At 41.2% G+C, this 144,179-nt stretch overlaps 1 protein-coding gene across 2 annotated transcripts; it reads right to left on the bottom strand.

Moving 5' to 3' along the window:
• Nucleotides 1-43,251: 43,251 nt before the first annotated feature.
• Nucleotides 43,252-94,275, bottom strand: epha4l (eph receptor A4, like). Of its 2 annotated transcripts, none has more exons than XM_026376837.1 (18): nt 94,088-94,275; nt 92,363-92,430; nt 89,230-89,893; nt 72,744-72,899; nt 66,283-66,618; nt 60,395-60,519; nt 60,129-60,288; nt 58,705-58,816; nt 56,915-56,973; nt 56,329-56,442; nt 55,524-55,709; nt 52,056-52,117; nt 51,155-51,364; nt 50,896-51,045; nt 50,290-50,486; nt 47,844-48,002; nt 46,248-47,448; nt 43,252-44,831 (listed from the first exon to the last, which is right to left on the bottom strand). In XM_026376837.1, the coding sequence occupies exons 1-17, from the start codon at nt 94,182-94,184 to the stop codon at nt 47,334-47,336; spliced, it is 2,970 nt and encodes a 989-aa protein (XP_026232622.1). In that variant the 5' UTR covers nt 94,185-94,275; the 3' UTR covers nt 43,252-44,831; nt 46,248-47,333. The 2 variants fall into 2 exon arrangements, with proteins under 2 accessions (XP_026232622.1, XP_026232629.1); XM_026376844.1 differs by having other exon boundaries at nt 56,915-56,970.
• Nucleotides 94,276-144,179: the final 49,904 nt, after the last annotated feature.

The following is a 144,179-nucleotide window of genomic DNA, read 5'->3' as shown; positions in this document are numbered from 1 at the left end:
ATGATCGTGCCTTGGCATGGTGCCAATGTTTACCTACGGCATTTTCTGTGTGTTGAACATAGCCAGAGGGACAGTTCCTCCACCTGTTATCCTTTCATTTGTCTCCCTTTCCTCCACCAGCTCCTGTCGTCCGTCTCTGTATTGACTTAACCAGTGAGTAAATCAGGGCAGCTGTGTGCGTGTTGGTGTGGGCGTCGTGTGTTTGCTTTAGCTGTGGCACATGTTGGCGAAGCGCTCGGGGAAAATTTCTCACCCATCTTAAATGCAGTGAAATTTGTTTACACGTGTTGCTGCAATTGTTTTCCAATACATCACCCCTCCCAGTGTGTAAAGGTTCTCAAAAATCGGCCGCTCTTTGACAAACATTACACAATAAAATGCCATGTGTGCGTGCGGACATGGTTGACATTGTTAGCTCTATTTTTCTTCTTTAAGTTTCATGGTCTTCGTCGCTCCAGATGAAATCCCCATTCTGCCACTCCCTTCTTCTCAGCATGCAGTTGTTCCAGCTCCCTCTGTTCATGCTCCTCCTGCCAGTCGTAATTTCTGTACTTCCTGTTTCTCTGGCCTTGGCTGTGATGTCTGAAGATGAGGTGAGAGGTCACGAGTACCAGGTGTGCTGGAGCTGGCGTCGACTGGTCCGGCTGCTCCGCTACCTTTGTCTCTCCTGCTGTTAATCTGGCATGGTTTGAGCACATTTTGTTCTATTGTTCCCTACATGAATTAGGTGTTATGCTAAGCTGCTTTGTCCGGCTGCCACGATTTTATACAATGATTTGGTGCTGCTTTTGTTGGCAATTAGTAATTTTTTTTTGTGCACAGGCAACAGTATCTGTGCAGAATTATTATCAGATGTGATCACAGCTTTCTCATGAGTTGCACTTCACAAAGGGTTTACAAGTTGTAAACAAATGCTATTATAATTATTAATAAATCACTGAATCACTGAGTTTTCCTTGAAAAGGGTAATAGATCTCAGTTTTCATAGTTTCAGATCCTTATTCTTAATATAAGAGCAGTATAAGTTTACTTATTTACATTTTAAGTTGTTGATTGTATGTGTACAGTACCACTGTCTCCTGTCTCCTAATATTCAATAAACTATTCATCGTCTGTGGAGAAGACAACAGAGGAGAATAAACAAAAGTGCATTGTTCAACTCTTAATAGCTTCCTCCATTGTGGAATCTCCCCTCCTGCAAAGGTCAGCTTGCTCTAAGTCAGTGATGTAAAAATACTATGTTACAAATATTATGTAGTCCCTGCATGAACAATTTTACTTAAAAGTATTAGCATAATTTTCTATGCAGAATGGCACATTCACACATCACAATAAATTACTGTACAATATTACATTATTGAATAATGATTATTGTGTCCATTGCTTTAATCGTGCAGCTGATAAAAGGGGAGCTGCATTTGCCTAAGTTACAAATGTAGTGGTGCAGAAAATACTATATTTATACTACAGTTGATGCACATTGTAGCTTTCCACCAATGCTGCTGCTCAAAGTTCACCATAGTGGAGCTCAGTATGACTTCACATTGCTGCTGTCCTTTGAATTCAGCACATGCTGTATGACATGGTTACAGGCCTGTTTTGTTTGGGATACACAGCACATATAATTGTAAACTTGGCCAGTACATTGTCAAAGATTATGATGTATATAAAGTATAAGCGTTCTTTGAAATAACCATCCAGACTGAAGGTTTTCATATATTACAGTATATGCCTGTTTTCGCTCAGCCGTTGGACGCTTGTGACTGACATATTACACGTTTTATGAAAGCCTCCTGCTTAAATATAGAAGAGAAGATTCTAAACTGTGATAATTTACTCAATAAAAGAAAGGGTATCATTTTAGGACTGTGTGGTGAGATATAATATCCTGTCCTTTGTGCACATATCTTCAATCTTGGCTAAAGTCTTTTGTACCTGGACCTTGGCACATAAAGTTTCTGTAACAGAGCCATGGGCTTTCCGTAAAAGATGTCAGCGATGAGTTTTACTGCTGTAAGGTCAGAACTGTGCCTCCAGTTGAGCCAGGGAGGGAAAACAGAGGCCAATGGAAGAGATGTGGTTCACCTAAAAACGGGAGGTGAGATCGTGACTGTCACACACCACCGATCATGATTCAAGGGTAACGTTTACTTACAAAAGCATGTGTGGTATTGGCATGCAGGACACACATTCCTTGCTTGCAACTTGTTTCCAGAGCAATAATCTAAACATACAGCGTTAATTTACAGCTGATTTGTCTATGAAAAAGGACCAGAGCATTTAGGGTCTCTGGCTTCTCTTTAAACTGCTGAGGTGAATCACAACAGGGTGCAGGGCGTAAAGAAAGGCCGAGCAGGGCCCCGTAAAGCCAGGCAGGGATTTAACAAGGTCTGTGGGAACACTGGGGAAACATTAGATCAATGTCAGAGGAAAAGTGATTTAACATTGCCTGTAAGCTGGAGACGTGTTGTTGATGAATGAAAGGTTTTACATGGTTTAGTGAGGGTCGGGAACTCTGGTGGAAAGAGGTGGAGGAAGATCAGGGAGGAAAGAGGAGGAGACAGAAACAAAAACAGAACCAGAGATGGATGAACACAGACATAAAGAGGAGAGAAATCAAAAGAAAAAAAGCAGAGAGAGGCTCTGCGAGACATTTGGGACTGGGAAGAGAAGTCTGCATGTGTTATCTTGTGGCCTATGACACACCGTTTGTCATGAGTCAAGAATGACAGTGGGGAGCAACAGTGGAAACCACAAGTGATCTCTTTTCTCCTTCATTCACTTTGGGCTGTCATCTCATTTCTCTTCCCTCTGGTTTCAGTTTGTCTGTTTAGACTGTGTGTGTGAGCATGCATCCCCTACGTAGGCTCACTTCCCCCGATGCTTTCTATGGATGCATACTTTCGATTTCTGTGCATGTTGTCGCAGATGTGGAAGCTTTTATTTCCCCGTGATAAATATACAGTGGCATGTTTTCAAGGATGGGTGTGTGTATGTGTGTGTATTTATGTACCTGGGACTGTGTCCCAGAGCGTGTTGTGAACACTATGTAAATGCCAGCCCATGCTGAGCCTAAGGGCAAACAGGCTACACAGGGCAGAAGAAAGTTTAGAAATGACTTCTCCGCACGCTATTTTAGAAAACACCCGTCTTTGCTGCCGTTGTGTAGGCTGACTCTCTAGACACACGCTCACACTTCATGTGACAGACATCCAATTATGGCCTACAGACCACATTTTAAAGAGTTTACCTCACTGGGTCTCCACTAATTGGCTTTGATTGATTGAATTCACTGTAGAGAAGTAATTGCAAAGCTGGGTTCATATTATAGGTTAGTTGCAGTAAATACTGTTTTATGGTTGAGGTTCTCATTTCTGTTTGTAAGTGATATGGATCCTAAACTCCCACACAGATTAGACCTGAAATGTGAGCTGTGTGTCAACAGAATATGGGGTGGCAACTGTGGCTCAGTTTGTAGGACAGTCGTCTACGAACCTCAGGGTTGGTGGTGCAACTGCCTAAAGACTCTAAACCCTGAAACCTTAAATGCAACTGCCTGCCCAGAGAGTGGCTAATGGATCAGACTAATACAATCACTGCTAGGAAGTGTTTTTACAATCCAGTATCCTATAGGAAAATTTATACTTGAATGACAATTATTCAGAATGTGATTCACAATTATCACAGTAAATTGGTCATAAAATGTTCATCGTCTGTCTATTTGTTACCCAGCTGGCTACAGGATGTTTTATTGTTAGTACAGTCGGGTGAAATAGTACTTTCATATATTTCTAACATAACTCTTTGAAGGGTGTCATGGGGGTGTAGTGGTTAGCACAGTGAGAAGGACCTGGGTTCTCTTCTGGTGCTCATCTTCCTGCCATCATGTTAAGTGGGGTGTACCTGCCTCTTGCCCAGCAACAACTTGGATTGGCTCCAGGCCCCCATGACCCCTAACTGTTTTTAAATTTGTGTCTTGACTTAATATTTGAAATGTTACTGCACTGTTAGACCTTGTCTGCTTAGGAACGCATTATGTGCCGTCTTGTTCAGATTGACTATATCATGGTTGGAGCTTATAATTCTTGAGCTGTGGTTGGCCTCCGCCAGATCAAATCTCTCTTTTAAAATTTACATTCACAGCAAGATTGGGGTAATTTTGAGTTAAGGTCCCTTATTTTAGTGCCCAGTTGCTTTTTGTACATATTTTATTTCATAGATTTATGTCTTTAGGAAAGTTAAAATGTAGTCTAAGATATGTAAAACCTATGACTACAAACAAAATACAAAATACAAATATTAATTCAAATAGATTTAAATTAAAAAAATATTTGAAAATAATATCCTGGAACCTCTGCAGTCCACTTTGACGAACTGCTGAAACAGGACATCCCATTCCTTCTACCAAACTGTACACTCCTGTGTCAGCATCATTGTCTCACTCTGCAATCTCCAACTCCCCACAACATTTCCTCACTGTTCCACTAAACCCATCTCAATTAATCCAGGAAGTCCCACTGAGATAAAGGATCTGCCCCATCTGAGCAGCCAATTGTCACTCTCCTGACGAATTCACTCACCTGGTTGGCTAGATTGCAATCAGTGGGAGTTGATTGAAAGGCAAGGACACAAAAGGACAAAGACACAATCACTTAGGCAGCCTATTAGGCCTGGAATGGGGTGCCCATTCGCAACAATACAGTAGACACTGATAATCTGCTGCTGATAAGGAGGAGGAAAAGAAGTTTGCAGGCCTCAGGGGGGCAGTCAAGAAGTGTGTGTGTTTTTGTGTGTGTGTGGTGGTGGTGGCAGTGGGGGGTTATAATCATAAAGATTTAAATCACTGAAATATTTTACTTTGAAAAGCATATATCTAAATTTCTCTTTGACAGTTTCGATAGTCATCTCACATTTAACATGCAGTTGTTCAACATATTTGTACCACACATCAAAACGTACATTCAAATTGCTCAAATTCAGTAAGTAAAGAAAACTATGATGTGTTCTAATGTGCACATGTGGAACATGCTGTTCACATCTGCATCTGTGCTGAAGGCTGATGCATATAATGCAGATGGTATGATTTAGTGAACTGTGTGTGTGTGTGTGTGTGTGTGTGTGTGTGTGTGTGTGTGTGTGTGTGTAACAATGATCGAGTGCCCACACGCTCCCCTGCTCTAATTGTGGTTTTGGCGCTTGTATTATAATCAGTATGGCACTTGGATTACCATAATACACTTCCCACCACCAGATTCCCATACAGTACAATACAGTCAGTTTAGCCAAAACCTCAGTGGGCTTAAAGCTTAGAAGGCCGGAGTAGAAAACCCTATAGAGGATTATAGTCCAGCCCCTAGATCTCTTATTTTAGAATAAGGCCAGGAATGTTCTACATCACTAACACCCCTATAATCCCACACTCGACTGAAATACTGTATGTGAGCATGTGTGTGTGTGAGGGAGAAGAGGGCACAGTCAGAGACTCAAGAATCTCTGGCCTTGTGTATGCATCAACAATCAGGTGGAGGTCAACTGGGACTGTTAACGGATGGTTTGACATGGAGACCAAAGGGTCACTGTGTGTGTGCATGGACGAGAGGAAGTGCTGCCTGGGGAGGAGGTGTCCAGTGGCCTTTACTAAACGTTTAGCAGCTCACTTCTGGGTGAAGGTTAGAAAAATTGTCAGTGTAATGAATCTGTTCCAGTAGCTTCATATTCTGTTCCTTCGAACGAGGTCGCTCTTTTGCTGTCAAGATACACCCACAATGTGATTTTCTGTATCACTATTTCACTAAATTAGATTTTAAACCCAGTTTAAACACCACACATGATGAGGTTACCCAAATTCCCAGGGTGACAAGAGGAAGCAAGCGTGAGAGTTGACACTGGAGGGATTTTTTTTTTGTTGTTGTCAAAGGCACAATAGAGTGTGGCATTGACATCTGTTGGATTTGTTTTATGTTTATGGATATGCCTTTTATGAGAGGTTAAATACACCACTGTCTAATGATGCTTTCATGTTATCTGTCTCTTCATTCGCCTCCCTGTCCCCGGCCTCCATCCCTCTCTCCTCTAATAAAGAGAATGAAGCAATATGCATCAGACATCAAACAACATCAAAGCCCACATACTGTTTACCTCCAATGCTTTCTCTCCTTTATGCTCCTGCTGTTCTTTATAGTTTTCTTTTTGCACATGCATTACCTGTCTGCAGACAGTGTTTGATGTGAAACATCAGCAAACAAGGTACCTGCAAGTTTGCATGTAGCACTAAAGCATTGTCTCGGTTTGAGAGGCATATTAATCTGCAAGTCACCATTCCAAGTGGAGAGACTGCACCTATATGAATGTGTTAACTAACATCAGTGTAGACCAGCTCACCTGCGGGCCAGTCACATCAAACTTATAAGGGAAATGTTTTAATGCATTAAACTCTCACCTGGGTCACTTTGCTCTAAATGTGTCCATGAATCCATCTTTCTATAGGTGTCTCTGGTAAATACTAAAAGTTAAACTTCCATAAACAATGTTAACATGACATTATCCACTTTATTAGTTTAAAGTTTTGAAAATGCACAGCATAATTTCCTTATGTGAGTCCACAAATAAAAGTCAGAAATATAGAAGTCATCTTATAAATTCTAGTTTATCATTGACACCAAGCGTCACCCCATCTCTGTAAGACAGTAAACACGGCTAATTAGTCTGCAGCTAGTGCAGCAGATCTTTGAGGGTGTCATGGTGATTTGAGCTAAATGTAAATTACAGCACAAAAATATACTTCAAAGGGCAAAAAAAGGTGTGCAGCAAAGTTTATTAAAAAACATTTCAACGAAAATACAAAAGGAAACACGGACACTACAGGGAATCACCAAAGAAGAGTTGTTGAGATATTTTGGTTGTATAAAGTGATGACATCCAGATAAAGTCATGCCCCCAGTGTGGATACAACTTACACTGTCTATTTAATAATAGTGTTGCTAACAGTTAATTAGCCTACTAACAATTTGTTGTTTTTGAGCTTATGTAATAAAAATAATAATAATATTCAAAATAACATCATTTGGAGACTCCATGTATATGATCCCTGAAAATAAAACTCTACATATAATCAAAACTACAAAGGAAGTACGATGAAAAAGCATAATACTATCAAAGTGACTAATGTGTCTTGGCCTATTTCCTGACATTGAGGCTGTGCATGTGTGGACGGAGGTCAGTCTGGGGTCAGTCAGTAGGTAAAAATATATGGGTAGTTCTAGTGACGGATTTTTGAGGTGTGTATGGGATCAAAGAGTGTCACGGGTGTTTTTTTTAGGAGTTCAACACTGACAAAGACGTGTGTGTGTGTGTGTGTGACTGTGATGGAGTGAGGTGTCCTGTCTTCCAAGGGCCTGTAACTCAGGGTTTCCATCAATCACTCCTGCTCCGCCCTCCCTTTGCTGTCCTCTGACTACTTCAATTCTCTGACCCTGCTTCTACCACATTCCTCAGAGGAACTAGCTCCATGTTATTTCTCTGAGTTCCCGTCTTTCCCTCTTTTTATTCTTACAAAGTGTTTTTCATGTTTGCACTTGTTCTTTAATTGTTAGCTGTGTATTTCATTTTCTCTCACTTTATTTTTCCCTCCATGTCTTTCCCGTCACACCTGTCCTTTACTTTATTTTGAGCTGCCAAAGCGTCCTTGCCGCAGTCGTGATTTATGACTGCTTTAACAGCAGGTACGTTTGCCTAACAGTTACCTATCAAGGAGAAATCCCTACTCCCATCTCTTCATTTCCTTGTGGGCTTTTTACAGACCCCAACTGTCAACTCTAATGACCCCCTTTTTAAAGAACAGTCCAAATAACAGCTTGTTATACTACACCCACACATACACCCCCACCTGTGTGCCAAATATCTTACAAATTCATTTGTGTGACTGATTCAGGACATTTGAGAGTTTTCTGTGTGTTTCCCCGTTCACCAGGGTGCTGGTTTTGCCCTCTCATGCACATATAGTGTGTGATATATGAGTAATAGACACTGTTTTATATACGTGAGAGTGGGTGGCTTTGTTATAGCTCTATGAAGCTGATATGACATTTTTGTATGTGTTATTTTTAAATCAGTCTTTCTGTGTGAGTTCTACTTTGTCTTTGCATTTATACCTATGTTTAAACCATCTGCAAATCCCACCAGCTACACCTAGAGAAACAAATTAGTTTTCCCCAAACCCTCAGCATGAGCTAAGTACTGAGTATAAGTAAGAGAAAATGTCCTGCTGAGTTCTCTTGCTAGCTATGAACAAAACACCAGCAGGGTAGGTTGAGAAAACTTCAGTGTAACGTTAGAACCAACGTCAGGCTGGAACTGTTTTTCATTTGCATCTCTGAATGAAGTACAAGGCACGAAAGAAGACGACAAGGAAGGGGAAGAAGGGAAGGATAAGGATGCAGAGCTGTTTTGAAGGATGTTGTTTGAAGGGAAAGAGATGTAAGGATATGGAGTTATTCTCCAGAGGGCCGTGCAAGCTTTGAGGCATCCTTGACTCTTGAAGCTCTGCGCAAACATGTGCTTCATAGCACATTTAGCAGTATGTTGATATAAGATGAACAGCATGCACAGACTCCCAAACAGGTGGGGCGAGATATAGGGGGGTGCTGCTCATATAAAAGGCTTAAATTTGTTTCAGTTTGAAGTTTCAGTACCGTCTGATTTAGTCTTTGCATGTGCAAAGTCACTGGATGTTATGTCTATGTATAGATTCTATCAGTGAATCTTTTCCATGTGTTTTGAAATTTGCACTAGTACTGTGTTCAGGCTGCAAAGTATGAAGATATAAAACACATTTATAACCTCAGCTGTACTTTATGTTTGTCTTTTGATGAACTGGACATTTACCCTATTAAAAATTTCAAGCTTGTATACCTGATGATGTGGACTGACAACATGAAAACCGACACATGTACGAAATCTGTGCAAGTCTCTAAAGTCTGTGAGGTTGCAATCGGTAGCAGAGGCTCACGTATGATGACCTCTGAAATCTCAACAATGCCTAATGTGGACCTGAGCATCAAGAGAACCGTTGGTTGATACACAGCATCCAAATGCAATACAAATTTTGGGAAAGTCCCTAAATGAGGACAAGTTAAATGGAGGAAAATGGACTGTTCATGTCGGGAGAAGAAACACGTTAAATTCATGTGATCATATATAAATATACCTTTATGTTTATGTAGCTACTTGCATGTGACCCCACTTGTGTGGCCAGTATCTGAGTGACTTCTATCACTGTTGGCATCTCTCTCTCCCACTTCACACTGTCACCTGAGCTGCTTTTGTTCCCGCCCACTTGTCCCGGGGCTACAGGTGTAAAGAGCCATTCATTCACCTGTCAATCACCATGTCAATGGCTGTTACTCACATCACTCTGCCCCTCAACTGCCTCTACCTTTCTTCTCCTTTCTTTACCTTTTAACAGGCCCCCTTTTGTTTCTGCTTTGTATGTTCTCTGATTACTGTTGTTTTTCAATTTCATGCCCATTTCTCCCCCATAATCAATTTGCACAACATGACCATTACTTATTACTGTTTGCAATTGTCTTGGAATTCAATAATCATTTTTGTTCTTTTCTGCTTGGCGATTGAACAGTGAAGTGTGTGAGTGTGTGTTTTCTTTTCATTTGAGTCATCTTTATTGGTCTGTCTCTCGTTCTCTCCTTGCACTGAGTGTATTGTGTGAACATAGTGGTGAAACTGTGCACAGCTTGAGCATGGTAGTCGATAGAACACCACATTAATTACACTTGATACATAGATGACAAAGAGCGAACACACACACACACACACACACACACACACACACACACACACACACACACACACTCATTCAGTGAAATATGCACCCATTCTGTACAGTCACACAATAATGGAAACACACACACACAAGGACACAATCTCTGTCTCACTCTCTGGCATTTTAATTAAAAGCCAGAACTCCCAAATGTCATGAAAATGACACATAGAGACAGCTCCAGTATTTACAATCAAATTAATTATATTTTCAAGCTGAAAACACAACACTAATAAATCACACTTTTCACATTTAATGCAGGATCCGGTGACAAAATATGACAACTTTTTATGCTGGGTTTTCATTTCCTAATGGTTTAGGCCATACCGCTCTCATTCTTCCTTTTTTTCTTCTTCCTTGTCAAGTTCTATCACTGTCCTCATCGATCCTAGGTGCCTTTCTCATGCCTGCGACTCCTGAATTTCCTGCCAGCGATACTTCTTCTAACTCTTTTCCCATCTCCTTTGTCCTCTGTTTTCTTTTGTCTTTCTTTTTTCCCTGCACCCCCGACACACACTCCTCATTGGGAATAGGGAGGTAATTTAGAACGATGTAGGTTAATGACAGTGGAGACTTGCATTGGCCACAACGGCCTGGTGTCTGAAAACACGCCTGGAATCCAGACTAGGACATCTGACATCCCCTTCATTTTTTTTCCCATGCACTGATGAGCTCTGATCCACTCCACTTTATCCTCACATTATTCTGTTTTAAGTCGGATAACCTGGAACAACCCGACATAGTTTAAAATATTCTTTCTGTTTCTATAGGTGACTCCTGCCCAAACCTCTCTCAGCAGTCTTGTCGAGACTACCCGGCCCATCTGTCGGCATAGTATCCAACCAGACATCAATCAGACAGCTCCTCACCATAACAGATCCCCTCAGCTACACCACACATCCTTCAGTTCTCACACAGTTGTTTGTCAGTGTTCAGTTTACTCTGCAGAGACAACACAAAACGCTTCTTTGTCTAATTGGCTCTTTAAAAATGCCCCAGCGATTAAAAATGTCCCTGGTGGCTGCAGAGGAGGCAGTAGCTATAGCATCTCCCGCTGAGCTGTGACAGGCTACTGTTTACCAAAACTCTCCCTCTGTTCCCCCACCGCCACCCCTGTGTTATCTTTGCTTTCTTTCCCTGTGATTCCATCATACAAAAGGAGGCTGCTTGGAGCAAGGGGGAAGCCCTAAGGCAAATAGAGGCCCAGGCAGCAGGACAGAGGCCCATTGATGGCCAACGTGTTGACAGGGATGCTGAAAGACATCTCCAATGGACAGGAAGAAGAAAAGGCAGACAGAAAAGACATGGAGAAAAAAAGATGAGCTGCATGGGCATCAGTTCCCTAAACCCTAAGCCGAGGCAAAGCACCTGCAGTTACTAGTTTGATGCAACCAAAATATCTGAACACATTTACATATAGACCAGGTTTCTGGGAACAAAGTAGTAGTTACAGGGAATATTAGCTCTAAATTTAGCTCTGCAAAGCCAGCCTAAATCTTCCAAGCTCCATCTCCTATACGAGATATTAGTCTGGAAAAAACAAACATCCACTGAGAACAGATTGAGCCCAGAAGGCACAAACCAGCCAATGAGCAAAGTATGGGGAGCAGTTTGTGTCATGACTTTCCACTTTTCTAAACTCTGACTTCATGAGAACGACTGTTTAAACTGTTTAAAGTGTTGGTGCAGCATTAAATAAGTAGGAGTCATTCACTAAAAATCCGTTTTGACTACTACATTAAAGAGTTGAAGACTTGCACAACATGCACACTGGTACATCATATCCTAATGTGGTCTTCACAAATGTGAACAACAGTTTCTGGTCTTAATGCTAATATCTGAGTGCTTTCTTAGAAGGTGTGCAGACAGATAACAGCCATGTGTTAAAATAAGTGCAATACCTGTGTTGGTTTGTTGCAACTGACACAGGAAAAAATGATAAGATAAAATCAAGAAACAGTCAGTTTGAGTAATAGTTGGGCAAGTGACGTAAGATTTTACTCTGCACCCTGTATCATGACGGTTAAACATGCAAACTGAAACTTGCAAGCTTACTAGCTGCTGCATGAACAGTGTTTACAGTCTTTGAGCAATGACTCAGAGGTTAACAGTAAAAATACATTCATTTAAAACATAATCTACTAGGACTGTCACCCTCACCTGTTTGATTGGCATCTGTGTCTGTCTGTCTGTCTGTCAGACCTTATTTTGTCAACAGGGGGCTTCTCTGACAAGAATTTGAATAGTTTCTAGGCAGTATTGTCTGTACACAAATGTAAGGTCAGGCACTGAGGTGGGTGGATAGTTTATAAATTTCATTACATCCTCAACATCACAGTCAGGTTTTTCTGATTTGTACATCTGCACCAAAGACCAGTGGCACTCCAGTAAGTAAGATCTAAGGAGAAGGTCAGGTTGACATCTCATCAGAATTACCTTTATAGTGGCTGTGTTTATAATATATTGCCTATACATTACTTCTGCATCTTTAATCGCTGACTCCATAGCCCACACATACACATAGTGAAACTTCTGAGCCAATGCTGTAAACACAGGCAACTACCACACCAGGCAGCGTGAGCTCTGTATGGTTGCAAGGGAAAAGGGTGATCTAATGCAAATATCTGGCTAGGTTTATCTGCAGTTTGATAGTTTTCAAAGTGCATATCTGCTATTTCACTGTTTTGGCCTGGGGCAAATTTGAAGCTTATTATCTGTTCAGCAATTAGCAGGCAATCTGCTCATTATCAAGCCAATTATCCTGCACTAATAGCATGCTTAATCAATCTCATTTTATCAATTATTACCGTTTAAGGAGGTGAGTGCAGGATAATGACGCAGTAATTTGAAGTCAGAAAGAGTTGGAGAGATAAGACCCAAGTTGTTGGAGATGGAGATGATGTGTGTTCTGTTTGCCAATGAATTTGTGTGTGTGTGTGTTTGTAGCATGTAGCGTATCCCTATAATACCTCATGTGAATGTGTGCGCACTTTTCTGTGTGTGTGTGTGTGTTTCTCTGCATGTCTATATAAAAGTGTGCGTGTAGAGATGAATGGGGCCTGTGAAGTAGCAGGGGTGTGTGTGAGGTGGTGTGTGCTGTGCTTGTGGTGGCAGCTGCTCTGAGTGCAACATTGTCCTCTAGAGATAAGAGGGACCAGGCCGCGGTCACAACTGTAAGACTTATCAAAAGGGACCACGCACCATTACACAGCTATTCTGACAGCCTAAAACCCACCATTACACACACACACACACACACGCACACAAACAGAGACACCCACAAAGCATATAGACTCAAGCATCCCATATGGATGCATGCTTCAGTAAATCTGCTTGAGCACACAGACGGACAAATTCTATACTCATACACAGACACAAATGCACACAGACTAACAAAATACACTCAGTAATAGCAGACACCCTGTTCTTTTTCGCAAACCACAGTCATTTCTACAATAACTCCCTTCCAAGTAATCTTTGTGTTTTTCCTCACACACACACACACACACACACACTATGTTTCCTTGTCATTGCCCATGGATGCCCAGCTGGGATGCCCTGAAGGGGGCACAGAGGACAGGGTATCATATTCAGAAAAGACCCATTGGCCCGTGTAGTTCTCGCCCCACAGGACAGGGTGTGTGTGTGTGTCATGATGGAGGGGAGGTGGGGTTGAGGGGCATTAATTACCTGTGTGCTTCTCCTGCTGTGGGAGGCACAAAGGTCGCCCCCGCCGAGGGGCTAATTATTAGGAAAAGAGCTTTTTAATTTACCGCTGTCTGCTGCCATTCCAGGGAGGAAGAGAACCATGTCATTCAGCGATACTGCCTGTGCGTGTCGAGGCTGAGCACTTAAATGGCACAGTCAGCCCACACAGGTGGCCCTCGATCTAACCCCATGATTTCTGAGGACACACAGTTTATCTGAGGCCCTGTTGTTTCCGTGATGTCCACAACTGTCTGTCACCTAAAGTGGGGTGGTGGTGGACTGCTGTCAGGTCAGATGATGTAAGATGAGAGAGGAAGGAGCTGGTGGAAAGGCAAACAATGACCTTATGTCACGTAGTACACTGTGTGTGTAAAGAAGAACAACATAACAGCAGATCTACGCTGTAATTGACAGTAATTCATTATTTGTAGAGTGCTGCAATGATGTGATTACATTTTTCAGCAACAAGTATTAAAGTTCAATAACTGTGTTACAGTTGGATGTGTGAACCCAGTAGTTTCACTGTGAGACCTTCTACTGAGCTTCAAACTGTCCACTGATGTTGCACCACCAGATGCTAATGCACTCTTATCTCTTAAGCTGAACAGACATTACCAACGTTTCTTATGTAGTGTCATTTGTTTTGTTACCTTTATGAGAACTTAGTTCAGTCTTTGACTAACCCTTTGGTTATTAAGATTAAAACAACATGCCTTTCATCCCAGGGCGAAAGAAAACGAGGTGAGCAGGGGGAGGAGAGGATTTAGTCGGGATCATTTAGCTCCAGCTTGACATTTAGAAGTATGATAACTGAAGTCACAGCTCATTTTTCCACATATGATACTAGTGTAATTACTGATACTAAAATAATAGTTTGCCGCTCTATCTACTTTTACCTTGGACAGTAGGACCGACATTACTGCAATCTGAAACTAAGTTCATTACCATCCAACATTGGCACTGCTGGCTTATGCAGCCAGTCACACATACACATTCATGCCACATTCCCTTTGACACCTAAACTCACCCCATCTCACCCAGTTTCTTTGCCAGTCTTTTAACATGCGCCACCACAGCTGCACCCGCACAGCAGGGGAGGGATCTGTGGATTTTTCAATCAGCGCCAGCTCTATGAGCTTCTCCTCTGTTTGAGATATTCTGTCAGGTTGCTCCCTCCCAGCCCTGCCTTCCTGCAGACTGTCAGATCCTGCTCCGTCTGTCTCCCCTGCTCCGTCTGCAAATGAGTGAACACAGCCGCTCGCCCGCACCCCAACCTTCCAATTCACCCCCTAGCCTGAAAATCAGCATGGGGTCCCAGTTTCCTGACACACAATGATCTCTCAATTTGAGGGGAAGTAATCCATTTAGCTTGTGCACACGGCCTCCATTTTGGTGCCTTTATCACAACCCCTCCCCTCCCACTCCCTCCTGCCTGCCCGTGTTGCAATGTCTCATGATTCTGCAGCCGTGGGTTTAAGAGGGCTGAACTGATCAGCGCATGGCTGGTTTAGTCTTTTCAGTCAGGCTTGTGAATAAGCCAGGTCAATTTCTGTTACATGCTCCGACATCTGCTGGATTTGGTTGTTATTTCTGGAATGTGTATAATCTGCTCCAATATGATATTCAAATGAGGGATTGTTGCAGCATGAGCACATATTTTTTATTTGCCAGACGTCTCTGTTTCCAGGCATCCTCATGTCTTGTTTTAGAGGTATGTCATTTTAGTTTCATTAAATGAATGACAGTCATTGAACATACGCAACAATCAAGAAAATAAGTCATTTGTTATTACCTTTCAAAACAAAGCTGCTGTGATGCCCCTGTCCCAAAAAGTTTAGCCACAATAACTACCTGGTTCTGATTAAGGGAGAGATTGCACTCATAGAGACAGTCTGTTCCTCCAGATACTAATACTGATGTTTTCTTATTGGTTTTTATCTTTAAATAAAGCAGTGGGTTTATTCTTATTCTTCTTATTATTTGCTTTAAGTAAACAGAAGAAAAAAAGAAAGTGTACAACAAACAAAAATGTATTTTTTTGCCAATGGACATCTTAAATTACAAAATAAGAAGCAAATGTGATTATTAATATTCTTCAGTTGGAAATAACACAGATGTCAATATCCTAACTTTTCTGCAAATGAAAAACTACATCCATCAAAATTCTTTTACATGCTCCTGCCATACCGACTTCCCTGAGTGATCCTTGTCAGATAATAAGTTGATATGAAGTGACTTTTCTGTGCATGTACCATCCATCCATCAAACCATGTGCTCATGCTGTAAATTCAGCACAGACACTGTCTTTATTCAGTATCTTCCATGCATACAGCTTGTATCCATGCTGCTGATACCAGATACCTTTTTTTCTTCTACCTTGAAATCCCAAGTGTTTGACAGGTACACCCAAAACTTAGAGCAGTAAGTACTACTCTAACTGCAGTGTAGTAAGTAATTCAGAGGAAACCTTCAAGCTCAGCAGAGTAGAAGTAATGTTTAATGTCAAGGAACAGAGCAAAAGAAAAATCTCCTCTGAAATGAGAGCGACTGGTCGGCCCCGGCCTCTGCAGCGAAACTAACCGGCTAAAGGTGTCAAGCTAAGAGGTCACAACTCACACACACACATACAATAAGACGCACACAATTCGAAGATGGGCCACTGTTGCCATGGTAACAACCTGCCAAATCCTGTGAGTGAGACGTATTTAAATGGAAATCTATCTGCTCCCCTCTCCCTGCACATATCCAGATTCATTTCAGACACCCCAGTTAGTCTCTCCTCACCCCTTGTCTGGGTGCGTTTGGCCATGGCTGGTCGCACTGCAAAGACAGCACAGCACAGCCCAGAGGTTTTTAAGCAGATTATTGAACCCGCAGTGAAAATGGTGGGGGCTGGGTTGTGTGTGTGTGGAAACTAATAAACACAGAGGAAAGAAAACCCAACAAAGACATTTGGGCAAAGGAGTGTGGAACGTGAGGAGGCTATGATTTAATTCAAATTGTCTTGTTCCCGCCTAAAACAGACATAGAATATATCTGACTTTATTATAATAGACGATACTGAAGTGTTTTTATTCTGTCAATTATGGTTCACTGAGTGCAGACTGATTAGAAATCTGTTTTATCCATTCAGTTAAATCTAAAACGGAACCCAAGTGTTCTGACAGCAAATGATTTTCAATAGTTTTTGAAGTAAACACAACACACACTGACATGGAGGTACTCTTCAGAGCTCCTTATATTATATAAACACATTTCTCTGTAGCATGAAATACTGTAATTGCATAGTTTAATTTGATTAACAATGGCTTACTGTAGCAAAATAAGCATCACTCCCACAACTGTCCCAACTCACTGTGCTGAAGTCCCATCATAACTTTAGTTAAACTTCTGTTTTCATCTTTACATAGACTGAGGACTGCACATCTTTGATTGGTAATTGACTCTTTGTGACCAGTATTGGCAGGAGGAACAGTTACGGTGATCAGTATCCTTTTGCGCTATGGGATATCTTTAATGAAAATAATCCACCCAACGAGTTGAACACCCCTCGGTAAACAAAAGGAATTAGAGCCTGTAGAGCAGCATTGCTTCCCTTGACCTGGAACCACCAACGTTTGTTTGGAAGTCAGCTTTGCCTGCCAGAATTTGAAACCAAGAAGCAATGCCAATTCATTATTAATTACTAATTAATATACTTGCAAATACAAGGCCACATGATCAGACGCCATAGACGTTTAGAAAGTTATTGCATGCCACTTCACCTCCTCAGCAGTGCTAGCCTTGAGTAGACACTGATAACTTGGCCCATTAATATTAGCCTTGACCAACCTCCTTTGGGAGTAAACAGTATGGAGGATGATCCTTCTTGTTCTACCAGGTTTGCCGCCCACAGCCTCGCTCTTTAGTGTTTACCTATATATTTTACTCTGTCGGAAGGAACAAATTAATCAGCTACTGCTCTCTGTAGCACAGTGCAAATGTGCTGTTGTGCCTAATGATAGTTTGAGGTTAATTTGTACACCTCCAAATGCGTCTCCTGTGCAATGAGAATGTGTGTGTGCGCTGATGTGGGTGTGTGTGTACACACACTTGCTTATGTTACATTTACTGCACTCCCCTGGGCTAAGAAAGTGCCGTTCCTATGGAGGTATTAATGAATCACTTAGCTAGCAGTTACAGCTGCTGCAGATATAAATAGATCCTCTACCCTGTTTTACATTTTAATATGCATCATTTAGCCTTGTTTTACCAATTGTAGCACTTTATATGTGTCCATTTTAAGGATCATCACAAATCTAGTATCAACATTAACATTAATATCATATTCTTGCACACATAAAACTATCTTCCTTATTTTGTCAGACAATAACATTCAATATATTGTCTGTTTTGAATACCATGAGCCCAAATGCTTCTACTGTCCCTAGAATCTCTAATTATTTAATTAGCTTGAGCCTAAAAAAAGTAGGTTTTACTGACCAACTTAATTTATATTGTAAATATATGCAAATTTGAAGTCTTATGCCTGCGACATGCTCCAAAAAGTTGGGACAAAGGCAAAATAAGGAAATATTCACGTAAACCTGTTATGGGTTATTTTAAAATTAGCAGGTTATTAGTAAGATTGGAGGGTTTCCTAATTATATATAAAAGAATCATTGATCCAAAGCTACAAGCTATGCTGAAGTTTGTGAGAGAATTGTCAATTAGTTCAAAAAGAATAAGTTTCTTTGGAAGATTGCAAAGAATGTAGGTCTTTCACCATCTATAGTTTAGGAAATCTCAGTGTATAAAGGACAGAAGGGCAAAAATGAATCGTTAATAATTAAATTAATATGTGTTTTTCACCGAAAATACTCTCCAATTAAAACTGTGTTGTTATGTACTATGTATGCATGTACAGTTTTTTTTTTGCGTTTTTAAGTGTATTTAAATATGCTCAATTGTATTTAAAACCTAAAGTCCATTATTACAGTAAACCTCTTCTTGGGAACAATGTGCCATAGCACTCAGCACTAAGTGACGTGCAATAGATGTACAGCAATAAAGCAAATACCGGCACTCAGCATGACACAGCACTGAGCTCATTATGGAAGCAACCCCACATTTAATGAGCATAAATCTAGATAGGAGTTAAGGGAAACTTCGACTAGTATGACTTCATCATCATATATCACGTTAGGAGCGTCTGACTGAGTTTAGTCAGCTGAGTTACATTACGTGTGCAGCACAGTGTTAAAAATCTGTAGGCGTTTTATTCCAAGATGGTGACATAGTGCTACTGTTACAGAGTCATGCTGAGTGTATCTATCACAAGTTTAAGTGGATCAAGAAGACCGGCAGTGAAAGCGAGACAAGTAAACATCTAAGCCACTTATTTTCACTGACAAAGGAAATTCACTGGAGAAATGTGACTTTATGAATTACTTGATTTCCTGAACAATTCCAACCCAGACTGGTGAAAGTAACCAGAAGAAAATAAAGTGGTCTTGTGGTTGTCTGAGAAACATTCCCCATAGCTTTGTTGTCTTTCCAGACATTTTCCCCCTAAAATGATTTTCCCCATTATAATCCACCTCTGGGTTCTGCTGTGAATTCAGCGTGTGCGATGTTTTCATGTGTCCCCTGCCAAGCGCTCGCTCTCTGCTGAGCATGTTAACGACCACCCCAGATGGACGGCATCACTTCCTCTGAGAGCAGCCTGCGAATGCTCAAAGTGAAAGAAAGAGAGACAATTAGAAAGAGACAGAGGGAGAGAGAGAGAAAGCCGTAATAGCTGGATAGCTTTCCATTTCGCGTGGTTTTTGATGAACAGTGACGTGCAGGAGGTGTCCAAATTCATCGGCAGCTCTCTAATACAGTTCAAATCCCAGTAATCAAATCCTCCAGGTTAATCAAACTAGTTAGTTTAAAAAAAAAAGACATGTAGAAAATATACTGTTGTTGCATTACTATTATTATTCTTATTCAAATTGAGTACGTACAGTGCTGTTTATTAGTTTATCTTATTATTTTCATTCATTTACTGGTAGATTTAGATCCTCAGGGGTGGGAAGTCATTATGTTGGCTCATATGTTGGTGTATTGGTTTTCTTTCTGTAGCATAAGTATTCTACTCAAAAGCTACTGAGAAATGTCCTTGGGTTAAACTCCGAGCGTTGCACTGTCACTGCTGTCTTCCAAGACACATACTTCAGACGGTGACTTTAACGTCACGTCACCTTAGTCACCTCCACCTCCACCTCTTGACACCTTACAGTTTTCAGCTGTCAGGTCCAGAAGAGAAACACCCAACACTGACCAGGCTCACTCAGGAAACTCCCAGGCCTGAGTTCTTGCCTCCAACTTCTCACTCAGATCTCCAAGCCAGGATGCAGTTGGATGGATGTCAAGGTGGAGGAAGTCCAGTCTCTGACTCCCTGCTCCTGAGTCCAGTCCCAGGAACTTTCTGGATGGATATCAACCCCCAAACAACTCCCTCATCCTGCCTTTCCCTACCTCGCTCACTCCAGCCTCATATTTCACCTCTCACATATGGGAAATCCCTCCGTCTCTCACTCCAAACTCTTTTTCTTGTCTTTAGGGCCTGCTCTCTCCTGTTAGCGTTGTGGTGTTTGTGGTCCATTTTATCTAAATCAGTATGTGCAAAATGGAGAATAGATTGGATCATTTAGACGTTTGGATCTGTATGTATTTATGTGTTTTTTCAGATGGCTTTCCAGAAGGTTGGAGGGTGATGCGGTTTCATGTTTAGTTTGGATCCACTCTGACAATAATTTGCTCAGCTTCTGCTGCATGTTACATTGTTGTAATGTAATAGGATGTGAGCCACAAGGTCAGTTTGTTGGCACATGTGTGTCTGTTTATGTTTTTTTTATATTGTGCAAATTACTTTTTTTCTGTGTATTTTTCATCTGACAGTATTTTTATGTGTTTATTCATGTTTGCATTGCTTTCTCACTTTGTCTCTCTATTGCTGTGTGTTTGCCTGTGTGTTTTTGCACTAGTGTTTGTGTGTGGTTAGTTGAGGTTGATGAGAAACCCAGTGTTTGGCTGGGGAGCCATTGTGGCTGCTGCGCTGTTTATACAAGTTTCTGGCTCGGCCGTTGTGTAAAGCATACCGTCCACCTTTGGCCTTACAAACACCCATACACACACAGTCTCCTCTGTAGTTTTCCTTTTCGCATAATTCACCAGTGTAAGACTCTACTGTAAAACCTGAGTTAAAAGTCAGTCCGATCAGGGTGAAGGAATTAGAACAAATCAATCTTATAAAGCTGCTTAAGCTTCACACAGCCGCAAGCCTTAGTCACTCACTTGTTTGTTTGATTCCACACAAGCTTTAATATAAGACTGAAGTAACAAAGCAATTTCACAGCAATATGCTGTGTTATAAATTATAGTTTTTTTACATAACTAATTCAGTAATGATCACGTTTCAGTTTCTGGTTATTCACTCATGAAAAACATTAAATGCAGCAGAAACATCACTTAACCCTCTACTACATCTCTACTCTACTACAAACAGCAAGTTTTGAAGTTTTGGAGTTTTGAATGATCAGAACAGTAGATTTAACCACGATCATGATCACTGTATAACCATAACCATATATTCACCACTGTAACCATGACAACAAAAGCCAACCAAGTTGTTTTGGGGCCTAAACCTAACTAAACCATCATGAAGGAGTTATTTATCTCTCAACATTAATTTATAATAGTCTATCTTTGTCATACCTCCTTCTGCTGTAGGAATGCTCCTTCAGAGAGTCAGATCAGAGAATAGAAGCCATCAGCCTTGTAATGGTCAAACACACATTTAAACTGGAACGTCCCCCTGAAGTTGTTAGAAACAGTTTGCTAACAGTGACTAACCTGGCTAGAACATGTAACCGCGTTGTTTCAGTCCAACCCAGTAAACATGGGTGTGATATCATCCACTTCAAGTGCCTTTGCTCATAGAGGTTCTACACTGTGGTTGGTTTGTATCATGGATCTTAATCTGTAATATATTACTTTCACTTGTTGTACTTTCACTGTATTGATTAAACTTTTGCTCCTAACTCAGAACACTTCAGGTTCCTTCCTGAGAAATCTGGCATGGAAACATCCTGTAGTCTGGAAAGTGTCTGGCTAAGCCGAATTACTTTTTCACTTGACATTCAAATCTTCCTCTAACATAGTCAAATTGGATTTTTCCCTCCTTTGCCAAAGCATAGATTGTTGTTTACATCTTTCTCTTCCCTAGTATTTACACGCTGTATGACGGGCCAGTACACACCTTGTCTTGATTTCTGTATCATCCCAGCAATCCGTTACTTATTAAAATGTTTAGACTTACTAAACTGCATGTCCATGACACAAAACGCATCAGCGTTCACTTCAGCATCTGAACTTGTTGATGTATTTTGTCGGTTGCATCTTGAGTGTATTTACATCTGGATTTCATGTCATGTTTGTCTTTTAATCTGAGTGCACTCCAAACTTAAAACAAACAGTTTTTCCATTCTTTAACAATAAATGTCTCATTCCAGTCTGGGGCTGCTAAAACAAACACGTTGTACATCTTTTTAGTGCAATCTGGCTATCACAACAAATTTTCCAGATTTGACAAATTTAGTACTTGTTGGACCGTTTGCATCACATTTGGAGGGTTTGCCAATGTAAAAAAAAAAAAAAATGCATATTTGAGTTGTATTATGTCTAACATTTATCTCTGTGGTGTGAGCTGCTCACTGATCCAAGACCTTGCTTACATTTTAAACCAACATAATGACTAGTGGTTTCACAGTGCACAGGCTTTGGTTCATCCCCCTTATTTTACTTACATTAAATCTCTCTAGCGAATCCTTCTCCCGACTTGTTTACAAAGGACAAATTTGTTATGGAGCTGTAAGCAGGTCGTTCATTTTGCAGAAATATAATTGCCTGGTAAAGTGAGATATTTCAAATTAAGACACTGGTCTGTTAATTCTCTAATAAAGTTCAAATCTCTGGCTTGTATCTGTTTAATTATATACAGTATAATCATGTTTGTATTGGTCACTCTCTCTCACTAGTCTTTTGCATGTATCTGTTAGATATCACGAAGAATAGTTCAGACAAGAAGTACTGACAACGAGCTCATCATTCAGCCTGGTGGCTAAGAGAAATTCATCAGTGAAGGTTGAGTCTAGTGATACAGTTTAGTGATGTATTGCTGTACCAGTAGATTTTAAAAGAAGGCAGCAGGAGTCCATAAATCAAGTCATCAGTACCATGATCTGCCAAAAGCACACACTGTGCCTTAATGGATACAGAACAAATGAACCGATAATGCAGTTTCATAAATATTCTAAGACCAACAACGGACAGAAACATTATATCATTATCAACAAAGTCGGGGGCACGGACTCACCGTCAGTTGTCAGCTACATCACAGCAGAAGTTGGACGTGGACTTACTTGGACGTGATGTCACTGTGTGAGAGGAAAAAGGTACACCCTGGACAAATCGCCAGTGAATCGCACAGACTATTGCACTAAGCTTCTTTTAGATTTGTCATGATGGCAATCTGACTATGACCGACCTGGTTGCATTTTCATCTCATTTTCAACATCACATATGTCAAATGTATGACATCACATTCAATAAAACATGCAAAGACAGAAGATGGAAAAGACGGTTTTCATTATCATCATGTCTTATAGAAGAGATATGTTTTATAAGAGATCAGTGAAATAAAGACACTGTTTCCTTGACCAGGACTTCAAACACCACAGTAACACAGAGACAAACAATCTCACCAGTGCCCGTTCACACCAACTGTTTGGTTTCATGATTGATCTTCATCATGAGAGTAAACAAGAATTTTAAAAAATCTTAACTTTGAACTTAATATCCCATCATTCAGCACCGTTGCACTGTCGGACTTTGTGAAACAGGCAGCAGCAGATCAACCCCCCAATAAAGCTGAACAATAAAATTGATGCAAATATATTAAATTCATAATAGATGGGATATGTGTCCTTCAAGCTCACAGTGGTGATTAATTAAAACTTTAATGACAAAACAAGTTTTAAATCCATCAGTGGTGCATCCTGAGAGAGCAGAAAACAGTCTTCTGCCACATGAGCAGCTCTTTCTGTAAATGTACTGTCACATCTGAACGAAGCTGTAACGAATACTAATGCAAAAGTCACCTCTGTCTGAATGACACATAGCCATCACTTTGAAGGTTCCACGCAGCCAGTAATGTTATGTGTTCTTTTATGTCTAAAAAGACACTTAAGAACAACATTTCAAAAGGCACCAAGGTTTTAAAAATCAAATTAACTGAAAACATGCTAATGATTTTATCCATTGACAGGACGGAGCCTTTAATTCCTCATTCGTGATGTTGATCTGTAGCAGCGGCGTGACTCAGAATGGGCTCATACAGCTTAAATCAACCAAGTTTGGATGAAAGCAGAAGCCGCAATATAACTGGCGTCCGCCCAGCCTTACTTTGTAAAAAGTAAATAAGCAGAACTTATTAAAACGAGTCAGTACGCTTCATGAAACATCCCCTCGTGTGTTGAGTCATGAAATGACTGAGGCAGCAGCTGCTGTTTCCCTTTGCAAAAGTCACCCTCTTTGCCTTTGTGGCCATCACACCTGTTTGTAATTGGCTTGATATGGGGAGCAATGTTTTGCACCTGTGCCACTCGGCGATGCTTTGGCCAATCAGGAGCAGAAGTAGTAAAAGTCATCCTACGAGGGACAAGGCTCGTAAAAAGTCAATGTGACATGAAAGAGGAGCTGGGATTGATGCCGGCTCTACTGGGGAGGATTTTTGGTGAAAAGCTCTCAGAGCAGAGGAGCTCAGATTTATTCCAGCAGCGAAAAAGTTACGCAAGATGCAACAGATAAATGTTTTGTAAGATGAATGTATCTCAAAAGAGAAAGTTTATTTTCTGTTTCTGTTTCATGCTGTCTTTCTTTGCAAGCAACTTTTAGACACTGTGTGTGCTTTCTTTCTATGTGTGTGTGTGTTAACATTATAAGAGATTAGCAGGTTTGAACAACTGACAGCTTGGTGACGAGACTCAGTTTGACTCATCTAACTTCTCTGATCAGTACAGCAAGAAATAAACACTTTATCATCATACTTCAATGGACCTTCATCCACACATATAACCCCCCTCCCCTCTCCCACATACACACACACTCCCCCTCTCAAGCAGATCCAAGTGAAGTGGTCTGTCCATGTAGACTTACAGACTCTCTCCCTCCTTCTCTCGTTTCTTTTTTACTCCCCCTCTTTCCCATTCCTCCCTCATTCTCTATCTTCCCCCTCAGGACAGGTTCAGGGTGAGGGCAACTGAGCGAGGGAGAGGATGGAGATATGGAGAAAGTGAGAGAATGGAAGGAGGTGCAGCAGCAGTTGTCCACTAATGAGGTGCCTGGATCCCACTGCAAACCACTAGCGACAGATATAGCCAGAGGATGGCTAAGCTTTGTGTGTGAGTATGTGCGTTTGCATATATGTGTGTATGTGGTGAAGTGTGTGTGTGTGTGTGCAAGAAAGGAGGGAAAGTGAAATTTACAAAATAACAGGTCAGATATTAGGAGTTAAAGTAAATGTTATAAGACTTCACTGATTATATTGAATTAGAAAATTATATCTGAACCAAGATTTTAGCTTGTAGATTTTTAAATATATTTTTCATAAGAATACAATGTTGTGCATTAAACTTTAATTAGACTCAAATTTCCCACAATAAAACAAAATAAATAAATTAAATAACTGTTTTATAAACAAGGGCAAAGGCCTAAATGATTAAAACAAACAAATTTAAAAAAATAAATGGCTCAATATTGAAGGCTACTGACCAAAGACTACTGGTGTCGAACATGCATGCTAATATAAAAGAGAATACAGACTTAAATGTCTGATAGGAAAATGGTTTATTGTTTGTATTTAATATGATTACAGTCATAATACAAAGATTACCTTTTGGTTGTAAACGTGTTTTTTCACATGTTTCTATAAAACGTTGATCAGAAGAAGAATAAATAGGTCAGGAAACTGTACCAGTCTGTACTGGTTTCCTGTTTGCCAAGGAATTTAGTTTTAAATGCAGCTTTTCTGTGATATGAGGAAAAACACGTCTAAGTGACCAAAAATACACCAAATTATCGCCACTGAAAGATGGGCACAATCAAGCAGGCTGAATAACAGCAATCTTTTTATGTTGGGTACATTATTCTCAGGCTTGTGCACAAACATGGGGGCGTTTTGCACATTGAAGAATGAAATATTCCAACAGCAATTTGAGACACATTTTTAGTTTTTAAAGACAATGGTTAACAGCTACAGCCAATTTTTTTTGTCATGTCTTATTATTCCAAGCAAGATAGCATTTCAATATAACATGAAAACATTCAGTGAATTAATGGGAAAAGACAAGGCATGACAAAAAAATACAACAACACACATAAGTGAATTATGTCAAAGTTAGTTTTGCAAATGTGTTATTATTTTAATTGTGCGTTGGTATTTTTAAATTCTAGATTTTGGCTAGTATCTCCAGAGACTGAAAAACAATAACTTTTCAGCTAACTGATAGTGTAATTGATATTTTTATGTGAATGTGCTCTTTTGTTGCATTTATTTGCATAAAACCCGCCAAGAGAACCACAGAAAAAAAGAAAATCTACAAAAAGTTTCCTGAACAGTTGGATAGGAACAACATTAGCTCCAGTGTAAAGCAGAGGAAGGGTACTGAAATGATTATCTTCCTAACAGTGAACAGATGCAGAGACAGAAGACGGAGGGCAGAGAGCAGAGGCACTGTTTTTACATTTGTGATTTCACTCCTTATCATATTCTAGCAAAACTGTAGACTAATAAACTGCAGCTTGGAACAAAACATTTGGACCACTTGAAGTGTGTTTGATGTGACATGCCAGATGCCTGAATGGCCACCAAAGTGGACCCGTAATTTGAAAGATATGATAAGATTTGTTCTTCTTGTGTGTTTAAGTATTAAATAGATTCATTTTCCCAGGCCTGCTCCGTATCAGAGGAGAAGAAAAACACAAAATTTCATTTTAAGTTTTTACATCACTAATGTTTTTAAAACTGGTCAGATTTTCCTGATTGTGCGGCTACAGGAGAAATCCTTATTTCACTCGAAAGAATAGGAAAAATAAATCACGAGCTCCTGTTTAAATAAAGGGAAACATATGAGTTGATTCGGCATATTTCTCCCATAGTGAAGGGGGGAAAAAAAGTGAAGGACAAGACCCAGAAGGGAGGTGATGGAAGACAGAGCAAGGCAGACACAGAAAAGGGAGTCACAGAGTAGTGGAAGGGTGTATCTCACAGTGCTAGGTGCATTTGAAATTTACAGCATGTGGTCTCTTCCATTAAATGCAGATATTAAAATCATTACCGCTGTGTGATAGCATAAGCTTTCCCTTGCTGGAGCCAAAGGGCTGTGTTTTATGGCTCTTTTATTTAGTAATCCACTGTGGATTCTGGGAGACACAGTTTCCCCTCACAGCCTCCCATTCTGACTGTGCTCCCCTTATCAAAGAAGGCCAGTGTGTACTTCTTATTGAGCCTATAATCCAGTTATCAATCCTCGCACCAGGGAGAAAGTACAGTTAGGTCTGAAGGTCAGCTCTCAGGCGAATTGATTTAGAGACAATAGCGTACAGAAAAAAGAAAAAAAAACGAGAGATGAAGATGATGTTCGGGAGAAAACTTTCCAGGCAAACATAGAAGGCAGCAAAGTCAAACGCTTACACCCGCATGTACACATGTACCCAGACACTTTGTCCTCACTTTATGAGCCTTACAAAAATTCGAAATATAATGTGACTCATTTGAAAAAATTACTGTTAGTATGTGCTTGTTGGTGTGAGATGGCGGTCAACCTATATGAGCAGTAGCCACGTAGAGAGAGAGAGAGCGGCTCTGTGTATCTGGCATTCCACTGCAGGGTAAACACTGAGTCAGTGCAATGTTTTATGTCAGACCAGAGAAATTCATTACGTCTTATCACACTTTCAGGTTTTGGGGTCAGTAGCGGAGCATATACCCACACATGTACTCTCGTGTTTATTATTGCACACTTACATATTATTACACTCCTCCGTTTTCATAACTCACATCCAGGGCAAAGGCCTAGGCTGAAATTCAGTGTTTATTAAATGGGTTGCTATGCAGGAGTCTGCATGGAAAAGTCATTGCTGGCACAAACAGAAGCAAACTGCAGAGAGAGAGAGAGAGAGAGAGAGAGAGAAGCAGGAGAAAAGAAGTAGTAAAAATTAAAACAGTCGTTTCAAACTGCTTACAAAAACATTTTCTCTTCCCATATGTCCTCCTAAAGTTGACTTCAATACAAAGTGAATGAAGTAAACTGTTTGTGTATTCTTTGAAGTATTTTTGAAAAAACATAAACGTTACTTTTTTATTTAATGCATTTTTTAACCTTAACCAGATTTGAATCATATATAATGTTTTATACATTACCACTACTGAAATGTTTGGAGAAAAATAGGAATTGTATTGTTTTAAATGAAATAATACATGCATTTATCTGTGTTACCATCATTTTTTAATGATCTGTTTTCTTTTTAAATGAATAAACTTGCATTAGCAAACATAACGCACTATTGAAAGACAGTACTAATGTTTGCTGATTATGGGCCGCTGTATGTTTATGGAAATATGCCATTAAAAAACAGCGGTTTCAAGCTACAATAGTCATTTACAATTACAATTAACAATGTCTGCTCTGTACTTATGATCAATTAGATGAATGTCATATTTAAAAAAAAAAAAAAATTAAATACAGGATAATTTCTGTGGGTACTACTAGCTACTCCAGGTAGCCGGTCAGATTTATAAAGTTGGACGTGCTATTGACATTTTATCCCCTTTATTGGCTAGTGCTTCAACAGCTGTCACCAGGAGGACAAAGCTATGCAACTTGTCAGGTTTGGATTAGGAAGCAAAAGCTCAACAGGGACAATTATTATTACTGTAATTTTAGGGCTTTCAACACCGCAGTGGAAGTTCACTGTATTCCCTTCACGTGCATTGTAATGGAGACGTGTTTCTGAAATTGAATACCTTAAAAGTTGGGTAAATAAATCCCAAACTTTCTCCATAAGTGGATTTCACTAGAGGTAAGTGAGAAAAAGCTTCTTGTAATATGGGTACTCTGACCCTTCAGGCAAAAGAAAAGACGGAGAGGGAGTGAGAGGTGTTGAGAGTGAGACAGAGAGAGAGTTTACACAAAGTTGATTTTCCAGAGGATTCCAGACGTACCTGCCAGCTACCGTCCACCTGGCTTCTGTTCATAGATGTCTGTGAATCACATGTTTTAGATATACAGAAGTATCGAAGGTCACTGAGAAAAGAACAACACTCTCAAATTACTTTCACTCGTCTCTTCTGCCTTAGCATTTTTTATTTATCTTAATGGTCAAAGGAGGCTTCCAAGCACCTTGACCAGTAAGTTTAGCCCGGCCTTGTCTTTTCACAATTACAATACTTCTGGGATTTTCTGCATTGATGTAATGGATTCAGGTCTTGTAGTTTGAAGGCCAAAGAGAAGTATAGCACATTCTAGTGTTCTGCATTATTTGTTGTGACTAGATGTTGCATGAGCTAATTAATTAAAACACACGGTATTGATTTATGTCTTGCTGCTTGCAGTCTGAATTTCACTTTCACACACCGGTAACTTTCTTGGCCTAGAATTTAGTTTGCTCTTCTGTGGATACTGACTCCCTTGTGTACAGGATGGCTTTTCATCTGACTGTAGCAGTTACCCTTGGCCCAGTTCATCCGCAGCTCATCACATTGAACAGTACTGACTACACTCGCTACTGACTACACTTCGCTCTGTAGTAGTGAAAAATAGTTCCATCTGACTCTTAGATCAGATGTAGCAGAATGAAAAGGTTATAACTGCTAGTGTTATCATTTTTAGCAGCTCCTTAGTTAGTTGCTAATTAGTCATTACATGTTTTATTCTGCAGTGAGTCAGTTACTGGAAAAGCTGAGTGTTAGGGGGAGTAGAGTTGGCTGAGATCTGAAGCTGCAGAGGAAGAAAGAAGTGGAAGGGAGTATTTGTGTGCATGACTGTGCATGTGTATATACAAGCTCACTGATGTGTGTAACTGTGTGTTCTGTGAGCTGCATTCTGCGGTTTGCAGCTCAGGTGACTGATGTCCCGTCCTTCCTGTCTACCAGTGTGGATTGATGTTCCCGACTTCACTGCGCTCATGGCCGACGCTGCTCACTCCAGCCCCTCCCTGCTCTCTCTTAGCCTGAAGGTTCACCTTCGATGGCCTGGCTTGGCCCTCCTCAGTCGAACCTGACCCTGTTCAGCCTAGGCCCAGCCGGGGACAGTGCGGCCTTCTTCGACTCAGTTTCTCTTACTGAGGGGAAGAGGAGGAGGCTGAACCTTGGGGCCAGCAGATATACGAGCCCTAACTGCTTTTTCATTAAGCTGACTGTCATTATGAAAAAGCCCTTTCTTTTACCTTGTTTTCCTTCTCCTGCCTTCTCTCTCCTCCTCCTCCTACGCCTCGTCTGACTCCCTAATACTTTTACATTCAAGGACAGAGCAGTCATTTGGTGCTTTACGGTGGAGCGGCGGAGAGGAGCCCGGCTGAAATGAAGGGTTGTTCGACTTTGTGTGTGTTTGTGTGAGAAAGAGCGCGGCCGGGGGGGGGGGAGTTGAGGTGGGTGGCTTGAGTTTGAGGAGACAGATGATGAGAAAGGCATGGTCGTTGTGAGGGGGATGACCTCAGTAGTGTGGGGATTTAGTGAAGTGTATAAGGGCAACGTGCTCTTCTGACAAATGGAGCGGTGTATATTTCAAGTCATTAGACAGCACCCATTCCACTACTCCAGAAGCAAACAGAGTTTGTATTGTGTTGAAAGGAGAGTCCTCGGTTTATACTTGCTCTTTTCTCAAAGTGTACAAACACCCCTACTGCAGCTTCAGTTACTCCACCTCAGCTCAAATATTTGCTTCAGAGTTGCACAGTGCTGTATTCACTTGATTTATTCATTGATCTAATTGGATGTAATGACCATTTAATGAAAACCACACAGATGCAACAACACCCACTGCAAATACACACACTCATGCATTGGAGCCATCCCATCACCCGGTCAGCCTCGTCTAAATTCTCTGAGGCAGACGGTCCTCCTTGACATCTCTGACATGGTGCGGTTGTATAGCATTTTTATTTTTCTTCTGTCCCAAACAAAGCCCATAACTCAGGGACCCCTTCCCCTCCTGGTCGTAAAAGCGGAGAGGGAGGAATGAAAGGCGGGTGGCTGTTTTACAGCAAGGGGGTGGGATGTAAATCCTCCACGTCGTCAAATCAGGGGCAGCTGGGCTGAAGAGGGTCTCCACAACTCTGGGGTACAGCCCCAAACAAAAAAACTTCTCCAGGGGTCATCAAGGACCCCCTATAGATATGAATTTATTAAAGGCCAGCTTGGGTTAGTATATGGTGCAGAATCATGCATCTTTACATAATGTAAATGTCTACAAGCCTGTGGAAACAGAGCAAGAACATTATATCACCCCTATCTTTACCACAAGTGCATCTTCTTCCTTTTCCTTCTCGTCCCTGCACCTCCACACTTCCCTTCCAAACTGGCTACGTGTTGTATCCAAAAGTGCTGAGCGTGTGCTATGCTGACGAGCATAGTGACTATATTTATGGCTCTTTCATAGGTCTTGCATGAATTATGCATGAGGTCTCATTGTGGCGCGCAGAGGAGCGCTGGATGTAAATCGATAGGTGTTCACTTCGACTGACACAAATGATATCTGCCCTAAGCAGCTCCCTCATCTCTCTCTCACTCTCTGTGTGTCGCTGTCATTTTACACCCTGTCTCTGGATAATAATATTTACCAGTGTAACATCACTTGCACGTACAAAAACACATGTGGGCAAAACACAGGATTAGGGTAACTTTGAAGTATGTATTCATATGTTGCTTGGAATCAATAAAGAGATGAATACGTACATTTTATTCATTGCTTGTAAAAAGAAGAAGGGAACAAGCTCACTGGAGCTTTTTTTGTCCTTTCTCTCTCTCTATGAAACTCTAGTGTCTCCTCTGAAACCGGAGAAATTGATGCAATGCCATGTAACAAATATACAATCTCTGGATTGAAACAAATACTAAAAGGTATAATTTACACAATAACAACCGTTAAGCAAATCACTCACATTATTATTTCTAAACATATTTCTGATGAGTTAAGATTAAAAAAAAAATGTATTTATTTAATTAGTGGATTGATTCAAATGACAACGAGACAGATGCCATATTCATCATAAAAGAGGTAAATGACAAACAGCACAGGGCACTGGTCTATAGAGAACATAGTTAAATATTTAATAGGACAACAATGGTGCTCTGCTGTCCAGAGTGAGCTCCATCAGACTATGGCATTAAAGGCAAGGCTTGTTTGTAATACTGGGGTTCATTTTTGATTGTAATAGTTGACAATACAAATTATATGACAACAATTTAATTATGCTGCTCAAAAAAAGTTAAGGCAACACCTATCACAGTAAAATACTGAGTCAGTTACACATACAGTTAAACATCAGGTCTAACTACAAAGTGGTTTCCTCAGTGATTTCCTGAGTGATGTCCTCAGATTAACCTTTGTTAAAATCATCCCAGACTCCTAACGAGAGCTTTTGAAGATTGTTTGAACTAAGTCAGAATAATAAAGTGAAGTAAAATAAAGTGTAATCCAAGATACATTGATGATCATCATTTACCAGTCTGAACCTCATCTGGGAATAATCTGGCTTTCTGATTTACTTAATCTCCTTTACAATGGAAAATACCTAAAGCTGTATTCATTGGAAAAAGAGGAACCCCCCAGAATAAACTATGAACAGATTTTAAGCATAAAACAATTTTCTTTTATATTCTAGATATGTTGAATAAAGTAAGTGTCCACAGTAGAGGCCATTAAAACCCCAAGACAAACAAAAGAAACCATATTCCATTAATTCTGTGCTCGCTTCCAGTGATGGTAATTAAAATATGTAATCAGTGATTAACAAACACTGCTTCATTTTACAGTGATGTGTCTTTATTTCAAGCTTTTACAAACCCACCTCTATTCACATTTAAAAGAACCATAACGTGCTCATCAGGACCAATGATGAAGAAAGGAAGCATTTATCAAAGGCTGTTTTCCTTATGGAAATGGAAAATCCATCCAAATCAGGAAAACAGAGCACTTCATACATTTATTTATGATATAAATTACATATACTGTATTTGTTCTGATGTTCATACTTCAAAATCTATACAAGAAAAAGCACCTCATCAAGTAGGAAAAAGAATTTCAGGACATAAATCAACCATCAGACGCACAGAGTTTACCACTCGTATTACGTCCCACTGCCAGAAAACAACCACTCATTTGCCAACACAAGTTTGCTGGAATAAAAAAAGAACTGATGCATTCATGCAGAGGCTGTGATTTAAAACTAGAACATGAAACCTTTTGGATTTTCACATTAAATGTTATGTCTCCTGTGAGTTTAAATAAGGAATTTAACCTGTTGTTTTCAGCAATAACTTGCAGAACACTTTTCTTAAGAAAGATTTTATTTTTTGTTTTTACAATAGAAGCCAATAATATGTGATTGCTCCTGATATAGTCACTGTAATGTACCTCAGTATTTTTTGTAGTTTATTACACTGTAGTAATGGCTTCCTCCCATCCATCAAAGACATGTATTCTAGGTTAATTGGTAACTCTAAATTGCTCATAGGTGTGAATGTGAAACCTTGTCGGTCTCTGTATATCTCGATGGACTGGCGACCTGTCCAGGGTGTATCCCACCTCTGGCCCAATGACAGCTGGGATAGATTCCCGCACTCCCGTGACCCTTGAGTGCACGAGCGGTTAAGAAAATGGATGGATGGATGAAATCCTCCTCAACTTTCTTTTAAATTTCTTTCTTTCGAGAAGCTCTGTTTTTTCTTCCGGGTCAGTCACTTGAAACCTGTTTTCCACTCCGTTGCCGTCGGCCTGCTGTCCCTGTTTTTTGAGATTGAAGGAGTCTTTATAAGTATTGATTGTTTCCATCACACAAAGAGACTCTGTAAGGGCTCGTTGATACACCTGTTTTGGAGGTCAGAAAGGTCGTGACCTGCAAGTGAAGGGGGCAGAGGAAGCTTGTGTCTGTGTGTTTAGTGCCTCACACTAATGGCACCCATTGTTTAACTTTTCTGGATTTTCTTTGTACAACTGAGTCACATTTTGTTTTTTATATTTTTTATTTTCCGTGCTGTGACAGTGGTTTCCCACCCTTATTTTTCTCTCTTGTTTACGACGGCATTGTCATGCTGCTGCTGCTTCTGTTGTGTATTTTTGTTCTTGTACACACACTCCTTCTCTTTCTCTCTCTCTCTCACACACACATACACACAAATGCTTCACACACACACTCACTTTGAGCATTCTCACAAAGGCGAGTTGTCCTAATCCACCTGGCTTTGGCTCTCAACTTCCCAAATGCCGACATGAGAGCTGGTCATAACTCATCACACACACTTTCTCACACACATACACTTACTCTGAGTCACACAACGGCCACCACTCCAGAGGCTTTCTTTGGTGAGCCATCGGCGCCATATTACATTAAAGGTCAGTTACTGAGTTTCCATTTTAGCTTCGCCTTCCGCCGGTAGCACGCTGTGAGCCAAATAAATTGGAAGATTGTCTGTCAGGCCGCCTGTTTGATTTCCTCGGATGGCTGGAAGTGTTTGGCTTGGAGGAAGCCGCCTCTCTCTCCACCCTCTCCCCTTCAACTGAAGTAACATTTTAACATCTGGCATGGGGAAAGTGTTATTATGTACGGCAGCTTAGCTCTTAAGTGTGATCGTGCCAATGAGCATGTCAGGAGTGAAATGTGAACATGCTAATGCGGTTGTATGTGTGTGTGTGTGTGTTTCTGAATTAGATGACTGTTTTAATATTCAGTGCTTGTTTCCAGTGAGACATTATTTCATTAACACTATCCAGCAGCAATATTATAAATATCATGAATTTGTTAAAAATACATTTACTGTTGTATTAATCTGAATTTAACTAACAATCTTAGGATCTTAAGATATTTTAGCTGAAGGTATTTTGTAGTCTGCTATTTAATACAAGTGATAAATCATAAAATAAATTGATATTGATAAGCAGAGAGATTAAACATCTGATAGTTTTATTTATATGATGCAATGCTAGTTCTTACACCACACGCCTGCGAGAAAAGTCAGGGGTCTATTTTTAAGTGAACTGAATTCCACCCAGTGAGTAGTCTACACCTTCTTCTTCTCTTACTCCAGCTACTTGTTGTCGTCCCCTATGGACTTGGTAATCTCCTCTGTTTCAGGGACTGAGTTACCCCTACACACACTTTATTTAGACTACAGGAAGAGAGAGAATAAGCAGAGGCTGGGGAAAGGAGAAAATAGTGAGAGGGTAAAAAAATACAGTCAAAAAGACTTATTTGCATAAAATTAATCAGATTGATGAATCAGTGTAGTCCTGGATGAAACTGTTCAAATGTCGAGCTTTCAACAGCTTAAGAAAAACGGGCTCGTTTCAGTCGAGTGTATCCAATGTGGAATCGAAAAGTGTTTCATCACCTTAAGGGTCACAGACTGTTCTTGACCCACAGAGGAACCACGTCATCCTTCAAATGAAGTGAAAGCCTGAAAATCACCAGAACCTCGGTTACAAGGTTTTCACATGACAGCGTTATCGTTCACAAACTCACTTGAGCCTACATCCACTGATTTACTCTTTTGTAGATCCATTCGTGCATTCATGCATTCACCTATTGAAAATAGAGCAGCAGCCTGTTGCACCAGCTGGACTGAAAGTACAAATGTGAGGTCAACATTAAATGGTACACGGTAACCAGGTAAACATGCTCTCATTGAACTCAGGCAGCTGTAATTGGAACATCATCACAGAAAGTGACTTTCCACTATGTGTAGACTGTTGTAATTACAATAAGAAACTAAAGTAACCTGTTGAGTGGCTCAGTGATTATATTGCAGAAAGGATGCCACATAATAAAAATATCAGTCTCTGAAAAAGTGCTATCTTGGCAAAAACATCTTGCTGAAGTCAACACTACAACTGTTAAAAGTTTCTGTTGCAGGGGAGGAAGTGTTGCCAGCAGCAAATCCCACCTCAGGTGAACACAGCATAAGTTCTGGTGGAAAAAAAAAGGCCTTTTCTCTGGTTCTTCTAAGATGTTTTCATCTGTCTCACTCTTTTCTTTTCAACCACTATACACTGGTAGTATGGTTGGGTAGAAATTGCTTGTATCTGCTCAGGGAGGTGTGAATTCAATAATTTAAGTTGTACAGTATCTCAACTTGTAAACACCTTGTATAGCAGAGCCTGGTTTTGCTAACTTGACTACGTTTTAATAACCTATACACGTTGGTGCAACAGCCTGCAGAGCATTTGATGTCTCTAGCAGTGTGCATCTGCCAATGTTTAAGGTAAAACTGCAGTTACAGACCGTATGAAGGTCTTTCAGTCAGTCTGGAGTGATGCTGTATTTGATGTCCATTAATTAGCAGCATCCTCCAGTTAATCACTTTTCTATAATGAAGGGTCTCCCACATACTGTGTGTGTGTGTGTGTGCATGTGTGTGAGTGAGAGAGAGAGAGAGAGGGGTGTGGTTAAACAAAAATAGTTTAGTACTGTACGCTCTATCTTTCCTTCCATTTTAGCTGCTCAGAGAAATCCAAACCTCATCTTTACTGCGTAGCTGCAGTTGACTGTTCTTTTAGTAATATCGTAAATCCCCATGAGACAGAGTGAGGCCATTGGATCAGAAGGAAATTGAAGTTATTGAACCTCCATCGTTTGTTAAGAAAGGTTCCTGACCTAGTTTAATTGCCAATTAATAAAAGGAAAGACTTTGGTTTCCATGGTGATAGTCTAGCTATAAGTTCCCTAGATAGGTCCACTGACCTGCAGTAATGATAGTAAAGATACGGTAATAATAGTTATTAATAGGTATAGAGCCTCCGGGTTAACAAGCAAACTTTAAATCTTCAGGGAAGAGTGGATTTCGTGCTATTTCATATTAATGTCAGATGGAAAAAGTTACTCTCTTATAATTCCAGGTGAATCTCTTTTTATACTTTTCGTACTGTGCAATCTATTCCACTTATGCTGTTGACCCTTTGTAGCTACTTAATGGACTGTAAGATTAGTGTCAGTGGTTCAAAAAGTGCAAGCAGCCTAACCAGTGAACCAAAGCACAAAGCACTTCATTCCATTAGCCTCGCTGTAACCTTATTATGACCATGTCCTGTCTCCATCAGTACGTCTTGTTTGGTTTCACTGAAATGAAGTAAACCAGTCAATTTTATAAGCATACACAAATATTCCTGCACCAAAAGGTTACATGCAAGCAACATGCGCTGTTTGGATTTCAGAGCAAACATGAAACTGAATAAGCAGTGCTTACACAAATGCACGCTCGCAAGACATATACAAACGCACGCTCCCCCAGTATACACACCTTAACTACCCACAAAGCTTGCTATTTTAAACTTTTATAGCCGCAGGCACATTTGCTAACAAACATACACAAACACACTGCCTCATTCCTGCACATATTTTTACTGAGTCCCTTGGGTGATTATACATTTGCACACACATATACAGTACACCATGTTGCAGCTGACCGGCCGGTGAGCCTTAGTTGTTTTTGGACTCAGGGGTCTAGTTAGCAAAAACTAGTATCAATCATTTAGCCGGTGGAGAGCAGCTCAGTCGATGGGGCCATGTATGGGTGAAGAACCTTGTCTAGCTCCAGAATCCCTCACTCCATGGGGGGGAGCAGAGTTCAGAGATTGAATGATGTCTTAAATAGGATGTAAGGAGGGCAGCTGAGTGAGGCCGGATAAAAGAGCAGGAAAAAATATGCACCGTCCAGCTACAAGCCCTGCTTATTACACAGCATTATTAAGTGCTCAATTTTCACTATCTAAAGAACACATGCTGAGCTTTGTTATTTCTGAAAAACACATTCCTACTTCACATTGGATTATATCACACTGTGTGACTTCCAGTCCCTCTAGTTTTTGTTGTTTTCTAATAATCAGACAAGGTAAAGAACGTGGCAGGAAATGCCGATTCATTAAGTCGTTTCTTTTTCAATAATTTCTCTTGCTAATTTATGATCATTAAGTAGCTGGAGCAAATCCCAGCACGCATCAGGCAGCAGGAATGTAAACACCCTTGATAGGTTATACTGTACCTTTGGGCTATTTGGAGTCCGTAGTTAATCTCACCTGCATGTTTTTGAATTGGGAAAACTAGTGAGGATCCAAACTTCACTAACCACACTGGAATGACAATTGTCTATAGTTGTGCCATATTCTGAGCATTATTTCACACAAGGAGCCAGTAGATTCCTTCAGCTAGACCTCTAATTAACCTAATTCAACCATAAAGAGGTTTTTAACCTGGTGGTGTTAAGGGGAATCTCTAGAGAGGCCGAGATATCTTAACTCTTAGTTCTGGGTCAGGCTCCAAATGCACTGGATCCTACATTTCGCATAATGCAACTTCATTGTCTGTTTCAGTCATCTCAAGTGCACTATAATTAAATAATCATGTTTATTTATTTCAGATTATAGCGAGCTCCTCTAGAGCCACTGTAAGCATTTTACAACTGTTGAGTAATACTCCAAGAGATAAGGAAATTGAACTTAACATGTGAAATCCATGAGGAAAAATATAAAATCTCATGGAATATTTTTCTTGCTCATTGTAGCTTATTAACTAAATGCTGTTAGCAGGCTGCTGAGGATGAGTAAGTGATGATAAGTGATTCGCAGACACAGAAAAAGTATTAATTCTAAGCAGTGATTTGTTTGATAATTTATTAAAAGCCTATTGTGATTCACAAGACTTTCTTAGACAACTTTTTATTCTGTAGTTATTTCCAGGACTATGACGAAATAAAACAAAGCTATACTAGTATTAGAGTTAGGTATTTGTATAAGCATTATTTTTAAAGTTATAATATACTGAACAAATCCATATTATCATATATGGACAACCTGAGACTGGCATGAAAGAGACCTTAAAGGCAGACAAGCTCATACTATATTTCTCTATTCATGATCTTATCGCAAAATGTTGCAGTACAAACCTCCGGCATGGCTGCTATTTTAATTCCACTCTCCAACCTGCTGAAAACTGAGGATTAAGGACTGTGCGAATCATGTGTATATGTCCACATGTTTAGCCTTGAGTGTGTATGTCTGTGCTGGCTTGCATGTGTTGGAGCCCACATGTGAGCAGCGATAGGAATCTTGTTGCTGTCAACGGTCCAAAGGCCAAAGCTGTGCTGAACAGAGAAAATCCCAGAGCCCGACTCGCGGCAGTGTTACCGAGCTCTCTGTCTCCTTTAATCTAGACTCCTTTTTCTCACCGTTGGGCTCAAACCAGCAGATGATGGATGGCTGCTGTGTCACAAGGTGCCTTTTCTTTCGTTCTTTCACTCTATCATTCACCCTATTTACTTTTTGTTCCAACTTTTTAAATAAAATAAGGTTAAAAAAGGGGGCCAATTGCAAAGAGTTTGAATCGAATCACTTGGCTTTCTCCCAACTTCTCCTTTCATCTACAAGTTCTATTTTCGTTTCTCTTTTCCAATTTTCTCCCTCTGTCTTTCTCCATATAAATAGATGTCTGTCCATCTCCAGTCTACCAGGCAGTTATCAAGGGACTTTTGAACATTGCTTTCTCTGTGATAACCAGGTTTCTGCTTCAGCTGATAGCCTGCTGGACCTTCATCAGGCCTCCATCCAGACACAGAGAGGGAGGAAGGAGAGGCAAGCGGGGGTTGACTTGATTAACCTTCATCTCGCCTGCAGAGATGGAAGCTGAATCTGCGTTCCCTCTTTAACCTTCCAGTGTGTGGACAGAGGGCTCCAAGACAAGAGACCCGGCGGCTAGAGAAAGCAGTTTGTGATTAGCAGGTTTGTGTGTGGATTTCCTTGTATGTGCATGTGCATGTTCAGTAAGGTCAAAGGGTAGCCTATCAGGTGGAGCCAGCAGTGTGGCCAGTGGATCGGGATAAGGAACCACTGAGTGGTCAAGTAGGTGACCTCCCTTCACCTTCATTTGGGAACAGGCCACCAGCCAGCACCCCTTGAGCTGGAGATGAGATTAGTCTGGTGGGGCTGATAAAGCAGAACAGACCAACAATCACTGAGGATTATACTCTTGGAGAAAGAGAGTTTCACATACAAAGCAAGTGGGGAGCAATGCAAAGGCCACTTCTTATTGTGGAGCTAGTCTGTAGCCTTGAGCAAATACATATCAATTTAAGTCTGCTGCAGTCATCACTGTAAAACAATAGATTTGCTTCACTCCCAAAAGCAGCTGCAGTAGTCATTAACTGATTGTGTGTTCGACCAGCACATATTTTGGTTTTACCGCAAACGTGTCTTTCAGTTTTGTCCCCCTAACTTTTAGACAGATGTTTATGGCTATGACATATTTGAAAATAGCCATGTTTTACGAGGTGCTGCATAGCAAGTTCATGAACGAAAAAGATCAGGGATCATTTCATATTTTTAAAATATACTTTGGTGGGATCATGAAATTAAATGCCAAATTGTGCAGCTATCCTTCCAACAGTTGTAAAAATATTTCCAAAACAATTTCAGCCAGATTTGGCTCTAGAGGAAAGGCTGAAGCATCACAAAAGCCACAATTATTCATCCGTCGGCCCCACCAAAGACACTGTATCTGCTGGAAATTCAGTGGTGATCCATTAAATAGCTGTCAACACGTTTCGCTAATTGTTGAAAGTCAGTGTGATGGCGGTGAAGAAAAGCTGGGACTCACCAGAGTCTTTAGGATTCATCTGCTGGGCTCCATGTCTGTACACAGTTTCATGATTGCTATATTTCAGCCTGGAAAAAAAGTGATGGGCCAAATAGTGATTTATTTTTTGAAGAATGACTCAACTAAACTATCTAGGGTGAACATTTTTATTGGTGTTTCTGAGTTGCCCCTGCAAAAAGCAAAACTCTGCTCTGCTTTCTTTCAAAACTCTTAACTGATTCCCATATATACATCTGTTAGGTATAGTGCTGCATTTATTATTTTCAACCATCCTCATGTTCTCAGATGTGCTGCCAATTATTTTAATTCCTGCCTCAAAGACTTTCTCTGTTTTGGCTTTTAAGTTGACACCCATCAATCTCTACTCACTTTTATCTCCCTTCTCTTTATTCCTCTGTCACGCTGACGCAAAGCTCTGTTTTCCTATGTTTGTTTTGTTTCTCGGTTCTCATTCGTCTTCCATTCACTCCTATTACTCACAAGAGTCCCTAGGAAAAAAAAAAAAGTTGCCTTAAGGTCGGATTGCAGCTAGGAGAAGGTGTTTCTCCCGTAAGTGCTTTTTCATGTTGTTGGTTGTTTGTTTGCGATAGTTTCTGTCTGCTGAACCAAAGCTGTGTTTGACGACTACACAGAAAGTGTTTGACTGAAGTGTGATATTTCAAACATAGCTAAATTAAGACACCGTCTGTCATGCTGCCAGAATGCTCTATTTTTTTTTATATATCATAAGCTTACCCCTTTTTGGTTATCACATATGGATGTGCATATGTGTTGTCCATCAAAAGTCCTCAGAAGTAATAACTCCCAGACTAGACACAAGGTCAAATCTATGTTGGAAGCCTCTCGATCAATATGCTCAGACATTTGAGAGGCTCTCCCAGCTTCTTTCCCACTGAAGATTTCAGCTCTTGTTGTTTTCTTACTCCAGCGTTTTTCTTTTTTTCCTCCCTATACATGATAGCAGCACTCAGTTTTCATCTTAAATCGTCCTTCACTCCAACACAAATGCCAACCAATCACCTGGAGAGTTAAGAAAAGTGAACTCTTGACTCAAGATTGAAGCAGCTGGGAATTAACACTGAAGCATTTGGATTATGGATTATAATATTGTATCGACCTGAGGACGTACTTAAGAATGACAACACAAAGGACAGAGTAATCATAGAGTCAGTGTGAAGGGTGGTGCCCCACTGTGATTGGCTTAGAGGACAAGCCAGGAGGGATTTTATCTTTTGAATCAGGAAATTGAATTATGAAACAGAGTTAGCCAATGAAAAGGGTTGCAGTGACAGTATGAAGCTGCGGGGGTTAAGCCAGTTTGAAGAGCTGGCACTTCACCTAAAGGTTCCTTAATTAGATTGGCTGACAGAAGCATTAAGGCTTATAGAGGTGTGTGTGTGTGTGTGTGTGTGTGTGTGTGTGTGTGTGTGTGTGTGTGTGTGTGTGTGTGTGTGCGCGCGCGCGTGTGTGTGTGTGTGTGTGTGTGTGTCAAAGAGGATCTGAAGTGGTGGGATTGTTATCTCTTGACTTGGTTTTCATTTTAGTCCCTTTGTGTTGCTATAGGATTGAAAAGGTTCGATGAATTTCCACTTAAGTGAATTGTCACAAGCGAGACAAGTTCCAAGGTGACTAAGGAAGTCTCCAAATGTTTCTTAAATTGCTGTGAATAATGTGCATAAAGCAACTCTCCCAGTTATTTGTCCTTGGTGACATACCAACCTGTCTTTTAGAACTAGCAAAATATTGCATAAAATGACCTTTAATGTTTTTAGATAGTGCCGAAAATATATTACATGTCTTTACTTGCTGGTATTATACACTGCTATCTATTAAGGTTGGATGTTGTTTTCCTGTGCAGTTGCCTCTGCAGTGTTTATAAGGTATTTAACATTTCAGAACAGTAATTAGACTTTTGATGATAAAATGCCACAGATATGTGACATAATACCACCTCTTTAAATGTCTTTAAAAAATCAGATACCAGGCCAAGTTACCAAAAATAAGTTTTTAGTCTCAGGGAAATTTATCAAATTCGGTCTCACTAATCTTCTTCCATCTTCCTCCAAGCTTGGCAAGGATTTGAGAAAGAGGCACATTTTCCCTCTGAGGCCGATAACATCTCCCCACTGCAATCTTCAGAGCTTAAATGTATGCATGTCTTGTGCTGGTGCTTTCACAGGAAATGTGTAAAAGACCACTTGGCCCAACATTCATTTGAACTCTGTTTCTACAACTGTCCTTTCTTCCCCCGTCTCTCCCAGGCCCTTATCAAAGACTCAAGACAATCAGCAGTTTATCGCTGCTGGAAATGAGCGCAGGAAGCAGATGTTGTTCTGATTAAACACATACATGAACTACATCAAATACACGGTCCTTGCTGCTGCCTCAAGGACTGAGGAGTTGAGGGCCAAGTCTTTGAGTCCAGAGTTATGATATCTGCTGAACATGTGCTGCTGAGAGGACAAACTGCCAACAGACTGGCCATTTTTTATTCTGTGTGTGTGTGTGTTTAAGTTACACAGGGTGACAGTGAAAAATAGCAAGCAAGGCACGAAGCCAAGAAACTGCATGATGTGCTACCTTGGCCTCTTCATTCTGTTATGTAACCCACCTCGATTATATGCAATCATATAACGCGGTAATCAATGCACGATAGTTGGGCAGATATAATGACAGCAATAATGATGAAAATACCGATGGCCTTTGTATCTGTGTGTGTGTGTGTGTGTGTGAATGAGAAGCATGAAGATCGTCATATGGTTTCTACTTTAATAAGAATGCACTTTGGCACCCCCTTTATTTTCTTCACTTTAGGCTATTATTTTACAAACTAGATATAAAAGGACATAAATAAATGACATAAGTTACATGTACCTAGATCTCCTTGTCAAAAAAAGAAAAATTAAACAAACAAAAAAAAAAAAACTACAAAAAAAGAAAATCATGATCATGTCAAAAAGTACAAAAAAAAAATTTGCAAGAATGTTAGATCTACATGGCTAGATCATATGGCATCAGAAGGCATACAATGACGAACATTAACGCTTACATTTTTTTTTCTTTTTTTCGCTTTTTAAAATCATCTGACATTTAAGTAAAGGAAAAAAGTATTTTACAGTACATTCTGGTTTCTTCCTTCCCAACATGTCTTGCATATTTCCAAACAGGTCCTTTTTTGATAGATAAAACCCAGAAAAAGAAAAAAAAAACACAACGCTTTGTCAAAAAAGGAAAGAGCAGTAGAGCTGTATTAAGGACGGAGGTGTTTTGTAGTATATGAAGCGTCACTTACGAGTTCAAAAACATTCATATAAGTATAGTTTAAAGACCGAAAGGAACCAAAAGGAATATAGTCCATTGGATTAAACCTGTAGCTGTATGATGTGCTCTGGAAAAATAAAAATAACCCTTTTTTCCCTTCTTAAAAACCTTAATCCTTCTCCGATCCTTTGTTGTTTACAGGTGCTTCATTTCCATATAAAGAGAGATGGTTCAGACATCTCGTCTCCTCCTTGACTTGTCTTGAGCTCAGAGTCCAAACTCTAGTCTGTGTTTGATGTGTTTGCAGGGACAGTAGGATTTTAGTCTCTCTTGTCTGCGTGTGTCCATTTGCAAAGCAGAGATGCGTTGCATTCCAGAAAGCTGTGTAATAAATGCTGCTGCTGAGTAGAGTTTGCACAATGGGAGCAACACACCTTACATCAATTTCTTAGATGAATAAAAAGCAAAAAAGTTCAGGGGTTTTTCTTCTTTATATCAAAAACAATACAACTCTATTGTCTCCTCTTCCTCCACAGTGGCATGAAAACAGACACAATTACTGATAGTACTTCAAAGACATTGTCAGTCATACAGCTAGACAGACACGCACACACACACCCATGCACACACATCGTCGCACTCACACACTCAAATCAAATGCTTGTTACTTTACATGCAAACAAAAGAAAACCATAAAAAGCAAACCAAAAAAACAAAACAAACAAAAAAAAAATCACAAAATATAATGAACTTTTTAAAAAAAGTACATTATCTGCTGGAGTAGGGCTTCTAGATTATATTACATTCTTCTTATTGTCTCTTTTTTATGCTGTTAAATCATTCATAGTTATTCCAGTACATTGCTGGATGGTCACAAGCACACAGTGGCTAGTTTGTCAAGTCGACGTGTTGTGACGGTGGACGTCCCAGATGCTTGGGGTTGGATTCGTCATCTCCGTGTTGGAGGAGGCTTCAAATAGAGGAAGGAGAAGCAAGAGGAGGAAGACAAAAGAGGAGGAGGAAGAGGAAGAATTCTGGTCGTGGCGAGCCAGGCTGAGATCCTGTTTGTGATGGACGGCAGCAGCTGGGGTGAAAGAGAAGGGGGGAGGATAAGAGAGCCTGTGTCAGTCATGGTGATTTTGAATATAAACAATTTGCAATCTACTTGGCATCCACTCCTGACCCACAATACCGCTCTCCAGCTCCAGCTCAATGGAACATTCAACTCATCCACTAAACAAAATCAGTGCCAAAGCCAAAGAATCCAGAGAGCGCGAGAAGCCGCCTGACAGGGGAAATATGGGCTTCGTTGCAATATTGTGTTAGCTTGTGTGCACCACATGCTGTTGTGTGTACACAATATATGAAACATGCCCTTGACTTACTGGCACAAATCAAAGGCACAGCAAATCAACACTTAACGACTATTGGTATTGGATGAATACTCTACATATCTATGTAGATCCATTAGGCAGGGTTTTACTACAGAAATAAATCTAAAAGTATGAGTAATTATAGCCCCTTAAAGTATGTAATAGATATTATTCTGTGTTAAAAAGGGATAAAGAACAGGAAGTAAATGCTTTAATGACAGAAAATATACTGGTATAAATATATTTTACTATACTGTAGGGAAGAGAAAATATCAGAACACCTCCCAGTCTAATGAAATACAGTACAAAAGTAGTTAAACAATGACTTGTTAATCAGGTAATTGACAGAATATTAATCTGCATTTATTTTATTATCACTTTATTGTCTCAATCATTAACTAGCACTGCTGCTTTGGGGTTTTGGTTGGTCGGATAAAACAATATGTCACTTTAGAGTGGAAATTAAAACAGGCATTCAACATGCTTTATGCCCAAAACAATAAAGAAATAAATTGAATGCAGTACTTATTTAGTTGCAGTTCTAATCGACAGTAGCACCAACAGAAGCCTATGAAAATGACCACAGAATTTAACCTAATGGTAAAACCTTCTTCCAGGGCTGTTGTATTACACTGCATTAACACCTCATGATCTGGAAACTAAGTATATAAAATAAAATGAAATAAGCCAATGCCATTAAATTAAATTAACCAATTCTGTTTTTATCATAGAAATGAAGTGAACCTGCTGAGAAAGCTAAAGCTATGCTTTATTAACTTGTGGCCATTTGTGTTCATTTATGTGCATAAATTATTATCTTCTGATCAGATTATCAAAACATGGAAATCTGGGTTAACGGAGTCAGCAGCTAATTCATTTCTTCTCATTAACATGCCAGCAGCATCAGGCCCGCAGACTGATCACAGACCTGTGGCTATTGATCTGCCCGGGCTGCACAAGGTGGTACGACCTGCTTGTTAATTAACAGTGTTTCTGGAGCTCAGGGGCCATGATAAGGGCTGGATATTAGTACTGCAATAACAAAGTATCTTTATTTATTTAGTTTAATGGAGGGCTTGTGCTGAGTCTAGGAAACAAACAAATAAATAAACATTATTGACTCTCACCTTGATGATGGTTTGAGGGTTCCTCAGTGTGTTTTCTTGTTTATTTTCGTGGCAATGATGATGATGCTGATGACTCTCAATCGTTCTGCACGTCTGAATAAATCCTATCAGGAAATTACTTCATCCATTTCATGAAGGCAATTCAACTGGTCCATACACCTGTCCATCAAAAGCAGCGAGGAAGAGTCAGCGGGTCCTGCAATAGCGGGGGTGGGAGCTTTGATTCAGATAGGGAGATGAATGGAAGAATCCAAATTGTATTTATCTGAAGGGTGGCAGAGCATTTTTGGGAAGACAGGGGAGTGGGAAGGCTCCTCTGGAAGATCAAAGACATTCTCAGCAACGTCCTGAGGGCAACAAAATACAGTGTTCTGGGAGAAAAACAAGGCCAGAACAGAGCAAAAAACAACAAGAAGCTCCTCGAAATAAGCCCTCCCTGCACTGCCATCTCCCTTCAGAATCCAACCCTCAACCTCTCAGATTCAGTGTTTATATCTGACGGTTAGTCTCCTCCATTTTGCCTGTGAGATATCAAACAGATCCAGCTGAGACAGAGAACAATGGTGGCAGGGGCAGCCTGCGAGTCTCACAGAAACAATTCATGTACAATAAACACAGTCACAGGAAATCAAAAAAATCTGCTCCATGGATTATTCCAGAAAAAAAAAAAAGTTCCAGCAACACTTTGCCCCAAGAAGAGGAAGAAAGGTATTATTCTCCCCTCCCTTTCTGTTCCTTGCAGGCCATTATAGGCACTCCAGATTGGCCTCTCGGAAGTACTTTTGCAGCCGTCCATCCATCTATTCATAAATGCTGCAGAAAGAAGCATCCCATTCTCCAAAACAATAAAAAAAAAGGGCAAGGTAAAGGTCTGATTTTTAAAAAAGTGCTATTTTCACCACTTTTTTTCTTCATCAACCTCTTCTTTTCGTTTAGATCCAATTTAAAGTGCATGGATGAGGTAAACTATTTCTTCATAGTTTATTTGTCTCTTTTTTTATTTTTAATCTTTTTTGTGTATTTATTTATTTTCATAAGAAATGAAGTCGCTTTGCTTCCTTTTTCCTTTTTCTTTGTTTAAATCTCTCAGACGGGAACCATTCTGCCTTGCATCTGTTGCATCTGGGATAGCATTCCCTGGACACTGGTCAGGATTTTGTTCTGGTGTGCTGCAGAGGAGATACCTATGCGAGTCATGTCCCTGAAAAAAAAAAAGAGGGAAAGAGGCTTTTTAGGACAGAAGATAACAAAAACAAACACATAAAGGCCTGATCCACATAATGAATTTTACAGCTTTCCAGTGGAAAGTGGCCAGACAGTTTAACTGCTGTATGAGGAATTTAATTTGGCAACACAACAATCCTAATCATGCAAACTTGGTGAAAAATGAAAATATTACAGGCAATTGACAGAAACTGGAGAGTGGAGAATATTTAATTTATGTCTCATTTGCCAAAGATTTATAGAAGTTTATACAATAATCTTAAAGGACATCGTGGCCAATGAGCTCATTATGATACCACTTTCATATCTGTAGCTACTTTAAAATGAGGCAGATACTATAGACAAATCATCCATCATCATATTCCTACTCACTCTTGTGTCATGTGGACCACAGCCTCTGGAGTGGTGTAGCCGGCAGCCGTGAAGTTGTCGCTGTATCTCTCCATGCCGATGGCCTGCAGCCAGTCCTCCACTGTGCCAACAGCTGAGGACGCCTCGGGGCTCCCTGGCTCCAGCAGGGTGGTGTTGGGTCTATTGTGCGTGGAGGGGAGAGAATAATTGAGAATTAATTTCATGAACTTAATGTTCTACAGATGTTGTATCAACTTTCAGTAGGGTTCTGTATTTACAGTCAGTGTTGGAAGCTGCTGCACCATCTGTGCAAATGGACAATAAAAGTTACATTCTGTTTAAGTGGTTTTGACTTGAAAGGTAATGATCCACTTTCTTACACAGTCTGGAACGCCACTGATTCATGACACCAACAACAACGACAGCATTATGGTTATTAGTTTCTTTTTTCCTGACTTTGACGCTGTGCTATAGTAATAGACGTCCATGACACATGATTTCTTCGATGACAGAGAGCTACCCACAAGCTGTAAAATGCACCATGCTACATTTCCCTCTGCCTTTTCGACCTTGATGGGATGAGTAGCTCTGTCAGTTTTAGCTCTGTTTCGTGTCCCTGTTTTGTCGGGTCCTAACAGAAACCAAGCCAAGTCAAACACAGTTGCTCCTGGGTGTGACCGACACAGTAAGTTAAATCTTATATCACAGAAAACACACAACCCGGGTACACTTCGGTGAGTTTTACAGTGAAGTTCTTCCTCACATCCAGATTTTCATCAGTGGGTTTGCCTCTGACTGTTTTCTATCCTTGCAGCAGCACCGTCAGGCATGAAATATTTACATGGGGCCAGTGAGTCTGAGTCAGTGGTGGCCGCGACCTGCTCTGGCAACTCTCACTCAAACATACACGCTATCTGTTTTTATGGTGCTCTCATTTTTAAAAAGGACATTGAGCTGAACTCTGAGGATAGGATGTGAAATTCTTTAATGTCATTTCTAGTCAGTTCGTAAAAAGGATTATACGTAGAGATCCTTTTCGCACACACATACCACACGCATACACACAAAAAGCTGTAAAAGCTGCACTTATAGGATTCAGTCCTGCTAATTACTCCACAAGGACTCCCCTCTTGCTCTCGCTGTGTACCATTAGGTGAGCGCGTGCATCCACACTCACATATGCTCACACGCTCGTTAAACTCAAACAGACTCCCACTGGTCTCTGTCGAGTCTGTAAACATAACGTAGGTCATTCTTAACACGTTTAGCCACCGGAGAGTAATTGTGTCGGAGTTGTAGGGTCGTGTTTGTTTTTAACTTGGCGATACATCGTAATTCTCCGCTGTTAAGGCTGGCTACATTCCTGAGTGTACAGCATCATTAAACTTAGTTTGCAGAGAAACCCATTACGGAGGGTGTTTGCGCTGAAAAGCCACACATTGCCGGTAGATAACGTTAGTGAATGTAAATACCAAAGAGACAATGGGAGAGTGTGTGCTGGCGTGAGTGGTTGAATACTGGGTGCGTTATACCATTTGCTGCACATATGCTGCATTTAGTGTGGGCTAGTGAATATGGCAGATGAGTCAATGTGTGTTTATGCACATAGGGCGTTTGACACTATTCAATATTTGTGGGACCTCAGTGTGAACTTAATGTGAAATTCAACAACTTATCTATTATCTATAATTTCCATGGCAGTTGATATTGCTCATTCATGGTGTGGAAGTGTTATTTTTAGCTTTTGGTTTGAAATACAGATGAGCCAACATTTAGTAGGGTAAATGCAAGACATGCATTTGCATAATAGTCATATTCCTACATAATGAGATGCCTCTCAAAAATAAAGTGATGTTTTTTTACCCACATTTTTAGAATTTGATTAACTGAATTTAAAAATATTATTTAATTTTTCAAACGTTGAAAGTGATACTGTTGTTTTTTGTTATTGCTACATGCCCGAGGAAGTACATTCTTCTGGTTTTTCACTAGAAAATGGCAATAATTAGAGGTTTCAGAATTCTTAAAAAAAAAACTTTGTGGTTACTCTCCTGTAAAAAATCTTGAGATCCCTTATTTTATTATGCCTTTGGGGGGTGGCTCAACCATTATATTGGAAATACTGACCTAGAATGTGCTTTCTAAAATCTGTGGTTCTGAAGTATAATGAGCATAACCTCATTTGTGTATTTTTTTGTGTGTTCAGATGCAAATTCCTGTATGTGCATGGATGGATAACCACGTAGGCACATACCAGGGGCCCAAAAGATCACAGAGGGTCTATGTCTATCTCTCTGACAGTATCTGTCTGAAGTGATAACGTTTGTCTTTACAGTGTAAAAGTGTAATATGCTCACTTCAGGAGCTCTACAACTATGTGTTTTACAGCCAGGAGCCAATGTGTTCTGGAAACATATTTTTGGATTTCCAGATTTTCAGTACAAATCATATCAACAGTCCTTCTCACCTGACAGTGGTTTCTCCCCCAGTCCTCTTCAGAGTGTTGGGGTTGCGGATAAGCTTGTCCAGCATGTTGACGATCTGTCCAAACTTTGGCCGGTCAGCTCGCTCTCTCTGCCAGCAGTCCAGCATGAGCTGGTGCAGTGCCACGGGGCAATCCATGGGCGGGGGCAGCCGATAGCCCTCATCGATAGCCTTGATCACCTGAACAGTAGATTAGTGCTGCTGTAAGTCACTTTGTTTCTAGACAAGCTGTGATAAATACTGTAGGCAGTTTGATTAAAGCCATGTAATTTTTTCCTCTAATTTTACATCCTTAACTAAATTTTTAATTACCATACATTAGCCACCTACGCAACACTTTTGTTTATGCATTAAATAAATTCTTCATCATCATTAGTCGCACTAGAAATGCAGATTTAATGTGTAATAAGAAGAGGAAATATACTGATGGTGTTGTATCATCCCTGCAGGTGATCTAATTAACTAAGCTGAAATGTTTGACAGTTCACGTGCAACTGGGAATTATTGTTTGAGCTCTAATATCATGTCAAAATGAAAGCTGTATATTATTTATCATTCTCTATGTGTGACTAAATGTCTCCAGACTTACGTCTTGGTTACTCATGTCCCAGTATGGTCGCTCGCCATATGACATCACCTCCCACATAACTATGCCGTAGCTCCACACGTCACTGGCTGAGGTGAACTTCCTATAAGCAATGGCCTCTGGGGCCGTCCAGCGGATAGGGATCTTCCCTCCCTGTAATTGAAAGATGAACTGATTAATGAAAGCTGACAAAGCCGACAAGTAGGTTGGCACACAGACAGACCACTTACTCAGCGAGATACATGCTCGTCCACACACTCACCCTGGTGGTGTACGCAGCCTCAGGGTCGTCCTCAAGCACCCGGGACATGCCAAAGTCGGACACCTTGCACACCAGGTTGCTGTTGACCAGGATGTTACGAGCTGCCAGGTCACGGTGGACGTAGCTCATGTCTGACAGGTACTTCATGCCCGACGCAATGCCACGCAGTATGCCAACTAGCTGGATGACTGTGAAGCGACCATCATTCTTCTGTAGGAAAGAGAAAAAACTATGTATTTTACTGACATGATAAATGTTTCGGAAACACAAGTTCAAACTGTTTACTTTTATCACTGTGGTGTTAATGACTTTTGCTGTCTTTTCCCAGTAAGGTTTAGTTACACAGTGAAACTAACGGAAATATTTTTAGTGTGTCAAGGTTAAGTCTTGACATTAGAAGAAACAGTTTGACTAAAAAAGGCCCTCATATTAGCTTTTTTCTTTTTCTTCCTCAACAGATGGTGTTTGTAGTCACTGATCTTCCCCTTATAACTGAAGTTTCACACTTACGTCATGTGATGCTAACTGAACAAACACAAAAATCTAGTAAGCTGACCTTGAGGTTTTTTTTTTTATCTTTGTCACATGCATATTTGTCTTGGTTTTACATAATTATTTATGCAATTAATTTATGCTCTGGACACTATGTTAGCTTTACACACTTTACACTATGCACTGGATAAAGGCATAATCTCAAACCTAAGGTGTAGTGAACCTTTTAAACACTTAAGTAAAACCTGTGCCAAGCTCCTTGTTGGAAAACAAAGAGAGGATTAAAAGTAGGACCAGTGTTTGTGAACAAACATTTGTAATTTTGGTGGATGACATTACAGAGATAAGATGGGATCAGCGTATCACACAACTACATGCACATGTGCGCAGACAGAAACGGATGACTGACCCTCAGGAATGCATCCAGTGATCCATTTTCCATGTACTCTGTGATAATCATCACTGGCTTACCTAGAGAGAGGGAGAGAGATGGAGAGAGAGAGAGAGGGAGGGAGAGAATGAAAGGCAGATGATTATGGAGGTAAACGATGCACATCACAGCCCAAGACAGCAGAGGGGTTCTCGAGGGAATGTGTCTATGTGAGTATGTGTTAGGACATCCATCTCTGTCCCGTGTGATTTAATTAGCTCAGTGTTACGGTTGCCCTTCTTTCCCTGCACATGCATCTCCACAGAAACAAAACAGCAGTACACACACACACACCATCTTGTGTTTATGCAAATATGAAATGATGTTGGACACATTCTCAAAAGTCCCATCACAGTCACCCAGCCAGAATCCCTCTGACTCTCTATTTATGTTCCTCACTGTCCCTTTGCCCTCTTTCTCCTCTGTCAACTTTGGATGCATCTGTCACTCTCCTGCTAGCTTCCCACTATTGCTTTTTTCCCCTCCCTTGCCCCTAATCTCTCACTCTCTTTTCACCCTCAGTCCCTGCCACTCCTCTCTGGCCTTTTTCACCCCATCCCACTGTCTTTTTCTCTCTGTCTCTCTTGGGGGACTGTCTGTGTCTTTATCTGAGCTGGGGCAGACGGCGGAGAGGGTGGACATTCCCTGGTGGGTCTCTGTCTGTCTTTGTCTCTTAGGATGAGGGGGGAAGGCAGGCGTTAGAAGAGAACGAGAGCAACAGAGAGAGGAGAAAACCAAAGGAAGGGAAAGTGGGTAGCTGTTGTCCCAAAACAGCAGCAAGCTGGTGCCTAACCAGCCATGGCAACAACACATGGCGAAAAGTGCTACCACAAATTCCTCCTAGGATGGCACCGTTCCACGTGTTCCATTTCAAATGGCACAGTCAAGGTGGACTTAAAAGCTTATTATTTTGAAGAGAAGTGCTGACTTAAACCTAATGCTTGTAGGAGTGGTTGTGCAAAACTTCTCCCGTCCACCAGCAGAATCCATAAAGAAGCGTCAGCCAAACGGTTGGCAGCTAAGGTCTTGAAGGTGAAGTTCTTCCACTCCACAGCAGGCCTCTTGCCATGCCAAAAGGCCGTCAGTCAGTGCTTTTACCCGCTGTGTGACTGGCACTCCATTAATTATTGGGCGCTCCGGTGATGCCCCAAAAAGAGGAAGTAAATTTAAAGTTGGGGAAGAATGGGGCCCTCTTTGTCAGCCATCTTTGTTCCCTTTGTTGTGTGCCTCTGCCCTGGGGCTGTCAGTGATTGACAGCTCCCCAATCAAGTCTGAGGAACGTCTGACCTGCGACCTTAAACTCTTGCCTTCCCAGCCCCACCCTCTTCCTCCCAGCCCATTTGCATGCTAATTCCTTGTTTACTGAATACGCACTGCCGCCTTTGGCAATGAACTCCGGGCAAAGGCTCCGCCAGTGGGCCGATTATCACCTGCCAACAAAACAGGGGAAAGGGAAAAACGCAACAGGGGGACAATATTGGGGGAACATTGGGCAAGCGCTTTCTGGCAGCCCTGGCATTTTCAGTGAACAAAGATCTGGCTTTTAAAAGCCAATTTTCTCTAAATTAGCACACTTTTACTTTATGGAAATCAGCCATTAAACTTATCATGTCTGATTTTGAGCTCTAATGGAGGCTAGATTTTAATTACAGACCAAAATGATCGAAACATTAAGTATATACAGACTTCAAGATTGTGGACTACAGCCAGCAGTCCACAGTGAGAGATTTTTGCACATTTATGTATTTTAGTGCCTATTTGGAATTCCTCCATAATTAATAAGGCTTAATTGGCTCTGTTGGACATGCCAGCAAACTGGGGCCAGACTGAGAATTCTTTTTAACTTGATTGTAATGGAGAAGGGAGTGCAATTCAAATAATGGATTTTTAATAGATTCCACTGACACACTCAAGTGTGAAGGACTAATTTGCCCAAACCTCGTGTCAAGCTCTCAAAAGTTAGAGTGGAAGAAGGTGGAGTGGAGTCACTACCCTTTCATGCTGGCTCCTGTCACTTCTGTGCAGCTCATCTGCTTCTCCTTCATCTCTCCCTCTGTCTCGCTCTATCTTTTTCTTTTTCAGCCTCCGGTTCAGTAGTTCTACCACCCTCTGCTTTATCTCTCTGTCGTCCTCGCTGTTGTTCTCTATCCTTTCTCCAATCCATCAGCTCCTAACTGCCTCCCTGTCCTTTTTGCTCAGCGTCTCTATTTGCACCTTCCTGGCTGCCGCTCGTTTCTTTTCCTTCCTCGTGTCCATCTGTCCGCCTTTTCTCTGTCTTTCTCACTCCATCTCTGTGAGGTCTGAGGGGTCGTTCCCTGCCGTGAGAGGTGTTATAGGTGATAAGCAATTCTGCCTGTGCTGCTGTTCACTTTCGGCTCCAGCTGAAGGTGTATGTGTGCATGTATCTGTGTGTATGTGTGTCTGTGCCTTGTGCAGAAAAGTGAGAGAGATGCAGTTATCTAGCGCAGATAGGGCCAGGCTGTTGTGTCACGACACATTAAGGCGCTTCATCCATCTAACCTGAGCTAAGACTGGCCATCAGCTATTGTAGCACTCACACACACACGCAGTCAAAGACATGCAGACGGCAACATGTGCTGACAAGACATTTGCACACACACACACACACACTAGTCTAACAAATAGCATCGGGGGAAGGTGTAAAAGGTAGAAAGTGAAAAAAACAGACAGAGGAGAGAGTTCCAAGGGCAAAGGGAGGGAGATTTGGCCAGTGTTTTGTGGCCATGCAGCAGCAGATAGAGGAGGGATAGGGTATCACTGCGTAACCCCAAACACATTTACAGCTGACACCATGATTAATGAGCCTGGTGCTGTGCTACAGGGCCTGTTCCTAGACCCATTAGACCCCCTCCCAAATGTCCAGCTACTTCTAACTCCACTTCCCCCTTCCCACCAATGTTGAATCCCTTCCATCTGGACAAAGTCCACCTGGGAATGCCTAGGATGGGACGTATGGACACATATTTACGCGCTGGCAAGTATGAGCGTGGGCAAATACAGGTATCCCTGAAAATAGGCAACGCAGGCATTTGTATATCTGTGTATACTGTGTGTACACCAGCAATAGAGCAGACAGAGCTACACACACACATACGCACCTTTGGCTAGTCAAGATTAGTTTGTCCCTCCACTCACCCTTTTCCAAAGTCACCCAAAACTGCAGATGTAGTTTGTAATGATTTATTGTTACATTTTGTTAGGGTAGAAAAAGGACAGCAGAAATGAATGTCCTTTCTCTGTTATTATAATATAATAGTCATTGTGTCTGTAAATGGGTTTGTGTGTGTATGTGTGTGTGAACCGAGCATTATTTTATATCCCCAAAGTAGCTTAAGATTTCTTGAATAGTTAAAGAACTAAGCTTCTCTAAATTGTGAGCAGCGCGCACACACACACACACACACACAAATCAAATACTTAACATACATTTGGTGACAACGCCCTCTAGGTGAATGATGTTCGGGTGGTCGAACTGGCCCATGATGCTGGCCTCAGACAGGAAGTCCCTCCTTTGCTTGTCAGTATAGCCGGCCTTCAGCGTCTTGATGGCCACGCAGATTTCCCTCTTTCCAGGCATCTTGAGACGGCCACTACACACCTCACCAAACTCCCCTGAAAACACACATTCAGGTTGGAAATATGGAATAATGATACACAAGCACCCTGATACTACAGTACAGGCACTATAAATCCTATTGAGAAGGGAGTATGTGTAGGTTTGTGCCTGTGTGTGTGTCTGTGCGTGTGCAGGTTAGAAGGGGTCCACTTTAAACATTGATCAGGGTCTCTAATCCCTCGCTGCCCCTCCTTCCCTCACCCACTGGAGCAGAGAGAGAGGGGAAATGGATATTGATTCTTTCTCTTTATTATTTTGTCATTGGATGACTTTTCTCTGGCCACAGGAATGGCACGGACAACATATTTAGCCTCCACTGGATTTTTTTTTACTTGTTGACCTCTCTAGAGGCAGACCAAATTTTATTGGCCTGGAAAACAATAGCCTTTATTCTGAAGGAGTTCATGTGATAGCATACACAGTCACACACAAATAGGAATCACAGTGAAAGCTGGAAGCTGAATATTTGCATAAAACAAATACCAAATATGTTGTTATCACATTAAGTGGATGATGCATGATTTTGTCCACTATATGTTAATGTATGCCTTTTTGCAAAGGCTCCCCATAACTCTGCATTTATCATAGTTCATGAAAAAACAAAAATCTCCTCACCAATGCCTATAACTTTCTCAATTTTGATACACGAGGCATCGATCTCCTTGGCAAACTCACGGACAGCTTGGTTCGGGTCCTCATAGGTAAAGGGGTCAACGTATATCCTCACTCCTGAGAAAAGACGTTTGCAAGAAAGGAAGGAAGGAAAAAATCAACAAGGGAGTGAAAAATGAAGGTTAATTCATTCTGGCAACTCCACTCCATCTGTTCTTTATTTCCATCATGCTGCAGGCTTTGTGGCCTTCCTCTGTGGAGGCTCTCCACCTCCTCCTTTCTTCTCTCCATACCTCACTTCACACTCTGACTCCATAGCTTTTCATGTCACTGTGGCTGACTCCAATGAAGATGGAGCTCATTAACTTGAAATTTTTGTGGGATGCAAATAACAATGTTGATGGCTTGATAATGAGGTGTTTGGAGCATGTTTGGATGCCAGTACATTAACTTCACAATAGTTTGTTTTTTTTTTCCTTTATTTTATGGGCTTCATTTACGGCTTAGAGTGCATGCACATGAACACACCTGACAGTGCTAATGTTTTGCAATTATAGAGTATGTAGGTGGAGTGTTAACTGTGAGTTACCTTGATGTAAGTGCTTTTCTTCGTCGGAGTCCTGCTTGGCCTTGCTGTACTTACTCCTTCTGGGGGCAAAACAGCAGGACTGTCAGTCACAGTAGATTTTCATTTTTTAAACGTCAAAGAGTATACATGTGAAATAGAAAACATCTGCATCTCATGTAATAACTAAAAGTTGAAGTGTAAAATCTGAAACTGTAATTAAAACTGAAACTAAAACACACTTATACATGAATTAAATGTTGTGAAGAGGTGAAACAGTTACTACCTTCTAATGTGGCAATGCATTGCTTGATATTATTATTTATTAAAAAGAGTTGGTTTCTAATGCTAATCATAAAAAGATTTCTTTAAATAGCATATCAAGCATATCATGCATATGTATTAAAGGAATAGTTCAACATTTTCCTTTCTTACCAAGAGTAAAATTAGAAAATATTACCCATGATATACCCCTATTACCTTTTATATGTACAGTCCTCTTAAATGTATCCTATATGTAATAGATTGTGATATTACTATTATTTTTTAAGTAAAATATCACTCAGGACTAAAGGCTTCTGAGGGACACTGAGCAAACACCAAAAACATGGCCAGATGGGTATAAATGGTAAAAATCAATGCTTGAGAAGATGCAGTTAAATCCCTCTGAATCCCTCAGGCAGCCTGACACCTGTGCTTACATTGATGTGTTAGGTCAGTGGTGGAAATGACCAGATGTGTGGGACATTGTCCTTCTCTATGGTTGTGTAATGATTGTAAACGGCTACGTGATTACAGTCCCTCCCCACAATCACAGGATGGCCGCAGCAGCACAATGACAGTGGCCATCACATGCATATAAAAAAGGCAGAGACAACCACCTGCTTGGCTGGGGAGAGAGGCAATCACATGGAAAAGAGAGGACACACACACACACACACACACACACAATCAGCAGCCCCTTCACTACCCATGATTCTCAACACCAATACACATATGCAAACAATGATTTGGTTTCCATATAAAGAGGCACACTCACACACAAAAGGATCAACAAATGCTCATTAAGGGCACATACACATGCATGCAGAAATCCACACACAAGCCATTTACACTCCCCTTCCCCCAGTGCCACCACACACGTAAAAACAATACTTTTTTAAAAGATGTGCACACACATTCACACATACAGAAGAGGAGTGTGGTTAACACCCCGAGGTGAAGCAGCCCCATCTGCATGTAATCCCATCTGTGTGACGGTGCTTAGGCCTGCTCGCCGGTTAACACCCTGAGATTGGGTCACTGCAAATCCACCTGATGCCTCCCTTTCTCACTCTTTCTGTATTCTATCACCTAGTTTTCATTGCCTGCTTATCTCTTTGTCCACACTCCTTTCCGACTTTATCCGTCTTTTTTCTTCTTTCATTCTCTTCACGCCGGTCAGCAAAACGCAGCGGGAGAAAATAACTAGTGGCCAGGATTACAGCCACTAGCTGAGAGATTGAGGAGGAGGTTTGGAGAGACGTGAGAAGCAGGGCTGGATGCAGAGGACAGGGAGTGAGGGGTCACTGATTGCATCTCTTCAGCTGTCGGAGCTGTCAATCACATCTCCGGTGTGGCAAGTCATCACTCATCCGTCGTAAGCGAGCTGCACAACCTGTCTGGCTGGCTGTCTGTGTGTGTCTGTGTGTGTATGTTTTAGAGTGATGCCCATCTCCTGACAGCTACTTTTCCCGTTGTTAAGCAAGACATCCCCAGTCTGGGAGAAAAGAGCGAGAGACACAAAACACAAGGGACGGAGGAATAAAACTCACCTTCGGCTGATGACAAAAGCGCTGATGAGGATGATGAGGAGTACAACACTGCCTACTACGGACACCAGTAACACTGTGGAGTTGGCTCCATCACCAATAATGGGGGCTGGTACTGAAGAACAGGGAAGAGGAGGAAGGAGAAGAGAGGAAAGACAAAGGGAGGAACATTGAGCAGAGAGAGAGCAAAGTCAATATCACTGCTCACAATCGACTAGCCACACATGAAAGAGCTGGTGTATGTTCTGTGTTTGTCAAAGTCATTGACCCCCCCCCCTTCGCCACACACACACACGGTTCGCTATGTCTGTCTTCCTCTATCACTCTCTCATGCACAATGTTTGTCCTTTTCCCTTAACCCTCTATTTATGACCTCCCTCATAAATTCTACTATTTCACATGCTTCATTGAGAGACAATGACAGCCCATTAGGATGTGTGCTTGACCATGTCATTATCATGCGTTGCTGTCTCTATCTGCATTACAAAGGGAACACCTGTGCGTACGGTTCTTCTCTGTAACCCCCTCTGCATAATTTGCAAGCTAAAATGAACACTATTTGGAATAATATTTACTTGAGGAAATTAGAGCTGTAAGGAGAAAGTATAAAGTTAGATTCTCCTGATAATATATTATTATTGAATTGATTCATTTTGCCTAGATTCTTCACCTGAACTGCCTTAACATTCAGTTTTCCAATCGGTTTCTCCTCAAACGGCCTTGAGGTTGTTAAAATTGTCTATTCTATCATCAGCATAGGTTTTTGAATCAGAATGTCTCAGGAGTCAAGAGCTGCTCCGCTGCATCAAGCGGAAATCTTTGAAAACTGTGGGATCTGCACTAGAATTAAGTTCTGTGGGTTTTAACATGTTTTGGCTGCACTGTATCAATCCGTAATGACTGACCAACTGGCAGGTCAGTGGGGTTTAAGAGGCTAATTTGAAATTGTGATCAGAGTCCACCCACATAGGCGATGCTAATGTTGTTATCTTAGGGTTTTATAGAGTTTCAGAGTCTTGTGGAAACACTGAATACTCACATTTTGACTTTAAATTACTACTACTGCTAAAAACCTACAGCTACTCATGCAAAACAAAAAGTAGCTGAGTCCAACTACAATGTCAGAAATGATACCATTCTTCAAAAGCCCAAATAGGTTGAACTGTAGTTGGCGCATTCACAGTCACTGCAGCTTGAATAATGGAAGCTACTCAAGTTGCAAGCCAGGTGCAGGAGCACAATATCATCTTTTATAGCTGACAGGTATTTTGATTAATGACTCGACAATGAAAGAGGCAAGCTCATAAAAGATGCTATCATTGCAGGATTTTGAAGAAACGGTAGAGCTGGCATCAAACCTTTTCTTTCCCAACATTGCACTGATGTCATTGAAGCAAATTAAGCAGAAACGGTGTAGCAGAACTCACCGGAGTTGGTCATGAACTCGAACGGGCCACTGAATTCTCCGTATCCTGCTGCTGTGCGAGCACGCACATGAAATACGTAAGAGGTGAGGGGGGTGAGGCCCTTGATGTCTGCATTCCTTGATGAGGTTTTTATGATTCGGTAACTTCTTTCATTTTGGTCCTGAGGACAAAGACAGAGAAAAAATAGAGAACAATTAGCTGTGGTTTTCTTATGTCTTATGTCTTTTCTATTGCTGAGACTAATTCATCAGCAGAAACCACCTCACCTTCTCGTAGTACTTGACTTCATACTCCAAGATGACTCCATTGGCTCTATCTGGTGGCTGCCAGGCCAGTGAGATGGTGTGTCTTGTTATATCTTTTGCCTGGATAGAAGTCACTGGGGAGGGAGCTGGTGAGAGAAAGAAGAGAAAACCATTTAAACCCTTAACTTTCTTTTTAGTCCCCCATGTTGTTTTCAGCCTTGGAGACACCACGTCTGTTTTGTGTTGTTCTCTCCCCACCCTTGCTCCTGCTGAGAAACTCAAATAGTCGGCCAGGCCACAAGGCAATCAGTTCCATTTGTCTTTGAACTTGGCTTGCTTTCAAAAGCTGAGGAGTTACAGAGCTGTATGGCCACACAGCTGAACTGCCAAAGCTAGAATATGGCAATACTCTATTTCTGAACTAATGGTTGATGTCTATAAAACTGATCCAATTTCCTCTTGGCTGACGCTATCGTCTCAGCTACTTTTTCTACAAGCTGGCAAAATAATGTTTAACTTCATTTTCTGCAGATTCCCAGGTCACCCGGGGAAACCTTACATTGCAACAAAGTCCACATTAGAAAGCTCCAAACAAGCTCAAAGCCTTTTTCTTTTTTTTCCTTTTTGTCTTCAAGAGTGCAAATCAATGGGTTTTCATTATAGCTCCAGTGAGTGATCTTATCTCAAGCCCTTTCTGCTGCAGCTGATAATGAGGCCATATTTCAAGCAACTGTGCTATCTGTATTAAGACGCCTTTAACATGTGAAGGTTAAAGTACAGATAATGGCTTACACTCGTCCCCTCCCTCCAGTGTGTCACCGCTGTACAAATCAAACCTCTATCTTTAGGCCGTGTGACAACACTAAAATTGGGTCATACACAGTCTCAATGGTACAAAGAGAACACACACGCATAGGAGAGATGGTATTGTAAACAGGGAAACACTCATGTACAGACAAGTTGATATATGGTGACAGGTGGAGTTACAGACCAAGGAACAAAAGCTTAGGAAACAAAAATGCACACACACACGCAATCTATTTCCAACCCTTTGAGGGTTTGTGCATCGGCAAAGTTCCCAAAACCTCCTCTCTTTTATTCACACAAGTGCCCTCAACAACCAAACAATGTCACTCATCTATTCTCCACAGAGGAAGAACAAAGCACCGCACAAAAAACATTTCCAGCGATGCCCAGGTAGCGTTTCATTGTGGTGTCTGCCCTTACAAGTTCACATGGAGTTAATCTCTGACCTCTGGTCCTCAGTGATACTGTAACCTTACTCATTCTAGACCATCTGCCTTTTAAAAAATTACAGTGGGATGATTAATGAGGGGTTCACGGTCCACTGATTATGATTGAATTATCTATGACATTATATACATTCTCATCACTTTGACTGGGGGCTCCAGGGAGCCTAGCCTTGAGGCTAACGCTAACAAAATCCAGCTTTTAACCAAGGATTCAGTTCAAACGGGACTGGAATTTAAGCACCAGTCATGGATTGAGTTTCAGCGGGGTGAAGAAGAGGCATAAGGGGGGCAGAGGTTTTGTGACTAGTGGGGGTTGAGATAGAGATGGAGAGGGATGGGATTGCAGACATCTCTTGGTAAATGGATTAGCCCAAGGTTGTGTCATCCTGTTGGCCTAATGTGTTGCGTCTCCGTTAAACAATTAGATGGCGGCCATTTGTATCCCTTCGATCAATCATAGCCAACAGCAAAAGTCAATTTGAAGGCCCTCCTGGGACTGACTGAGGACACTCCAGCTGAGAAAAAAAAGCCAGAGGGGTCTCAGCCCTTCATTGCCCCAAGGTAATCCACACATCCATCTTTCCTCCAAAGATGACAGATATGGCATTTTAATCGTGTTCGCCTCCTCTTGTTGCGTTTTTATTTTTCCCTCGACTAATGCGAGGATAAAGATGAGGGATCCCTTCTGAGGTTTGCTACGTGAGACAGCAGGACAGATGCAAAATAAGCGATACATCAAGGCTGAGCTTTATGACTTGTTAAAGATAAATTTGTCTGTGGAATGTCTAAAAAGCAAACTGATACAGAAATAAATGTAAAATATTGTGCACAGTATACCGAGGTGATGTAAGACTAAACCTGACATGTCTTCACTGAATAGAGAAAAGGTTAACCTGAGGCTACGATTTGGCCAGACCATGCTAGACTAGCTGGCACCTCTGTAGATGAATTTAAAAATGTGGGGCAGATATGTAATTTCTTACTGCCTCCCGAAAGCGTGGGCTTAAAATGCTGGTGGAATAATAAGTGTTAGACACAATGAATATTCATATCTCCTTTCAGAATTGTGGTCTCAAAAAAAAAAAAAAAAACTCTTTCACAGCCTGCAATTGTACACACACATCCCCACCAACACAAATGACCTAATTACACAAACAGAAAGATAGAAATTCACAGAAAAACAACAACAAGCCCCATTATCTCACACAGACAGCAAAAAAACCCAATCATATCACCTGTGCAGGTATTATAATGAGTAAAAGCCTGGTAGAGGCATATAGAGGTCAGGGTTTGGGTTTAGTTAAAAAAAAAATCAATCTTCCAGGAGAACAGTGAAGGTTGTGCAGAAATTCTTTGCAGGCGTTTGTGGGGTTTTGTTTCTGCCTTGAACGCACTTTGTTGAGTGAGCGAGTTTGTCTTTGAAAGCGTGTTCGTCACAAAGTATTTGTGCTTCGTGGAGCAGCTGTGGTTGTGCGCGAATTTGCTGCCGATTACAGTTTGACATTAAAAAAAGACAGAGGCTGGGCTGCACATGTGGTTGCCAGATTGGGGGCCTGGTTGCCAGATTGGAGTCACTTGATTTCGCTGCCGCCAAGGAAAAATAGCCGAGGAGGGAGCCGTTTTTCAGGGTGCAGAGAAAATGGCTCCTGCGTACAAGAACCTTCCCCCCCGTGCCTATAAAACCTGCTTGCATCTCCCCGAGCACATTTCCACATGTATGTCTGCCGGTTTGCCAGAAAGATGGAAACTCGCATACATGTGTGCTGACAGACATGCCCACACACACACTCTCTCATGCACTAATTCAGTTTTAGTCACCTAAGCCTGCCAAGTATTTTGTATCAAGACATAAACACCTCTCACTCTCAGTATTTCTTTCCCTCTTTCTCACACATACACACACACACACAAAGCGCTTGATCCCATAAAGTCAGAAAAACATCCATTTACAGCCAGGGGTCAGTTCAAAGCTTGGTCTCCGCTCTTTCCCCTCCCTTTCCCCATGCAGTCCGGGTGAAAGGGTCACACACCAGCTGATTTACGACAGTGAAATTGTTCATGGTGATACGTGGAATATATCCTTCTAGCACATACCCACACACACAGATATGTATATTCCCGCATGCAGATGCAATCAAAAACACTCAAGTCTTAATTTTTGTCTGTCTGCATTTTTCTCAGCTGCACCTTCATCCGTTTTCCACTCACGCAAAAATACATAAGCGCTCCTCCCTTCCAACCTGCCTACCTCACTCCTTCCCCTTAGCCGAAATTTGAACTTTTATGGAAAGGCGGTGGTGGGGGCGTCTTTTCCACAGCACTTATAAATCCTAATAAATCTATCATAATAAATGTGTAATCCATGGTGTCTGGATGAGGGGAGGCGATACAGCGAGAGGGACAGCCACAGATGACTGGCTGGATTACCAGAGGCTGAAATCAGAGCTTCCAAAGCCCATACTGAGCATTAGCAGGAAGAAATCCAATCAGTCTGGAGCTATTCTCTTTAACACGCACACCCACATGCACACAAATCATAACAGACGCACACAGAGACACATAGGGAACATTGTTTGAGAGGCAAATCTAGATTGTCCCCATCCATATACAATAATGTATATTTAATTAATAATTTACATAAACCATCTGTACACGCCTCCACGCCTCCACGTACAGTATAAATGCTGCAGTTTGTATATAACGTCACTTTGTAAGCTACCTATCTTCTCACCCACTTGCTTGTACACTCTGGCATATGTTGAGTGATCACCAGCCTTGTACGTGCTTGTGTGTGTCATTATGCATCCTCCCTGTTACTGTAATTGTTACTGTGTGTAAGTACGAACAGCCACTAGAAATTGGAGTCAAATTCCTTGTATGCATAAGTACTAGGCCAATAAATCTGATTCTGATTCTGATCCATGAGCATACAAACATTCTGTGTAACACATTTTCTCACTTGTAGCCAAGGATGCCTGTTGTGCACATGTGCAAACACACACATTCACAAAATGCACAGTCTAATGGAGCTTCCAGCTGCAAACTTCATATAACTAACTCTTGGGGAAGAGTTGTGAAACATGCAACAGTGACAAGCCAAAGGCAACATCATCTGTATCTTACAACTTGAAGTTACCAGATTAGCCTCAAGCAACCTCAGGGGGACATTGCTATGTGTGTCTTATTATGTCTTTGTATGAATCCATGTGCGAGAGTCTGCACTTTAGATTTTTACCGCAACTGTGAACCAGTCTGACCATACTGACATGCTGTTACGAGCCCTCAGCCTTGACTCAAGGGTGTGCTCCGTTACAGCTCCCACACATGGCTGTCTGGCAGGACTTGCAGCTCTCCCACAAGCAGCACATCCATTCATCTCTATCTTCCTGACCCTAGCTCATAAATTAAGCCATGGTGTCCTTAAATTGCTAGTCCAAGTCCTATTCAAGATATTCACTTTTCCCAGGGATGGAAATTAGTGATAAAAAAATAAAATACCTACACAAAAAGGCACTTAGCTTGCCACCCAAGCAGTAAAGAAGACCAAGGTAATGATCGGCTATAAGTGGAGAAGAGAAGGCAGGAATGGAGAGAAAGGGCCAGGGTCATAAAATCCATTTGCACAACAACCAGTTACAAAATGGCTAAACGACAAAACAACAGGAGGCTTTGAATGCACCCCCAGGCTACAGGGCTCTTCTCCAGCTCTAGAGAAGAAGCTGTATTCATGGCTGTATTCTGCTACACACACACACACACACACACACACAATCCAGCATTTGTAATGAAACCTCCACAGATCAATAAACTCATCTAATTCATTAGCTCAAGAGCTAAATATAGTACATTGCGCCTATCTTCAGCCTAGTCTTCCTTTGCCTAATTATGCAAAACTCAAGTGAAATATTGCAGAAAATCATTTCCCACTGCAGAATCCATCATCCTCCTCAGTAATCACCCAGCCTTCGCCCAAATTATTCACAGCTTTAATAAACATGTTTTGACAAGCACATTGCCCCCAAAAAGTACTTAAAGCATTCAGTGTAACGAACCTGTGCTCTGCATGAAACATCAGCCTGCGCACGCAACTACTGCAGTATAGTACGCTCTCTTTTTCATACGCTCACACAAAACAGGTCAAGTTTAACTTGGATTAGCAAGCAAACCAGGGAATATGGCCTAAATTTAACATTACATTTTAACATTAGCATTAGCATTAACATTTAAAGTTTCACTGAATGGCTATTCTGGGACTTAGTATCATGATCTTGAGGATGCTCACGTCAAACAATTGCAAACTCAAGCTCTTTAGGAAGCGTGGGATGAGACTGTATTTGTAATCTGGTGTTTCGTAGTCAAAATTAAAAATTTTATTCTCCAATTAAACTAATTAAACATATAACTAATGACAGTTACTAAGTATATTTTAAAATCGCTTGTGCACCAATGTTGAACTGTTGACTGAAAATATTGTGACGCTTCATAATAAATAATTTTTACAGCCACAGACACAACATTGTTATCAATAGAAAGCCATTAACCTCCACTGTTAAAAAATACAGAATTCTATCATTATTTCTGTTTTGCAGTTGACTTAATTTACACCCTTTTTCAACGTCTTCTACTCAGCATCTCACTAACATCTGATTGTCTTACCAGCCTGATTGGTGGTGACGGTCACTGAAACAGCCTGTTCTGGCCCAGGGCTCTGAGGCGAGACACCATTCACTGCCCACACCTCAAAGGTGTAGTTGGTATGGGCCTGCAGCTCGTTGATGGACACCCTGGTTCCCTTCAGGCTCAGCTGCTGCGGGCTGAAGTGGATGCCATTACCACAGGCCTGACAGCGCCGGCCGTCAGGGCCACAGCGCTTACACACCACATTGTATGTCAAGTCCTGGCGTCCTCCTGAACTCCGGGGTGGACTCCACTCCAGGTTTACAGAAGTCTCATTGACATTGGAGATTAGGTGGACAGGCGCTGATGGAGGTCCTATGGAGGTGGAAGAAAAAGGAAAGAAATGATGTTATTACCAGTAGCTGTTAGAAGGTACAGAATATTTACGGAGGTTACCGTTGAAAACCTGGAAGTGGAAACATGGAGATTTTTATACAATCATCTGTCTAGAGAATTAATATTAATAACAAATTACTGATCGTTGTATTAACAATATGTTTTCCGTGATGTGTCCAATGGCTTCGGTAATTGATTCTTTCAAAGATACATATAACAAAGATGCAAATGTGTAACTGACTGGGTTGTCCCTTTATTGGGAACTGAGGCTTCTTAAATATCTTTTTAATGTCCTGTCCATTACAGAAAGGGAGTATCCAATTTCACCTCAGTTAATTCAGGACACTAACTGAAATCCAATAGCCCAGCAGATTTCTTTTCCATTCATATGTCGAATCAGCTGGACGTGGCAGGGAGCCCAAGCCCGCTGCTAACAGCGGGGCTTTACGGCACCCACCATATAACTTTAGACGTAGTTTACTTTGGAGTCTGTTATTAATATTATGCTTTGATGTAAAACCTACACGCTCTATATGAGAGCATTTCCACAGATAAGTGAGAAAACTCCCCTGCTAATCAATCCCAATTTACATGTCAGCTCTATGGTAATTAATGTGTTTTTTTGTGTTGCTTTCAAACATAAGCATCAGTAATTGACATAACTTTCCCTCTCTCTCTTTCTCCTCATCTCTGTTTTCGCTGTCTCGCTCGCGCTCTTTCTGACTAATGAAGCACACGCGAGCGGGCTAGGGGGATCGATGCAGGGTGAAATATGAAAGCTATTCAGTCCACAGACGAATCATTTCACAACGGAAATTAATTATCAGTGTTATTTTTGGAGGACCAGAGTGGCAATGAGTGATTTCACAGAGACAGAGAGCAGCAGAGGGGACAGTGTGTAGGAGTGTGTGCACATGGTCGCCTAAGGAGAAATAAGTGTGCCTTATTAATGGAGACTTGGTGGAAGTACAACTCTACCCATGATGCATGCTTCTTCACAAGATGCTCATAGTCTATGTGTATGGATTAGATTTACATAATATGCCAGCATTAATCTGGCAGCTGAGAGGAAGGAGATGGAGAAGGACAGAAGGAGAAGACAAACACTGTCTGTTCATTCAGGCAGCAGAAAGCCGTTGATTGGTATGGAAGGATCAGGTCTGGAAGGATGGATGGAAGGAGGCAAAGAGCTGAAATGGGTAGTGGTGGGTGAGGAGGAGTGTCTTTAACAAAAAACAGCCAGTAGCAGTGAAAATAAAGGATACTGAGTACACTGTAGTATTATTAGCATCGCTGAGCTTTTTCCAACCAACCACAGCCTTTGATGAAAACTTATTAATAAATGCTCATTAAAAATTATGATAAAGTCTCACTCACCACCCCCTTTCCCCCACGTTTTTTCCCCCCTTACTCACTTTCCTCCCGCTCTCTTTCACCTAATTCCTCCTATCCACTTCTCAGACAATGGAAACAGTTACAGATGGTGTTTCTAAATTAAGGTGCCTACACCCAAAAGTCATTATAACAGTGCCTTTGCCAGTGTTAGCTCAGCCAACCTTTTAATACTGTGTGCTGTCTTAGATAGCCTACACTACAAAACCATTACCGAGCTGTTATCTGAACTTCGAGGGTCATAAACCGAACAGAACAAAGTTGATGTTTCCGCTCACGGTCTGACAATGCGTGCACTGTTTTTTCCTTCCTCACAAGATAGAAAGATTAAAGATATGTACATAAAGAACATATACACTGTGTTTACACACTTTTTAAAGATTTAGAACTATGACTATGCTTAAATGATGTCTCAGTCATATGTGATGTGTGTGTGCATTGCCAGGGCATCATTTCACAAAGATTATTTTGTTTGTTTGTTGCTATGGAATATCTTGCAACAGGGCTGTAAAACTTTATGACTGTATAAAGCCTTAAACACATTCTACCACATGTCAATAGTCCTCCCTGCCTTCTTCCTATACACACACACACACACACAGTCTACCTTCGGCTGTACCTGTCGCTCTCCCAGAATGCACCGGTGGGAGCAAGGGAGCGTGGGAGAGCCTTCGGCTGTGACTGACACTCGGTAATTAATCCTGGGAGAGAGAATGGCGAGGGGAGACAGGAGCACAACACTCTCACAACCTACATATAAGCACAATATGGCCTTGAAATTCGAAATCTCCTTACAGTTGGAATCCAGGGGGACACTTAGAAAGTTTCCCCTGTAGAAAGTTGGTGATTTCTCCTCCTCTCGTTTTCCATTCATTTACAGTGTTGCAATTTGCTCTGAGCCTTATTTCTTCCTTTCCTGCTACTCCTTCAGTCCCTCGCTTCCACTGGTCCCTCCTTTAATCTGTCTTTCTCATTTGTACACCACTAAATTCTCCATCTTTCCCACTACATTCTCCCACACTCTCCTCCTTTCATCCCTCCCTCGTTCTGTCTCTTTCTATCAGTAATTGTTAGCCGAGTGTTGCACAGGACGGAGGTAAAGAGCAGGCTAAATTGGCCAGAGCATCGACCCCGCTATTACCATCCGGCTGGGATTCATTCAATGCCCCCCTCGAGTCCTCTCTGCTCTGCGATCATTCCTTCTCTGTTCCTCCCTCTTCCTCTACCATCACCGCTAAGAAAACTGGGGAAAATCTGAGAAACACATCAAGGGCCAACAGAAACCCCAAAATGGAGAACACCCCTTCCTTATAACCTGAGTAAAGTGGAACAACTAACTCCCATGGGTGTCTGTCCTGGGTTGTCATTACTACCCTGTGGTGGATGTGTGTATATTTATATTGGTTGGCCAATTTTTCCCTGAACATATTTAACTATACTAAACTGTGGGTTTATTGATTAGACTGTATATTATATTTGAAAGTTGCCTTCAACTTGTTAAATCATAAAAATGTCCTGTGTATTACATATATCGGAGTAAAATCCATGTGAACTACATGCTCAAATGTTTGTCTACAGTTGTGTATACAGGGGGAACATGCAAAAGAAAGTAATATAAAAAAAAACACGCAGACCAGAATTACAAAAGAAACAACACAAAACATAAAAAAAAAATTGTTGCAGCAAAGAGAAAGATCCCAAATCTGTTTCTAAAAAGTGATATAATTCATTAATGCTGCCAAGTTCCTCAGGCAGGTTGATCCAAAATGTGGGTGGCAAATGAGTGGATTGGTTCTTGTTTTTAATCGGGAAAACAAGTGTTTCAGTGAAATGCAGCACACATTAATCACAGATCAAACGAACAATTGCTGCAAACAGGCAAAGAGCAAGGATGCAATGGAGGTGCCAACAGAAAGACACATGAGGAGTAACAGGCCTGCACACAATGATGGAATTACACAACATCCAATTTTAATCAGCATCTTCCATTGCTAGACCCTGAGCTAAGAGAGGGGAAAAGCGTTTTCAATTACCTATAAACACACACACACAGACATGCACCCCAATTACCAGAGATGCTGGCTCTTTCCCAGTCTGACCTTCAGCAAGGCAAACCGGGAAATAACTTTAAGAGGACTGTTTTTTTTTTTTCTTCATCTGCTCTGTTCGTGACTCTGAGTGGGTTTTCAGAGAATTAGAGAGTGAAAACAAAATGCGGATGACGAAGGATGCATGAGTGACAGCTGTAATTACAGAGCTGTAACATGTGGGTGAGAAATAAAAAAAAATGCACGAGGAAGGAAAACAGCAGACGACAGACAGGGTGAGAGTTCAAAGATCAAATGTTGGCCGACTGACGAGGCAGGGCAAAGGTTGGTGAGAGAGTCCTGCTAATGTTCGGAGTTAGGAATGCCGTGGATATGGGATCGTGGGGTCCTATAAAGTCAACCAAGTAATGAGCTTTGACAGCTGTTGCTTGCAGCCGTCATGCTTACATGCCATGCTAACTAACAGAACAATGGAGATGAGCTCCCAGCGCATGAAGACTATGAAAGTTTTACAACATAAAATATCTTTGAGTTACTTCATGATTTTTACACTTTAAGTATTGAAAACAGATGAACTCACAACAAATAAAGGAGCTAAAATCAAGGTTAAAGTTTCCGCAGCACAGGTGTTTTGTAGTTATACTATTTTGTTTTTCTTTTGAATGATTAATTATCTGCAGCTCAGTTGTGTTTTTCTCCCTGATTTATGTTTAATGGGCTGTTGCAGCAGGAAAACAGTAAAAATGCGTTAATAATGAAATGATGACCTAATTTAAGACTCATTAAGGCTCTGATGAACTAATTTGGTATTACTGCTTGAAAATTGACCTTGGACAAACAATTAATCAGTTATCAAAATAGTTGCCAATTGATTTACTGTCTGACTAATCAATAAAACAACTAATCATTGCAGCTGTACATTCAGCACAGTAACCACACGCAGAAGCAACCGGGCTGTTCAGAGAATAGAATATTTAGTCAGACTTAAACAGGTATGCACTGTGTCGTGTGAGGATCTCTACTTTCAGCAGCGACACCACTCGGTTGCGGCCCCTCTGGGAAATCTGACTTCTCTGATCCTTTACCCCGAGTATGCAAATCAAGTTTTTCATTAACATGACTGTTGAAAAATCATCTTACTGGACACAGCCGACTGTAACCAGTGAACACATGTTAACACAGGGTCGCTGTTTCACATAAAAACAAATTCTCATTTAGCTGCCTGCTATTGACAGTTGATATGAACAAATCCGATGACAATGTGGACTATAGTTTCATAAAAGGTTTTCTAATTGCTGGGAATAAAGTCCAAGGAGACACTTTTGTTTAGTGGCACCGGGGAAAGTGGCGAAAAAACAGCTCAGAAATAAGCCAAAATTCAATCAGGGGGTTTTGCAGATTACTATATTGCTCAAGTATAACAATGACTCACACGGTATTCTTGGAAATACATGGAAATATTCCACAATAAAGCATAGCTTATGAGCCTGCATAGATACTGTACAGCGAGGGCCTGATTGGCTGTGATTTAGTTTTGTTACTGCTAAGATTGTTACTGTGAGTGTTCGTCTGATTCAATCAACTGTTTTGCTGAGTGATGAAACCATAGGAACTTCAGATCATTCAACCAAATAGCGAGCCAACTATGAGCTAAGCAACTCAACAGATGTCTTGGTTGTAAAACTAGTTCATGACACATACTTATTCATATACAAATGTCTGTCATATAGGGAATGAATGCTGTTAGTTTCCTGGGAAACAAGTGTATGACTGTGTTATGCTATGTTATGTTCTTTTTCTCTTTGTTCTCTGTTCATGTATATTTCTACCAGTACACATTCCCAGTTCCATGACTCAGAGACGGAATGAGGTCTGAAAAAGGAAGATGCATCATTAGACAGCAAGATTGTTAACAATATTTGTTATCACAGTCACAGTGAGTCAGGGGGAGGATTGAAAGAACCAGATTCACCAGGGGTTGACTCACACAACCAGATGGAGGAAAGTGAAGACACACATTGAAAATAGATAAAGCTGAATATCTTCCTTCAGCTCAATATCTTCATGTATTCAGTTTCACTTTCTTTCTTTAGGACACACAACCTTCTTTCTATCCATATCGTCTCACTCTCTGCATGCATCTTAACTTTTCTATGTGCCCCTGTTTTTGCACCTTTTATTGTCACCTCCCTACATTTATCTCTATTTGTCTTTTTCCATTGTTCTCACCCTCCTCTGTTGTTTTGCAGTCTCTCTGTGGAAGACTGGATCTGGGATGCAGCAGTTTATACCCTCATTAGTTCTCTGTCACTATGACTGATCACTAAGTACCACCTGGAATCAAAAGACACCTATTAAACCAGCAGCTGCTTGCTTCATGTGTATGGAAAAAGACTGTCCCTGTGTTTGTGAGGGGATAATTCAGGTTGGCATTTCCATGTGTGTGTGTGAGAGAGAGAGTGAATCCATGACCATGTTTAGGTGAAGACAAACACATGTGTGTGTGTGTATGCACCTTTAGCACTGTGTTTCTAAAGCACTATACTGCAGCATGTTCAACAAGACGGTTTCTTGTTATTTACAAATTATAGTACCGCATAGCCCATCATGGCTTCTTGCTAATAAACTGGTGGTTAGTCTTGTGCAACATGTAGGTGTACTTACGGGTACATGGCATGGATGCTGGGTCAGTTTCAGATCGAAAATATCCTTTGTCACAGGCACAAGAAGTGGATCCCTCCCTGACGGAGTAACTGTGGAGTGGACACTTGGAACAGGCGCCATCAGTAGCCAGAGCGCGGTAATAACCGATCTTACAGGCTGAAACATAAAAGAAAATAATAGGTTTGATTAGCAACATTAGCTGGGTATTACGAGGACCTAAAACAGTATGTCATGTACTTTATATAAAGAGTAAATCATGAATGTATACCATCTTGAATGTTTATACAAAACAACCAGAGCCCATGACAGATCAACACTGACATTCTTCAAAAACATCACCAGAAATCAATATGAAAATTACATCCTGTAAATGTTTTATACATGAAGTTGATATAGGTGGTTTTCTAAGGGGATGTTACCATAGCACTGAATGAGTAGAATAGAAGACGGAAACGTTGAAATCGTGCCCATTTTCCCCCAAGTAGCAACAAGAAAACAATATGTCTTCTCTCCCCAATCCTCCTCTTCTTTTTCCATCTTTGTTTTCTCATTTCCCCTTTCTCCTCCTCCTCGGAAACATACCTTCTATTATAAAAAAACAACAGGAGTAAAGATCTACCTGTTGCCTTTCAATTTTAAGCTATACTCTAATGGCAAAACGTGGAGCTTAAATGAAACCAGAGCCTTTGGCATTTCAGTCCATTTAACAAACAACCACCACTACACATAGCTCCGTTACTCTTACATGGCTGTTTTCACTCTGCATGGCCTGACACATACAGTGCACACACACACTTACACACACATGCTTTAGCCTGAAATGGTAACCTAAGTGACACTTTTCCTACTTTTGGCGACAGTGCTCGCTTTTCTCTTGAGTGACAGTTTGATCACAAGGCTCATCTTTCAAGGAGTTTCTCCGTCGTCTTTCCATTTTTATAATGGCTGTGGACGACTAGCGGGGTTATATTTCACCCCCTGAGCGCTGAACCAGAAGAGGAGGACAAAAGAGCAATTCTAAGAGAGGTGCGGCGCAGACAGTCGCAACACTGATTGGACCAAATAACCTGTCAGTCAAAAAAGTGGCTGTGCGCTTTGCAGTGGGAGGTGAACAGTATTGAGGCCAGAAGGTCAGTGGTTTGGGTTCTGGTAGAGTGGGCGATGTGTATGTGTGTGTGTCTTGTTATGATGTAAAAAGATCCTTCAGAGACAGATGGGTATATTCATACTCAGTATAAATGAGATAATTGCACACTTATATTCGGCAGAGGTAAAGCTATCCTCCCCCTGCACACATACACACACGCACACACTGAAGCTGCCTGTACTCGCAAGCACATACACAATTCATATGTAAAAGTTCATTTAAAAGCCATGGAATTTAATACCACAGTCATAAATACATCCTACATACAAAAGAATAGCCACACAAACAAATTCCCAGATGTGTTCACCACACTAGAAATCAAATCAGTGCCTATCCACATAGACCGCAGCGAGAAGGAAGTCCATCCTTCAACAGAAACACACATTCCACCGGCCACCCGACATGCCCGCACATACAAACAGCAAAGGAAATCCACAAACCCCTTAAAATGCTGGGAAATCCCTCTCTTGGAGGTGCAATAAAGTCAGGCACTTTACCCTGCAGCCGCTCCTCTGCAGCAGCTGGATTAGCGTAGTGTGCCGTTAACAGAGTCAGGCTCGCTGCTACCTGCTGAGCCATTCTTTGCCCGTTCCCACTCAGTCAATCATGGCTAAATCCCTGCAGCTTCACTCGCTAATGCTAAGCTAAGGGCCTCTTTGATTGTAGCCTGCAGGGGTGCGTGAAGCCTCCGTTTCTTTTCTTCACAGTTGCAAAAAAAAAAAAGGAGAGATTAGTCAGGAGGTGCTTTGTGTTATCTCTCTATCTTTAAAGCAATCTCTCAACGCCCACTCTCATCAGCAGAGACAGAAGGACACTGGGATTTGTGGGTATTGTTGAAGAGGTTGTGACCGCTTCAGGTGACATACACAAAGTTGCTATTAAGGTTTATACATGTGCACTGATCAGGAAAGTGTCTAGAGTTGAGAGGGGGGTCAACCAGCTGTTTGAGATGATGCCCCCTTGCTAAAAGCTGGAGGGAGAGTTAATTGAGTCCCATGCTTCACAGCCTTTGGCCCTGAGCCTCTTAAAAGAGACATAGTCTAAGAGCAGGCTACCTCAAACTGTGCACACTTGATGAGTTTTTTACTTGTCAATTATTAAGCTGTACCAGGCTGAGCCCAGAGTCCCCACTGGCTGTCCCAGAATTCTTTGCACAACTTAAAATCCCTGTTTGCCACAGAGGAGCTTTTGCATCTTTATCTGTGGTTTTAAAAAGTCTGCATTTCAGAAATTTTGTTTGAAAATGTGATGTCAACATATGAGAGCATGTTTATAGCAGTGACTACCCTGCAGAAAGGAACAGTCAGAGGGAAAAGAGAGGTTGCTGTCCAAGTAAAGCTAGAGAATTTGCTTCCTATTAGGAGTGTGAGTGTGCGCAGGCGAAGGAGACCACAGTAGTGGGTGGTCCAAGAGACCGTGGCTTCAGAGAAGAATCTCCCTTAAGACTTGCTGGATTTATCACTGTCCGGGCCAGCCATGGCAAACCCACACGCAGACACAAATACAGACACACATGAACACACATGTATTTAGTTTTTATGGGATTTGAGCTGAGCAGCCCTCATCACATCCTCTCATACAGCTCTCAAACGTCTACCCAATTTTTCCACACAGTGTTTTTTTATAGTCTCCCTTTTCTGCCCCTCAGCTCTCTAACTCTTCTATATTATTTTTTCTCACTTTTCTTCACCCTCTATCTCTCCCTCTCCCACTCGCCTAGGCTTTCTCTCTGCAGGCCTTCTTTCAGACAGAGTGGGGTTTGTCAGGTGCCAAATCCCTGAGCTGAAAGATCAAAGGCAGACAAAGAGACTGGTGACTTACTGTTCTATTCTGGAAAGGCAAAAAATGGAATCCCTCATAGAACGGGACATCACATTCTTCCCCCTTTTCTCCTCTGGCAGCTCTTTCACTCATTCAATCCTCCTCACTAGCTTTAGTCTTTTTTCCCTTTGTCAGTCTTTCTCCCGCCCCATCCCCATCCCTGTTGTCTCTAAGCTAAAGCACATTTGGGCTGTGGGAGTTAATGAGTAGTTTTGTCTGTGTGGTGGGGATTCTGCTGGCTGAATTGGTTGCGCCGCGTGAGGGGAGGTGAAAACAGGAACGTCTGTTCAAGACAAAACCATCAACGCAGCCATCTGCAAAAAATAGAAGTGCACAAAAGCTAATGATACAATGATGGCTACCCACACGCGAGCCAACTAAAACCCAGCTAAGTTTTCCTCTGAGTGGCAATAACCTACACACCAGGCTTTGAACAGTCATAGATGCTCCCTACACTGCTGCCAAATAAAACCACATCTACCCACACACCCACCCACTGCAGCCCACCTTGAGTGACCCGCATGCAAAGCCTGATAGGCAAGCTATTCTGCAGCCTACACAACAAAGTATCCTATACACTGGGGACTGAAATCATGAGAGCAAACCTGCGCTACAATAGCCATCCAAAAACCCCAGGAATATAACACCCAGCACACTGCACACAATAAATAGGCCTGCCCAGGCAGAACAATTGCCTCTCTTATAATCAAAGAGAGAGAATTAAGTTCAAACTACATCATTTTCCCTCCTTTCAAGGCTGCGCTTTATCTTCTTTGGGTGACGAAAACCCGGTCACTCTTATTTAGTCATAACAGACAGTGAGCGCTCTTCAGAAGAGCAGTCAGAGGCGTCTTCACAAAGCCGCTCTTTCAAAAAACGAAGCGATCGGCTTTCAGGACTTGAGGGCAAGGAGAGTCTCTCCTTCTCCTGCACCTTGAAGAGCAAGTGATCTCTATTCAGCCTGCTTTTCTGCCATATCCCACTGTCTTTGTGTTTCTTCAGTCTCCTTTTTCCCTTTTCTCCCTGTGGAAAGCAGTCCATTGCTCAGGTGAGACTGCTAAAAAGGATTACTATTCTAGTAGTGTTTTGTTTACCACCTGACTGCAGTCCTAAAGTGAAAAACAAAAACATCTTATGGATGTATATTCACTTTTTTCCCATAAAGATAAGCATATAGATAATAAAAGACCATCCACATTAACATACCTCAGCCACTGTCATATTAGAAAGGATAACTAGCTGCTGACCGTTAGCATCTGTCACTGGAACAGCAGGAGAGTGGAGCAGGTTGACTCATTAATTCCGTCACTGGGGGTTATTAATTACCTCCGGCTCTGACGCCGACATGCAGCCACATGACCAGCGAAACCTATCAGTGTGATGGATGAGGGACACACGGCCACCGAACATGATCACCGTGATTGATGACATTCACTCGACACACATCTTGACCTTAACCTGGCAAGGGGAAGGATCCCGTATAGTAGTAACATCAGTTTAAATGCAAAATCCAAAGAAGACAGGTAGGGACATCTGGGTTCAGATCCTTACCAGTGTTAACGAAGGCTAAGAACAAAAGCCGGCGAGGCTAATGATGTTAATAACACACAAGCCAACTTTGCTGACAATCACTGCAGCTTTGCTAACGATGGCCAGTGCCAGGGGGTGCAGAGTCGCCAGCAGTTTGTCTGTCAAAAGCCACATGATTTATAACTGCGTTTTCAGCAGCACAGATCCATCACACAAGAGCCACCCAGGACGCTGCCCTAATTAAAATGTATGTACATGACACATAAGAGCCTCAGCTAGACAACCACATGAGCAAGTATGCTATTTATGTGTACTATTTTTACTTTAAGTTTAAACTAAGTGTCTTTTAAGCTGGTTTCTTCCATATTGATCTTAACAGTGCAATTTAAAATGTGCAAGTTTGTACTATTTGCTATGTTCAATATTAATTTATGTTTTTTCTTACTGTTTGATTGCATAACTGAAAAATGTGAAATATTGTTCTGAAGGCTTCCTGGGGACCAAGGACTCTGCATTGTTACTGACACGTAGACTTCAACTTCCCCCCTAATTCCTCTAGCATGGCCTTAAGAAGGAATATTAGTACAATGGTTATATCAGAAAAATCTAAAGTATTCCACCCAGCTACTTCAGAACGCACATAGACCACTCCTTAAAAAATGAGTCACATGGTAATAAAGATTAATGTAAGGTAAAGCAAGAGTCATAAAAAAGAAAGAAAGAGTATTGAGGGCAAAGTGCACTGAAAGAAGACATGGATGAAACTCTAAGAGCAACGAGATGGATGGAATAGAGAAAGGTACAGGAGGAAAACAGATCCATCATTGTTTGATGAAACACTGTTTGACTTGGCTACGTTGGGTGGGGGTGACTCAGATTACACTTTTTGCATCCATGCCAGGTCCGCAAGGATGGCACCACCAAAAGCCGGGCATATCGCCAACCCACTGAGGACCTTTTGTGACCTAAGATTCACAGAGCAGGTGGGTAGTGGACTATAATTCAAGGCAAACAAGACATAGATATAAACACAAACAGGGGCTTACAAACCTGTACACACCTGCACTCTCTCAGGTATGCACACAAAGCCCTTCAAAGGCCCTCTGGACTATGCAGATGCACCTTCTAATGCCATGCCTGCATGCAAACACACAAAAAGACACACACACATCCATCCATCTAACAGGCATTGTGTAAGCACGGGTACAGGAGTACAGGAGGGATGATGGTAAACAAATTCAGTCAAGGTATTGTCTTAGTCCAATTTCTCCAAGGGCTCCAGAGGCTCGAGTCCCATGCTGAACATGCACGTGTGTGAGCATGGGTGTGTGTGAACAGGCAGTGTATCAAGCATGTTTTCCTGATATTGTTTACAATGAAAAGACCTGCATGTCAATTCAATTATGAAAAAAGACGGAGAGGTGGGAGTTGGGGGAATATGCTAATGTTGTGCGAGGAGGCACTCACGTGGGCACACAGCGCTAAACAATCGGGGGAATAAAACTATTCTACTTGCGGCGAGTTCAGGAGAATGGGGCAGGAAAAGGGAGGGTATGTGAGGAGAACACACACAAACACACACTAAGAATAGGTGAAGAGGAAAAGGAAGGGATAGGGAAACAGTCTCAGTGGGGCCTCATATGCAACTCTGTAAACAAATGTAACCCACGTGTCACACCGTAGCACCAATACATAACAAATCTCTGTAATCTACACAAAGCAACAAGCACAATGCACAATTTTGTTGACTTATTATGAATTAATTGTACATTTATTAATTTTTGCCAACTACTAGTCATACACATTTGAGATCTGGGCAATAGATGAATACTCTATCAGTATGATTCAATACAATGCAGGATTTGGATTTTGCAAAAGTGAGACATAAATGCTGTGCTGAGTTTTTTTGCATTATAACGGATATGTATCAACATTTTTAATCAGTGCCTGTATTTCCAATTACAGGAATTACAGTATGGACTGATACTAGACTATGAAAGCTGATTGTCAGTTTATATATACACATGTCCGTTATATCTGCAATTTGATAACTTCAGTTAATTATCCATTCCTAAAAACCCTCTTTTTCGCTTCTATCCTCTCTGATCCGCTTTGTATATAACTTGAGGTAGTTTCAAACTCTGAAATAGAGTATTGTGTCATTACCACAGAGTCATATAACATATGCATCACAGGAAGAACTAACCTTTACTTCCATATCATGTAGCCTGGTATCTATGTAAATATAAAAACAACATTTTGTAAATATTGACCTAGATATGGGGATTTTCAAAAAACAAAAAGCTGAAAATTAAAATCAGATGTTTCTTCGAGGGAAGCTTATTCAATTCTCAGCTTTAAAAAGGGTTCAACCTAGTACCTCAAATGAATGTCTATTACGATGCCATACACCACAAAGTATTTCAACCAATCAAAAAAGTGTGTTTAGGTGTCTCTGCCACACCCCTATAGGAAATCAGAATGCCAAAACATGTACGACATACAGTATGCTGAATCAGCATGCACACACACACATCTGTCAACATTTAAACTGTGCAGAAAAAGGCATACGAAACTTTAATTACGTTGTTGTCTGTGGTCTCAGGGGCAAGTTTAACATCAACCTTGTCAGTTTCTCAGAAGCGGTTTGATGGGTTATAAGGAGGGGTTGAAAAGGGGTCGACATGCAGGTGAAAAGGAAGGTATTTTTAGGTTGTTTGTTTAGGTAATCTATGTGTAGCTCCCAGACGACAGCCTGTCTGGGGCCGCACAACCCCTTCTATTGTGCGTGTGTGTGCGTGAGGGTGTCTGTCCATGAGAACCCTGCGCACACCATTGTCTCCACGTTGCGTGTTATGGAGTCATATGCATGGTGTGTGTGTGTGTGTGTGTGTGTGTGTGTGTGTGCACGCACTCAGTGACGGTACATAAAAATGTTCCTGGGTCACTAACTCTTCAACAGCTTTAACCTTTGCCCTTTTGTGGTCTCACTCAGGCCTCGCTCGTCTAAGACCACTTTCTCGTCTCTGCTGCCATCATTGCTGTCGTGGAAATGATACCCACTCTGACTTGAAACTGTGTCGGCTCCTGTTCGCATGGTAATGACCCTGCACTGTGTGCGTGTGTGCATTCCTAAGTTAGTAGCATGTACTGTATATATGTCCACAGACTTGCAGAGTGCATGTTTTGCCTTCCCTAACCCCAGGCTAGTTGAACCAAGGCCTTGCAGGAGGGCTAAAGGGTGTGTAACAGGAGCCTGGGGTTAATGACTGCTGCTTAGACGCAGTTACTCTGCTAATGTGTAACATTTTAGCCTTTAGCTTTGATGTGAGGACAGACATACAGACATGGCGATGACGGGAAGCGGCAAACAAAGGGCTGTGAGACCCAAATGCACAGCGGGCTTTGAAGTATGTTGGCACCACTGGTAGAAGGCCAGAGTCAAGTATCTAAGTTATGTTTTGTGTTTCTTGGACTCCTCGCTTTCTTTCACTCCAAGTATGTGCACTATTCGCTTCCTGCCTTTTCTGTTATCTCTCCTTATCTTTATAGTCTCTTTCGCCACTTTGGGTGATGCTCCGTAGTTGGCAACTTCTGTCAGTGAGCTGAGCAGCACTGATGTTTTGCAAAGCTGCCAAAAATATGTTCATAACTTCCTTTATTCTCTTTTCTATCACTGCCAATTGCTGCAATCCAAACACAATGGAAATATATTGCACAAAATGATGTTGCTGAAGAACAAAAGGCTCTATTGTTAAACTACAATCTAATTTAAATTGTTTAAAATGTATGTTCTGCTATTTCTTAAAAATAGCAGCTGTGAAAACAGTTCAAAGTGAGTGCTCTACTACACACGCAGGTTGATACTAATGGTAATAGTAACTGCAGCTGTCATAGGTTGTGACATGACCACACTGGGCTTGTTCAAAGAGTGAACACCGGCTGTACCCATAACCCCCCAACTTCACCTTTCACATCTCCAGCCATTTATCAGCGCCACTAGACAGAAGTCAATTCATCTTTCTCATGCCTTCTCTCTTACACTCACACTCCCTCTGTCACACATTTGCACGTTGTACTTGGATATCTCTGTGCTTCTATTTCATTTCAATCGCTTATTTAAGTCTCTTTTCAGTTTTTCTCTCTCTTTTTCTTCTTTCTTCTTCCCGTCACATTCCTTCATGGTGAGAGCCTTCAAGGCATGGCATCTTTTCTTTCTTCCTCCCTTTCCAGCAGTATTTGACAGCTCACTGAGGATCAGTAAGGATCAAGGTTTCTAATCCCAGAGAAGTGCCCTAGCATAGACACACCTCTGCCTTTGGCTGAAGATCTGCAGCTTCACATCTCCCAGTGCTGCAAGATTTCCACATCCACAAATTACATTTCAGCTCTCCCGCAGAGAGGTTACACCTCACAGCCAACCCCACTGTGTGTTTGATATAAATGGAGTTTGCATGGCAGTGTGCTTACATATGTAGTAACAGCAAGAGGTCTGCCAGGTTGTGAAGTTGTAGGCTGAAACCAAGAATATGAGTCACGTGACTCCCAATGCACACAACTATTTCACTTTCTCTAAAAGCAATATTTTGCTTTTCTGTCTGTATGCAAAAGATAAAGCATACAAATGCATCTTCCGATTAAGTGGAGGGAGAAGTTACTGTCCTTCAGTGCAAATCTACTTATTCTGTTGTTCACCAATTACTAAATTATGTTTTGTTACTCTGATCTGTACAAAATCTCACTGGTTTTGAGGGGTTTAGCTTCCAGGCAGTTTCTTAATCAGGTTTCTGTAGTAACACAGTGCCATATGCATACAAACATGACATTTGTAATATGTTGTTGTTTGTGACCCATAAACCAAAAAAATAATTTGAATTTATTTTAAGTATTTTAAGTTTTTCAAGCTTGAGATTCTTCAATCCATTTTTGGTTTGTTTGTTTGTTTGTTTTTTATGGATACAGGCTTGTACTGTCAACTCGCTTTGAGGAAACCAGCCATTTTCTAATGCCTTCTGCTAATGAATAAACCTGGAGAGTTGTATTTTTCCATTCCAAGTTTTCGAAATGCTCCAAACTCATTTAATATTATCTATGTAGATAATGAACCGGACTTTATTTCTAGACCCCTGGATGCCCAAAATACATCCTCCCACTTTGCAACAGAGTTTGTCCACAGAACTGCTTCCTTGCAACAGTCTGCACGTATTCCTCCAACTCACACATTCTAAGTGTGTGTGTGTGTGTGTTTTTCCAGGGAGAATAATCCAGTGTGTCATTTCCTCCACCACTGTGATTAGAAAGGAGGATCTCAGCTCATTAAAATGGACACTGCGTTCAGTCTCAGGGCCCATCAGATTACAGAGCAGCCCTTTATCGCAAGGCTTTTTGTCATAACCCCTAACTGATTGCAACGGAGCAGCCTTTGATTTGGCCACTGAACTCTGCAGCCCCAGAGAAAAAGGATGACGACGAAAGAGAAGAAAAGACCACCTACTATCGCCACGGCAGGATGGAGGGAGCTTAAGATAGAAATCAGCAGGAGAAAGAGAGAGGGAGAAATAAAACATTTCAAGGTGTCTGCAATCACCCTCCCATTGTCAGATACTAAGGGAGAGTTGGCCGTCCATCTGAAGAGCCGCTGGGTTGCTTTGTCTCCGGGCTCAGATCGTGCAACGCGATTGGAACGTTAATAGAAGTTTGCGATACAGCATGTGATATGTCTGCTGCGACAGATGCACAGAATAAATATAGGACAGATAATAGTTCAGACACACAGATACTTGGTGTCTTTCCTCACACACATGCACACACACACAGTCCTCACGATCAGTAACACATTACCTCAGATCAAAGGGATTTCTGTGCAATAGTGAACCAATGGATGAAGTCTACAAAAACTATGGTTGCCAGACTGGAACAAAATCTCTTTCCACTTCACTTCCTTCAATGTTTTTGTCTCTTTTTCTCTCTCTACCTCTCTGCCTGCATCTTCATCTCCAACTCCTCCACTCTTCCTGGCAAGAGAGAGGTCTGTTTTGCCTCACTCTCAGCACAAAGAAAGTGGCAGAGGCCCCCTTTCTTTTTCATAACCTCCCTCTGTTAAACAATCAACCCCATTCCCACTTGATCGCTGTCCACTTCTCTCTCACTATCCGTCTTTCTCTGCCTATACATCTGTCCATCTGTCTTTGCAAAACCCTGCCTCTTCTGTCTGCATCTGCGAGCTGAGGGTGAAAACTGTGGTTTGGAGGAATAAAATTTAAAGTAAGCGAAAGAGAAAGACAGGGGCAAGAGAGCAAGAGGGAGAGTGTGCAGGAGTGCAGGAGAAAATGGAGGGAGAAGAAGGGAAACAGCCGGAGGAATGGCGGGTGGAGGTGGGGGGGGGGGGGGGGGGGGTTGTGTAAAAGGACTGCATGGTTGTGTTGGTAGAGAGCTGGGGTATTGATTCAGGGCCTTTTGACATGCTAATTTGCTTGCTGACTGCTTTAATCGCTCCCTCTTCCCATTGCAGGCTTCAAAGAGAGGATGCTTTATAAAAAAGAGAGGAGAGGAGAGGAGAAGAGAGGAGAGGTCATCCTTTTAAACCCCCTTTGTGACACAATATATGCACATGTAAGGTAATATATAATATATTAAATACATTTATGGTCGCCAGATGACAAACATGTTAGCAGCACCATTTTAACATCCACCTTGGCACACTTGTTCTTACTCCACATTAAATTAATAGTAGACTTTAAATCTAAACTTCATACTAAACAGAATATAAGTACTGTATTGGTTTTGATTCATAATTTTTATAATGAACTGAAAAGCTCCTTAATGTGTTATAAAACGTATTAACAAAATGTAACTCACTCACTCACAAGCATGTTTCAGCCCTTAAAATGACACCTGTTGCTATAAAACTCTTGATTAAGCTGAAGAAATGGTTAAAAACATGTATGTACATGCATAGCATTTTATTGTACTAAAATACTTATATTGTATTTGTATCTAAGTCTGCTATTTGGTGTCCTGTGCAGTACTCAAACCTAACTTTTCACAAAAAAATTAAGGCTGAATTTGAAGAATTTGACTTCTTGGAGTCTTTCCTTAAAGCCAGTGTCAGCTCCTTGAAACGAGACAGAATAAACCGCATCACTCCAATAAATTCTTAAAATGACCTTGATTCTTTTTTACAGTAAAAAAAATTAAGATTTTAAAACTCAAAAGGAGACAAATTACCACTTAAATTAATATTTGTGACACGCTATTCATATACACTGGTGCTGTGGGATGGCTATGGCCATCAGCCCAGGTCACGCTCCATCGCCGTGGCTTCCTGCCCTAAACAGGGCACCACAAGGAGAAAAAGAGAGAGGGGTGATGAGTGTCAAGAACTGCGAAGGGAACAAACACTGAGGCAGGACGGCAGCCCTAGCAGGAAAAACATTTCAGCACCTCAGCTAATGATGGCTGAATTACCACCACCGGCACCCCACCACCCCACCTCCCTCCTCCATCCAGTCAAGGAAGGATTTGTGTGTTGAGAGGACTTTTTTCATCACTGGAGCTAAACAAGAACAGAATATAAAAAATGTTTTAAGCAATTATTTCAACAGGAAAAGGAGGGGGGGGGGGGGACTGCTCATGAGACATTTTGTCCTTTATTTCTATGTCTGTTGTTCTTTCTTGCTCTCTGCTGGTAATAGATTCCTCGTCTCTATTCAGCAGCACAAAATGAGCCTCTCTGGTGGCAGGGAGAGAAATGAGTACATTCACCTCTATTCTGTTGCGCTCTGCTCAGCTTTGCGTGTGTGTCTGTGTATGGTAATGCATACTAAGGCTTGTGTGCATGTGTGTGTGTGTGCATCGGTTGTACAACCTTATGAATGTGACTGTGTACTACAGTCTATTAGTTAACATGTACTTTTTTACATGTTGGCATACCTGGATTTTTCTGTTGGTTTATGAAGCAGTATGAGCATGCAGGCATGGCTGTGTGTCTGTGTACATGGACAATTTGGTTTCTGTCACTTAAGACATCCCTCACTGCATGTGCCTGGAGTTCTATTATTCGAGTTTGTGTGCGCACACTTCAGCATGTGTCTGTTTGTGTGTGTGTTTTTGGGAACAATGACGGGTGATGATGTTCCGTATGCTGCTCCTAGCTGCCTCCCTCTCAACAGTGAAGGTAATCTCATTATTCAGCCCACTTCCTGCTGCTGCCACCAGAGACAGGCTGACAAACACTAACTACCTTGACGGCCAAAGTAGAGAAAGGGAGAAAAAAAAGGGGAGGAGGATAAAAAGACAGAGTGTGAATATGTGAAAATTGCTAACATAAACTCAGCAGTGAAAATGAATAGAGATAAAAGTGAGGAAAGCTCATAAGGAGCCGTTAAAGCAACAGGATATTTAAAGAGACAGAAGGCATGGACATAAAAAACAAGCAATCGAACTGGCCAGGAAGAAAATGCAAATACTTAATTTGTGTGTATGCAGGAGCGGCAAAAGAGAAGGAGGAAAACTGGGATGGGAGAAGAAGACTGAGGGACTGCGTCTGTGTATTTAAAGCCATTGGGGACCAGCAGGCTAAATAGAATTACGTGGTGAATTTAAAATGATGCTCCCAAGCGCATATTTAACACTGTCAACAGAGGGAGAGAGAGAACGGGAGACCTACATTGACTCACACACAATGAGTTGAGCACAGGAGAGTAACTTCATCCCTAAAAAACCTCTTAATCCCACACCAATGAGCGTTTTCAGCTCAGCAAAGACGACTGGGAATAAAGTAAGAGGAGAGGTATCTCAGGAGGGAAAATTGTATTAAATAAGAAGGAGCACAATAAATAGGAAAGGCTCAAATTTGCATACACAAGATATTCATCCAATTTTATGATGTTTGTTGTTTTTTGCTGCATTTCTTAGCAACCATTAACAAATGTGTGTGCGTGTTGATTGATGGTGCTGATAGGTGGTGGAGATATGGTTCACAGCTTGAATTAGAGCCTTGCAGTGTCAAAAGAGTCTGTCACCTTCACACCTCAACCAAGTTATACTTTCAACAAACACGTAAGTAAACAAAAACAACTCAAAGGGAAATATATAACACACACCCCAGTCCAAATATTTCTCTTGCTTGACAAAAAACAGTTAAGGTAATTATCATTTCCACATAATGACACACATAGTTCTCACTAATCTCTCCTTCCCATCAGCTCATCGACACCCCTCCAACAGTAGGGACCCCTTTACCAGATGAGAAGCGAGGAGACACCTTGACCCCCAGTTTTGCCCACAGAGCATGTGGGGGGAGGTGGTTAACACGGAAAGGGATCCCAAATGCAAACACACAGAGCTCCCTTAAGATCATGGGGCCCCTTAGCCCTCAGTGTCCCAGTTGCCCCTCTTGGCTTGGCCCAGGGTGTACACCCTAGCTACCTTTGGCCCACCTCAAGCCTCAGACACACATACACACATCCTAGCCACAGCTGTCAAAACCCTGACATCTTAATCAATCCTGGTTCCACGACCCTGTCGGATTCAGCTGTAAGATGGATGCAGAAGGGGCTGACCTCTGACCTCTGCCAGGGGTGGAGAATACAACTCCTACGTGGCATGTCACCCCCCCCCCTCTACCTCTTTCCCCTGAAACATCGCAAGCTTCTTTCGGCTCTGTCTCTGCCCCAAACAATAATGGGGGAGAGCCCATTCATCCCGGGGCTGGGAATCAGGGGCCAAGGTGCCCTTGTAACCCCAAACGTACACAAGACAAGCAAAAGCACACAAGTATGTGAATGAACACTCTTTCACACAATCAGGCTTGTGTGCACCATACAAAACATAAAAAAAATGTTTAAACCTAATGAAGTCTTACACACTCTCACACATTTCTAATTATAATAATATACATATACAAAATATGAAGAATATAGAAAAATTTACTCACACCTAACTCCACAACTTCCCCCCTCCACTCAAAAATGCTCCTGGTCAGTGTAGTCGCAAAAGAAAAGAGCCTGTCACACTGGAATATTAACCAGCTCATCAATGCACTTGAGGACTGACAATGACCAGCACCTTTTAACCCTTAAGTCACTAGATCTGACCCACGCACTGACGCCTTGGGCAGTCATGGTGAGTACATGTTATCCAGGGTCCGATTGAAAGTGACATGTTAAACTTTTTAAACTTAAGCTGAAGTAGAGTAGAGTGGATTTATTGGCACTGTAACTGTAAACAAGTAAAGCAGATGCAATGATATGTGAACTAAATGGATATATTGGCTTGAAAAGCAATACTGCTAGCTCAGAAGCTGGCAGATTCTACGAGACTGTGTTAGTCACATAAAATCCGCGGTCCCAGATTCTTTATTGCCTTCTTTGGAGGGTAACAGCTATTTATCTTCACTGGAATTAAAGAGTTGGAGATAAGGAGTCTATTTCAATGTTGAAGGCAATGTTGAAGTTTCGATATACAGCATGAGATCAGGGTTCTCATTATGATTTGAAACAAGAGAGGTTATTACAGTAAATTGCATGACATAAAGCCATTCCAGGAGAGATTTAACTGAAATCTGTAACTAACTACCATTTGGTCTCCTTCCCTTAACCCACCATCTCTCTCTGCATCTTTGAAGCCGACCCTGGGGACAGAAACCTGGCCGGAGTTATCAGCGCCAGGGGAGATGGGCCCCATTCCAAGTAAATGCTTAAAGTTCAAAAGATACTTTTTGACCAAATACACATGAGTACACACACAAACCCGTCTGTGACCAGTTGTACTCCTTTGCCTCTACACCCCTAAGCAGCCAGTAGCACCCATAAATCACAACATGTTTGTCATGCAATTAGTTCTCCAAGATAAAGGCTCCCTCGTAAATTAGGAGAGGTGTAGCGGTTCATCCCCTGTTAATCACCCATGCCCAGCCTCTGACCCCTCACTGCTGTGGCCCACTGGTTTTTGTGTGCGATGGTGGTGGGGGGTGGGTGGGGAATACCAATAAACTATTGTGGCAGAATTGGCATTCCCTCGTCTGGCCAGCTGACAACTGTGCTTTGGCTTGGCAAAATGCTGCATGTCATCCACAAAACAGCTGCTGAGCACTTCTAGCTGCTATCCACTATAGTGTTCTGCATAACATAAACTGTAATTTTCTGCGTGCAAAGAAACAAGCAAGACAAATTAGGGTAGACACTAACAAAAATGCCAGTTATCATCTGAGCCTAAGTGTGAATCCTCAGGTTTTGTGTGCATTTTTAGACAATGTTTTAAATTCACCAACATGCTGATAGCTCTATCATGCTCTTGGTTATAAAAAGTCTAGAAGGAGGCACTCTGTACTGACCTTAAAACCTCATCAAACAGCCGCCTATAGGATCACGGTAGGCTGAGATGAGAATAATCACCCACAAAGGGCTATTCCCCCAACCAAATAGCACTATTTCAACCCCATCACACAGCTGTGTATTTTCACTCTTCTCATACCTGCTTGGAATCATAAACTATTTCACCCCACCCCCTCCGTGCAAAAATCTCTTCTTCCCAGTTTCAGCTTAGATTGGGAATAAGAGCAAGAGCAGGTAGCGCTGAAAAGACACAGCGGTAGTGTGAACCAGTTGGAGCTCTATCCTTCACCCCCGGTGTCACCAATTCTCCTGGGACGCATCCCAGTCGCCTCCCAGTGGGCCTGCTAATTACTCCATTTACAATCATCATTGCTTCTATCACCCTACCAGACACTGGAAAGAAGACTGCAGATAGTGGGAGAGCAAGAAGAAAAAATATCCAGCGTGTGAAGTGGGTGGACTGAGGGAGTGCAGAGAGAGAAGGATAAAGAGAATGAAACATCTAATATAAGAGCCAGAGAAAAGGACAGGAGTGAAATCAAAAAGAGGTAGGACACTATACAAAAAAGCAGGAGAGTGGTCTATAAATAGAGAACAGGTGAAAACAGGAAGTCAGCCCCCAAAAAGCACAAGACAAAGGTCAGTTATTTACCTTGGCATTCTGCATTGCGCTCCTCATATCCAGGATTGCAAAGGCAGTTCCCAATGGGCACCAACCACTCTCCATCAGCCCCGCAGTACATCTTAGGAACCTCCTTCTCTTCTGAATTATCCACGCATGAGCCACGCACTTCCACAAGCGAGGAGGTATCAGCTCCAGTTATGGTATCAGGAAACTGGGCCAAGTTACGCACTGCTAAAGGACATTTCTTGTAGAAGACCCTGACTGACACAAGTGCAATGCATGCTCCAACATCCTGGAAGGCCAAATAGAAGCCCTTTCGGGTCAAAGCACCCACGTCTCGCACCTCCGTGTTCAGCTTCATGATGCGATCTCCGATGTCCACCTGAGTAAAGCTCTCGTCTGCAGCGATGGTATCAATCTTGCCGAACTGGTTTTCGCGAATGTAGCGCTCTTTGTCGTTGTTGGACTCATAATAGTAAAGGTTGAAGGTTTCCTTGCAGGTTCCCATGACCCCTGGGAGGCTGTTGCAGTCTCGAAGTGTGAACTTGATCTCAATGTAGACGCGCTGGGCACCGCCACGGGGGATCCAGTCAGTGCGGAGCCAGTTGTTCTGGTTTGGCTCCATGACATTACACACCTGGTATGTCCGAATGGGAATGTTCTTCTCATCCATAATACTCACTTCCTCCCACTGGGGAAAAGAAAACATTAAAAAAACATAAAAATATAACAAGGATATTGCAGATATATTTAAATGAAGAGTTCCATAAAGCATTCCTATTAAATAAAGTTATCAGCATTACAGCTACAATATTGTTAAAGGTTAAGAGCATCAAAAACCTCATTACTGCTAATATTAAAATGGACAATATACTGTAAGTAACACACATGACTGAGAGCCAGTTTATGCCAAGGATGAGAGCTACTGTGCAAAAGAGCATGTGAGAAAGATTAGTCAATATTTGAGTCTCAGTCGAGCAATTAATTGATGACTAAACTTAATACATATTTTACGAATGGCACCTAATAGACTTGTTAGGTCCTAATATAGAATCATAAAGAAATTAATATTCATGGCTTGTCCTCAACTGTGAGAAAGGAAAATTTTAATTAGTTCTATGCCTCAGTAATGCCTACAGTTCAATTACTTAGGGAGTGGTATACAAAATCCTCTTCAAACACACACTCGCACACTGAGAGACCTGAATGGTTCTCGGCAGCAGGAAAAGGAAAAAAAAGGAACGAATGAAAACAGGGGATTATGTGGATGGTCTCTGAATCAATGCTAATGATCTAATGTGTGCCTGCTTTACATCTGCATACGTGATGGCGACTGGGAGACAGAGGCACACATGTTCACCACTGTGAGAATGAACTCATAAGAAAGGGAGGGATTCCTGACACGGGGCACATGGATTACGTTCTCCACCACGAACTAGCTTACGTTTGCCGAAAAGGAATGTTTGTTTTACTTATGATAAAGTTCCCCTCTTGACAGAGCACTGCTGAGCAAATACAAGCATGTCTTGAGAGGCTCAACGCGGTGTGTTCCCCCTACGTTTTTCACTGTGTGTTTTAAAATAGAGTCTTTGACTGAGCTCGGGCTCTAAACAAGAGCAGACAGGCCTCTGGCTGCTGGAGTTTGAACCATTTAGAAAACTGTATGGAAAAAAGCATCATATTGGGACAGTGGAAGATATGGGTTATGCTGCCAGATTTGATTTGATGTCTTATCATAAACAATCTGGTTTTAAGTCTTATTTCTCTGGGGGAGGGTGGGATACTGCTAAACATAGCTGCAGCAGTATGATTTGAGGCAACGTCTATCATTCCCTGCTGTTCCATTCCACTCTGCTCCCTTTCCTTAACCCCCCTTTTGTTGTGGAAATCAAGCAGTGCTGAGATAAGGCCGCACCTTTCCCCGATAGCAGGAACGAGGGAGAATAAGGCCAATTGGTAGTAATGAGAGGGTGAATGCGGGCTTGGCAGGGCTGCCAGGACCCTGTCAATCACTTGTTTTGTGATAAAATGGCTGACGGGAGAACCCGAAGGTGCAGCACCGTTCGAGTTCATAGAGAAAAGCTTGTGAGCCGAGCCTGCAACAGCTGCACGAGGTGAAATTTTGTTCCCCTGGGTTTGTATTCAGTAGTTGACATAATTGTTGCTAATTTGTATAAATATTCATAAAACATTAAAAGGCTCACTTGTGCTCATTATCACATTTCTCGAAGTAGAACAAATGCAGCAGTCACTGTTGACTGTTATTTATTTGATGTGAACAATTATTAATTTAGGTCACCACTGAATTTCAAAGATATCAAGCCTAAATTCCTTTTTCTCCTTTTTATATGATCAAATTTATACTTTTAGTAAATACGTGGCATGTTTTTTACCTTTCCCTGTGCTTGTGGCACACTGTGACCACTGTGGGTCTTTCTCTTATCAGTCTCTCTGTAGATATCCTAATTAGACCGAGGGATCGCGCATGAGGCCGATGCTATACCCTGTTGCTTTACAGCCTGATCCAGTCGTCCTGCGGCAAGGGTTGAACCCCACTGCACTTTCCCCCTTATTCATCCATTCCAGAGGAGCCTCTCTCAGCTGCCAAGTTCCTCTCTCTCCCTCTTTCCCTCTCCTTCTCTTCAACTCAATGGTGGAAAGGGATATAAAGTTTCTCCACAAAGGCCGATTCAATCCACCGTCTATTCAGGAAACCTGACGCCCGCTGCAGTATCAGCCCCAGGATCTGACCATTACAGAGTGGTTAGAGAGAAGGGGAACAGGGAGAAATGGTTGCAGGGGGTGTTGGGGATGCGGGGGTGCCTATAGACCCAATAGTTCTCAAAATAAATTCTGGGGAACCCATGGGGCCCCTATCTGTAGCCAACAAAATTCCAATTAAGTCATATTTGAGCGTAAGATACTGGAAATTATGCCTTGATCTCAGCCTGATACTAACACCCCTACAGCTACACAATAAATTATCAACAAAGCTGTTCTCATAAAGAGCTCACCAGGACAAAATCTTATCAAAGAGGGCTTGTGTATCTGTTTGGCGGTCCAGTCCACAGTTCCTGCCAATAATGGATATTATCTCTCCATTTTTCCTCAATAGGGGACCATGCGTCCTAACAAGGAGACACTTCTTTGCAGTACTTACCCCTCCTTCTGTCGGGTTGGCGACCCATCCCAGCTCCCCCTGTACAGCTCTGGAGTCCAGTAACGTGACTGGAAAACAAGAATTAGAGAAGTGAGCACGCAGTCTCAGTGCGTCCATGCACCATCTAGTCCAAGAAGAGACAAATGTGGTTGATTCGGTGGAAATTCTTAGACTTAGATTTAGCTCATGTTCTTTTAGGGCTTCATGGATGAAGCTGTTGAGGCGGTTGATTAAGTACAAAATGATGACTGTCAGCGCAGAGGGAGGGTGAAAACTGGAGGACAAAGACTCTTATAAATAACAAATTAGTAAATGTTTTGCTCTAATTCCCTGCCTTCAGTTTTACTTGTTGTTTTAATTGATTTTCCTACATGAAAAGGATTTTCTGCATACGCATTTTCCCAGGGTGAATAAAATAACGATTTTTCAGTTTGCGCAGCAGCAGCTTTAAGAATCAATTAGATATCCGTTTGCATAAACTTGGTCGACGGAGAACAAAACGCATCTGAAAAAGCTTCTGACAAATAAACTGCCTTTCGCAACATTTTCATTTATAGAGAGAAAGAAAAAAAAAAAAAAACACCAAACCTGTGGAACACGGATTCAAAAAAGCTTTGGATTTAATTAAATGGCACAGTGTGCTCTCTTTATCTATATGCTTTTTCATATTTTCTGTTGTTTTGGTGTGAATACAATGCTTCATCTGTATAAATCAATGAATCTGGATATAATAAAGACTGGTCCGTTTAAAATCTGAATCGATTGTTTCATATTTCCATAAACTGAGCCCGTGATGGACAATTGTAGACAGTAGCAGAAGGGACAGAGACACGTCGCACTACAGGAGACAGGCGCCGCGCATTAGATGGGATTCTTTTTAAATTAAGTGTATAATTCACAGTGTTTGCATTAGAAAGCAGTCCGCACTCTGCTCTGGGCCTAAAATGGTTTTTGAAAGTGGGTGCGCTGCGCCTCGGCACCCCGAGCGGGCAACTCTGCCCCCGAAACCTCCTGAGTTCTGATTCTGTGCAGGACACAACATTTCAACATGCTGCACTTCAGTGTTTGGTCGCTCTCCAGTAAAATTATACCTTGATGCAGCAGAATCGAGGACATTTTATTAATCTCTGGAAACCGTCCTTTAGATTCGGTGTTGATCCAAAGCAGCGCGCAGCATAACTGAACTTTTGGACTTGGTTTTCCTGTCGCTCCTATAATTATCCCACACCAAAACACACAGACAGGGAGAGCGATCATTGTGAAATATATCAGGCTGCTTAGTCAGTCAGATGTGTGACTCGCAAATTCACCTAATCTCTGCTGAACGGAACATGCTCGTTAGAAGCCCCGCGACATTAAACTGCTTTTAGAGCAGACATCGGCTTCACTATCCCCCGTTCACAGCAAGTATCGGGGCTACAAGTACCCCTGCCTCCAGCCTTTCGGCAGCTTTGACTATTAAAACCTGAGGCGAGACCAGAACAGTCCCCGTGCATTAAGAAGAACCACTTCTCATTCTCCTTTCGTTCACATAAAACCACACAGAAGTCTGTGCGTAAAAGGGGCCCCTCGGTATTTTCCATCATTAAACTCATCGTGGCTCCGTGCACTCGCAAACAGGGGCCACGAAGTGAGGCTCCGCAGCGCAAACATGCACACAGACGGAGACGGGTGACCAAGTGAGTGAGTGAGTCCGCGGCAGTTGTCTTCTTCAGACAGCCTTACCTTCGTTTGGGGGGTATATCCGTCCCGGCGAAACAAATGTAGAAATCCCCAAAACAAGAAAGGTGACCGTGAACAAAATCCCTGCCATGAGTGCCATTTGCGTCGTTGTCCCGTTTTCTCTCCTCTTTTTCTTTCGTTGCTCTTCTCCCAGGTCCTGCTCTCGCTCTCTCTCTCTCTCTCTCGCACTCCCTCTCTCTCCCTCTCTCTCTCTTTCCCAGTGGAATATGGGCTTGAAGCGGACACGGGGAGAGAGACGCACCGAGCGCACCACAGCCAGGAGGCGGGTCTACTGTGTCTGTTCTGACGCGGACCTCGTCAATCCATGTAGGAAACGCAGTGGACAGAGGGGAAAGAGGGGGGTGAATAATCATTGATTACCCCCCTGAACACCCCGAAACAAGTCACTGTCCCATTTATACTGATTATAGTCAAAAATACGACGAGATGGTGACTGTGTCAGGGGGCATGTCTCCACCACAGATGCTACGCAGGTACAGATGTGAAGTAACACTCCCAGCGATATTATAAGAATAAACTCTCATCTCAACAGTGAAAAAAACAGAAAGCAAGTGTCCGTGCGCGTGTGTGCGTGTGCGTGGTGCCTCATTTAATTAAGCCTGTAGCTTGTTTAGGGATTGAAGTCTTCTCCAATATCAATTTAACTTTAAATGGCACAAAACGCGCATTAACTACATATTTGTATATAAACATCCAGTCCTTCAGCTGCTGTCTTCTCTGATCCTTCAGGTCTCGCTGTGCGGATCCTGCATGTAGTCTGTCTCCAGTCAAGCGCAGCGCTGTCCAAGGTGAGCCGCATCAGATCAAGGTCGCCACCTAGCGGAGGTTTTGACGCCTGTTCTGCCTTCAAAATTGGATTTAAGAGCAATCATGAGCATGACCTCCGTAACATTACACGGTATTGCACTTTGTGAAATTGACAATAGCCGGTTTGTGATCAGTGGGGAGTTGTGTGCTGGATTGTTGTCACTTGCTATTATTCCAATATTATCAAGGGTTAGCAGGTATTTATGATGAAATGTGCACATGGATCCAGCCATCAGTGCAGAGGACAGCAGGTTAGGTGTTAGGGTTGAGCTGCTGAGGCGAATGATATGCAGAAGTCGATGCTACTTAGGCCATTTTGCCACAGATAAAGGCTGCATTGTTCACGACAGAGAAAAGCCAGCTGTATCCAGGTCTGGGGTTTTGCCCTGGGTGCTCTCACTCTCACGTCCTCCTACACAGGTCATCTATTGCTCCCATGAGATGTTCCAATTGCAGCGGCCAGCAGGCAAACTTTCAATGATCTGCACAGGAGATTGTCACTGTGTGGGCAGGTTAGGGTGTTCTGCATCACCACACACTGCAGCCAGCGACTACAGATAGGCTTTCACATCCACAACCACAGCCTTAATAAGATTGTGTCTCCTTTAGGGTAGAATGTGGCCTTTACAGATTACAGAGACCGTGAATCAGTTGAGAAACATCCACTATGCTGAGGTGTCCTTGGGCCAGTCACTGGATCCCTATCAGTTGTAGTACTGCAGATCTTTTCCGACGGGGAGAAGTCACAACAGAATTTCATCATATGAATCCGAAAATCATCTCGCTGTGTTTTATGTGAAGTCTGCTGTCTTTAAAATTTAAATGAAGCTGCATGCATTTTTAATTTTGGTGGCTTTATTTGGCTTCAGAAACCTGTTTGTGCAATAGTGCAGACGATAAGACGTTTCTCACAAATTCAGCAGGTGTCTGAATGCAATTATTTTTCTCATCTCCTTACAGTATCTGGATGTGAATGTGTCTTTGAGTAGAAATATACTGTAGTCTGTAGCCTCTAGCGTTCACGTTTGGCAGATCCCGAGTGCCCTAGTTCCCATGCTTTTATTGTAGCCGTCACACCAACCTCAGGCTTCCAACACTTGGCTACGATACATTTATACCAGCACATACAAGGAAACATCTAGGAGCTTTCTCAGAGGTGATCAAACTGCAAAACGATTCACCTTTGTCTTAAATGATACTAAAGACAGCATGGCTTTGTTTTCTCCTCATCAATGCCACTCACAGAATATATATACTGTCTTTATACACTTAAACATGAAAGTTAAACTAATGCATCCCTGTAATGAATCCTCTCTTCATGAACGTGGTAACATTCAGTTTTAGAGAGATTTTCATTCAATATGATCATTTTTAAAGTTTATGCTTCGTGTAGCTGGTCTGAAAGGACAATAATTAAGTTAAGATCTCACACTACCTGAAAAACAAAAACACTTTTCCTGTTTTCCCTTGACAACAAGCTCCAAAGCCAAAGGGAGACCAGGGGGGATACGTTTGATTGTTTTCAAGCAATGGAGAAAATTTTATGGACCAACAATGACGGTGGTGGCCGGGACAGGGTGTGAGTGGGCGGGTGGTGTCTATTGTCTTGCTTTATTTGTGTCACAGTGTTTTTGATTGATTACACTTCCATCGTTTCCTTTATCTTCCTGTCAAACCAGTGGAGTGGTAGAGTGCCCCCCACATTCCCTCCCTCCACTAGCCCACTCCGCTTTCTCCAGATGGCATCCGCTGCCCACACATCTGCATTGTGTGCCAATCATGCACACAGACCCCAAATCCTCTGCCTGTGCAGACACACACACACACACACACACACACTCTGAAAGAAAGTCGCACAAACTTGTGATATACCCCAATTTGCTGATGTTGCACTCTTACAGCTTTTTAAATATTATCAGTTATATTTATTTACCCCTCTAACATGGCGGACGTCCTAACATGTTTTTTCTGGATGGATCTGAAACAGCTTTTCCACCCTAAGAAAAAGTTGTCATGGCAACACTTTAATAACATTCATTTCACAAGATCCATCTCATGTTCCCCAGCATCAAGGAAGAATAGTCTATTCATTCTGACAAAGACCCAAGTGTGTCTACCTCAGTAAATAATGTTTTGGTTTCGAGAGTATAGTCATTGCTGTTTTAATCAACACTCATTTCTAATGGCCTTGCACCTACATCTAATGTGCATATAATTGCTTATTCGAGGAACTTAATAACACGCATCATCATCATTGTGCTGCTGAAGCATCAGTGCTCTTGATGATAAAGAAGCTACTGTAAATTATATGATACTGAAAGTCCTGCTTTCTGCTAGAAATATGTTTTAAAACCAGTGTCTTGATTGTAAATGTGTTGTCAGGTGAAGTAAATGAAGTCATGTGTTCCCAACTCTGAAAAAAAAACCAGCTTAATCACTCACATCTTCAGGATGTGCGCCACACATTGTCAGCAAAGCAAAAATCCTCCAACCCCCTACACCCCTGTCATCCTCTCCCACCTCCCTCACTACAGTTCGGAGCATTGTTTAAAATAAAAACCCTTTAAGTACCTCCTGCTGGCCTGTTACCCCCTCCTCCAGGCTACGGGCCCTGCCCACCGCCTTCGGACCCCCAGGTTCTTGCAGTGTCCCTCCGGCCTACTGTCATGAAGACAGTCCCTGGAGGTCAAAGCGAGTGGGAGTCAGAGGACTGACTCCCTGACTAAAGCAGAAAGGGAAGAAGAGATCAAAGGAGCAGCAGGAGATCTGCTCTGAACCAGAAAGTCAGAACCGAGGTGAAATCCAGGGGACTAGAAATATTGCTCACACAAACACACACATGCACCCAGGTTTTATTCAGCAGGTTTTTTTTTTATACACAACTTTTTATCAACCAAATCACCTGAGACCATTTTTTTTCAAAATGTCAAATCTCCCATTAATTATAGCAGGTCATTTTAAGTCAACAGATGATAATGTCAGTTGCTGATGTTAATCTGTCAGGAGTTGCTACTTTATCTGCAAAAGTCTCTGTTAATTGCATGTCTTAATCCGTTGCTGTCTCCTCTCCAAGCTTTCCCCATTATTTGATAACTGCAGCACTCATAATGCCTGTTGAGTGTTTCCTTTTTATCTCCTCTGGACAACCTTTAGAAATGTTTATGAAACATAATATCTTACTTGCATCATGTCTGTGTTTATCTTCCGAGCTACTGCTTAACCAGTCACATTCCTTTTCTATTTACATTTACATTTGAGGCATTCGGAAGATGCTGTCACCCAGAACTTTTTACAAACCTGCTCAGTATTCATGATTAAGACAAAACCACCGCTTCAACAGAAGCTAGACATTTAGAGGCAAATCCGATGCACCACCCTCCTTGTATTTTCCTTGGTGTTAAGACTTGAAGTGATAAAAACATGTCTTTATTTGTCATATGCAGCACTTTCAGTCCAAAGCTTCTGTGACATTTCTGAACAAACTGATGAAGACATGACAGTCTGAGCAGGTGGCCTACAATTGACTGGTCCCTGCTTCGCCAGTGAAGCTTTCCAATCCAAATGCTGCTTTTACCTGATTTGCAGTAAATGGCTATAAGAGGGTCTTAAATGAGGTCGATGTCCTCATGCATGTCATTGTGGACAAACTGAGGCTAATAAAGCAGTGGCATTCATCTTCAAATTTGCAATACTCGGCTACTTTAAATAAAATATGATTGATCTGATGCCTTGTTAGCTCTGAAATGCTGCAAACTACTAGTCATCCACCAGCATCCATCTCCACACCACACACCAAGTCGTTGACTGTTTCCTGACCTATTCACGCCCCTGCCACCCAGCTCTTTACCCCCTGATGGCATCGTGTCAGTCGATATGCATCACGGCAGGTCCGGCAGTCGAGCCCAGCAGGCGCAGGCTCTCTCTGCGATTGTGGAAAAGCAGCCGGCAAGAGATCCTTTGTGTCATTTCAGAATTACCTGAGGGTTTTCAAAGCAGACTGTTGTTGTGTCTACCCTGTTGTTTACCACCCTTCATTTTCCAGTCCTGAGTTGTTGTTCTGGGAAATGCCACTGATTTGAGACTTGACAGCAGGAGGTACTGTATGTGCTCATACAGAGAGTTTCTCTAATGCCACGCTGTAATATCAAGACATATCGAGGTTACATGCCTTTCTGTAGCAAGTCTGAAAGAAGTAAATGGAAAGTGCAACAGAAATGTGCATTTTATGAAAACCTAGACTTTTTCCTCCACTGTGACTAATGCAGATGATTTACAAGTTGCTCTGAGGTGTTTTATTAGATGTAAAAGTCGCAAAGTTGGATCAAAGTCACAAATTACTTTTTGTAATCCCATGAAAACCTATTTATTTTACTGTTTTCTTGTAAAAGCATCATTTTTGGTTGTTATGGGACTGTGCAACAATTCAGCAAACTCTCATCTGGCTGCTAGATTAAGCTGCTGACGTTAGGTGCATTTAGATGTCTGTGGCAGCACAGTCAGTCAGCGCTTAAAGCATCAACACAAGCTACAAATCAGCTCCAACTCTTGGCAGCTTTGGGAATTTCATGTAAAAGATTAGACACAAAAGACATTTTGGCAACGGCAAAAGGGAATAAGCTCTTCAGGGGAGATAATTTGAGGTGTCTCTAAGTTATTTTATGGTGCAGTGTCAGGCGTTTCAGAGAACCTCCTTATCATCAAACTTAGAAATGAAGAGGTGGAGGAGTGACACTGAGTCTGTGTATGTGGAAGACATCTGTTGCTTATATGCCTCCATGAGGAAAATTACCCTAATCCTTGGCATTTTTGTAACAGCGTATGTGCATGTGTATAAACACACGAGTGAACGTGTGCATGAACTATTTAAACACATCAACATTTCATTAATAAGAGTCATGCACAGGCCCTATCTCTCTGTCTGAGATACTGTTTTAATTGTGTAGCTTACAACACAGACTGAGACACAGTGTCACAGTAACACCCAGAATGACACTTGGCTGAACCATCAAACTTGTGATTATTGTGTTCCAATTGACTTAAGCTCCTGAGTTAGTGAGAAAAGAGAGAAGGCACAGAAGGTAGTGGGAGTTTAAAGCACACAATGAGCATTTGCTGTGAGACACACTGGTGCAAATCAAAAGTGCCATGGGAAGAACTGTGGTGTCCTAATATCATTATTCTAAACAAATCAGATCCCACTCTATTGGAAGCCTGTATTTCAACCCAGTGGTGCCGATGTTAACAAGAGTGGTTTTCGAAATGAAGACCACATTTTCCGGTGGTTACAAGTCACAGAGATTGTTGCTAACCAAAATCTTCAGCTTTATTTGTGGCTGACAAACAGGCCTCGTCTCCTGTATGTGCCATAAAACAACCAAACTCTACAGCCTTATAGAGCGGTGTGTCACAGGAAATAACACACAAAACTCATAAATATGTTAATCACTTATTTATGGTAGATGACTGCACATAGTAAGATTGAATTAATACATCTGCATATTGATTAGATTGGTTGACGCCAGTGATCAGGGAAAAGGAAAATTATGCTCTGATGGCAGCCATGTTTGTGTTTGTGTTAGCAAATTATAAGACAGGAAAGTAATCTGCTGCATTTAGAGGTCTAAATGTCTGCTAGCAGTTACGTTGGGCTGCTTGTTTGATGTTTTTAATCAGTGTCTGTCTTATATCAATATGATGTCTATCAGTTCAGTTGGTGAATAAACAGATTTTAAAACATTTAAAAGGACAGAAACAGTGCAGCTCTAGTCTCCATGCAAACAGAATGTGTCATTTGTAGACCATTACCTTGAGTTTTTATTTCAGCTTTTTGAATAGCGGCTTTGTAAAAAACAGAAAATACAAAAAAGAAATGCAAAGCTCTACTTGACTCAAGGTTTTAAACAAACTAGTTCACACTGCAGGTTATAAAAGTGTTCACACTTAGTTTGAATGACCACACTCAAAAGCAACAAATACATTTGCTGTCACATATTTGAGATTCAATAATTAGTACAAATGCAGTTTTTCTGAACTGTCTCTCTTGGGAGTGGTTCGTGGTGCTTCACTCTAAGTGTTGAGCAAGTGGAAAGGAAGTAGTTCAAATTAAATGTTGACTCCACCTGCAGAAGGTGAGCTAATAGACAATTCAACAAGCAAAAAATCCAGCGGGACTCAATATTTCAATTTCTGTTAGTTGTTTACCAAGATAAGCCAAATTAACTTTCTCTGTGGGCTGAACCAAATGTGATTCACGCATTTTGCAAGTTCATGGAGGCAGCACATTGTTCATCACACTGAACATCATTCACTCGCTCCAGTGTAAATAGAATAGAAATAGAAATAGAAATGTTTAATCTCACAATCTATGATGATATCTGCAAAACCCACGGTGTGTGGAGTCCATCTAGTGTTGTACAGAGATGCTAAAATAAAATATTTTGTTATTTTTTTATATTTCGTTATTTACCCCCTGTACTCCTGTTCCTTCTCCTGGGGCAGGCTGTTTTTGCACCATGGGTGTTGATAGAGGAGCTGTGTGAGGTAGGGCTGAGCATGGTAATCACCTAAAGGTGGGCTGGTTGCTATGGTGTCCCCCCGCTGCACAGTGACAGCAGCAAGAGCTTATTGAGTTGCACAGAGGAGGAGAGAGCTGTCAAGCTGTCGAGAGCACTGAGGATTACACACACACGTACTCACACACACATACACAACATAATTTCACTTACTATGTGAAGACCTTCAAGCTGACTTTTAACATGAACTCAAGTCTAAATCTAATCTTAGCCTAACTCCAAAGACAGAAACACAACCTCACAATATGTATATTTTCTCATGAGTATCTATTTGTGTTCCAATAAAAATAGTTCCCAAGAGGATGGAGGTACAAGGAGAACAAGAACACACTAAGAGGATAGGCGCGCTGACGGTAGAAAAACACACAAGATGCACACGCGGGGCACAGTCAAGAACACATGCAAAGACTAAAACAAACTTATTCAAAATAATCATATTCACAGAGAGACACAGCCGTCTAAAGCAACTGACAGCTGCCCACATATTTGCTTGAAATGAGCATATTCAAACACACACACACACAGATGGGGGGGGGGAGCGAACAACCGAGGGAGGCAGCCAGATCTAGTCACACCAACCATCTAAAACACACAGCAGCACACTTGCAGCACGGGACAATATGTGCTGATAACAAACTGCAGCAGCCCAACACCAAATATCAAGCTGGGGAGCTGTGGGGTACACGCACAGCCTGCTGTCTCCCACTGGACCCAAACTAACACAAACACTCATCGAGACATGTGCTGCAAATAAAAAGAGAGAAGAAGTTGTTTTTCTGTCAGAAAGCAAACATGCACACACAATTCCCTAATAAATTGAAACTTTGATTGTTTTTCAGATGTTCCCTTCTTGCACATGCACACACACAGTCACACTTAAGCACACACACATACACATAAGTAGCACCTCCATGCCAAAATAGCAATTACCCATCCTGTGCTGTGAGATATGAGCTGCTGGAACCCTGGAGCAGCCGCCTGTTATTACTTATGTAAATATCGCATGGCAGTGTCTCCATCCAATTTGGAAAAGAATGACAGTATGTATGTATGTGTGTGTTTGGAGGTTTATCTGCATAAGGAGAAAAAGTAACAGCATTGTGTGTGTTTATGTGCTTGCAGGTGCTGCGTGAAGATAGAAGAGATTTCAAGTAATTTCAGGCTAGTTCAGAAAGATGGACAAGTGACGGCGGAGATAGAGGAAGAGAAATCCACATAGTACTTTGAATAGAAATGACTTTTGTTATTGAAAAAGGATTAACTTGGAAAGGTACTTGGATTGTTTGAAGAAATAAAGAGAAGTGAGGGGAGAGTTTATTTCACGATGACCTCTGAGACACCTCGAACATCTCCACACACTCACAAGCACTTGTTTTTGTTTCATTAAAAGCATTTCAGTCCTCAGATCTTCAAACTTCACATGGACAAACAGTAGTACAGTGTACTGTAATATTCATAAACACAGCCCACATGGGTGCAGTTTTGGACTGAGAGGTGGGGGTGGAGACACATGAGGGTAGAGGTTCTTGAAAAGCAACAACAACAAAAACGGCATATATGCAAATGCAGTTTCGCATGTTTTTATATTTCTATCAATGCTGCAGATAACACAATAAAGTGAATCTTTCATGAAAAGAGTCCATTGTAAAAGCAGTACAATGTGGTCAACTGAAGGCAGGTGTTCCGGAGAATCATTTTGCATAATACTTAATATAAATAATAGCGTACATTTCATTTTTCTCGTGCAATAATAAGTTTAAGTTTAACCTCCAACAGTTAAAGGATAAAACAGTCTCACTAAGTTACTTGTGTGTAGACTGGAGAGGTGAAAGATTACTTACTGCAGAGATTTGAAATACTGAATCAAACAATTTGAATAGAAAGAGCAAAAACAACACAACATGTAAACACTGTGCACAGTGAGCAGGTTGTATTAACAACAAGCAGCTACAACATAACTGATTCATGACATGACGTATTACTCATTACATATGACATGAACAGGGAGCTGCAGAGGTAGGTATTGTTTTGCAAGTCACAAGTAATTTATAAAGTTCCAAGTCAAGTTTATAATATGCAGTGGTTGGACAGTATGATAAATGTAAATGTTGTTTAATATTTTATTTCTTCAAATTATATTTTAATGCTTCAAACAGTCAATAATTGCTCTGTTCATTCCTGAGACTTTAGTCTTTAGACTTTATTTTCACTAGTAAATCTGACAGACTCAGGTGTCTGTTGTCTGCTGGGCTGTGCTGTTTATAGTTCTTCACTTCTTTCCCTCCTTGCCTTCTGCTTCTGTGATTGGTTGGCTGACTGGTTCATCAATCATCAGGAAGATAAAAAGATTAGTCTCCGCACAGGCTTAATAACATAATTTTTTTTTACATTTTTGTCCATGTGAAATAATAAAACATTAGTGGTGAAGTCAAAATGGACTTACACGTCCTCTTCCACTTTGTCAAGTCTAAAGTCATCAGATTTAAGTCTGGCTAAAGCGCTGAGACTTGACTTGACAAAAAAACAAATTCAAATTCTAAACAGAAGTAATAACAAACTTAACTTATACTAAGGTCACTAATGGAGAAAGTTCAGAATAAAGTTAATTAAACAAGTAGATTTTTGTTATCATTCTAAAATTGTATATTTGAAGACAGGGATATCGCGCCAGTCCTATTTTTAGCACCTTTGTGTGTGTGTAACCTGCATAGCCCTGCAGTCGTCAGTGGTACAACAGTGAGTAAACCCTGCATTAAGCCACTTCAACCACACTGAATCCACTTAGAGCTAAAAGCAGGTGGGCTTCTCTCCATCCCACCACTATATGTACAGATATACCTCTGGAGTGGAGTCCCCTGTGTCCCCATTGCAACCTAAGCTCTGCTATAAAACTCCCTCTCCTCCTCTCCAGTTCCCCCTCAAAGGTTGCAGGTTGTAAATAGGGTAATCTCCTGGCCCATCGCCCCCTCTCTCTGGATGGATGAAACTCAAGCCCCCCCCCCATTGCACCGTTTAGACCTCCATCCTGCCCACTCCCAACAAGGCCCACCTATTTCTCTCTCCCGCTTTCTCTCTCCTTCTCTCACTCTCCCTCTCCTCCTATCTAATCACAATCCATTAGCCGCCCCATTAAAATTCTTTTGTCCAATTTGGGAGGAATGCTACCCTCGTGGAAAAACAGAATGAAGCCACAATAGGGCCTTTTCAAATCGTGCTCGACTTTTATTACTGAGAGTCGCTGAGGAGTGCCACCCACCTCTAAGCACTACTATGTCTTCCAGTGCCCTTCTGTTTGCTCAGTGTGTGTGTGTGTGCCTGTATGTATCACAGTTACACTAGAAACACAGTGGTGAATGAGAATATTTGTTTTGTATGATATTTATCCATTGAGACAAAATGAAATCTACCTTGGCTGCATCATGCGTCCTTCACTGTGTTCATCATACAGGGAATTCTGTTTTCAACAATATAGTAAATTAAAAAAAATCACTGGACAGTACTTGAGTTACATGAACCGTATAATGAAAGTGCTTGATTACTGGCTGCTGCTTGTTATTATGTTTCCTTGTGTGGGATAATGTGACACACTCAGTAACAGACAATTGCCACTTTTCAACAAAACATTGCCAGTTCAGGAACAACACCAGCATTCCCAGTGCTCCTGAAAAACTGCAAAGTTTAAGCACTTGAAACCAACAATGGATTAAAAAAGCAGTCAGTAAGCAGTCAATAATTTTCACAATTGTTTCTAATCCATAAGAAAGAACCACTTCTAGACCAGGAAATATTTTTGCACTAGGATCTATGATAGAGGGACTGAAGCTTTGTGAGTTCCTAAAATGGTTCTTGTACTCTTTGAAAAATTCCTGTGTTGGAAGAAGGCTAAATGTAGAGAATGATGTCGGACTTCAGGTGTAAAAGGTCAACATTTAGCCACGTTTTTTAAGGACTGAATAGTTTCACAGCAGGATCCTCTGCGTAGTTTTTCACTCCTGGGCCATTGATTCTGCTTAAAAAGGCTCCCCTGAAGTAGAGACTATAGAAATTGGGGTGTTGTTATATTGGTATGTTGTACAACATTAACTCTAATTTTTGACATGCAGAGCTTCTTAATATTTTAATAATTTGGATAAAAGTTAATTGATCATGTTAGGGGTTTAAACTGTTTCTAAAACAGCTAAAAAGAGCATGATAAAAACAGAAAATATGACTAATAGGAGAGAAAGTGCGCATGTAGAGGTAAAAGGAAATTACAGTGAATTCATTTTCTGGTTGCTGAGTTTCTAGGACTATTTAAAAAGTAAATATTATTGATCAGAATCACTATATACATTGTAGCCTTCCATGGTGTCTGCATCTTTGACATTAACTCCACATTTTAGTGTCTAAACCTGACATAAAAAAACCACGCTGCACAAAATCTGTCTTCATTGTGACCTATATCAAGTATCTGTTTGAATTGTCGTCTCTTATTTCATGCTGAGTTATGCCATCAAACACTGCAGTGAATCGATGTTATGGTTAAGCGAGCGACACTGCTACAACTATTTTTGCAGTGTGACATCTCTCAGTGTCTTAGTGCTTGTATTAATAACTCGTGGTCATGTTCTCATCCATCTTTGAGTAACAAATCAGGACTTGTGAGACTGAGATTAACGCAGCACAACGTCTGAAACCTCTGTAAGTATGAGCTCCAAAAGGCATGCACTAATGCTTGACTGGCACACACACACACACACACACACACACTCACATACTCAGGCTTATCTGTCGGCATTCTGGGACACAGGCTGCAGACGACAGACCTGCAGTAAGGCAGGCAAAGACATGCTGATAACAGATAGGACTGACCATTTGACAGATGGCATATGTGTGTGCGCAGACCGAGCAGAGCGGAGGGAGGATAAACAGTGAAAATGCAGAATGCACTAGAGTATGGAAATGTGTACTGATATGTTTTTGAGTGTGTGTATGTGTGTGTGTGTGTCATTTTGTACTGCTCAAGCGTGTAGGCTTCCATTACACCTTCTACACAGTAATTACTAAAATGAGGCCAGCACTCATAGGAGGAGACTTTCCATTACCACTTCTCTCATATCTAACAAAAGGATACACATGAGCACGCATGGGTTTGTGTGTGAAAACCTACCCTAGCTGTTGTGAATGGTGTGTTTAGCATCACTAAATCAACATGCTTTGGGTGTTGCTGGTTGCCCATTAACATAACACTTCCAAATAGATTATAACGAGTGTGTATTAAAAAGGTTAGGAAATAGCCTGGATGTCATCGTGTGTTTGTGTGTGTGCCTTTGTGATCACGAGTAGGTGCAAAATTGCAGTTTGAATAACCCCGATGTGAATGTGAGTGGGTGGGAAGGGTGAAATGGAGGGGGCGGGGGATCTGACATTGAGATAAAGTCTCAGCATTTATGCGTGTGTGTTTCTATGTGTGTCCGATATACTTTAAGCCCAGATGTAATCCAGAACAGGAAGCAGGGAAGGGCGGTACAGTAGGTGTTAAAGCTCCACTGCTTCCCTGAAACACTGTCACTGACTGTTTCACTCAGTGCCCGCTAATATGGAGCCCCTATTGGGTTTCACCACTGCGACTCGCAGAGCACCTCCAATCATCATCGCCAGCGCAGAAACCAATCAACCATACAGTCAAGGTCGAGACACGGCAAAGAAATGAATCAGTTCGTTTATAAAAATGCAAGATTGTGTGCATCAGTGCAGAAAAAGCTAAATAATAGTGCGAAGCCACAGTCCTGTTGAAGAAATAATCTTATTAAAAAAGCATGATAAGGCATAGGCACACAAGGGTTTAGTGCATATGTTCATTTCTGAAACAGAACATCTCCTTGATGAATTATTACGGCGTAAAAAAGTCTCACGCAGATGTTAGAGAGCAGAGTTTGAGCTCCATATGTTCTCCTATGACATTATTATCACAGCTTTGCCCACTTTTCACAATAGTAAAACTGCATGACATGTTATTTCCCCCTTGAGCACAGTATTGCTGAACAGTCCAAGAGAAGACAATGTGATACATCACGACTTGTCAAAGACTTCCTATAACACAGTCATGGTATAGTAAGAGACGCTCATTTACTTTCTACCCTGACGACCACGACACAGGAACTCAGCTGTCTCTTCAAAGAACAAGACACGTCAACACAATTTCTCTGGCAGGCCTGTCTGACAAAGTCTGGCCCATTGGGCAACTACTTGTCAACAAGATCTCAGTGTTTTATCACTCCTCCCTTTCCCAGACCTCCAATCTCCTCTTCATGTGCTGATAACTGCAGCACTGCAATGTATTTATATGGCAGTGTGTAGGTGAGAGAAGGCCTGTTGGTCCATCATGCTAGTTTTCACTCTCCTCCAATCCTACTCACCATAAAGAAGCAATGTCACCTGCTCCATACCTACCCTGTGCCACCCTAGTTAGCGTTTCCTATAGTTACAAACAACTGCACTTCACTTGGAGGATGCTTATTGAGCCAAATCAGGGTAAACTGACCTGAGAGCAGTTTTTTCTCAACTTCTTCTTGCCATGCGTTGTTACAGCAGTTTGCATATTTAATCTGATCTTTGTTTGGCTTTTAACCGTGCTAGAATAAAAGCTTTGGGCATGTTGTTCATCCATCTACTTGCTGATTTTCATTTGTACAGGATCATTTTGACTGTTTAATGAAGTGTACTAGTCCTTTAAATTTTCCTTTTCCATCATAATCTGATCAAATTTTTAGTTTGTCCATCAAATGCCTGAAAAACCAGTTACATTCTCATCAGCATCACACTTTTCTTTTTGGAACTAATTTGCCTATATTAGCATGCTGACACAGTCAGCTGAGATGGAGATCACAGTTCTGCTAAACAGCAGCTTAGTATACCTGTGAGCATGTCAACATTGTGGCATTAGTATTTATCCCAGGGGTGGTCACGCGTCGTGCTCGAAGGCCACTGCCCTGCTTGTTTTCTTACCATCTCTGTATTTCAAGCCTCTGATTAACTGAACACTCCTGATCCAGGTAATCAGCAGGGGGCAAGGCAGGGATAGTAGCCTAACTAAAGACTCACATTCCCATTAGGTTAGACTGCATTCTGATCAACAACAGCTCTGCATGAAAAATGCATCACTTAATTTATTTTATACAAGGGTGAAGCAGCTGCAGTGGTAACACAGAGGGCTCTGGAAAACCAATGCAAGCCCGTGCAGCAAGACAGGCGCTGGGCTTTGGTAACATGGCCAACACCATGCACACAGACATTCCTGCTCGAGTACATGTTTTAAAAAACAAGATATTACAGAGCAGGATATGAACCGGTTGATTTCATATCGTGAGTTTCATTTCACATTCTCCTCTTGTTAGCTAATGGATGATATCACATGAAGCTCAAGGTAAAGGTGACATTGACCGTGTTTACATAAACTCGAGTAACCTGGTTACTGGAAATCAGTATTTCAGTAATTAGTAATCAGATTCCTCCACTGCCTTGGACTGATTTTGGACGCATGGTTCACAGATGTTAGCTGTACGGAGACAGAAAAGATCAATTCCTGATAATCCTGTGTGTTATTTGTTGAGCTGACTGACAGTGGTGTGAGAAACAGACAGTCACACTGCTCCTTTTACAGCGCAAACTGTCTGAATTAAAGAAATACACGGTGAAAAGTGACTTTTAGTTGGAAGCAGACTTGACTTAAAAAAGAGGCAGCATCGCTCTGTGTAGGGATCTCCCCTTTTATCCAGCTGCAATTCTTTGTAGAAGGTAGTAGAGTGACGAATGTCAGCAGCCTTTGTCCTGCACCTATTGCACCTGTACACTTGTAAAAAGCCAATTAGAACATGACAGCATAATCTGTGTTTTCTGGTAGAAATATACTTTAGGAAATCAGGTTTCTCTAATCCCCTACCCTGATTGTGTTAACCGGGTTTCCTGTTTACGCGACAGCTTATTCCAGGCAGCTGATTGTAACCCTCTTACTTGAGTGCATGTAAACGCACTGATAGTTGCCGTCACAAGAGTGTTTATTGGTGGTGAATGGAGACAGGGGTGGGTTTACAGAAGCTCCTGAGTGAGGACTAACAGCTTGATAACAAGGCAAGCACTGGAGCTGGTGCGATAGAAGAGGTGGGGGGTATTTTGTTGACTAAGTACCCAGCTGACTATTTCTGGGGTAAAGTTGTTTGGATGAGGGCCCTGTACCATCCACCCCCGAGAAGCTGCACCATAGGCAGATTTAAAGACAGAGTCAGCTTTCCTGTAAAAAGCACAATATATACTCTCTTTAGAATATCTCTAAATGAGTGTTATGTCCAACTAAAGTGCTGTAGGAACAATGGAAGAACGTATTTGTTCTCCTCTGGTAGACAATAAAACCTTTTCTTTGTTGCTACAGTGACCCAGTTTCCCCAGAGGGATCATTAAAGTTTCAGCTCATCTTAGATTTAGTCATCTAAAGTTGCTCTAAAAGCATAATGTACAGCTCATTAATTTCCAAAGAAAAAACACAAGATTACATCTTTTCTGCAGAGAAACTAGTATGAATTCCATTTTTCATCTGATTTCTGTAAAGCCAAGTGAATCACACATAAGGAATGTTAGCCATTGGTGTTTCTATTTATACATAGCAGTTTAACAGTCTCCGTGATTTCCAATAAAAATAATAATTTCAGATAAACTGTGAACCTTTTTCCACCGTTTGTTGAGTTTGACTCCTTTCCACTACTGTACTCCCTTTCTGAGTCTTTCTCTTGAGTCGTGTGTTTGTCAGTTAAGCGCTCATCATTTCAGGATGGTGTCTTCACTGCTGCTGGCTCAGAGATGCCAGGATGTGGGTTGAACACGCAGGCACGTGGGCACATGATTCCTGGTAAAATCTTTGCTTCTTATTCTGTTTATTTGACTATGCAACCTCATGTAAAACACATGCAAATGCTGACACCATACGAGACTAGACATGATTCCCATTTGTGTGAAGAAACTTTGTCCACTGACATCCTGGCAGTGACAAAACAAAAATGCAGAGGATTTACTTCAGTTATTGTGTATTGCTTTAAAGAGATGCTCTACAGTCTATGGTGTAACATTTTGGGAACCACACTTATTTGTGTTTTTGATGACAGTCAGATGAGAAAATTAATACTTTTCTCGTGTTTCTATGTGAATTGTGTAACTCAAATCAGGGCCAGACACTGGTCCTGGATAAGAAATGGTCAAAAACCTTTGACTTACAACAAACTTTGAACAAGTATTTTTCAAGTGCTGAAACTGAGCAAACACATACTGCTAATGAAGATCGTGTTTATGATTTTAATCACCTGAAATCTATAGTAATAAATGGACCTTGAGTTGAGTTTGTTTTGTCCACGGACTTGGAAACGTTTTTACATTTCTGCTGCAAAGTCTTGTTACATGAATCTGTTAAATAAATAAACCCAAAAAAGGAACTAGAACTGGTGATTTTTCTCGTAAAGTGCCAGAAAATAAATCAGTTTTCATACATTTATCACACAAACCTCTCTGCCAAGGACTGGAAGTAAGTGTTTGCAGCCAAGCACTGGAAGTATGAACAAGGTATATCCAGGGCTCCTTCACTTTGAGTCACATATGCAGCATAAGCCAGGGCCTTAGGCAGGGGATTTTCAAATCAGGGTTTGTTATTGCAGGAGGCCAGGAAGGCGAGCAGATGCTTCGCTCATTCAGTCATGCATGTCACGCCCTGGACTGCTCACTGGCTGCCGAGTTGAGTTCAGCTCTCTACTGCCACCTCCTATTCTGGACCCCACTTCTGTGTGTGTGTGTGTGTGTGTGTGTGTGTGTGTGTGTGTGTGTGTGTGTGTGTGTGTGTGTGTGTGTGTGTGTGTGTGTGTGTGTGTGTATGTGTGTGTGTGTTGGAGAAAAGATACATCTGGCGTCACATGCTAATCAAAGCCAGGTGGTGGAAGACCCCATCACTTTTGTCATGAATGTGGCAACAAACAGTCAGGCACCTCACACCCCACACTGACCCCACAAGGAGGTGGAAATGTTTGCGTTGATCTTGTTTGAGGGTGAAACTGAAAATTTAAGCCTTGTCTTATTGCTCAGCCTGAATCTCTGGGTATGTAAAAGAGGTAGAAACCACATTACTAATAGATATCCGTGTGTGTATATGTGGGCTTGTGCATGTTTGTGTAATGTGAGTGTCTGTCCTTGATCCCCGTCCACAGAAGCCCACCTGTGGCACACTGGGACGATCAGGGTTCTGGTGGAGTGTCAGCGAGTGTCAGAGGGCTGTTTACCTACCATGACGGATGAGAGTGGGGTCACCAGAGAGGCAAGCATTTCATCTAACACCACCTTTGACCACTAAAGCACAGCACATGCACACATGCACACAGTCTCCATCACTCTGCGTCTCCACTGTCTCTGTCTACATCGGTTTTAATTGGACTCTATGTCTGTGTACTTAATGTTTTTGTTCTCTTTTCTGCTCATTCATCAATTTTATCCTTATTTTTCTCCATTTAGTGCTGTTCCCCTGTGAGTTAATCACAGTAATGTTACTTTTGCTCGCAATCTTTCCCCTATCTATTTCCATAAACAACAAGATGCTGTTTTCACATAAATTGTATTGATCTTTGTGATGAGGAAACATACTTCACTGTTTCTTCTCAGAGGTAATTACAGTACTTTTCTTCTTTTTCTATCAAGCTTTTTTGTTGCTTGTCAATTTTAATTGTTTCAAATCATTATTATTTTCGGATAAATGTATTAAACACATAATAACAAGCAGGTCTGGATTTCCTGGTTTCTCATTCTGTGTGAAAGCTCAGGTAGCAGTTAACTGTGTTTCTGAAACTGACAGCCACATGTCACACACTGGGATTTTGCATTACATTATTTAGTAGCTACTTATTTGTGTTATCTTTTCTTTTTTCAGCATACACTTTTTAAAATGCTGGTTCACTAAATAGCAAATATGGATGATTCGAAATGTTTTTATGCTATTAGACCTATGAATATAAGGTAAGCTAAATAACTGCCTCTTAAATGTGATTGGTGGATTCATTCTTCCTTGTTTTCTCTCTCTCTGTAGGAAAAGTCCCTAACCACTCGATGAAATTTCCCATAAAATTTCCCTGTGCTCATTATTGCCAGTTAAGTGTTAGTATACAATAAAAACACTGACCAGGCTCATCGTTTTACAGCTCAGTCATTGCCCACGTTATCTTAACAAGCAGCCTAACAATGTTGTCTTGATACAGCAAATGGAAAGACACAGATTAGGAATCTGAAATGTCCCAAAACCATCTATTTTGCTTCTTCTGAGATTCCTGTGTTTATATTTTATTTTCTCCCAGAAGATATGAGAGAGGTTTTGAAACAAGCAAACAGCAAAATTCAGCAATAGCGAAACTTGGTTTTCTTATTTAAGATATTGTTTTACGTCGACATCATTTTGATACATTGTGTTGCACGTTGTTAAATGAAAAATGTGGTAAATATGTTTTGATTTGGTGTTGGAGCAGGTATATGCATCAGTGACACTAAGGAAGAGGTGCCAGACACATATTTGCATATAGTCTCCACCACATGTATATTATTTGCAAGAAAGCTTTCGGACAGTGGGAAGAGAATGAAAACACTCGATGTGTGTTTTGTTTTTTTTCTCCACTGCACCACTGATTACCATGCAACTCAACATTAACACACATGCAGACACGCTAAATTTGTGCAGTGGTCTGCAGTTCACAGTCCCAGCTGGATCCCACAGACTTAATGCTGAAAGGTGAAAGGCTCTTTGGGCATCTGAATTTCGAGACAATAGTGTAATTAAAGCAGATCTCAAAGGAAGAAAAGACCTTAAACCCTCTCAACTGCAGACATACACATATACATTTAATGCAAAGTTGTAATCCACAACAACTAGCCAAAGAAACAGGACTGGTTTAGTGGCTGTTACGTTTCTACATATTAGAAATTCCACTAAGCCCTTAAACATAAAAAACGCATATTGGAAGAATATATCTTATAATTTAGTGTACCATAAAACAGACCGAGGGGAGAGAGGATATTTTCAAATATAATTTCAGACTCAGAGCCATTAAAGATTTTGTAGCCATGTAGGTAGATGCCTCCTTGGATAGTTGAATACATTACATCTATAAACACTTCGTGACCGGTTAGGACCTTAAGTTCCATCGATTCTTTAAAAAGAAATAAAAAGATCAAATTAAGCAATATACACTGTAGGCCTTTTGCTTTCAGAAATCAACAGGCAAAATCAAAATGAGTGTTTCCTGTTAAACTAAGAGAACTAAGTCATTCACAGGATATGCTTACATAAGTCAGCTGCCCTCTTCCTGTGTCTTTATCTTTGTAAACATGTAGTTTCCAGTCTTGCTCTGTCGCACACCCCACAAGTTCCTCTGTACTGGAGTCACAACAGTATCCAACAAAAACTGTGAAAGTCCCTGCAGCACCATGACTCAGTTTTCGTTGGCATGGTGGGCAGTGAAAGCACAAATTCTCCGGGCTGCACGTCTGCAACATCCTGCCTAGCAGGACTGGTGTTGTGGCCGCTATCCAGGCAGCAGCACAATGAATGAGTCTCTACCTCTGTCTTTGCTGCACTAACTCAGTACTGCTTTGACTGTGATAACACATTATAAGATGTTGCATAACCTCTCCTCTTGACTTCTGTTTAGGCGACAACTTATTTGGAAAATTAGGTCTCAGCTCTGAAAGCAGAGTGAGCTGTAGTGACGCCTCCAGGTTCAGAGAAGAAAACAGTTTTTAGTTTTTAATGTCTGTTTCAGATATATTTTAATAGCTTGTTTATGCATCTTAAATTGATTTTAGAATACAGTTGCGGTAAAAGCTGCAGCATGGTAGTGTTGCTCGTACTGTCTGTGTGTGCACTGACCTAATGTCGCATGCAAATTTAATAGATACTTTATTATTCACCTCGGGGAAATTCTTGTCAACAGGTCGCTTCTATGATTCAGGGTCCAGTGTCTTGTACTGTGGCACTTCAACTTGTGCCCAGGATAGTACATGCTTAAACATGAGCTGTGTAAACTTGGGGAGCAAATCTTTCCTATTGGAGGATTAAAATCAGAGGTGAGGATGATTTAAATATTGAGTGAGGACCAGCAAGATTGGCTGCAAAGCAGGAATAACAATAGGGAAAGAAAAGGTGAGCTTAAATACCAGCAACAGTCTTCAAAGACCAGATTACTACAAAGAGTGTGTTGGAGTATGCAGACTTAAACAGTCAGTGTGACTCCAGTTCTTAAAAAGAGGTCAACCTCACACAGTCCACACACAACCTGCCATAATTGTTCTGACTAAAATTAAAATGTTAGGAGAAAGAATGAAAGAACAACTATGAACTAATATTCAATAATTCTCTTAGGTGTTAATTATAAAGAAATCATCACTTCATTTGCAGCAGGACTGTCAAATCCCTTGTCTGCTAATAAGAGCTTTGGTGCTGATGGGCAAACAGAGATGACAGCCTCTTTGTGTCTCTAAACTGCCTCCCAAACAAATCCGACCGACTCTCCGTGAAATCCATTCATGGAGCTATTAACGTAATTGTGTCGTATGACATGTATGAAATCAACAACAATGCTGCTCTGCCTTAGCCCCTTTACAAAGTGATGGACTGACAAACTGATTGGAGAAGGAGACGGAGAGACAGGAATGCGAGGAAAAGGAAGACAGCTGCGATGACAGAGGTTTATGTTAAATGAAGGCAGGTGGGTTATACACACAAAGGAAAGGTTCTGCTGCACGTCTTCGATGAGGAGAGGAGTACGTTTAACAATGAAGTGACTGAAGGAAATGCAGAATTTATTTGAACAAAAATTAAGTTAAATAATGTTACAGTAATCTCCACAGGGATGAAGCTAACAAGCTAATTTGTAGTGAACATAATCATTATGTTGTGATACAATGCATTTTGGAATGAGTGAGATGTTACATTTATAAATAGAAAGTGATGGTGGTAGGGGTGGATGGAGGGGGTATAATGTGCAGGACTGACAGACTGCAGACCTGAGTTTTGTCCAGACTCCCGTTTGAGGTTAAGGTTAGGCAGGAAAAGCACTTTGGTTAGGGTAAGGGAAAGGTTGTACTTTGGTTTAAATTTTGAAGGGAAGGTGACTGACGTCCGTGGAGTCAAAACAAAGTAGATGCAAGTTTCAGTGCAATTTTGCAAAGGGGATCAATACAGTATGTCATTATTATTATTGTGAAATCAAACAAGGCTTATGGTGTAGCAAATGCCTACAGAACAAATTCTCTGTTCAGACATGAAAGCATTTCGCAAAGGATTTCTAGCTAAGAATAGGTGTGAATAAAACCCAAGAACCAACCTGACAAACAGCCACTGAGAAAACGTGTGTGTCCATGTGGATTCGTGTGTCAGCATGTTTTCTTGCACTCGCAGTCATGGACATCCTGAAACTCATGGACGTGCACAGTGCATAAATCTAAAAAGCACTAAAATAAGAAAAGCAGCCAACCAAAGAGCTGAGCCGCCAAACACAGCTCCGCAGAAATGACACAAGGTCAGAACTGTAGCACAGCATCTCATGTCCTTGTCACGTCTGTGTTATGGGTTAGAGCTCTGACAGCGGCGCAGCGGTGTTGCGCCTCTGTTAATGATAACCCAAGTCTCTCCCAGGGTTAAAGTCATTTACTAGGCCTGTTCTCCTGCCTCATTCCTCTGTAACAAAACACAGCCGCCATCCCTCAATGGCAAATAACCCAGGGTAGTAGAGACAGGTCATATTTATCACACTAAGTCTGTGGTAAATGGCTCGGCCAGAATCTCACACACACACACACACATAAATATATATAACATTTTCCCAGTACATGATCATTGATGGAAGAGTAGCACTTGTTTAACGCAAAACAGGCGATGGCTGATAATATGTGCAGCCTTTTGCATGAGTTTTTTCTTTTAATGCTGTACTGATCAGTTTTGCCTGTGAAAAAGTTGCTAGTTCCACTGTTGAAAGAGTCAAAGCAGATCGGACTAGAAGCACAATTACTGTTCACAGCAGGATTTAAATGTGGTTAATATTAAGAAAATCATCATACTCAAGTTAAGAAAAGGTATTTTAGTGTGTTATTTTTTTGTCTTGGCAATATTTTAACCTACACTTAAGCCATGTCCTGATATACAAGTGTCTCACACAGCTGCCTTTTGAATAGCAAATAATGATGAAATGAGATACTTCATTGATCCCCTTGGGGAAATTGTTATATACACAGGTTTTTCCCCTCAAGGCGATTAGCATTACATCTGATGAAGTAATCAGCCAGAAAAACTATATGCATCTAAAAGGTTGTCATCATGCCTTTTGCAAAACAACTGCAAAGAAGAAGGAGTAAATAATTGAGAGACGCAATTAGAACATGCCACAGTGTGGTAAAGATATGGGACCCATCACAGTCTTGTTTACATATAATACATGTACATGTACAAAAACAAGAGACACAGACCATCTGTGGAATTATTTGAATTGAGATTTTCACATGTAGTAGCTGTAGTATTCTTGTTTTGCATTATCAGAGATTATTCTGACTTCTTTTATTTATGCCACGCCTACTGAAGGATTCATGTTTTGTCTGGCCCAGTCGTGCTCTTCTTAGAGCCTTGTTACATAAAGCCCCGCTCCTCTCAAATTTTAAATAGATCACCGGAAAATGTTTAAAACCACTTTCCATTTGCGAGAGTTTCATCTCGACAAATCAGAGCATCTCCTTTAATTGTCTAATGCAGATGGGGGCATCTCTTCAAACCAATCTGTTTCTGTGTGCTCACTCTCACTTTCCTTAACGCACAACCTCTTCCTATAAGGCTGTGTTACAGTCCTATATGTCAGTGTTAACTGTAGCCATATGGCACTTCTTGAAAGAGTGGCTGTGGGTGTCAGTCACAAACCAGCCGTTGGGGACGGGCCCACAGGCCATTGACAGATGACAATTGCATGCCATTAAAACCAACCGACAGACAGAAAGAGGGAGAGAGAGAGAGGTGGTAACTGTATGAATCTCTAATATACCAGGGAAAGAATAAAGATTGTCTGCACTGCAGTAAATAAGAAGTCTCCCACAGATGGGATTATTTCCAGCAGCTTTAAATATGTTAGGCTAACATGAAGAGTTGCTTTCATCAGGGACAACGTTCTCATTTTCTAATCTAATCAATATTGAGAAAGTGAAAGTCTAATCAAAGTGGAGAAAGTGTGTGCATGAACACATGTGTGTGTGATTGGTCCACCCTCAGGACATAAGAGAAACAAAAGCAGCCACATCTTCCTTGTCAGAAGCCAAGCGTTCCTTATTGACATCTTCTGCATCTTTCTCCCTACTGTCACCCACTGAGCTGCATCTCCCAGCCTTATTTAACATCAGAAAGGACCTGGCATCTTCATGGCGTTACTTTAAGTCTCACGAGTCCTGCTCAGTCACTTACCAAACACTTAATCACGTTTTGGGATGTCGACCCTCTCCACCCATATTACTAATCCCCACCAAGCCACACAGCTTTTGTCTTCTGCTAAGACTGAGGCTTAGAGGGGTTTAGAGCCTTCCTGAGAGGCACAGGCCCGAGGTTAGACTGAGCTCCCATGAGGTGTCAACTATTCGGGGGATTCCCAATTACTGCAGCATTATGTATTGGAACATGGAATTAGTTTTATTTAGGAAGAAACCCAGCAGCGTGTGAGTGTGTACAGAAAGTGGGGCTGTACATAAATATTCATATACAGTGTCAGTCCAAATCTGCATGAGTGTGTGATTGTGTGTGTGTGTGTGTGTGTTAAGCAGTGTGTCATGCAGAGGGTAATCAGTCTTAATTGGTTCGGTCTGATTATTATTTATTATCATTTCCTCCAAAGCCTTTATTCAGCAAGCCTCTGGATACACACTTAGCAAACAGCTCGTAATTACTAATGGATGATGACAAAACGGCGGGGTCATCCAGGGTGTGTGAGAGAGAGGAAAAAGCAACAAAGAAAGAGGGAAGAAAGTGGGTCTGGGCCTATTCATCAACTAGTCTCTCTTAAATTACACTCCAAGTTCACCATCCGTGTGTAATTCCTCAGTAAGAGATGCTGTGTTCAACTGTCTCCCCAAATGTCAGAAAATCAAGATTTAAACAAACCAAACCTATGAATCGAGACCTATCTGCAACAGTCGGTGACCACACTTATCTGTTTTTCTCTGATCTAATTCTAATTTATGGCTCACTATCAGTGTCCTTCTGAGTCATCTGTTTTGCAAAACCACAAACACGGACATCTTTCAACTTTGAAATCTGGCCTCTTAGATGCTGTCAGCTGAAGCATTAATGATCAGAAATGGGGAAACTGGCTTGCTACACTAAAGCACAAAAAAACAAATTACAAAAATAAGGCAGGAACAGAAATGGAGCTGTTATTTTGACCGTCTGTTCATCTTCTACTTGTATTCCCCAGTAGACTCAACACATATTCTGTACAGTTCTCGCCTATAATAACACAGCATTTCTGCACAGCTCCATTCAAAACTTAATTACTCGCAAAGGTAAATACCTAGTGGCACATCTTATACACTTTCAATCATCAGGATTGAGTGCTTTATTTGGCGTGGATTCAATTTACTGGGTTTTGCCAGGATTGTGGCAATGTATTGAAAATTTTACTTAGTTCCTAAAAACACACAGTGTTGCAAAATACTAATGACATGGAAGCAATATTACTACCACTTGCAACATGACATCAGCTGAATTGGATCCAGTCCGATTAGCTGATATATATTTGTCATTTAGTTATCATCATTTATACATAAAGTAAAAAAAAATGTCTTTCATAAACCAAGGAAATGGTTGGTGAAGCGGTTTCGCCACACAATAAAACACAGTTCCCCCACCCCCTCAGTTTACCAGGGCACTGCTGATGACAGAGCTATCACAGTTAAAGCCTAATCCAGGGGGGTCGTGTTCTTTCAGGTACACCCATGGGTGGTTTAGGGACACCCTGCCGCTCTGTCATTAAATACCCCCCTACCACACACTCTTTTCGCCTCACTGAAAGGGGTTCCAGGCAGTTGGGTTGACAGGGCTGCCGGGGTGTAGGAGTGAATGAAAGAGGGGGATGTTGATTGAGCTTGTGTGTGGGTGTACGTTCCCACCCAGGTCCCCTGCAGCTAAAAGTACATAGGACAATTCTATACAGTTCCCCAGTGCACATGTACACAAAAAGCCACATGTGCACAGACACAGTTGTGTCCTCCCCTGAAGGTATCTTCATATCCTCTTGAAGATGGCTGTTAAACTGCCTATTGATTTGTTCTTGCTTCTCCTTCACTGCACATCTTAATTTAGCTGCTCTGTTTGTGTGTGTGTGTGCATTCCTTTCATTCAGAGAGATAAGAGTGGCCTCCAGACATTCTTGATGGGCCCCTGCTTTGCTCTTCTTTATCCCAACTTAAAATCCATCTATCCTTTTATTTCTGCTTCACATTCAGTCTTTTGTCTCTTCTCTCCAGCCTCCAACACACACAGCAGTGTTCGTCTTTTCTTTTTCTCTTTTGTTCTCTCTTTTTCTGAGTTGCTTCATCAATTCACACTACATTACAGTTACCTTGATCCTTTGGCCCTGCATAAACACCATTTATCAAGTCAGGCTCATGTTTGCACCTCTAATTCAAACAGAAGAGTCAGACTCAGGCTGAAAAATGGCATTCCTTATGAGAGCGAGAGGAGTGTGTCTGCGTGGTTGTGTGTGTGTGTGTGTTAGGCGGGCCTGTTGTGGCTGTTATGTCATGATCCCATCAACCTCCCAGTCTCTCCCAACCTGACCTGTGACATAAAAACACTCACAAACTCAGGAAGTCACACTTGCGCACACATCCACAGAATCTCACATTGCAACACACATACACCAGCACGCTTTCCTTCACGCCAACACACACATACACACGTGCACACATTTACACTTGTTCATTGATCCACTCCCACACACATATCCAATGTTCAGGTGCTGAGTCTCCCACTGATAAAGGCCCAGCAAGTCAGAAGGAGTCTTGATAGACCTGCTGGCTCTGTCTAATAGATGTGTGTGTTAACATGGGAAGCAACACGGCTGTACATCTAAACATTTACACTTCTGACAGCGGAGGAGAGATTGATCGCTGCTGTTCTGTCTGCACTCTGCACTTCTTATCACAGAGAGTTAATTAGAGATTGACAGGTCAAATCTGAAAGGTGACATCACAGCCTAGGATGGAGTAAATCATTGAAATGGTACTAAATGCATTTATCAGAAAGATAAATTATAGTCCAGATAATCTACTAATTTAACTTAAATATACAATATGTAAAACCAAACATAAACATTAAATGGAAGTAAATGATGCCTTTTTTTTTTTTGTTAAAAGATTAGATCACACTCCTGCTTTCTAAAAATACAGCCTTGCAATGCAAACAGTGCTTTGTGCACACAAAAGGCAAGTAAAATATATCTCAAGTCCACTTGGTGCTTCAAACACAATTGATTTAAAGCTTAATGAATCAAGAATATTATATTAACAATACAATAAATGACTGAGGGTCATGAAAAGATTTTCTGATATTTGTTTTGCTCACCTACTGACAAGCATTAGCAGCTAAAAGGACATGTATTTAGAGGAGTTGTAGACAAATGGCAGGTTAAACAACAGATTACTAAAATGCATAATAACTTCTGCTTCCCCAAGAGACCAAAAAATCCATTAATAACTCTCGGGTTAGTATTTTTACTCCACAAAGGATTAACCAAACATTTTTTTATATTAGGGAAATGATGAGTAAAATTAAAACCCAAGTGGAGGTCTGTGTTGATTTAATGACAGAACATTTCCAGTGTGTTAACATTCAGTTTTACATCCAAATTAAAGAAGAGCAGATAGATTAGAGCCACTTTTTTAATGCCCACTGGGTTGCCAGGTCAGATCTGGGTCTATGAGTGGTCATTTATTGTTTTGACACTGGCACTTATATCAGTGGCTTGGTAACACTATGCCATTAACATATCACCTGACAGCACTGTCAGGGGTCTCCTGTTCCAGATTGGGGATACCTGCAAGACTGGGTCAGTGGAGGTAAAGAGGTGAGAGGTGACCAGTGTGGTTTTGGAGGAGGATAGCTGTCATTAGGTAAACTAATTTTCCCTTAGTTTTATGAGCTGCATTTGTCTCGGTGTTGTGGTGTGGAAGGAGAAATGTCAGACCACCCTCTCTCACCAGACCTAATTTCCTGACTTGCCACCAAGCATCACCTACTGCTCCAGAGGGTGTGTGAGAGAGAGAAACAGCGCTAGGTTGACGATTCATTTTGGTGTTTTTTCCAGTCCACGTTCCAGTTTGTTTTTCACAGTTGAGGCAGAGAAATGTCTGGAATGTTTGTGATGAAAGCAAAATAATGGAAAATGTTTTCTAGCCACAAGCCACTAATCACGCTGCAGTTTAACAATGGTTCACACACACACACACACACACACACTCATGCTCACGCACAAACATAATGCAGAGACTGAAAGAAGAGAATGAACAAGAGCAGGCGACTTTCCTTAAGTCCTTTCTGATTTGGGACTTTACTCTAAGCCCATTCGATGCCAACCTGCGCCTTTGATTCTGCAGCTGTTGGCTGATGAGTTGACTGATAAGTAAATATTTTCTGCATCTCATCCTTCTTTGGTTAGAAAAGCCAACTGTGTATCGCTGCACCTTTAGGCCCTAAATCCCTTCGTCTGTTACCCTTTCACCTCTGTCTCCCCGGGGACTCCAGCCTGCTCTAACCAACTGGCCGGCAGAGTCTGAGGCCAAGGCAGCTATTTAATTGACCCCTCTGTGAATGAATAGGGAAAAAGAGGGAAGCATTGCTTTGGTCGTCAATAATTAGCGCGGCCTCTGTATTATCAGCCATTGATTATGTGCGAGTCATTATCTGAGGCCAAAGCCAACTCTTGTTCTGCTTGCGTTAACCCATTGCCCTGGATTGAATGATAAATTACCAATCAATAGCAAACACTTTGATAAATCCCCCATCACTGAATCTGGACTTTGTTTCCTGATTCCTCATGATGTAGTAAATCTGATTCTTATGGGCCCTTTTCTTGCATCCTGCAGGTGGGGGTTTACTACTATCTTGGCAGGACCGGGCATGAACTGCTGTAAAACATGTTCCAGCTGTAATGTTTATAAATAAATAATTAGCAAAGCACTGCGAGCGAGAGCAGAGGAAATGGCTGTAATATTTATGATGCTGGTAAAAACATGTGAAATATCACCTTGACGACATGTGAGCAGCCTATTCATTTGGTTAAGTGATCAGTGAGTTGAAGATGAAATAGTGTGGCAGTGGGTGGGATCCTGCCAAAGGCCCACGCCGCCCACCGGCTTACCCACAACTCTTGCGGTTGATTAAGACACCCAATCCTCCTTCATTACATTAGCTCATGAACTATTGGACCAATTATAAAGATTAAAATCATAAAAGCACTCGCAGCCGTTCTTCTTCTTAAGGTTTAGGCAAAATTATGTTGACCACAGGCGCAAATGTCCTCATTAAAGCATGATAACATTAAGCTTCTGGATGCCTCCTCTGAAACAGTTCAGGTGGCACTACACTTCCTTCCATGCCCTCTCCTCCTCAAGGAGAGCCTGGCCCCAAGCATGTAAATGTAATTATCCAAATGACTGAGGTAACCTTTAACTTTGGCATAATCATATTCTGGGTGTCCCATTTGTACAATTTGTAGCTGGTAATTACATATTTAAATTCTGCATGCCCTTGGATGCATAAAGCAACAAACAGAGACGTTTGCTTCATGTGTGGGCGGGTGTTTCGCAGGGGAAACAGGAAGTTGTATAAGCTTCATCCAAGGCAGCATCCCAGCAGGGACAAACATAAATACACTCCAATCCTTTCTCCTGCGGCTATGCTCCAAAGAGAATAATTTCAATCTTTTATTCATGTTGTTTAATATAAGCCTTTGGGTGGAAACCCAGGGGACCTCTAATCCAGGAGTGCCAGCCGCCTGGTGTGTGCTGTATACCACTCTGAGTACATGAGCTCCTATTGTGGTTCCAATCAATCACACACTCATTACACCAGCACTATAAATGCCATGCATGCCAACAGCCATGCCACGGGGCCTCAGTCAGCGCCTCTCTCAGATCACGTTCCTGCCAGACCTACCCGTGTGTGGGCGTGACTGCCACCTATACTGCTGTGTCAACATGTCCAGAGTGTGCCAGTGCTGTATTGCTGTAATGCATGTGTACTGTGCGATGCTGCGAGGCAGTGGCACACAAATGGTTTTCAGGCTGTAAGAGCCTGCTGGGAGATGCCAGTCCTGGCTCCAGCCACTTGTAATTATTCATTCTCATTTGCTTGCCAGAAAACTGCTTGAATGAATAGAGAAATGCACAGTTGCATGATGGGATATTGTCAGATTTGCATGATTGACGTTTTTATTCATAAGGTTTGTTTCTGCAATTCAAAAGTAAAATCAGATTCCGGCTCCAGGGCTGATTGAAAAGGGCTATCGTTTCTGACACACAATTTCCCACAGCTGTGACTTTCAAAGGGGAATTTCGCTTCACAAGCAAACTTAAAAACACTAAAACTTCCCTTGCAGTTTCTCCTCTATTGACTGTGGTTGTTTTTAGAATTGCAAGAGAGTGCCAGGTTCACATCACACCAGTTAACCTCCCCCTCCTCAGCTAGTAACGACATGACATGCATGTTGTTCAGAGGCAGGCGACTGCTGGACAGAGGGAGTGCAGGAAGGAAGTGAGAAGAAGAGGACAAAAGGTGAAATCACAGAACATTTACACAGTTACCTTTGTCTGCAACAGCTGTTTCAAAGAAGGACACCGTGATAACCTTTAACCCCTCTTCCTATTAGATGACCCCCGTTAACAGATATGATAAAACATGATTTTTTTCTAAGCCCCTGTCTGGATTGCTGCCATGGGTCTCTCTGTTGTTTAGTACTAGAGAAATATTTTAAATTTTTGGTTGAAAGTCCAGTGACAGTCTAAAAATTGTTTTTATTAATAAAAAAATACAAGATTATGGAATTAGACTTGTTTTCTCTTTCTAAATTTGACTGAGAGATTTAATATTTAAAAGCATAAGCTGAACGTCTTCATACTTTTTCATCTGCTGAGGCACGACATTGTATCACTGAACTATTGGATCTGAGCACAGTTAATCCGGATGAGCAAAATGTACAGGAAAAGATTGCTGCAGTTTGTTTTCAGATAATTGGACAGACACAGCTTAAAACAGAAAATGGAAACTGAGAGAATGTACAGTATACTGATGCAACGGCTCAATAGCTTTTACCTAGAATGGTTTATTTCAGTCGGGTTAATGGGCTATCTCAATGACAGCCATTTAAATGGTACAGGAAAGAGTCCAACAATGCACTTGTGAGTTTAAGATCAATAAAGGAAACTAAAAAAAGGCTGAAAAATATTCCCTCAATTGATCAATATATACAAACCCATTAACAGAATTACTATTAGTGCTATTTCATTTTTCCCCATTATAGCGTTCTTTCTTCTTTCTTTTCAGCCTCTAACTGTGGGAAATGAGGTCAGGTCTGACTCACATTCTTCTCGTCTTTCTTAAAGGCCCTCTTCGTCCAGCTCCCACCATACTGTTGGCAACTGTACACTTCGTGTCCTATTCTGCTCTGGTCACTTGTACTGTAGCTTATCCCCCTTCCCACATCTGGCCAAGTGTAAATCAGGAGAGGAAACACAGTAATCATCAGAGGGTTACTGTAATGGTTTTGGTATTCACACATTTAATTAATCTGAAGGCTTTATTAAAATGTAATAATTTAATAATCATTATAAAGTATAAGCTACAGATGGATAAAAAATTAGGGAGGTGTACAATGTTTTTATTATTCTAAACCCCAAGTACTCTATACACACATACCACCAGACTTGCTGCAGGTTATTTGTCTTGTAATATGCCGTAAGACATAAATGGTGTAGTGATATAATAAATAGCGACACACAAACATCATCCTTGTTTTCATTAAAGTTTGACAAGGGTGTTGATAATTATCTATTATCTTAGCTTTAAAGGACATTAACAACATCAGCATTAATCCAATAACCAGACTTGTGCTGTGTTGCATCTGATATTTTGTTCTTTAATACAATTTTAAAATCACTTGTGAAATGGGACTAAGGGCAGTGACAGGTGGGAAGATATTTTCTTGCTTGATGCCTATTACAGTAAAAACCTGGCACAGTAATTCTTGGAGGTGAACACAATTATAGCAATAACTGGGGGAAAGAATAAACACTGGAAGAAAGAATTGTTGTTATACGGTGCAGGAAAGAGGCTTGGGGAAATCTCTGTACCTGCTTTTTATGTGCGGTAATTCAGTGAATGAAGTCGTCTCTGATTTTTTGTTCTACAATGTCCTTTTAATTTCTTGATACTTGTTTTTACACTAATGAACAGTATGCCAAGTGGTCAGTAGTCTATGTGTTTTTCTTTAAATGTAGAAAAATATAATATTTTAATTTTTTGTTTTGTTGTTTTTTTCATATTGATTTCATGTTGGATATTTTTACATTATCAGGTGCTAGGGACACCTGTCTCTGTAATTTAGCAGGCAGGCCTCCATGGCAGTAAGTCAAAAATCAACAAGGATAGTATATGTAGACCATTAGGCTGGCTGATAGTGGAGCACTGCCAGTGCTGATTAGTGTATTTGTCTTGGTAGCTAGCCCAGCATTTGCCTAAATGAACTATAACACTTGCATTTGGTTTGGAACACCACTACAGAGATCAGCCAAAGAGCAGGTGACTAAATTAACCAGCAGGGCTTGAACAGCAATGTGCTTGTTAATACAGCACTAATACATCATAAAACAGAGTTACGCCTCAGAGCCAGTTGAGGCCCATGTGTTCCTCCCCGGAGTGCTGATCCTATTGACCTTCCAGCACTGACAGAAAGTATTAGGATAACCATTGTAGCGGTGCTAAAAGGGGTGTTGTTGAGTCATTTTACTGCTCCCAGACAGCTGGCATACAGGCATGCTATGGGAGAATTCATTGACTTTGCACTTTCCTTTAGGAACCTTCCTGATTAGCACTATTGTCTCTAAAATCACCAGCTGAAACAGTTTATCATTTCAATTTAGCTGTTTCACCTTTTGCTTTGTGTTGAAGAGCGGCCGGGAAGGCGCCTGGGCTTTGTCGGGGGAAATCAGTTGAATCCCAATATTTCTATCATTCAGCATGAGACCAGCGAACAGCTGAGGTATCAAGGGTACAGACAATGTCAGCAGAGTTGTATTGGCAGCATCCTGCAAGCTTGCCAAGTCTTAGCCCAGCTTTAATGGGTTTTTGCTCAATAACAATGAAGAAGCAGAGAGCACCATAAAGACACATTCAGTCAGTCCTTTCAGAATCTTAATAAGAACGGATGCATTTTAATGCGACCGTTTCTGCACATAAGCCTTCTTTCCATGTCAGGCACTCATGCACTGCCAATCAAACAAGTTGCAGTCATTTACAGTCTGGCAAGACTTTGGGAAAATAGCCCAGAGGAGTTATAGTTATGGTACATGCTTGCTCTGTGAGCAAGTGAGCAGAAAGGTTTTTTGTAATAACTGTCATTGAGGAGGAAAATATGTCCCAAACAAGTCTCTGCTGAAATCTAACCCAGAGCAGCCACACCCAGCTACACCATGCATGAAAACATTCATGTAATTTTTTATGCTTCGAATGGCATATTAAACATCAGACGTTCACCCACTAAATCAGTGTAACAGGGGGGAGACAGCACATTGCTGTTGTGACTAAAGTGAAACTATCTTCTTCTTTTTTTTATTGCACATTCAATTATTAATATTGAACAAGCTTGTGTGCAAACTTTAGAAGGCACTTTGGTGGTTATGACATGTGGCATGCAACATACATATATATAGTATATGAAGAGTGTACAAATATAGGCGAGCAGGTGGTGTGAGCTGAACAGCAGATGCAGCATTGCATAGCAAGAACTGTGGAACACTGGTGTGACATAAAGTGGGTTAGTGGGTCGGAGGCTCACGCTAATAGGAAACATATATTTTATAGATCTTTTTATTATCTTTAACTGTTATTTGTTGAGTCAGTGTGGAGCAGCCAAGAGGTAATAAAGTACTCACACAGAATGGGGAGATATTGAAGCTAGATTCTAGTTTTTGTGCTCTCACATGGGTAATGTAAAAGAGAATAATAAAGGAAAATAAAAAGAGAGGCATAAGTTACCACACACCTATTCTCCCTTGGTAAATTACTTATGCTTTTCTATTTGGCAGTCCTAGATATAGTAATAAGTTTGTCTTCCCCTGAGGCAGTTCTGGTTTTTAAGGGGAGAACTTCTTGCTGACTCACTCACTAGGGTTCATCATCTGACAAGTGCTCAGTATGGAAGCCTTGTCAGCAAGGGCATACAGTAAGCTAGAGCTCCCGATGCATGTTTAGAGATGATATAAGCACTGGGAGAAGCAATCACCAAAGTATGGCAAACCAAGAAAAGTTTGCATGCCCCCTTCCAGCGAGGTCAGATCTAAACTTTAGCTACTAAATATTAAGCTCAATTTATGAATGGGAATATTTTATGGATATTATGATGTAATTAGAGGCTGTTGTCAAAATGCACAACAACTGCAATAATGATCCTTGAATGTACTGTATACTGCTTGTTTTGCTTATTTTCCCATTTGGTTGTGAGCATGTGGATGGATATGTTGGTGCGGTCTATGATGTTGGTCCAGATTTTCAATCTTGTCAAACTGCAAATTTCAAAACTACTTGCAAAAACCTTGGTGATCCTTTATCATTTCATATAGCAATCAACAGATTTGAAATTTTTTTAGGAAATCTGCTGTTTCCAGCTTGTCTTTGTCATATATAATAATAAACTCCTATTTACATGCATGTTATGTTATTTTATGTTACTTTTTTAGGTAATTCAATTAATCAAGAAATAAAAAGGTAATTAATCAATAATAAAGTCAAATCCCAAGTCACAGCCCTGACCTCATGTTAGCATTTAGCTTAAACCACCACTGTGCCCACCTTTAGAAAGTTGCTTGAATGATTATAATAATAATAATAATAATAATTATGTTTGTTTTTATAATATCCTGATCTGTTGCTTTTGCTGCATCTTTATCATATAGTACACCCTTAATTGAAATAGTACAGCTTCAGTTAAAAAGTGTATCTTCAAATAAGATTATTGCAAACCACACCTGGATTTATAACTTTAGCTATTTAGCTATCTTTCATTTCCACAAAGGTAATAACCTACATCTTTTTTATTTAGGGGATATGGGAGAAATCAGTGCATGGTAAAATGTACAATTTGACTCCTTCATTCACTGTTCTCTTCTTTTTGTGTTTTAAAATCTCTGGTTTGTGCCTCTCAGTTTTATGCTGAGGGCAACAAATAATGATGATACTCATTTCCCCCATGTTTGTGTTTCTGCAACAAATTGCCTCATCTGTTAAAAATGGGTAGGTGATGCAGCTGGAGGGATGAAACATTTATCGGACGACAATTTTTCATTACGGCAAGGAAAGCGCTTCCATCAATATTTCAATTGCCCTGCCTGCCCACAGTGTGTCAGTGCGTGCAAGTCTCAGTGTGTGTGTCCTGGAACATTTTGTAATGACCAAATGTCCTCACAAGGATAGACAAAGTGAGGGGATTCGGACGTTCTCTCACTTCCTTGCAACGCCAGCTTCAAGCGAGATTGGGAGAGGAGTGCACTGCTAAAACAAACAGGGCTTGTGTTTTACAAACTACCATTAATAAAGTTTAAATGTAAATTTAAATTTCTACATTAAACATGTCAACCTGAACTTTGAATCAGTCTGCACTGATTCCATTTCACCTTTTCCTTCACGTTACAGATGCGTGTATAGATGTGTGTATGTTCCTCTGCCCTGCTTCTGCAGACTCACGTGCTGTCTCCCTTCTTCTCTCAGACATCTCTCAGAGTGGCAGCTCTCCCTGTGTTTTGCTTCTAGATGGCTGTTGTAAGCCGGTCTCCTCTGAGCATTTTCAGCTGTCACACTTTTTCAGCATTTGTGATGCTGGTTTTATTCGCTTGCATCAAATATTCATAGAGGGAGAGACAGAAGAGGCAGGTTTGACACGTGCTCTTCTGTCCTCTGCCCATCTTACTTCCATCTCTCTCTTCAGATGCCCCTCACATCATCCAGACTTTATCTCTATCTCGCTGTCTTCTTCATATGTTTAATAGTGATAAAGTGGCAAGAAAAAGTATGTGAACCTTTTGGAATATTATTCATACTTGTGCCTTTCCTAATGTGACATCTCAAAATGTCATTTTTTATCTTATTGACTTTGTCTTGTAACATTACCACATCTTTTCTCTCTCTCCTTTTTTGGTGGTGCCCTGATGTTCAACATATCAGTCATTGTAATTAAATATTACGCATTAAAAAACACATTTTCTTTGTTGGAGGCGTTTCTGTGAGATTCACACTGAGCCCATCATGTATTTCTATTGTACACATTGGCATCAGTGTTCCTGTTACAGTAATTTGCTTAAATGAATAATTATTTTGGAAAATAAACACTGTAAGCACAGGCCCACAAGACATTTTCTTGTCTCCACTATCTCTGAGGTGTCATTACTGGCATCATGGAACTGGAGACAGTGGATAGCAGGTGATGAGTGTGAGTGAGTTTGTTAAAATAGAAAAAAGAGAGAGAGAGTGGAAGACAAGTGGAGCTTATACATCTCCTCAGACGTCACTCATCATCCTTCTCCTTTTTCACTGTCTCAAATGCATCAGTTTGTTTTGTCATCACATACATATCATGTTGGAAAGAGGCTTAAGTGCTGCACTACTCCTTTATTATATTAGATGGGTACCTATCATACCATACCATAAGAGAATAAGCTGTACATATCATTTTTACCTGATGTGTTACCTTCATGCAAAGTGTGATTCGTATATGGTACATGCATCTTTGCACTGCTGCAGAGAGTATGGTAAGTGATAAGTATACAGGCAGAGAAATGTGGAAGTTCAAGTATGGAGATGTGAAACATGAGGGGACCAGTGAGTGGGAGTGACAGAGCCAGGAATGACATGATGTAGGGTTTGAATACACCAGGTAATGGAGAGCTGAGGAGGGAGAGAGACGATGAGAGGCCATATGAATATTTGATCTTGTGCTGAGAGGGGATTGGCAAGGTGGGGAGGGCCGCCCCAGAAGTCCTTGTGATGAGTGGTGCTGTAAAAATATTTACCTTAAACACAACACTGTGGGACATGAGCAGCGGGAGGGAGAAGAGGAGGAGAGATGTGAAGTCCTTCCTTCTTTCCGCTTTTCCTTTCCCTCAGTCATTCCCTTCTCTTCTCGCTGCCATGCGTCAGATAAAGTGGGTCAGAATTACACATCAGTACAGCGCGCTGAAGGGGAGAAAGGGGAGGGCGGATTTAGGCTGCGAGAGAGTTTTGGGGGGGATGGAGGGAAGAGGTAAGAGAGAGTGCAAAAGGAACGAGAGGAGGGTGAAATGCAATGTTGACACGAAAGGATGCTGAGAGGTGGAGGTGAGTATGAGAAAGAGCGGGGATAGAAGAAGATGAAGAACAGCACGTAAAGAAGAGCATGGAGGAAAAAACCAATGATTAATTCATCTTTATGTTTCAGTGGGCCACTTCCAGCGCGGGTCTGGCGGATGCAGGCCCTAAGAGGCTCCGCATGATGGAGAGTCAGCCATTATCATGTTTAAAGAGCTGCCTCCCAACATTCCTCTCATCCTCCTCCCAACCACTCTCGCTCGTTCCTCATTTAGATACTCAGGTTTGTGCAGTTCTGTTTTCGAAAGTGTGGGAGATGATGAAGCAGTAGAACAGCCACGGGAGAGGACGAGAGAGAGAGAGAGAGAGAGAGAGTGGTAGATGAAGAGATTGAAAGCAGGATTACCTCAGCCGTGTGTCAGCCCTCACCCGTGGGTGTATTTACCCACATCCAGTATCTCTGAACACATGTTTACCCACCTCGCAGACATCCAAAGGCAACCTTGTCATATGTCCCTCAGACAGATCAGCCTGCCCCACAGGCCAGTGTGCCTTCATAGCAGGCCAAAATAGTCACTGCCTGTTTCTTATTCCACACAGAGGAATCACTGACAACAGCACAGGTGATGAAAAACCTGGCAGGGCTGTTTTAAAATCCATGCAAGCACAGATTAGGTGAAGCTAAAATCACGTCATTTAACCTTTTTAGATGAGAACATGTCGGTAGTTTGCTCTTTGGACAAGCACAGTGTTTGTGGAGTGTTGCTGCTGAATTTTTAAATGGATGTTCTGTGTTGAGCACCACAAACACAGTAATTCTCTTCATTTCCATTTAAGTAAAGCAAGATACTGACTAGAGTGACTTACAATGACAATAAAGCTTTATCTTATCTTATTTTAAGAAAAGCCTCCATTCCACCCTCCACCTCAATAAACTACAGTTTAAATTAGTATAACTGGAATGTAAATACACTGAATGACCAGCAGCCATATTGCAACAACACTGCACAAATATAAACACACAGGCAAATTCATTTATTATTTTTGCTCGCCCAGAAGAATATGAAGTTTAAACACACTGGACCAAGTCAGCAAAAAATCTCTGGATTTGTATTTCTTACTTACAGAATGTAAACAACCCCAATATTGCTAAAAGGTCTGAGAGATAAATACCAAGGACACGAACTTAGCTTTCTGGTAGTAACAGTCCTACTAAGACACAGAGTCAACGTTCGTCATTTCGTATATAAAGCTGAAACAAGAGATAGTGGAGTTGATAAAATGTGTTTTTAAATGTGGGGGTGAACTGCAGAGGTGGTAGGAGTACACAAACACAGTACTCAAGCAAAAGTGAAAGTCCTTGTCTACAAGTACCACTTCAAATTCTTTACTCCAGTTGAATTGTTTCACATGCAGCTCATAAATCACGTCTGCAGAAATCTGAAGTGTTCAGGACTTGTTAAGTTGAATTCACGTGCGTTTGAAAAATGAAACAGCAGTGAAACTAAACTTTCTAAATGGAGAAAATATTTATTGTGAACTTATTTCACATTTGTGCTGAAAAATGCAAACACACTTTAAAAAATGTAGCGTATAAAATCACAAATATGCACATTTACCTATGAATACACTAACGGAGCAGGTCAAAGTCATTATTCCTTAATGATCTTCCTTATTAAATCTCCAGGAGACATGTTGACAGGTTGTGGAAAGATACTGTGATGTTGATTTTGCAAAATAGGATGCAACCCAGTGACAGTGAGAGCAACATTTTGTACATTCAGACTAGGTTCCACTCCTCTGTTTACCACTACATCACCTCTTCCACTTTCTGTTTAAGTAGCTGCCAAGACAAATCCAGCACGTCTCAGGCTGCTCAAACTGTGCAAACCTTGGTGATGTACCTTTGGCTGATGCCATCCAAATCCACCTAGGTCCCCTATAAGCCTGCCGGCCTAGTTGAAAACATCAGGACTTTACTCGGGCTTTTTCAAAAAACTACAAAGCAAAGAGGTCTTTTTAAGTCTGGCACTGGGACACCATCATAAGCACGTCGCTGAGATCCTCATCAACATCAAACGGTTGGCAGAGGGTTTGCCAACCAGCTGGTGCAGATGGCCGGACTCAAACGGGACAATCTAATGAGAAGCAGGTAGGGCATTAGTAGTCTGCAAAGGGTGGCAGCACCGTGGAGACTGCAGCAAAACACACAGACATACAGCTCCAAGCAGCAATAAGTGTGTATGTATGCTTTAAGGAGAGAGGAGGTGGAAAGGGAAACCAGACCCCCGACAACTTAGTTAATCGCCTGCATGTGCATGTTTACATAGCCACACACACACACACACACACACTTACATATATATTCATGCCATAGCCCAGTCAGGGAGTGCAGCATGTCAGAGTTAAAAACAGCAGAAGACAGGCTTGTGTCTCTGTTACAGAGCTGGGAGGTTGAGGATTCTCTCACTCTGGGGTGGAAAGTGGGGGTTAATGGGTTCATCAGCTCCAGTCAACAGCAGGCTGCCACTGCCACCTAGTGGACTTATTGGGTAAAAGTTTAACCAGCAATAGAAGCCAGTGATAATATACTGTATAAACAGAGATTGGAAGAACACACATGTAGTGGGAACTGTGAGGTTGTGTAACATCAGTAATAGAAAATGTGGTTTTCTGAGAAATTTAGAGGTGTATCTGTGCCTAGAAGAACAGTACAGAGCACCAGTAATGCAGCAAGCAAATAAAACAGTGTAGTGTGTGTAGAGTGTGTTGACTTATTATTATGAATTATTCAGTGAACCTTGATCCTGTCGAAACTCCCTCATGTACGCCATAGATTGTTTGTCCTCTTAAAAGGAGGCCTGTGCACTACGGAGCTCGATGGTTTCAACAATGATAATGATTAAATAATAAATGGTTTGGTATGACATTATCATTAAATAAGCACCCAACTGTTTTATTTATATTATTAGAATTCATTACTTTGTTAATATCCATGGGGACATTGGGAAAATAGGGATATGATGGTTTGATGGTGCTACGACTGTGTCTTGTCCAACAACACATTCAGGAAGATCATCAATCAGACCACCGATGCTGGGGATCATGGACAACTGCCCTCTAAAACAAAAACGCAGCAGCAACACCATTCCCACACCGACAGCATTTATCTTTAAAGGCTTAATGGAGGACACTGAGTTGCATTATGGGAATTGTAGGGTTAAGAGTTGGTGCTTTACTTCATGTTGTTGCTTTTTTTACTGCCCCAACTGAAAGTACATTTTACTGGAGTTTAGCAATTAAAAGGATTCAGTTTCTCTTCTGTTACCTCATGTAAAGTTAACCATTACATCACTTTGTTGTATAATAGATTTAATATGTACAGGTCCAAGTGCAGGTTGAGGAATCTGTGCAGCTGGATTATCATCATAAATGTATATCAGAGTAACAGGAACGTTGTTTACAACAAGTGGCCAGCAGAGGTCTGTGTTCAGCAGTTTATGTCCTACAGAGCAGAAAAGCTGGTGTAGCAGGAAAGAGGCATGTGAGAATAATGTTGTCTTTAAAGTGCCGCTGTAATTTAACAGCACTAAACATGAAGAAACATTCAAATTAGTTCATGATTAGAAAAAAACACTTTAGATACTCTCTCTGTGTCTCTCTAAATCAACACACACAAAGGAATTTGATTTAAAAAAAATAATGAAGTTGAATTGTACATGTACAAAGAAAAAGTAACTCACTCCTTAGTGAATGTATTGGAGGTGTGTTGCATGAAGCACATTGACTAAACATTTAAAATAAACCATATAAACTTTCAAATAGTATAGCAACATCTTTATTGTACTGACTCATCGTAGAAGTTGCATCCTGTTGTATTTGCTCACTGAAGTTTAAATTGTGGTGTTTCCAACTGCACTAGAAAGCAACACAACGTGGAAATTTCTTTGAAACAACAGAAAAGAGGAACATCCTTTTCACTTTGATCTACATTTAATTAACCTCAGTCAAGGAAAAGTCTGAACTGAATCTGTTTTTCCAATAAGCTCATGTAAAATCACAGACGATCATGGTTCATAATTCATCTCAACTTGATAAATCTGAGCTTAATTTTTACATTTCCCTCTCTTACCATTTATGAAGCAGATGGATTTTAATTGGTTTGCAGACTCTTACTGAAACTAAACTTTTGAACAGTGTGTGCTCTTAATGTTAAAGGCTGAGCACGTGTTCAGTGTGACTCAAAGCCGGCCATCTGAAAGGTTTCGTTTTCTATCTGTTCATAATTATCGCTCTTTGTTCTGCCTTCGTGAGGATTGGATTTATTGAATATACGACACCACAAAAACCAAATCCTGCCACAGCAATTTGATAGATGTCAATATGAGCATATTTCAAAGCCGTTTATCCTCTGGGCGACTATAATTAGCCATCAGTTACAGTGTATGAAACTGTGGTACTCTGCTCTGGACAGGCCCACTGATTTTTATGGGGCCGTGCGGATAAAGTCATGGAAATGTTTATGAACATGATCACGAGCGGCCACAGATGTTTACGGAGAGATTTTTTATTTTTATACAAACTGTGGACAGTGCAGTTTGTGTGTTTATTTTTAGGATAATAAAAAAAAAAGCTTGCAGATATGTGGAATCTCGAAGACCTCCCAGAAAATGGCTTCAACCAACACCTTCCACATAATAACAAAATTTAAAAAGACATCGTGTGTATTTGTTTGCACTAACATGGGAAAAAGAAGAAGAATTTGTTTCTTTATATATTTAGGAAATCTGTGTTTTCAAATGTTTAACTCTTAAAGTTGTGAAGTTTTTTTGATTCATTACAAATAAACCTGAAAAAAAAAGTAAATAAATTCCCATTCAAACTGTTTTAGTTTTTCTCTTCTACGAGTGACTTTGTAAAAATCATCACATAAAACTTGATAATTATCTGCAACTGGCTCAAGTGTAGCTCTTGCTGCTCAGCCCATCTCTTCTGTGGCCTGTAAACTGGGATCATATGGGTTCGCTATGGGTTGAAATCAGTCACAGTCTGTCTAACATAAGTCAAGCAGACAGGGATGATGGGCTTTAGGAAACCATTCATTGCAGCAAACATACCCTTTTCAAGCCCCATTGAAACACTGACCTGCTTCAGTGATCTGAGGGCAGAGAGTCTGTTGCAGTTATAGTTCACTGCTCCCTTGTTTTCTCTTTGTTGTTTTAATTTTATTCAAACCAACATATTACTTTAAACTATGGATTTTCTTTTATTGGTTTAATTAGTTGAAATTTTATTTAAACATTAGCAGTGCATCCAATAAAAAACAGTCAGTCACACACACTAGTTCACGGACACATGCCTCACAGTAAATATTACATAAGGAAAATAGATAAATAGTAATTGATGCAATCTTTTTATCCGGTTGACCGAATTTTTACAGTGTTATGATCATTTGTATTTTTCACACATGATCATTTTTACGGCTATACCAGTATGTTTTTTTTAGCTCCACATGTGCTTAAACCCTACTCTTTGTATATAGGGCAAGTTTTATGCACACTTCATGCAAGCATGTAAACATTTTTTAATATATATCAAATGTTACATTTGGTGCAAGCATTTTCTTTTGCCTGCATTTGCTGGTTTGTATCTGCAGTGCACATAAGATACTGTTTGTTCCCAACCAGTGTGTGTGTGTGTCTGTGTGTGTGTGTTCCTTCACCCCTGCCAATGTTGAGTCAAGGGCCCATCTGGCTTCTATGAGGGCCGCTGCTTCACGGTGTCTCAGCCTGATTCATGGTCACTGGACAGCCTCAGCTGCTATCCCACTTCCACCGTTTTACATCCCATACCTCTCTAAAAAACACTGCGTACCGCTCGGCTCCCACCGCTCTCCCACCGGCAGACAAGCTCTGCAGAGACAATATTTCTCTGAGTAGGTAGAATCCTTTAAAAAAAAAAAAGTGCTGGGGTCATTTCCATCTGCCTCCATCCATCTGCTTTATGAAATCCCTGCTTGTTCTTCATCTGGGAAGCCATGTTTGTCTTTTCCTCGGCTTTTGCTTTCTCCACCAGATTACCAATTTTACCTCAAACGCTCCAAACCATGTGTGCCACACCCTTATAGAAGCATGTGTATGCAAATTACAACCAACTCTCCCTCTCTGTGTTGTTTTTTCCTTTCCTTTCCTTTCCACTCTCCATCTTTATTACTCATTATCTGTCTGTTCAGCTTTCACACACACCACCATGACATAACCTCAAATGTAAGGTTACCGTTTTGTCCCCAGACTCACAGCCAAACCTCACTGCACTGGTAGGTGATTCTGTTGCATCTGCAACTATGAGTTACTGATACAGGATTAGATGTGCATTTACAGGAGCGCCACTGTCAGTCATACAGAAACACTGTACTGAGCCCCTGAAACACAGATGCAAATAAATACAATGAATTATGAATGGGTATTGACAGTTTGATTGCGTTCATATCCTCTGCTGACGGTGTAGCATCCTGTGGCCTGTAACACACTGTGGAGTGTTACACTACCTTTACTATACTTACGTAATGTAGAATTTTATCATGCATTCAACATTTTACAAGAATTTTTTGAAATTTCTTTCACACCATAATTCCTAAATTACTCATAATTCACTTTTAATGTTATAATGACTTTCTGAACAACTGTTAAAATCAAACATATATTCCTAGCATAAATCAGTTACAAGCACATAATATTAGTCTTTAAATTAAAAGAAAATCAAGTCATGGAAAAAAAAAACAAATAAAACCTATTTCAGCTGTTGTATAACACCTGATATTTTGCTTTGATCTGCTAACTAATAAGTTATATAAATAGAAAAACAACGTTTGAACACTGTGGACACTTTCTACACCGTGAAATCTCATAATCAGTTTTATTAAATTAACTGTGTAATTATATTAGTATGACAGTTTCAAGTAGGCCAACATAAATTCTCAGAACTTAAATTCAGGTGTTCAGCTTTGTAATTTAAAATGATGAGTTGACCAAACTTCCAAATGATTGTTGGCTTTGTAAATTATTTTCATATACCAATTCCAATAATACAGTATGTTTGATTCAGAGTCCTGCAGATTTTTCCAGCTTCATTCAAATTTGACAGTTATATAACAACGTTATGTTATTTGTCTGGTACCTGAGTGAAATATTAAACACAAATAATCCAAGATCAACAAACGGCAACTTGTAAAGGCATGATTAGAGTTACTGTAAAGTGCTGACAGTGTACGTTATTCCAACTTGAATTAAAATAACAAAAGTAGGAAAGAAACAACTTTTTCATTTTTAAAATGTGGTCTGGCTGAAACACAGAGGCAGAACAAAGAATTTGAAGTTTCAACCAAACTGGAGAGAAATCTGCCAATATCTGTTACAAAATGCACATTAAAATATTCCTATCCCTTAGGCACTTTGAATTTTCAGACGAGCTCTTTCCAGATCTTCCACTGATATATTTTTAGGACAATTTCCACCTCATAACTATTGTGTTTTTTGTTATCACCCTCATTGCTATAATTCCAGTCAGCATCTAGTTGGTTTAATTTTGTTAACTACTTGTGGTACTGGTGAGGTGCTGGTAGGCAGATCCTTTTGTCATTGTTACAGTTTCCTTTTGTTTCCAGACTTTATTCTAAGCTGAGCCAACCAACGAACTAACCGCTTACCGAGTTGGAGAAACATCAAATTTCACTTTCCACAAAGTACAGCATGCACGTTTTGCTTTACAGCTACAGCTGTATAAAGACATTTGTTGTGTTGTGTCTTGATGACACTGATGTATTCAAATTCTCTTTGTCTCTTTGTCGTTACTGTTACTGTAAATCTCTAAGAAACGTAAAATGCATCATTTCCTGTGAATCATTTCATTTCCAGGAATGACCGACTAACAGAAAAAGACAAATGAATGGGTAATGAATGGCCACTATTAGTGGGAGATAAAATTAAAAAACAGACTTGAATTGTTTCCGACTTTTGCTTCAAGCCGAGTGTAAAGTATATAAGGCCCTGGTCAGAGGCATCTTAGACAGAAGTGAATCCACATGAGCAGTACTTTGTTGTCAGATGTCTCTGTGTTGATCTAGATAACTGTCAGGAAAGATTAGGAAGAAATAAGTGTTTCTAGGAAGTCTGTTTTAACTTCTGATATTTTTGGTGCTTTCTTGTTTGTGCTTGCAATCAACGTTCAATAACATCAACTAGTCGCATTAAAATTGTCCGTGGCATGTTATTGTATCATGATATTAAATAGCACTGCACACAAGGGGCCCTGAAGTCACCGTCCCGCTTCCGAACGTTTCATTGGCACACACACACACACACACACACACACACACACACACACACACACACACACACACACCGGACATGTGATTTTCTCTGAGAAAAGTAAGCTCCTAAGAGCAGTGCCAGCGAGCAGCTGAAATGCAACACAGCGCTGGTATTGATGCAGTCACGTTGCTCTTGTTTTGCTGGCCATCGTTTTCTAGAAATTCCTGTCTGACTTCATTCTTCCAGCCCCTTGTTTCTGATGTGCGTCACTGTCTGCCAATTGTCTTTTTCCTTCCCCCCCAAAAAACATACACAACACACACAGTGTAGGCAATGCAGCTTCCACTGACATGCATAAAAAAACACTGTACATATTGTTGTCTGCACTCTTCTACTCTCTCTCCTTCCCTCATGTCATTTTTCTTGAATCATGTGATTCCATGAAAACTAATTAAGTCAGTCCTGCTTTCCTGTTGGTGTATTTGCCCAGCTCCATCACTGTCAATAACAGTCTCTTTGCTGCTGTGGATTATCTTTAAAGTGAAATGCCAAGTGCTAATCCCGCACTGGCTCGAAAAGCGGCGATAAAACATGTATTGTTTTCTCAGTCACACCGAGCAGCAGTTTTATTGCAACTGATTCCAACAGTGACAAGGTTTATCTGTATATCCAGTATGTTCCAAACACTATCTCTACATCTTCTGGCAGAACTTTGAGCTTGCAACAGTTCAACAAAGAAGCTGTATATAAAGTATAATTAATATTTAGTTACACTAAATCACTGATTTGAATTTTGCAGCACTTTCACACTCTTCAATATGATGTGATGTGAAGACACAGCCAGGTGCTAGTTAGCTAAGCTTGGCATGAGGAGTGGAAGCAGGAGGAAGCAGCAGGGACTTTGTCCAGATGCAACAACATATGTTTACCAGCTCATCTTAACATTGCTATTTAACACATCATATCTATTTTTTTATTTACAAAAAGTGTTAAAATAACAATTTTCAAGTTTTGGTGTGTGTGTGTGTGTGTGTGTGTGTGTGTGTGTGTGTGTGTGTGCGTGTGTGTGTGTGTGTGTGTGTGTGTGTGTGTGGTTATGTGCCAGACAAACTGTTTCCCTGCTTCTAGTCTTTATTCTAAAAGGGTTCCTGACTTTAGCTTCATATGCAATGGAAAGACACGAGAGTGGTATTGATCTCATTTAGCACTCTGCCAGAACGATAATAAGCGTATTTCCTTTCCTCTTCTCTTTTAACAAGGGATCACATGACTATTTAATAGTGTTGAACCCACATCTGAACCCCTATCTGGAGCCATTTCCCAGCCATCTTTGTGTGTGTTAGAGCAATGCTGTCTTTCTATTTGTGACTCTGTTAATTCAAACTTTAGATACCCATATCATTTAGGTATTTTGCAATCAGAAGATAGTAACCAGCCCAGTGATAGTATTAGTTAATTCATGTGGCTTGTGTAGTTTTGGATCTTAGTGTTGCACAAATTATAACATTGACTTCATGAAGAGGATAAAGAAATCACTAAATACATTACACAGATGAGATATTTCACTGGATAAATAAATATTTTCACCTGTTTTTAGTGCTACTGGAAAATTTAGTTGCTCACCGAAGTGAGTATGTTTCACTTTTTGTGGACCAGAAATGTCTTTACACAATTTTATGTCAATACCTCCAATAATGGTTGAAACATTTCAGCCTGGAAAACATAGGTGGACCGACCATCCCTAGAGCCATGCTGCTAAATTACAAGAAAGAAAAGAAGGAATAAAAACAATAAATACAAAAAAAGGAATAAATCAGACAGAAAGAAAATGATCCAAACAGGAAAACACGGTGCCGTCACTGGGAATAAACACCGTAACCCTTAAATGTCAAACCTCTGCTGGTGTCACCCCAGTCAAACTGTGCTGTCTGTAACTTAACCACCACACTCCCTTCTCTTAGACTGATGGGTTTTGAAAGGTTCCCCAAAACCCCAGAGTCAAAGGAAACCAGGTAAGTTCAAGTGAAAACTTTGTGTACATGTGATATGTAGTCTTCAGGGTTTTCACATGCAAAAAGATTTATTGAAGAAAGAGTGAAAGAATCAAACCATCAATTTGCAGTTGTGTATCTTCTCTGTCAGTCTCACACTGATTCCTCCTCCTTCTCCTCCTCAGATGCCCTCCCTCTCCTCCGTCTATGTGTTTTTTCCATCCGGAGGTCCTGAGGTTAAGTTGTCCTCGGCATGTGTTAGTGGTCAGGTCAGCAGCAGCCGGGACCTGTGATGACAGAGTGTCTGAATACCGTGGAGTGTCAGGGGTTAAGTGTGTGTACAGGGCTTGTATGGCAAGCTGGGGTACATGAGAAGCACCTCAGGAAGACTGTCTTCCACCTTCATTGCAGAGAGGACCAAACTGATGTTTAGAGGGCTAACAATTAGGTTAATATTAAGACCATTAAGGTAATTTAAATAAAAAAAACTAACGCATCCAGGCTTGAAGTTTGCAGCCAGTCTCAAATCAATAAAAATGATATATCGCAGCAGGCAAAATATAACAATGGACGTGTTGGGAGTGATTTTACGCTGACTACAGTAGATACAAACAGACTTAGACTAAGTCCCAGCAAACTGAATAAGATCTGTGTATTATACATTGAAATCATGGATCCATTTATTAAGATCTTAAACGTGCTCGCTCTGTTCAGGATTCACAGACATTCACATCGAGATGGAATTTGAAGTTTCCATTTTACCTACCTGCACGTCTGTAGACTAGAAACAACCAGAACATCTGGGGCAAAACCAGCACAGACGCAGGGAAACATTCGAGCGGCTTCCAGCTTGTCATCAGATCTGAACTGCAAACTTTCCATGCTAACCACTGAATCAATGTTCCAACCAGTTTCTCGTTGACTGCATAGTTATTTTAGTTAGACTTTATACTGTGTGTTTACCCAAAGACCCACAGCACATGTAGTAGAAACACAGACAATCAGTAAGGGTTCACACACGCACGCATTTAACAGAGTGAGAATGACAGAAGCAGCTGCTGGCGTGATCTGGAGGTCATGCTGGATCACAACACAGAGGAAAAAAACAAATTCTTTAACCCAGGGGGTTGTCTAAGTTGTGAGTTACTGGATCACATGGTTACACAAGGCTATGAGTGTTTTCCTCAGTGTGTGTGTGTGTGCGTGTGAGAACAAGAGAGAAAGTGAGTTACTGTGTTTGTGAGTAATGAGGTTTTAGAGATGTTTTACCTCTTCCACTTTATTTCCAAATTTATTTCCCACAGAAGTCTAAATGAGCGCAGCAGGAGCAAATTTGCCTCAGCAGGAAGGTTTTTAAAACCATCAACTCACACTATGCAGAACATAAAAAATAATTAACACCTTATAAAAAATGGTGCTTTACCCAGGAGCCAACAATCTAACGGCACCGGAGTTCACACTGCAGTGAACTTTAAGCCAAAATCCAATGAGGAATGTAGCTATTTTGTGTGCCACTATAAAACAAAGTGAAAGAGAGAAAATACAGCTCATTTAGTGCATTTGTCCAACAGCAGTAGCTTATATTTGTAGTCCTGGAGCATGTAGGCTTTTCTTTTTCATTTTAGTGTGAACCAAATATGAAAAAATATGTCAATTTAATTCAGATTTCTTTGAATGTAGCAGTAAGTGTGGAACAGAAAGACCTGTTGGCAGTTCTGCTGCCAGGCAAAGCTCCAACCATCCAAAAATGTATCATTATCTAGCAGTATGAAATGCCATTAAAACAGGTCCATTTAACTACACTCTGGGGTGTATTAAAGAAATAATAGCCTTTTCAGTGCAGGGGAGAGTTCATTAATAAAAGTAATGTCTTAGCTTTGGAATTTTGCAGGTGTGATTTGTCTTCATCTTTAATGGTATGGACTGATTAAGAAAGCAAACAGTGAGTATGTGTGTGTGTGTGTGTGTGTGTGTGCTCAAATGTACATGCATGCAGCGCGCACACATCCGTGTCCACAGGACTCTTTGTGCACACCACAGGTGATTAGAGCAGCACCGCTTGTGTGCATGACTTTGTTGGTGTGTGTCAGTGTCGTCTCATTGGCTGAATTATTCAGGCTCAGCAAACAGAGCTGACAAGACTATGAGTGATCTTTAACGTTGCTATTGACTTAGGCTTTATTTATAGAGTGTGTGGTCCGGCTGCGCAAGCTGCACACAGCGCCACCCCTCTGAGGCCTGCGAGCAGACACGATTAATCAGAAGAATGTTATAATTAGGCTTAATACCCCGAGGCTACATGAACACACACACACACACACACATAGAAACAACGCTAAATGTGAGCATGAACATAATGTATGAATATATGTGGTGCACAAACATGCACACACACACACAGGGGACCCTGTGTATGTAAGCTGGGTAAATGGGTTGCAGAGGATTTTGGAGGGACTGGGTGTGCTGTTTGTCCAAAAATGCTTTAAGGCTTGTTCTCCTCATCAGAGAGGTTGTTAAACAAAAGTCAGTTTGTTACAGTAGCGGAGGCCAGGGGGGGCATTAGTACACACTAATGCAGATATCCGAACATTTACAGCCATCCGTGAGAAAGCCTGTTGTGCTCAGTGTCAAATCTAATGTCTGGTTATCCCCATTTGGCCGGATCTATTTTGGTTGGACGGTTCACATGAGCGTCTTCAAAAGTACACATTTGTCTGTGAGTGCATTTGTGTTCTTCTAGTGAATCACAGTCACCCGCTGTCGTTT

The sequence above is a fragment of the Anabas testudineus genome, chromosome 13, assembly GCF_900324465.2.
Source record: "Anabas testudineus chromosome 13, fAnaTes1.2, whole genome shotgun sequence".
Taxonomy (NCBI): Eukaryota; Metazoa; Chordata; class Actinopteri; order Anabantiformes; family Anabantidae; genus Anabas; species Anabas testudineus.
This window is presented reverse-complemented; position numbering and strand designations above follow the sequence as displayed.

Coding starts and splice junctions, on each gene's coding strand:
- epha4l (XM_026376837.1), bottom strand. CDS start 94,184: ATGGCACTCATGGCAGGGATTTTGTTCACGGTCACCTTTCTTGTTTTG. Junction 58,817..60,128: donor CGAGTTCATGACCAACTCCG/GTGAGTTCTGCT, acceptor CCTGTTCTTCAG/TACCAGCCCCCATTATTGGT. Junction 47,449..47,843: donor GTGGTCCACATGACACAAGA/GTGAGTAGGAAT, acceptor TTTTTTTTTCAG/GGACATGACTCGCATAGGTA.